We start from the raw sequence: 144,179 nt of genomic DNA on the forward strand, positions 1-144,179 counted from the left end.
ATATATGCATAACCATACTATAGCTGCCTATGAAATAAAATGCATGCATATGTCAATAGACAGTCTTATACACATCTTACCCTAAGAACTCCTTTACACTTGAGAGGGCCAGTACTTTTATCAGGGCCGTAATTACAGGTCAGGGGGCGCTGTTTGGGCCTGTCAAATTTCTGTTTATTATTTTTCTCATTTGTAGCTTCCTATTATTTTATCCCCAGCATCTCCTGGCCTCTCCTATCTCTTCCCTGGCCCTTCCACGTCAGGCCATGGCCCTTTTTTGGGTGCATTATGTCCCTTTGAATAATGAGGGGGGCGCCAATTCTCTTTCTGGCACAGGGCACCAAAAAGTCTAGTTACGGCTCTGACTTTTATTAACCATAAAAAAAAATTTCCACAGAAGAGAAACAAAGAAATGCCACACACATTGGGTCTGATTCTGCAGTACACCACCTGCTGTATTTGCATATCAGCAAGGACATAATTGCAAATCTGCCAAGTGCAGCAATAACTATATTCTACACAAAGACTCTGGAGGAATTCAGAACTTTGTGTCAGACAAAAACTCATAAAAACAGAGGGAATCTAACAAAATGGGAGTGCAATGCCTTGAAAAATCTAAAGGAAGATTTGTCAATAGTTATAAGATTTGCTGACAAGGGGGGTGGAGTTGTCATTCACAGCAAAGAAGATTATGTGAACGAAGCTCATAGACAACTAAATGATACAGAGTTCTATGTGGTTTTTGATGATAACCCCACCCCCAAATGTCAATTACAGTTAAAACATATGTTGGATGAAGCAGTAGAAGAGGGAAGCATCCAAATGCAAATTATGCCACACAGTAGTAATGACCCTAATTCACGTTATGCAGCGTAGTAATGCCCCCCAGAAGACATCATACCACGCAGTAATGCCACCCAGAGCCGAAGCAGGGAGAGCGCATGCCAAAAAAAAATGTGTGGTCCCGCTGGGAAGGGGCACAACCACACAATAGTACCTCGAATGCAAATTATGCCACACAGTAGTAATGCCCCTAATTCACATTATGCAACGCAGTAATGCCTGCCAGAAGACATCATGCCACACAGTGATGCCCCCCAGGAGAAATCATGCTACACAGTAATGCCCCCCAGAAGACATCATGACACACAGTGATGCCCCCAAAACACATCATGCCATACAGTAATGTCCCCCAGAAGACATCGCCTGGGAAGGGGCACAACCACACAATAGTACCCCGAATGCAAATTATGCCACACAATAGTAATTCTCCTAATTCATGTTATGCAACGCAGTAATGTCCCCCAGAAGACATCATGCCATACAATAATGCCCCAGAAGGCATCTTGACACAGTAATGCCCCCCAGAAGACATAATGATACACAGTGATGCCCCCAGAACACATTATGCCATACATTAATGTCCCCCAAAAGACATCATGCCATACAGTAATGTTAATGCCCCCCAGAAGACATCATGCCAAAAAGTAATGCCCCCCAGAAGACATCATGCCAAAAAGTAATGCCCCCAGAAGACATCATGCCAAAAAGTAGTGCCCTCAGAACCAAAGCAGGGAAAGCATGCGCTGAAAAAAAACATGTGGTCTTGCTGGGAAGGGTCACGATCACACAATAGTACCCTGAATGCAAATTATGCCACACAGTAGTAATGTCCCTAATTCACGATATGCAATTTATTTTATTTATTAACATTCTTATATAGCACAGCATATTCTGTTGCGCTTTACAATTGGAAGCATTAATAGAACAAAACTGGGTAATAACAGATGGATATATAGGTAGGAAGGCCCTGCTCGCAAGCTTACAATCTATAGGGAAATATGCATTGATACACAAGGATAGATGTTATATATCGCATTTTGGTCTAGCCAGAATGCAGAGTTTCTTGGTGGGCTGCATGATCCAGTCACACAGGAATGTCAGCCAAATGTCAGGACAATGTGTGAGGTTATGTGTGGACTGTGAAAGAGGATGCAATTAGATATGGAAGCTATGAAGGTTATGTGGGCGGTTCTGGAATCTGATAAGCTTGCCTGAAGAGGTGAGTTTTCAGGGAATGCTGGAGCAATTGGAGACTAGAGGAAAGTCTTATTGTGTGTGGTAAAGCATTCCATAGAGTGGGTGCAGCCCAAAAAAAGCTCTGTAACCGTGAATGGGAGCAAGTAATGCGTGGGGATGAGAGACGCAGATCTTGTGCTGAGCGGAGAGGTCGGTTGGGAGATATTTTGACATGAGTGAAGAGATGTATGTTGGTGTGGTTTGGTTACTAGCCTTATGTGTAAGTAAAAGTATTTTGTATTGAAAACGGTAGAAAACCGGCAACCAATGGAGGGACTGACAGAGCGGGGCAGCAGACAAGGAATGTTTGGCGAGGAAGATCAGCCTTGCAGCTGCATTCATAATGGATTGTAATGGCGATAGCCTGTTTTGGGGAAGACCAGTAAGGAGACTATTGCAATAGTCAATGCGGGAAATAATGAGTGCATCCAATGCAGTAATGCCCCCCCAGAAGACATCATTCCATGCTGTAATGCCACCCACAACCAAAGCGCTCGCCAAAAAAGATGTGTGGTCTCGCTGGTAAGGGGCACAATAGTACCCCGAATGCAAATTATGCCACACAGTAGTAATGCCCCTAATTCGCATTATGCAACACTGTAATGCCCACCGGAAGACATCATGCCACACAGTGATGCCCCACAGAAGACATTATGCTACACAGTAATGACCCCCAGAAGACATCATGACACACAGTGATGCCCCCCAGAAAACATCATGACACACAGAGATGTCCCCAGAACACATCATGCCATACAGTAATGTCCCCCAGAAGACTTCATGCCATACTGTAATATTAATGCCCTCCAGAATACATCGTGCCATACAGTAATGTTCCCAGAACACATCATGCCATACAGTAATGTCCCCCAGAAGACATCATGCCATACAGTAATGTCCCCCAGAAGACATCATATCATACAGTAATATTAATGCCCCCCAGAAGACATCATGCCAAAAAGTAATGCCCCGAGAAGACATCATGCCAAAAAGTAATCCCCCCTGAAGACATCATGCCATATAGTAATGCCCCCCAAAACTTTGCCACACAGTAATGACCATTAAAACACAATCCCCCCCACCCCCGCTGCAACTTACCTCCCCACAGGGAGGCCCTGCTTGCGCTCAATGCCACCCACACTGGGAGAGCTAGAAGATCCGACGAGACCTCAGTGCTGCCAGGCAGCCCTGCACCACTCCTCCCCCGCCGCGCTCCTCACACCAGACCATCAGGCCGAGTCATCATGTTATGATGCGGCCACATGTCTCCAATCTGAGCGCAGTGCCACCTGGGAGGAGGTGCTGCTGGCAGCCCTGCACTCCAGCTTAAAGGAGCTGTCAGAATGGCATCTGGCTGCCCGCCCAGATTCCCCCCCACCACACTTCTCATACACGGCCGCGTCGTGACATCATGATGAGACCACATCATGACGTCACAAAGCAATGGCGCGGCCGCACATCAAACCACCCACCGAGCATGGTCCCGGGCAGGAGGCCCTGCTGCTGGGTGAGCCTGCGCTCGGCCAGACTGGTCCATGTGGCCATCACCTTTAAATAATGACAACTTTCTACTATTATGCTGCATACACACGGTACAACCTGCACAACCAAAGATATAGATTTCCCTTCAACGTTCTGTAGTGCAGGGCAAACGATTTTGGGTGTACACTCTGATAGATATCTATGATAGACAGGTACAGACTGGACCGGGGGGCAGGGTGCTATGTGCCCCCCGGGCCGCACAATCACCTAGTGTCCCAGCCCACCTTCTATCCAGTAAGAGCCCTGGTGGTCCAGTGGTTGATGTGGCCTCAATCAGCCTATCGGCACTTGAGGCCGCTTGCCCGCATCCTCTCACAGGTTGGGATACTGCCGTGCATTGGTGGCCGTATCACCACACACACTTTGAGGGCAATCCAATTTCGGCAGCTAGCTTTGCTGTTGGTGAATGGTGGATGGCCGGAAGTTTCCGCCAATCAGGGAGCTGAAAGCACACAGTGACATGCACGCAGCGGAAACATGAGAGGAGAGAGCACTGTGTCAGACAGCGTCGGGGGTGAAAGCAGGTGGCCCGAGACAGGAGTCAGGCAGGTGAGGAGCAGCCGGGTGACTGAAGGGGAACCAGTGGGCATGTTAGAAGCATGAACAAACAGGTGAGGAGGAAGGTGGACGGACATGCAGCACAGCAATAGAAAAACATTTAGATAGCAGCAGCACAGACAGCATTACACACAGCTAATAATGGGACCCCAACATTTAGGTGTTTTCCAGCCCTACACGAGTTTGGGACACTGGCCCTCAGCATTAGATGCCCTTCTCACACTCACAGAGCAGCACTCAGTGAGGCTGGATGGGTCAGACACTGATAACAGCGGAGAGTATGAGTGACTACCTCTTACCGGATTGTGCCAGAATCACCCGAACCAAGACATTTTTAATGAGGATGTTTTTGGGTTGACTGCGCATGTGCCAAGGTACCTCTGCAATGCCACTCACAGTGAGGTCTCCTTCACAAAGTGATCGATAGTCAGGGACCGTTTGGGGGATGTTATGGGGAATGGCGGAAAAAAAAACATTTTTGGGGCGTGTCATAGCATGCGTCTGCTATCCTGTATGCAGATAAAGTGGTTCAGATGGCTCAGTCCAGGTGACCATTCTGTGTGATGATAGGGCTACTCAGACGGCCGATTTTATTGAATGATCTGCAACGGCTACAGCATTAACTTATTTTCGGATAGCAGCTGCGCACAGGATCGCAATACATTAGCTGCAAGATGTTAGAGAATTTAAAGAAAGATGCTGATTCAATTGATCATTTAACCCTTTAGGTTTGACAGTCTCGAAGGTATGTATCCACTTTGCCTCTAGATGTAGTAGTTTTTTATGTCGGTCTACACATCTGCCATCATCAGGGACTTGATCTATTATCATATGTCTAACTTTAGACATGTTGTGTTTACATTCGGCATAATGTCAAGCGGTGGGTTGGTCCGATCCTTTGCCATTGATGGCTGATCTTATAGCCGATCTGTGAAGAGCCATACGCTCCTTAAAAGAGCGTATGGTCTTCCCAACATAAGTCTCCACAAGGACATTTGACTAGGTATACCATATATGTACTAGTGCAAGTAAGCCTGTGTCTGATTTCATATTGCATCCAGAGTGTCGGTAGTAAAAATATTTTCCCACTATCATATGGCTACACGTAGTGCTGCCTGTGCATTTGAAACAACCATTGCTTTTTCTGTGTTTAATCTCTGAACTTCGCACTGCTTCAGTAACATCCGTATGTACCAGTCATTCTCTGATATTCTTGCCCCTTTTATAACAAGATCTGATCTTACTTCTGGGTCATTCTTAATCACTGGCCAGAGGTTTCTACTGCAACTACGGATTTCTCTGTGTGCAGTGCTTACGTGTGGACATAGGGCCTGATTCAGAGCCGGACGCTATTTACGCTCGCTCGGTCAGAAAAAGGGGCCGGCTATTTAAATTGAGCGCTCGCTCTTTGCGGTCTGTTGACGCCTCTATGCAAAAGAAATACCAAAAAATTGGATACAGGCGCTGTAATGAGAGGTTATTTCTAGCTGCCACTAAAAAGGGCTAGTCAGGCCCAGTAGAAAACAAACAATAAACAGAATAAAGTGGCGCTTTTTGATGAATTTAACACAAACACTGTCACAAATATTCTTAAAATTATATAGACCATATAGGTCACTTTAATAAAATATGTTAAACACTAAAATCAATACGAACTATGAAATAAGCCAATGTATACATTAGGTACAGACCACATCAACACATTTCCTGTTAATGTATATGCCAAATATTGGGGGAAAGAATGCACAATAATGTCACTTGGATAATTGAGAGTATAAAGTCCAAAGGCAAGGACACTGGATGAAATCGTATCACACCAAATTTAGTGTATAGTTCAAGTGTCCAGGGTATAGTTACCAGATCCTATTACCGATAGGAGGATGCTCCTATTGACATACAATGGTATGCTGCACTTGGAGTTCTCCAAAATGTACGGCAGGGTCTGTTGGAAAATCCCGATCTTTGAAGACGGACAAAGGTGCAGAAAGTGTCCCCAGGCAAACAAAATGTTCCAGGAAGATGGATCGAAATTGGTCAATCCAATCGTTGTGTGTTTGTAGACACTTGGCAGATGAGGAGATACTTCAGTGGTCTCCTTGGTGGTCTCCTAACGCGTTTCGCTGTATCAGCTAACAGCTTTTGCAAAGGTGTAAACTCATGTGGTCAGTGGGGCCTTCTATGTCTGAACGAGCGAACAAAACATGCGCTCGCTATATTTTTTAAAACGCCCCCTGGCCGCTCGCATCCTACGTCATCTCCGCTATTTATTAGATTAATCGAGTACATCGAAAGGCGTCTGAACTGCTCGCAGTGCTTGTGGTTGGATTTTCCTATCGCAATCATGCGAACAGTTCAGGCTAAAAGACAACCAAGTAACGTGGTCGATGACGCTGCTTTGCTAATTATGCACACCCTTAAAACGTCCGTTTTGACCGTCTGGCATGCCTGCTTTCGGATCACCACTCCCCGTTTTCAAGCACCTTCCCCTGTTACCACCCACAAACGCCTCATTCTGTCACTCAAAATAGCAGGCATTCGCTATTTTGCGAGCACACAATTTCCGACCGCAATGACTGGTTCGCGCATGCGTATTACAACCCATACGCATGCGCAGTTGTGCGAACATCGCTCAGAGCGAACGAGCGGCCACTTACGAGCGGCTCTGAATCAGGCCCAGAGTTCAAAGTGTCTTGGGTTGTCTTGGTTTTAGTATCTTTAAGAGACTCAGATCTTGATATCCTGTATACTCTCAGTCGGGCTTGATTGAGCGATCTATCAGAGTATCCTCTGTTTCTGAATTTATTCATCATAAGGTTAAGATCTTTATCTAAAGTATCCTGATTGTTGGTTATCCTTGTCACCCTTAATAGTTGTGAAAATGGTAGGCCATCAGCCCGGAGCAGAGTGCTTCTGTCAGTGGGTTTGGAAAACAAGCTCTTGATTATTTTCTTCTCATTGACGGTAATAGTGACGTCAAGAAAATCGATCTCTTCCAAGTTGGCATGGTGGATGAATTTTATGGGATGATCTAATTTATTAATCTCATCAATCAATTCTTCCAATTTGTTGTAGCTGCCCCTCCAAAAAAGAATCACGTCATCAATATAACGTCTGTAGAACATGATTTTGTCCCTAGTTTCCCTGTTGAAAAAGAATATCTTCTCCACATTGGCCATGTAGGCGTTGGCATAAGTGGGTGCCTCATATGACCCCATGGCACATCATTTTTTGTAGATAATACTGGCCATTGAAATAGAAGTAGTTCCTTCTAGGGGTCATATTCATCAGTGTCAAAAACAGTTCTACATGTGGACCTTGATACAAATCATTATTCATTATCAGCTCCTTTACAGCTTCTATACCCCCTTTATGGGGGATGTTGGTGTATAGGTTTGTGATGTCTGAAGTGCACAGCCAGGTGTTGGATGGTATTTCACCCAATTCTTCTAAACAAAGGAGTAGGATCTGTCGTGTCTTTGACATATGTATCTCCTGACAGTACACATGGCTGTAGATGATAATCCAAATACTTTGACTGTTACTGAATAATGAGTCCCTTGCAGACACAATGGGGCGTTCAAGGGGGTCAATCAAGGTTTTGTGAATCTTGAGTAGTGAGTAGAGTAGAGGTACTCTTGAATGTTACAATATTACAATAATTTGTCAAGCTGACCAACCACTTCACGGTCTTCCCATCTGGCCAATCCCTACACTGACTCTCAGATATATGTTATTTGATCTGCCACATTTGGCTCAAGCTTTCACACATTTTAAACATGAATATGGCAGATCAAAGATCATATATTTGAGAGTCAGTGTAGGGACTGACCAGATGGGTAGATGGTGAAGTGATTGGTCAGCTTGACAAATGATTGCAATATTTTGGAACTAACATTCCCTGTATTCAAAGGAATTACAGTTTGAAAAGTAAGTGAGTGCAGAGTTTGTATGATAATATATATATATCAATCAGCATTAATAAAATACATGTAGTTTAATCATATAAAAAATAAAAATATCAATATATACAGATAATTGCACAGATCTAATTATATCAAGATGCACACTAAAAACACAATAGAATCTCAAGTTGATCCACCATATATGCTGCATTCATGGTGTATCAAATGATAAAATGTCTTAAGTTAATGGTCCACGATATATTACTGCAGTCGCAGTTGTAAATGGATATGAAACAGTTATCTCATGGAGACTCCAAATCCCAAATTTCTTATGTGGTGAGAAGGGATGTGCACTCCCGTTTGAGCTGTAGTTACCAGTTCCAATGTCCGTATGGTTTGGCAGGGTCTTTATTAGCAATGCTTGCAGAGCTATCGCATAGAAGGTAGTCCCTTTAGGCACGGCTCCTGGTTCAAATAGCAATTTCCAGCAATTGAGAGTCTCACCAATGTATGGGGAAATGGGTATGCTCCTAGCAGTCAATGGTGGTCACATAAGAGCCAGTCCTGATGCGTTTCGCTGCGTGAAACCGCAGCTTTATCAAAGGTCACCTTAAGATTCTATTGTGTTTTTAGTGTGCATCTTGATATCATTAGATCTGTGCAATTGTCTGTATATATTGATATTTTTATTTTTTATATGATTAAATAACATGTATTTTAGTAATGCTGATTGTATTTATATTTGAGTGCTGGTTTATTCCATCATTTGTTCTATATCCTGTGAAGGGACTGACTATCCCTTATTACCTAGCTGCTCCCATTGTTATCGGAGTTAAACACCTATAACAGGGCTCCATTTTATAATCTAGTTATCATCTATCTTGTTCATATGCTTGAGGATAGGTCCAGTGTCCCCTTGGCATCAGAGAAATGGATTTATCAGGTTAAGAGCCAAAATCCTGTTTTCTTTTTCAGTTATAGGGGACATCCCAAAACTGCCCACTAAGGGAGGGAATGCTCCTGAGCCGTGCGTAGGACCCTTCACCTGAAACTAGCTCCCCTAGAGGCGAAGGTGTCAATGCAGTAGAACTTGAAAAAGGTGTACGCTGAGAACCACATTGTAGCTCTACAAAGCTGGTCCACCAAAGCACCATGCCGAGAGGTTCCCACCAACCGGGTTGAGTGAGCTGTCACCGATTCTGGAACCGGCAGCTTAGCAGAAGAGTAAGCCTGACAGATGACCACCTTAATCCAATTTGTAATTGCCTGCTTGGAGGTAGTCCAACCCTACTTGACAATAGAGTAAAGTACAAACAAAGAGTTTGTGCATTGAAATCCTTAGATCTCTCAACATAAATGTGGAGAGCCAATAACATGTCCAAGGACTGTAAAAATTACTAAAATGAAAGGATCACAATCTCCTAATTAATATGGAAACAGGAGACCACCTTCAGAAGAAAGACCCGGACACAGTAAAAAATCGGGAGGAGAGACCTGTGAGATAATGTACTTTACTCCAAAACCCGACAGGCAAAAAAGATCGCCAAGAGGATAGCTGTCTTCCACATGAGCCATTTTTAGTCCACCAATTCCAAAGGTTCAAAGGGAGGCTGTTCAAAGAGCTCAGAGGACCATAACCAAGTGCCAGGGTGCAACCGGAGGGACAAAGGGGGGGGATGTGGAGCACCCCCTGGAGAAAGGTCTACACTGCAGGAAGAACCGCTGTCTTTGGAAATAAACAGAGAGGTCAGAAACCTGAAACTTCAAGGACATATGGTGGCCCAAATCTAACCCCGCCAGAGGAAGGAGAGTTAGAGAGACGGAACACTGCTGGATCCAGTTCCCAAAGAGCAGACCAGAAGAAGTAGGTTTTCCACACCCAGTGATGCACTTTAGCAGGAACAGGTTTCTTGACACAAAGCATTTTATTTGACCACAGTATCCAAGAAACCCCTTGTCTTCAGTGGGCTGTCTCAATGCCACCCTGACAAAGCCAGGTTAAGAATATCCTGCAAGAGAAGGTCCAAGAGTGACTGCTCACCAACCCTTGAGGATAGCATCTGTCGTAAGTGCAATCCTGAATGAGGTATGGACGTCCCCTGTCTAAGTGAGAGTTCTGAAGCCATCACAGGAAGGAGTGGCGTGTCACCAGAGATAAAGTGAGAAACTGGAACAGAAATTGAGAATGTGACTTTTTCCACCTGGGAAGTGAAACTGTGCAAACTCATGTCAGACTGTACCATTGTCTTCAGGAAGACAGTGATGTCACTAGAAAGGTAGACCCTCCTGGCCTGGGTGTCCAAGAGAGCCCCTAGTGTAAAGCTGATGCTGAATTTGTACCAATTGAGGAACCACCCATGGGACTGAAGGATCTCAATATTTATTTAATATCTGCTGACTGAGCTGCAATGAAAATTATCCAGTCACCCCAAAGTTACAGGGCAGTCACCATCACAGACATCACCTTGGAGATCAGCCAAGGAGCTATTGACAAACAAAAGTGCAAATCCCAAAACTGGTAGTGTTCCGAGAGGACTGCAGAGTGCAGAAACCGCAGATGCTCCTCCCAAATTGAATTTGTAAAAAAGCATCCCTTATAGGGACACCAGAAAATCCTCTGGTTCCATAGTGGGCATAATGGACCTGAGGGACTCCAATTTGAACCTAGGAACCTTGAGATAAATGTTCAGAATGGGAAGGAGCCATCTAGCTGTCAGAAAAGGAAGAGGTTGGAATAAAAACCCATCACTCTTTGATGCTGCGGTCTTGGAACTTGAATGAGATTTGCAAGGCCACTGCATCGAAGGGTCACGGGGCAGACCCATGGTGAGGAACCAGCCAGTTGAAACCTCCCTAAAATCAGGATGTAGCCTTGTTTTACAATGCCTCGCACCCAGGAGTCTGATGTCATCTGCCACCACTCCTTGCAAAAAACCTGACTATAGCCTCCAACCATAGGATCGGTAGACTAGCCCATCATGCAGACTGCTTGTGAGTGGATTTTCAACCTGCCCATGACAGTCTACCTCTGGTCTTACCACCTCTGGAGGAGGAACCATGACCCAGAGAGGAGAGTGGGAATAGTATCTGTCCTTGAGGGTCAAAGGACTGAATGAGGGAAATCTTGGACTTCAGAGCAGTATTTGTAAGGAAAGCCAACTTAGAGGCTGCCGCAGAATCAATAATTTTCTCCAGTTCAAGGCCAAAGAGCACCTCGCCATTGAAAGGAAGAGAATCAAGGGTCTCTTTGGATTCCATATCAGCCTGTCAGGAGTGGGCTAAAGTGTCTTTCTTGCCATCACTGCCAAAGCTGAAACTCTGGCTGAAAGAAGGCTAAAGTCCAAAGCCACCTTCCACAAATAAGCTGTTGCTTCCCTGATGTTTTACACCATGGACAAAAAATCAGAGTGGGAAGCATCTAAACGGACGCGATCTTACAGGAAGTCCACCTACCTATACAAGGTTTTGGAGAACCATGCTGAGGCTAGAGCAGGCCGTAGGAATACAACAGCCGCTGAGGAATTGCTTTAAAAAATGTTTCCATTTCTATCAGTGGTATCTTTGAGCAATGGCACAGGCAGTGGGAGAGTGGTAGCTTTAGCCAACCAAGCAATGTGGGCCATTCACTGGGGGACGGAAGACTTCCATTTAGCCTTGTAGAAAGGGGAATGGAAAAGCAGACAGAATGCATTTGGAGACTTGAAACTGTTTATTTGGGAGGGGCCAGTTCTCAGCGAAGAAGTCTCCCAGTTGTGGGGCGGATGGAAAAGTTATGATTTACTTCTTTTTGTGCTTAAAAAAAGTCAAATCCTGAGAAGAAGTGTCCTATGGATCTTTAATCAGCAGCATGGATTTAACTGCAGCTATTAAGATCTCCACATTTACTATGCTGGTATGATCATCTTCCTGAAGGGAAGACAGTTCCAAATCCAAATCCTGCTGAAGGTCATCCTCAGGTGGGAGGAGACCTCAGAGTCAGTTTCATAACCGGACTGAATGGGAGTAGGCAGGGGACACTTGGGAGGTTGTTACAGTTTCAGCATCTGTTGTAAAGAATAAGAAACTGAACCAGACTCTGGGCAAAATTTACTAAGCGGCAGGTTCTAAACCTCGGCGGTTTGGTGGCGGCTTTGCTATCCACAGATTTACTAAGGCCAAAACTGCTGCAAAACCACCTTCAAAACACATTTTAGAATAGAATAGAACAGGGCTAGGGCTTAAATTACTAGTCAGTGGTTTTGGTGTCATTTAGAACCTGCCGTCAAACCGCCACTAAACCACCGGGGTTTAGAACCCACCGTCAAACCGCCAAAAAAAGCTGGGGTTTAGAACCCACCGCTTAGTAAATTTTGCCCTCTGAATGGATTAAGACAGGTCTTGAACCAATGAAGGCTCAATGGAAATCTTCTGCGGAACTACGGACATAAGGGAAGGTCCCACAAGAGAGTAATCTGAAGGGGTAGGCCTTTGAACAGTTCCAACGCTGCCTGTGATGCCCACAGTGATTCCAGCAGAGGCTTTGTTACATGGACTCCCGACTGATGCACTGCGGTGAACCAGAAATCACAGAGCCCACCATGATCCTAAGAAAAGCACTGGTGCTTGCAGAGAAAATAACAAGAAAAAAAAAACAATAAATGTAGAACAAATGACCCAGCAGGTAGTGAGCACTAACCCAGCAAACTGCAGCCTAACAAATAACCCAGAGAGAACTATAGTTAAACAGCAATAAATTAAAGCACAATCTTGTGATGTAGAATAGAGAAAGTAAGAAAAGTATTATATAATGAAATTTTAAATGTGTATAATATAAATGTATCAGAGAGGTTTATAACAGAAATACCTAGAACCTGGGCCTGAGTGAGGTACAGAAGGGGGAGACACAGCACTCTCTGAAGACAAGAGCTCAAGCAGCAACACGGCAGGTTTAAAGATGGCTGCCCAGTGTCCTGAGAGGAGGAGTGTGGAGAGGACTCTTGGCGGGCTGCAGAGAAGGCGCATGCCAAGAGTAGGGGGAGAGGAGAACAGGAATTCCCCTCCCAGGGCCAACTGGCGGTGGGCGTAAGTGCTGCTAAGCAGCAGCCCCTACAGTAAGATAAAATTATAAATTAACAATAGTAATAATAAAAAATACACTCTACCTGCAGTAGCAGCCGAAAAGCATACCCAGCACTTTTGGGTATTAAGAAAAAACTGCTGGGGGTGGGAGGGGGGGAACAGATGGTATAGGGGAGGAGGAGCCTGAGGTGTCTGAAGTGAACTCTTAGCGCCCAGCCCATAGTTGCCAAAGCGAAATTGGGCTTGTTGTTTTTGCTTATTTGTTGGTGGTTGCAGGTTGCTTGTTTTTGGACTTATTTTTGAGGAAGCTGAGGAACAGGATGAGTCAAAAGACTTTGGGGTAAATTTACTAAGCTCAAATGAATTCGAATGCGGATAAATTGCACGTTAAATACATATTCGCAATTTACTAAACGCTAAAATCGGCCGAGTTTGTCCCATTCTAAAGGGAAAAATCAGTTGAGAACACCTGAAACTTGGATGGTAACATGTTTTCGGACAAATAGACCATCGATCCAACTCAGCAGTCTTTTGCCATAGACATCAATAGGACCTGGAAATTTACTAAGGATCAAAATTTGTCATTGCGGCCGAAATATAGTGCAAATCGTCCACAACAGACGCTAAAACGAACCCAAATAGAAATCTCAAATAGAACACCTTTTTCAATTCGAGTTTGACAATCTGAACATACTTAACCATCACTGACACCTCAAATCTGTGGCCACTAAAAGGGATTAAGCATATGCATACACTTCTCTCCTGTTACAAAGAGAAACAAAGCAAGGCAGTTTTCAGTGCTGGATGGAGATCTTGTGGGGGCTGTGAGATACCTGAAACCAGGGTCATGAAACTGAACAGGATCAGCATTGGCCGATGGCGAAGTCATACAAGCTGAGCGTCTGTTGTGCGACTTTTTACCTTCAAATGTGTAATAGGTAAACCAGCAGCTTCTGCTGATTAAAATGATATGCACTACAGAAAAAAAGGGATTTTCCCTCCAGCACACTGCAGCAATATCAACAAAAATACTTGAATCCTACATAATAATAGAAATTCAGAGGTATTGGTTACATACATTTGCAAATATATGAATAAGCGCCGAGCCAACGTCAAGGCTCCTCTATACCAGCATCCCTAACATGGGGTTCACGTCCGAGGCACAGGGAACCCCAAAAGAATCCAGCCAAGGACCATCCCCAGGGCTTCACACGAAAAAGGGAAACAAAGTGATAGTGAAGTGTAAAGTATAGATGTGTACACATTTGTAAGTACCCAGATTTTTTAATTTAACAATAAAACATTAGATTACGCAATAGCAAACTAACACCATATATCAATGTGTGCCACCCACACGTTTGACATTTTAAACCAATCACGCACAGTCCCTTTCGGAATTTGCGAAATTGGCCGAGTTAGAGTGATTGCGTACACATTGGCACAATACGAACAGATCAAAATCCTGCCATGTCCGGCCAAGAAGATCAAAATCAAATGCAAAATGCGAATGAAAATGACGAATACACCATCGATCAACACGAATGACAACAAATCGGCAGCTTAGTAAATTCAGTAACCTGTTTGAAAAAATTAAACACATGAATACGGACGATGTCATCCGAGATTGATCTCGGATGACATAGAATAGAAATCGGCACCTTAGTAAATGTACCCCTTTATCTGGTATTCTTTTTTTTTTTTAAAAAGATCTGTTTATTTTGGATTTTCAAAAATCAAGTGACAGAAAAAAGAAAATGTTACAGGCAGATATCAATAACAGTAAATTACAATATGCAATTGTTAGACAAAGGTAACATGGAAAAAGCAAACTGGTGTGTAGATTCAGCCGCTAAACATGCATTAGGGAGATAGAAATATAGTCCCGAATAATAATTGTATAACACTACAAAAATAAATCATGGACAATATTTATAATATCCAAAGAAAAGTAAAACAGTAAATATGGATATCTGGATCATAGCCCAAAAATAACAACAAAAAATACAAATATTAGAAAAAAGGAGGGGGGGGAAGAAAGGCAGCGCCGCAGTGGAATCAATGAAGAGAGAATATGTGGTCAATATCAGGGTGATGTACAGAGCATGTCCCCTGAGCACACATACTATATATAGGAACATCCAGGTTTACATTTGATCAAAAGGAAATACAATACATAAGAATTTCCATATCATTCAAGATAACTGTCTGAGTAAATACCATGAGGTAGTCTCAAACACCTTCAAAATCTGAGCTTGTGTAGGGGAGTCGAGTGATTCAATATATGCGCTCCATTTTGCGCTTCCAGCGCAGGCAAAACTGCTTATCTGTTGTAATACAGGGTCTGGAGCATAATAGACCTAACCATGCCCAAAAAGGGAGAGGAAGGGGAGGTCCAAGCACATAAAATTACTTTTTTAACTTCGGTGACAATGACAGTCAGTAATGGGACTATGCGAGATTATCAGGGCCCAAATCCCAGTTTGTGAAATTAGCACATAATAAGGCCAGCGGATCACTAGAAAGTGTCAGGTGAAAAATAGAGTTAATAAAGATCATTACCTTTGCGATCTTAGGGCATGGCCAGAAATTTAGAAAAAACGCAGCATTCGGGCCCCTACATTTTATGCAATCACCCGTCTCCCCTTGCACCATAAAGCTCCTGCGAGCCTGCGAGATATATGCTCTATTAATAGTTTTGATGTGAACCTCTTGTAGCCAGGAGCAACATAAGTATGCAACAAGCAGTCCATGGAAGTGACAGTAGTCAGGTCTTTTGCTCCAGGATAAAAATGTATGTTTCCATACTTTGTCATGCGAACTCCCCACCAGATCTGTGGTAAGATACTTAGAGGTAAATTTACTAAAGGTCGATTTGATTGTCGATTTGAAGGTCGAGTTAGCTCACCTCAAACTGACTCAAACCGAATTTTGAAAACCCTGTGCTTTTTGCCAGATTTAGGGGCCTATTCATTAAACATAAAAATTCTCTGGAGATAATTAGCTTTAGAACTCTCATGGAGTTCTAGCTAATTATAGGTGGAATTCATCATTCCACCTCTCCATAAGTATCTATTCCGAAAAGCTGTCATTTTTGCGATGACAGCTTTTCGGGAAATAGATACTTTTCCCTGCCTACACTACCTTACCGCATCTGGAAACAGTGCTGCGCATGCGCTATTTCATCTGTAAAACCAGCGCATGCGCAGCACTGCCTACAGATGCGTTAAGTTTCGTACCCCCCCGACCCCCTCCGCTCACCTCCCCCCCCCCCCCCCCGACTTACCTGTCCGCGCAGCAGCCTCCGGCTCCGTCCTGCTGGTCTGTCATGTGGTTTCCCAGCAGACCACATGACAGATTAGAAAAAAAATACTTTTTTTTTTTGTCTAAACTTTCTTGTGCTCTGCTGGGGAGCACACATGTCCGACCAGCCTCCGGAGCCTGAGGACGGAGCAGAGCGCCGGAGGGACTCGTCGGGGGACCTGCACACGCGGATACAGGTAAGTTTCACCTGCTATTCGCCACCTTACAGTGGCGAATAGTAACTGCATCAAATTCCGAAAATTGATAATTTTCGGAATTTGATGAATACCACAATTTCCACATCCCCATACTAATGTACTAATGTATGGGGAGTGTGGAAATTAACGCAGGGGAACTTAGCAAGGAGATATCTGTGATATCTCCTGTGCTAAGTGGCTACATGAATACCAAAATAACGTTATTTAAGGAAAATGTCCTTAAAAACATTATTTTAGTGTTGATGAATAGGCCCCTTACAATTGTTCGATTTGTAGTGCGATTTGCAAATCCAATTCGATTTGATTCGGTTTTGAACAGTGATTTGCTGTTCGATTTGACATGTTCATGTCCAAATCGAGTGGCAAATCCCACTTCAAACCGAACTGCAAATCCCCGACAGCATGCTTTCACTTTCAGCATGAGCAGTTCGTTTTCACACAGATATGTGAGATGCCTGCATGTATCTGACTGTAACAAGCAAACAAATAGTTAAATGTTTAAAAAAAATGACGTGAGGTCCCCCCACCAAAACAAAGCCAGTCCTGGTTGTTTAAGTACAGGGAACAATTTGTGTAGGGTTCCACTGTCCTTAATACAACCAGCACTGTGCTTTGAAAACCAGTCCTGGTTCTGGACTTACAGGGACAAAAACGTGTAGGGTTCCACTGTGAGTTCCAGAACCAGCACCGGACACTTTCTAGCAGGGGGCTGATGCCACAGCCATGGGAGCCCTATCACCGGTCCCCCCAGCCGCAGCATCAGACCTAACCGCTAGTCAGCCCAGGCCAGGGATCCCTGGGGAGTTGGGGACCCCCCCCAATAAAGGGATCTCTCTCCAGGGCACCCCTAGCCTAGGCTGATAGCCCGGAGCTATCCCCGCCACCCCTGGGCGGCGGGTGGCGGGTTGATTGTGTAATTGTAGTGTAAGAATAGAATATGTAAAACATTGTCTTTACAGTAGAACTGCAGGTCCCAGCAAGCCTCCCCCGCATGCTTGTACTTGGAGAACCAAAAAGTGGGAGGCACATATAGAAACCGTTGTAATTCCTACATCGTTCATCTGATTTGGATGTAATTACCCTCAAATTAAATCTGAAAGTCTGCAGCTAAAGCACATCTTGTTTGTTAGATTTCAAAGCCATTGTGGTGGTGAATAGAGGCCATAATATGAAAATTCTGTCAATGTCCCAATATTTATGCACCTGACTGTATATCCTCTCCCCTCTCTCTGTGCAGGGCTACAATTGCAATTCAGAATAATCTCAAATAACTGTCAGAATCCCTCCTATATGGAGGCATATTCAATTAGGTGCGAAAAGTCCCGTACTTTTCGCAAGCCAGACTTTTCGTCGTCATCGCTGGTTTTCCATGTGTAAAATTATCACGTGCTTCCCTGCTTATCCCCGTATTCAGTTAGAAATTGGCGAATACGGCACCAGGCGAAACGCAAACAGGCGAGAAATGCTGTCAGATTTGGGGAAATCAGCCGAACACCCCCCAAAAGATGCACTAACATTGGGGATCAATGTACATGCCACCGAATAGCCCTACTGAAGGTATTTGGGGTCCTTAAATGCTCTCATTAGCTGCTAATTAGTGTTTTTGCACAAGTGGTAAAGAATTAAAAATTGCAAAAGTGAGGTTTAAAAAAACTTGAAAAACGCACCTTCAGCAAGCACCTGCAATCCCCCAAAAAACACCCCCATACTTGTAGACACCCCCAAAGTCTATTTCCAAAGTCTATTTCGCTAGTTTTTAAGTTTGTACCCCAACTTTGAACTTTTTCGCCCCCTTTTTCAAAGTAATTTTTTGGGGTGTTCTCTAAAAAAAAATTAGGATTTTTTTTAACGCAGTTTACCTTTGGGGACCTGTCCTAAGGGTGCATTGTGGTTTCCCCACCTTTGCACTCCAAAAACACAATTCTGCACTTTTTTTGACTGCTATTCATAGGTGAAACCTTTCCGCCGGGTTCAATGCATTGAGTTTCCGCACCGGCGAAAAGTCGGCACAATTGAATACGGGGATAAGTTTCCGTAAGCGAAATGATGTCCCCGGCTAAACTTTTTTGCAGAAAACGGCTTTTCGCACCTAATTGAATACGGCCCATACAGTGTAATCTGTAATCATATGTGAATTACAAGAGGGAAAAATTTGAAATTATCCTAATATAGAAACCCTTCCAGAACGCTCTTTAAGCAACACCCACTGTCTGAACCATAAAACTGTATTTTTTTTTTTTTTCAATATATGTTTATTGGTAGATTTTTTGTTGTTATTTATGCTTCCAAAAAAGAAACAATTTGTGAGAAAAACCACATACATTCGGTATCATAGTTTGAAATATACATCACACATAACAAGTGCAAGATATAGAAATAAAGCCACACCTTAACAGCAATAATCAAGAAAAGAAAAGAATACAATTAAATAAAAATACAAAAAAATAGATGAATAAATGAATACATAAATGAATATTGATCTAACACAGAAAAGGGGGGAAGAGAGAAAGTGAGAAAGAGGAGGGTGGTTGGGGGGGAGGGGTGGGAGAGCTGGTGGCTCTTAATTAGAAATATATACGTGCTCCTGAAGGAACAGCTCTTTTACCGAGAGGAAGAAGAGCAAAAAAAAATAAAAAATTAGGTAAATAATCAGAGCTGAATCCGCAAAACTTAAATATATACTAGAAGACTTAAATTCCAACCATTGGTGCCAGGTAGAAATAAACTCCTGATATCTTTCCGGGCCCATTCGGAGATCCTCCATGGACATATACAAGTCTATACGGGTGAACCACTCCTTAAGCGTTGGAGGAGAAGTTGAACGCCAACGCACCGGGATCACAGCTTTGGCAGCACTATTAAGAAACTTTAACAGGGACTTTTTATAGATTGAAATAGGACCACGGAATAAATTGAGAAGCCAGAAGGAAGAATCAGAGGGGGTATCTGCACCCACTATAGTCTTAGTAATAGAAATCACCTGATTCCAAAAGGGACGTAATAGACTGCAGTCCCACCAGATGTGTAGTGGGGAGCCTGTCTCCATATCACACCTCCAACATTTATCCGATAGCCCCGGAAACATTTTTACTAATGTAAGAGGGCATCGGTACAACCGGGACAATACCTTAAATTGTGTCTCAATCACAGAATAGCTAACCGAGCTAGCAAATGTAGTTTGAAAAATTTGCTTCAATCACTCTCCTCCAAATCAAGGTGTAGGTCTCGCTCCCAATCCTTAGCGTATTTGGGAAGAGTAGGGAACAAATGTTCAATCAAAAGTGCGTAACCCCGGGAGAGAAAATGCGCCGGGCGCAGAGGCGTCAGGCACAAATCCTCAAAGGGAGTCAAAGATCTAGATCCCGCCGTGCGAACATCGTTCCTTTGTAGAAAGTGCTTCAATTGGAGATGTCTCCAGATCTCAGCCGGCGGGAGTCCCCATGTAGCCTGTAGAGCGGAGAAGGAAAGCACAACTCTCCCCTCGATCAGCTGGCCAACTCGCTGCACTCCCTGACGTTTCCAAATAGCAAATGCACTGCCGGCAACACCCGGAGGGAAATCAGGGTTACTGAAGAGGGGAGTCAAGGGGGAGAGAGTAGTTTGCGTAATCTATTCCATCGGGCTAATGTGGGGCCAATAGTGGGGTGTGAGATAACTGGGACCCTGGATCTCCAGGGGTATTGCGCAATGGGAATGGGAAGAGAATGACTTTCAAGGTGAACCCACTGTTTGGCGTCAGTTGCCCGTGACCACTCCATTATCCTACCCAACACTATGGCGTCATAGTATACTGAAAAATGAGGTAGCTGAAGGCCTCCCATATGTCTACGTCTGAAGAGAACTGCATGTTGAAACCTAGGACTGCCGTTTCCCCATACAAAGTCTCTGACGACATTATGTAGCTCTTGGAACCATGACTTGGGGATATGTATAGGCAAATCTTATAGGAAAAACAAAACTCTAGGGAGCACATTCATTTTTATTACACTAATTCTACCAAGCCATGAGAGCCGCTTGGTACGCCAGTCCCTAAGATCTGAGCGAAGTGTAAGGAGCAATCGTTTAAAATTGACATCAAATAAACAAGAAGAATCAGTATGTAGCGTAACGCCAAGGTACTTGAGACTAGTGGCATGCCATGTAAAGGGGAAAGCGTGTTTGAGCCTTGCAATAGAGTGTGAGGGTGCCGACACATTCACTGCCATAGATTTAGAAAAGTTTATTTTAAAAGTGGAGAGGGAACCAAAGTGATGAAACTCGGCCATCAGGTTAGGGATTGAAATGACAGGGTTAGATAAGAACGCCAATAGGTCATCTGCAAACAGAGCTAATTTATAGTTCGTATCACCCTCCTTCAATCCTGTGATGTTAGGATTAAGTCTAATGGTACACGCGAGAGCCTCTATACATAAAATAAAAATGATAGGAGAAAGGGGGCATCCCTGTCTAGTACCATTACTGATCTGAACCGGGTCCGAAAGGGTACCATTAATCTTAATCTGAGCAGAAGGGAAACGATATAGTGCTAATATTCGTTGGAGACTCGCAGGACCTAGACCCAAGTGTCGCAAAACCTCTTCCATAAATATCCAGCTAATTCTATCGAATGCCTTCTCGGCATCTGTTGAAAGCATCACCACAGGAACAGGACCACCTGAGGCCAGATGGATAAGATCTATAGCTTTAGTGGTGTTGTCCCGTGCTTCCCTCCCTGGTACAAAACCTACTTGGTCCGAGTGTATTAAGTTAGGGAGCAACTCCTTGATTCTATTAGCAATAAGTTTTGCAAACAATTTCACGTCAGTATTAAGGAGGGAGATGGGGCAGTAGCTTGCATACTGGGCCGGGTCTTTTCCCATCTTGGGGGTAACTGTTATGTGAGCCTCAAGTGATTGAGGAGAGAACCCACACTTGTCTGTAATAGCATTGAAGGCTCGGATAAAACTGTATTTTTTATACCCATAAGCTGGGTACACAGTAAGCGATCCATTGCACGATATATTGTTCCGACGCATCGGAACAATATATCATGCGGATAGCATAGTGCAGCGGTTCTCAAACTCAGTCATCAGGACCCCACACAGCTCACGTTTTCCAGGTCAACCAGCAGGTGCACAGGTGTACTCATTACTACTAACTGACACATTTTAAAAGATCCACAGGTGGAGCTAATTATTTCACTTGTTATGTTGTGAGGAGACCTGGAAAACATGCACTGTTTGGGGTCCTGAGGACCGAGTTTGAGAACCTGTGGCATAGTGTGCACCGCAGATGGCGCATGTCTGAGGGTCGTTCATCGAATCGCCCCATCTGCTATGCCGCACAACAGATGGGACGATGCAATGAGCGATGCCATCCTGCTAATTGCGGCATGGAATGACACACTGCACCATCCTCCACTGCATCGTGCAGTGTGTAAGGGCGGTGAGATGTATCGCTCCATCGCGTCGTCGAGTCACTGGGTACATACATTGTGTAGTGTGTACCCAGTATTTGAATCTACTGAAAGAGGAGAAGCCATGCAGGAGTGTAGAAGTAGAGCAGGGCTGACAAACCAATGATTACTAATAGCAGCTCTTACAGCATCTTATGCAGGAGACAAATGGCTCCCAGGCAATGCACTAAAAGCAGTCAGGTGTGCAGGGTATAGCAGCAATAAGAAGCCAGATAAAAGCTGACATGCACATTATTGTAGAAAAAGGTTTGAACTGAAGAGATCATTTAATGTGTATGTGTACAGGTCAGACATAAATGGTCACTTGCAGTGTCAGCATGAAACTCAGTGACCGGTGACTGAATATGTGAAGAAAACCTGTTACTGTAACACATCCTGGTGACTATGCGTCCTTATGGTGCATACACAGGGTCAGATTTTCCTTCAGATTTGAACAATAACTATTTTAAAAATCGTTCAATCATTCATATCTGAAAGAAAATCTGACATGTGTCCCTGCAACGATATCTGACATCTGATGTATTTGCAGTCAGATTTGGACGATTTAATTCATTTTAATTCAGTCAAAAATCGTTCAGTCGTTCAAATCGTTGGAAAAATCGTTCACTCGTTCAATCGTTCATCTGACATATCTGACCGTGTGTATGCACCATCAGTCATGCTGTTTGGCTTCTGTTATGCTACAGCTGTGTTTCAAAACTTTGTAAACAAGACATTATGGGGTTTATGTACTAAGCCTTGGAAAGAGATAAAGAGATAAAGGGCCTGATTCAGACCCACTCGCGAGCGGCTGTCCGCTCGCAAGTGGGTCGATGTTCTGGACTGAGCATGCGCACGACGGAGGGAGCTCCGTCGTGCGCATGCGCCAGACGCGACGAGCGAAGGAAAGTCCTTCGCTCGTTGTGTCTGATCAAAGGGGGCGTGCTGTCGATGTTGATTGACAGCACACCCCTTTGGTAGGCGTGCCGGGGGCGTGCCTCCCTGACGGGGGCGTTCCCACGGGAACGCCTCCCGTCAGAAGCCGGCCCACTGACATCACTAGTGATGTCAGTGGGAGTGATTTTAGCTCTGATAGAGCCAAAATCACTCCGGAGCTTGCGGTTGAAAACCTCAACCGCAGGCTCCGGCTCGCAGTTTCGATGGTCGCGATGGTCAAGACCATCGCGGCCATCAAAATGCACGCTCGTATAGCCTGTGGGTGGTGACCCACAGCTATACGAGCGTCCAGGAGGACGCTCCATTTTCATGGAGGCCGGCCCTCATTCAGAGCGTGCGCTCTGCTCAGAGCGTACGGCTCTGAATGAGGGCCAAAGTAGAGAGAGACAAAAAGTACCAACCAATTAGCTCCTGTAATTTTCCAAACACAGCTTGTAAAGTGAGTTACGAGCTGATTGGTTGGCACTTTATCTCTCTCCAAGGCTTAGTACATCTCCCCCTAAGAGTCTTTTTGGAGTCAATTTATGGTGGTCCTTTGTTGATGATATTTTGTTATTTGATATGTTCTCTGGAGGAACACTGTAGTTATGAAAAGGTCAATATAATTTATATCGCAAATATAATAAATGCAAATTTATTAGAGTGGTCGTTTTAGGCTATATAATGTTACCCAATGGCTTCTGCATGGACCCAGCCAAGGTTTAAGCTATCATCAGGTCACTTTCCACTATTTTAGTACCCATCAGTGCCATGACCACAAATAAGCCAATTCTTCAGAGTGGTCACCTGAGGCACAGGCTGCTTTTAAAAAAGGTTTTCTGTTCCTATTCTGTAAGAACCTGATCTGACTTTGGTAATTGGTGTAGCAACAGTAAGGTGAGAGCAGGGCAGTATAATTTCAGACATGATATGGATAAGAAACTGCATCCATGTGCTGAAAATATAATGTAGGGAAGAGAACTACTAGCCATTAATTAGACATTTGTAGAGTGGAGACATTGACTTAAATGGACACTCCACCCCAGTAGTGTTATACTGACCATAAAAAGCTACAGTACATGGAATTTGTGAAAATAATTAATGCCAGACAGGCATTATAGTGGCATTATACAATGATCAGAACAGAGCTATGCATTCACAGTGATCAGAACAGAGCTATGCATTCACAGTGATCAGAACAGAGCTATGCATTCACAGTGATCAGAACAGAGCTATACATTCACAGTGATCAGAACAGAGCTACGCATTTACAGTGATCAGAACAGAGATATGCATTCACAGTGATCAGAACAGAGCTATTAATTTACAGTGATCAGAACAGAGCTATGCATTTACAGTGATCAGAACAGAGCTATGCATTTACAGTGATCAGAACAGAGCTATGCATTCACAGTGATCAGAACAGAGCTATTCATTTACAGTGATCAGAACAGAGCTATGCATTCACAGTGATCAGAACAGAGCTATGCATTCACAGTGATCAGAACAGAGCTATGCATTCACAGTGATCAGAACAGAGCTATACATTCACAGTGATCAGAACAGAGCTACGCATTTACAGTGATCAGAACAGAGATATGCATTCACAGTGATCAGAACAGAGCTATTAATTTACAGTGATCAGAACAGAGCTATGCATTTACAGTGATCAGAACAGAGCTATGCATTCACAGTGATCAGAACAGAGCTATACATTCACAGTGATCAGAACAGAGCTATGCATTCACAGTGATCAGAACAGAGCCATGCATTTACAGTGATCAGAACAGAGCTATGCATTCACAGTGATCAGAACAGAGCTATGCATTTACAGTGATCAGAACAGAGATATGCATTAATTTCACAGTGATCAGAACAGAGCTATTAATTTACAGTGATCAGAACAGAGCTATGCATTTACAGTGATCAGAACAGAGCTATGCATTCACAGTGATCAGAACAGAGCCATGCATTCACAGTGATCAGAACAGAGATATGCATTAATTTCACAGTGATCAGAACAGAGCTATGCATTCACAGTGATCAGAACAGAGCTATGCATTCACAGTGATCAGAACAGAGCTATGCATTCACAGTGATCAGAACAGAGCTATGCATTCTTTCACAGTGATCAGAACAGAGCCATGCATTCACAGTGATCAGAACAGAGCCATGCATTCACAGTGATCAGAACAGAGATATGCATTCACAGTGATCAGAACAGAGCCATGCAATATTGAAAACAGTGTTTCACCAAATCATTTGAAAATAGTGAAAGTTGTTTCCTACTCTAATACAGTCATATGACCTGTGTTAACTATTGGATGAGAGTTGACTTAGACTATCCAGTGATCTCAGGACACATTTGTCAATGAAAAATACAGGCACAGTTAAGTTAAATCCTTTTGAAAAAAGTTACCGTTGTGTGACCTGCAAATTAATGTTGCCCTTTTAGGCACTCTCTCTTCATTCTATACAGTTGTATTCCTAGGAGCACAGTGTTTAGCCATTAAATTGAAAAGTATTTCCTATTCTGTTTGAACTCAATCACTTCATGTTTCAGATTTTTTAGGGTAATACTACTTAGTTCAAAATCTGCAGACTCCCCAACATTACACTCATTTGTGCTTGTTGAACATCTCATTTCAAAACCACAGACATGACTATGAAGTTGGTCCCACATTTGGCTGCTTTAACAGCCTCTACTCTTATGGGAAGAAGAACATGGCTGTGGGCATTTGTGAGAGGCGGGTGCGGTGCAATGCCTGCTGCCGTGCAGGTGTACGTCTGTTACTTACCTTGCGTCGCACCCTCTCACCTTCAGGCCGTGTGTTGAGCAGACGGTCCTGGAACCTCCGAATAGAACACGGACACGATGACCTAGGGGGAAGGAGACGAGGTGAGTACCGTCCTTCCTCACGTCGAACGACGCGCCCTACCGAACCGGGGGATAAATTCAGGTTTTAAGTGAAGATCATCATTGGCACTTTTGGCCTCAGATCCCGAATTTTCACCTATCGGTACTCACGCACCAGGTGAAGATCCGTCCTTGCACCGGGTTGCAAGGTTCACCGTCCGCCCAGAAGGAAGGAGAGATAGATAGTGACAAACAAACAGGGAGAGACAGTACACACAGATATTTCTCACCGTGTCCACTCTTGCTCTTCGTCCGCTCACTCGCCTACAGGTCCCTGTAAGGAGATACACAACACAGCCGTGCAGGGCCTAAACCTATGTCAACTACACATACTAAACGGCATCACCCTCCACCTACGGTGTGTGTAGTGCGACAGATATAACAACAACTAAACTTTTGCCCTGCACGGAACACCAATCACAGACCAAATATACAAGAGCAAAACACGGTACTGTCTCTTTAAATGTCTGCTACCTACCTATCCAGAGCTGGCCAGCTCCTCTTCTCGGTGACTGGGGAAACCACTACCTCATGGGTGGAAGCCGTACAGCTCTCCACCACTGCTCACACCTCTAATCATCTGCCTCTCTATGTTAGCACTGCAGCTAATGGGCTCAGGGCCCTGGGCCTAACGCCCAGGGTCTTACCTGCGGCTCAGGCCTAGGTGCCTGCCAAACGGTGGGCTCTGGTAGTGGTCTGGGCCTAATGCCCAGACCACGTTTTATGGGGCTCAGGCCTATTTGCCTGCCTGTCTGTGGGGCTCATATAGGGCCTAGTGCCCTCCTGTATGGGTACAGGCCTATGCCTGGTTTATGGCCACAGGCCTGATGCCCGCCTACTTTATTTAGTAGTGACCTGGGCCTAGTACCCAGGCCACTTATACCTGATTAAGGGGGGGATCCTTTTATGGGGCCTAATGCCCACTACTGTGCCCCGGGCCTTGTGCCCGACTAATTGCCCACGGGCCTAGTGCCCGACAACGCTCCACGGGCCTAACGCCCGACAATCCTGGCGGTCTAGGGAGGGGGTATATGGTGGGCCTCACGGAGGGCCTACCTGCTAGGTTGGAAGAGGCTGCGGGGGGGAGCTTCGTGACGCTCTTTTACTTCCCTCTCCGGTCCTCAGCCGCATTCTTCGGCCGCTGGCCCGTCCTGGCCAGCGGCGCCGCCTCTTCTTCTCTTCTTCCAGCCGGCGCCGCTTGTCTTCTCTCTTGACAGCGGCGTCTTCTGGCCTCTTCCGCGGCCGCCGCCCCTCTTGACGCGCCGAACTGATGCTCTTCGGGAGGTCTTCTCTCCTCCCTCTCCGCCGCCGAACTAACTGTTCCCGCTCGGCGCCGTCTAATACAAGACACGATTGGCATGTCGCGTCCGCCTCTGATTGGCTGCTGGCCCGCGAGCCAGGTTTGGCTCGCGGCCAGAGCCAAACGCCCGCCGCACAGTACACCGCGCCCAATGCCTGACCGGCGCTGGGAGCAGGTACTCTGTCCCAGCGCCGGCTACCCGCCGCTTCTTGGCTGCCGGGCGCCAAGCTCCGCTGAGCTTGCGCCCGGAGCCAAGCTTCTCCTGGCGCCACAGTACTGCCGGCACTGGTGAAAGGGACCAGGCGGTCCCTTCACCAGGTGCCCGCGGTGTCTGCACCGACGCTAGGGTCATTACTGTCCCAGCGCCGGCAACGGATGTGTCCCGCAGAGGACACATCCCTCCTGCCTGCCCCTGCACCTCGGCTGATGCTGGGATCAAACACGTGATCCCAGCACAGCCTTCCACACATTCACAGCCATTCAGCCAGAAGAGTATAAGTAAGGTTGGGCAACAAGGGCTGCCTCAACGTCATCGTTCCAATTCATCCTAATTTATTCAGTGGTCAGGACTCTGCAAGTCAGTCAAGTTTTTCAAACCAGCAATATTTTGATGGACCATGGTTTGTGAACGTGTGCATTGTCATGCCGAAGCAAGAAGGACATTTCCCTAAACTGTTGCCACAAAGTTGCCAGCACAAGAATGCATTATATGCTGTAGCATCACTGGAACTAAGGGGTCCAGACAAAACCATGAAAAAAAAAAAAAAGAAACCGCAGACCCTAACTCATCCTCCACCAATCTTTACAGTTGGCAGTACACATATGGGAAAGAAGCATGCTTTGTCATCCACCAAACCTAGATATCAGTCAGACATTGCAGCTTGATATGTCACATCAAAGAACAAGTTTCTACTACTCCAGAGTTCATTATTTGTGAGATTTACACTATTTCAGTTGATATCACACATGGTGACCAGAAGCTTGCGTGTAACTGTTTTGCCACAAGCTATGAAGCTGCTGATGAGCAGATCTTGTGCTGATGTTTCTCACAGAAAGTTCGGACCTTTGTGGTGGGTATTGCAAACAATGACAGATGGTTTTTCTGTGCTACACACTTCAGCACTTGGCCACACTTTAAACCCTGTGTGGCCTACAGCTTCATGGCTGTATAGCTGTTATTGCTCTTAGATGTTTCTACTTTACATTTGACCATGCTAATTCTAGCAAGACAGAAATGTAACAAAATAAGTTGGAAAGGTGGCATCCTATGGCAGCGCCACATTGAAAGTCACTTCCTTACAACTAATTCTACGTCTAATATGCACCTGTTCGCAATGGGTAGCTGAAATAGGCACACTAATGTATATAAAACAGTGCCTTTTATTATATGATATTTGGGCTTTAGTTTTGTAATTCTTTTTAGCCCTTGCACCGCCCACTCTGCTCTGGACATGTACACTACTACACAAGAGGGATCTAGTAACCATGGCAAAGTAAAGGCCAGTGATGCCTTCTTAATCCAGTAAAGGAAAATACCACGTTATGTCCATTAAAGACAGAGTCTGAATGATGGATGTCCCAATTCCTGGACAAGTATTCGCAGGCAATGCTCAAAACATCCAAAGACACCATCACTATTTTCTGGTTGATGTGAATTCCAAGGATCACCTAAAGGTTTAAGGACAGGTCCATTGTCTTGTTTTTTATTTGTGAAAGTATTTATAGAGAACAATGGGAGAGAGCTGCCAGCAAGAAAACCGATGAACTGAATACAGCACAAAAGAAGCAACCCTGAAGAACGCACAGAAACAGGTTCAGGGAAAAACACGTGGGCAGCTGAACACTACTACTCCATGGGAAAAAATAAATAAAAATCATCTGAGAGACCTGAATCTTGTAACACTGACTATTTGGACCCTTATAACTCAACCTTGAAGTAATTTTGAAGCAACATAGGCCAGATAATTGCTCCTGAGTTCCAAGACATAGGGGTCTATTTACTAAGCCTTGGATGGAGATAAAGTGACGGAGATAAAGCAGCTTATTCAGACCCGGTCGTTCGCTCTACGAGCTCGCAACCGGGTCGATGTTGCTCCAGTGCGCATGCGCACGATGGAGCCGGCTCCGTCGTGCGCATGCACGAGACCCGGCTAACGATGGGTGATCCGTCGTTAGGGGTCTCGTAGCAGACGGGGCGAGCTGTCGATGTAGAGTGACAGCTCGCTCCGTTTGCTGGGTGGGCTGGGGGCGTGCCCGGCCAAACGGAGGCGTACCTGACGGAAAGCTTGCCATTTGGGGGCGGCCCCACTGACATCATCAGTGATGTCAGTGGGGAGCTTCCTGCTCAAACAGAGCAGGAAGCTCCCTGGGGCTTAAGGTTGACGAGACCATACCTTAGGGTCTCGTCGTAAGCCCCGATGGTCTTGACCATTGCGATCATCACCCTTAGCGGTCGTTAGAGCTGTGAGTGTTAACCCACAGCCTAACGACCGACATGGAGGCGGCCGTTCAGGATGCAAGCGGCCGCCCTGTTTCAGAGCGACTGCTTGCATCCTACGACCGCCTCTGAATGAGGCCCAAAGTCCCAACCAAACAGCTTCTAACTGTCATTTTTCAAACACAGCCTGTGGCATAACAGCTAGGAGCTGATTGGTTGGGACTTTATCACCATTCACTTTATCTGCATCCAAGGCTTAGTAAATAGACCCCATAGATTGGTAGTGTGGACTATTAACCACTTGCCTGGCGTGGTCGCATGAAATGCCACTATGCCAGGCTGGACTTTCCATGAGACAGTTGCACCTGTTGCGAACAGTAAGAAGCGCACATTAGGTGGTTGCTGGAGGATAATATTCAATCAGCCGCCACTTTTAGAGGGACCTCCCATCACTCTGCATCCATGTATCCTCCCCCAGTGTCTGTCGTGACGGCAATCCTGGTGGCTGCAGAGATGAGCAGCTGTTGGGGAGATGTAAATTAAGCAACCCTCAGCCTCCCAGTGTATACCTGACAGCTGCAGAGAGGAGCAGCCGCCAGGGAAATGTAAAGGCGCAATGTCCAGATTATCAATGTTCCGATATATCGGTAGTCGATATAATAAACTTATATTAATTTTGTGTGTTCAAAAAAGAGATGATTTTTTCCCTTTAAATAAAATTATGTTCGATAAGTTTTAAATAGATGTTCTTGACCTAATGCAATCATATTATAAAAAAATAAAAAAATTAAAATTTCAGGGCAGTTGGCAAAAATATTAGCTAGTTAAGTGGTTAACAAGACCAAGGGGGAGATTTATCAAAAGCTTGGAGAGAGATAAAGTACCAACCAATCAGATCCTGTCATTTTACAGGCTATGTTTAAAAAAAAAAAAGTTAGGAGCTTTGATAAAACTCCCCCCCCATGTGCATGTACCTTGGCTGCAGACAAGACTATTTAAAATAAAATAAAAACTGCCCCTTATCCCAGGAGACTAGCCTCCATAATGACTACTTGCCACACTAACACATAGATCTCCGTAACTTACATGGGACTGGTCCATCCACCTTCATCTTAAGAGTCAGATCGGATTCTCATGGTAACCAACTGTTCCATAATTACATAAATGTATTCTGAATTGAGTGCATGTGGAATTTCATGTATGGTACCATTTTCAGTCCATAGTCTCCAGCACCTTCAAGCAGTAGGACACAGGTGGGTCAGAAGTGGAAAAATATTTGCGTGCGCTTGCTCTGAATCAGAGCGTCCCTATTTTTTAAATTCCGGCCTCCAGGCCGCTCGCACAGCTGTGGGTGACCACCCACAGCTTGTGCAAGCGGCCTGGTGATGGTCGCGATTATCGCGACCATCGTCATTGCAAGGAGACCCTTGTGGTAGGGTCTTAGCACTCGCAATGCCAAGTTGACTTCCAGCTCTAATAGAGCCGGAAGTCCACTACTGATATCACGAGTGATGTCAGTAGAGCAGCCCACAAACGGCAGGCATTCCTTCAGGAACACCTCCGTTTGTTCAGCCACCCCCCCTACCCGCCTACAAAATGGGGCGAGCCATCGATCAACATCGACAGACGCCCCGTTTTGCTGCAAACTCCAGAGCGAGTGAAGGTCTCACTCTCTCCGGGGCTCTCGCGTGCGCACTGGGCTACCATCGACCCGCTTGGGAGCACTATGCGCTCGCGAGCAGGTCTGAATCAGGCCCCTTGTCTTTTGGTTGAAGCATTAGAAAGCACCACTCTTAAACAGAGGGCCAGTAATCTCAAAGTTAGATAGGTGATAACTTGGGGCAGTTTACAATTTAGTGGTAGGACTCCAAATGGCTGTACGTTAAGCTGGACAATCATGACACTGACGCAAGACCGCAACTCTGGAAGCCATATATTTCATAAGATGGAAAGCAAAGCATAGGAAGGGTCCACTGTCCTATCAGATGGAGATATGACGGTATGCATCCTTGATACAGAGATGTGAGTAAGTCCAGTTACCTCAATATATCTTTGTTCACCAATCAAAGTGACAGCACCTTGAGTTTCTCCTTGTGACATTTGTTGAGAGTCTTATAGACCTAACAGAGGTCTGAAGGAACCATCATTCTTGAGTAAACATAAGGTTTTGATCTAAGACAGGGCAAACGTGCCACACCCAGTAGTATTTGAATCCATCCATTTATTCCCTACACCACAGGTTCTCAAACTCAGTCCTCAGGACCCCAAACAGTGCATGTTTTCCAGGTCTCCTAACAGAATCACAAGTGAAATAATTAGCTTCTTCAGTGGAACTTTTAAAATGTGTTGGTGAGTAATGAATACACCTGTGCAACTTGTAGGTGACCTGGAAAACGTAAACTGTGTGGGGTCCTGAGGACCGAGTTTGAGAACCACTGCCCTACACCAACTAGGGAGGTAGCCCGGACCCTGATGGGTTTTCGGGGAAATACTATGAATTACTGTTCCCTCAGATTAAGGAGATGCTTTTAGCTGTGTATAGTGATATGTCTGACTTTTGTGGCATGTTGTGGTTATATTTCAACCCTCTTTCTGGTACAGAAAGGAACTCGACAGGAATGCCCTTTTTCACCGCTTCTTTTCGCTTTAGCGTTGGAACAGTTATTTAATTTGGCCTCCTTCACTGGGATCCAGGTAGGGTCGCAAGAAATTAAATTTACATAATTTGCAGACGACGCACTTTTATTTTTATCTTACCCGACCGTCTCTGTTCCTGCAGTACTGGAGGCCCTCACAACCTTTGAATCTTTTGCAGGATACAGGGTGAACTTCAGCAAGTCTGAATATATGCCCCTAGGCTCCATATCTCACAGGGATCTTTCCTCTCTACTTTCAGCCTCCTTTGTGAAAGCTTGCCAGTATTAAAAGTATTTAGGGATTAATCACCGTTGCTATCTAATCTCTATCGTGTATATTTTTCTCCTATGATTTCCAAGACTGACCATTTATTAGACAGCTGCCGCCTGCTTCCTTTGTCCCTCCTTGGGAGAGCAGCAGTTATGAAAAGCATTATCTTTCCAAAACTCTCATATCTTATCAAATGTTACCCATTAGCTTATCATTGAAAGATTTAATTATCTGTTCTAAAATGTTTTACAAATTCTTGTGGGGTGGAAAGAAGGCCCATATAGCACTTAAGAAATTGAGGCTCCCTCAGAGTCATGGAGGGCTGGGTATCCCTGACCTGGCAGTTTTTACAAAGGCAGTTTTCTTCCAATATATACTTGAATGATTTCATGGCACTTATTTATATACTAATATAGAGTTAGAGCTTGCGTTATTTGCACCTTTTTCACCTAGTGCTTTATTAAATGTTAAACGTACAATGTTACCCCATGGTCTTTATGACAACCCTCTTTTTAAGGGGTTGGGTATGATATACCGACGTGTAGAATACCGGTTGTCAATACATTGACAGCAGAATCCTGATAGTTACAATCCCAACAGGGGGACAGTAAGTAATGTTCCCCTGTCCTATTTACCCCCTAACCCTCCCTCCTTAGTGCCTAACTCTAACCTCCCCCTCCTGCAGCCTAATTCCCCCCGGGGTTCCTAAAGCTACCCCCCTCCCCCGCAGCTAACAGCTACCCAGTCCCGTTGTACTTACGATCAGGACGCAGGCTGTTGGGATACTGGCGTTGGTATCGCCAGTCATGTTGGGTCTCCTGCACTAATTTCGTCAGTCGGCATTCTAGCCGTCGTTTTTTAAGAATACCTATGCTACATGGCTCCTTCTGGGGCAATGTTTCTTTCCCAGCTGGCCTTGATAATGTACATTTCAAGACATGGAGATTAAAAAGCATTAGTGCAGTAGAGGACGTATTCGACCCAGGTGGATATGTACTGTCTTTTCAAGACTTACAGTATGTGTTAAATGTGACTTACTGAACGCTCAATTTTACATGTACAGTACCTCCAAACACATCATTTTGCCTTGTCTTTTTACCCACCTACACCCCCTAGTGCAGAGGAGGATGCTTTAACTGTCCTATTATGGCGAGTATCACCCAGCGCATTCCATACTAGAATACTCACGGTCACACTACTGCAACCATATTCCTCCTCTATGTGGTCTAATAGTTTGTCAGACTGGCAGTCGGCTTATACCCTCACTTGACTCTTTTGAACCCATTTTGAAATATTATGATTCTAGACGTCGATGGTTATCTTCGACTCTCCTCCAGGAGGTACATGTAAGAGTGATCCGCTGAGCATATAATGCACAAGGCCAGAGGCACCACATGGTTCCAGTGGAAACGGGGCAGTGTCCCAAATGTAAATTGTCTACGGCAACCTTGATTCACAATCTATGGGAATGCGGTAAAAACTGCAAATTTTGGGTTAAAGTGCTTCAATTTATTAATGTCATATTTTCACTTAGCATGCCATAGGATCTAAATATAGACAAATAAAATATGTTCTAACTTTGATAATTGGGCCTGGGCCCTCATAAGAAAGATATTATTCTACTTTTGACGACTGTGGTCACTGTGGCTAAGACAGCCAACCTACTCCATTGGATCTCCAGAACCCCACCTATGTTATCCACTGTTAAAATATTGGTGATGCAGTTGTTGTATTTTGACAGGAAGGCCACCCTTCCTAATGTAGAGATAGGGGTCACCCAGTTTCATAAGAAGTGGGAAACTGTTATCCTTCAATTAGATCCTCAATCTCTGGTGTATAAGCGCTTTGAAAACACGACATGATATTATACAGACAATTGGATGCCACCTTGTAACCAACTAACTGGGGGATTTTATCATGCAAATGTGCGTGAATTCACTTTATCGGCTTCCCCCTTCCCAAGAGATATTGATTTATGTATGTATTTAGATATTCAGTACTGTGCAAAAGTTTAGGCAGGTGTGGAAAAAATGCTGCAAAGTAATAATGCTTTCAAAAATAAAAATAAACTATAAATATTTGTATCAATTTAAAAAATGCAAAGTGAATGAACATATCAATATTTGGTGTGACCACCCTTTCCCTTCAAAACAGCATCAATTCTTCTAGGTACACTTGCACATAGTTTTTGAAGGAACTCGGCAGGGAGGTTGTTCAAAACATCTTGGAGAACTAACCACAGATCTTCTGTGGATGTAAGCTTTTTCAAATCCCTCTGTCTCTTTATGTAATCCCAGACTCAATGATGTTGAGATCAGGGGCCATATCATCACTTCCAGGACTCCTTGTTCATCTTTACGCTGAAGATAATTCTTAATGACATTGGCTGTATGTTTGGGGTCATTGCCCTGATGCAGAATAAATTTGGAGCCAATTAGACGCCTTCCTGATGGTATTGTATGATGTATATGTACCTGTCTGTATATCTCAGTATTGAAGACACCATTAATCCTGACCAAATCCCCAATTTGCTGAAATGCAGCCCCAGACTTGCAAGGAACCTCCACCATGCTTCACTATTGCCTGTAAACACTCATTATTGTACTGCCCTCCAGCGAACAAACTACCTGCTGCTACAGCCAAATATTTAACATTTTGACTCATCAGTCCAGAGCACCTGTTCTCATTTTTCTGCACATCAGTTCCCATGTTTTCGTGCATAATTGAGTCACTTGGCCTTCTTTCTATAGCTGGCCAGACTTCTCCGAACTGTAGATGGGTGTACCTGGGTCCTACTGGTTTCTGCCAGTTCTGAGCTGATGGCACTGCTGGACATCTTCTGATTTCGAAGGGAAGCATGTCTTTCATCTGATGCACTAAATTTCCTTGGCCGACCACTGCATCTACGATCCTCAACGTTGCCCATTTCTTTGTTCTTCTTCAATAGACCTTGAACAGCACATCTTGAAGCCCCAGTCTGCTTTGAAATCTTTGCCTTGGAGAGAACTTGGTAATGCAGTATAACTACCTTATGTCTTGTTGCTGTGCTCAGTCTTGCCATGATGTATGGACCTGTAACACGAAACGGTCTTCCACAACCTCACCTTTGTAGCAGAGCTTGGCTGTTCCTCATCCAGTTTTAAGCCTCCTACACCAGTGTTTCTGTTTCTGTTAATGACTGTATTTCAACCTACATATGAAAATGATCATCACCACCAGTTTGGTATGATTGGTTAACCATACACCTATTATCCTACAAGACAGTGCCAGCTCCAGGGTTAGCCGCGCCCTGTGCAGGACTGGGACTTGGCGCTCTTTAGCCGTGCACGATAAAAAAAAATGGGGGCATGACCTAATTACCATAGGCCATGCCCCCTAAATGACATTATTTGGGGGCATGCTCATACAGCACGCTTCCCGTAAACAGCAGTAGCTGGGCTTCCCCCATCCCTCTTCCTGCAGTGAAGGGATTCCACGCGCATGTGCGCGGCATCCATTCCTCTTCCCCGGGGCCGGCACTTCTATTTTCGAAAGCATTCTTACTTTGCACCATTTTGTCCACACCTGCCTAAAACATTTGCACACTATTGTATGTTTTTGATCTATGTTCTGTATTTTGGTGTTATTTTTGTTTTGTTTTTTTAAGATACTATAGTATGTTTATCTGGCAGCTTGAGATTTATCAATCTTATTATACTCTAACATAAGCATTGTCATGCTCGTTTCTTTCATTTTTGTATATTGACAGTGGCTCCTCAAGTCACCCCTTTTACAGAAAACCTGCTTTGCATGACATCCTTTAGGCAACACCTATTCTTTTGACAGTATGATATGTTTATAACAAAACTGACTGCTGATAAAGTGATGTCATCATATTGGCATTTAGCTAGTTTTTCTGATCCTCCTACCAGTGTCAGGGATGTCACTTCAAGATCATAGCACACATCTAGCCGTCAGACACTTATTTTTGATACTAAATACCACCTCATGATGAAAACAAAAACACTCCTGAAAATCAACCAACATTATCCACAATCGAAAATGTATAACAGTATAGAAAGAAAAAGGGACACAGTTACACACATGCCACATACAGAGATGAAAAAGAGCTATATTCTTGATCAAGTGCCCATAAAAAAAAATAAAATGATGTTGATGCTTGAGCACCTGTATGTATGTATATAATTAGTTTCCGGTTCTGGGGTATGCCTGTTCATTCGAGCTAATCTCTTGAACCACTAAACGGAGTTTGATGGGGTTTTCACTATTTTATACAGCATTGGTGAAGGAAGGTTTAGGTGTATAAACCACTCATCTGTGACAAAAGGGAGCCGAGCAGTGACAATTTTACTGAAGTAGTCTCAGAAAAAACACCAAGTACAGTAGCTGCCAACAGTGCTGAAACAGCAAAGTGAGAACCAATCAGAGCTAGCAATGTGCCCCATTGCTTAACAGCAGCCTAGAGAGGAGAGGAATTCAGGGACTGGAGCAGGATCACGTCTGAGGCAGCAGAGAGCCCGATTCAGATTTGGGAATAGAAGGAGCAAGTAACTGTGCATCTTGGTAAAACCATGCTGCACTGCAGATGGGACAGATTTAAAATGTGCAGAGGAATTTAGATTTGGAAGGGGTGTTATCCAAACCTAAATCTTAATTCCAGTTTAAAAATAAAGCTGTCCAGCATTTGTAGGCTACATGCAAAAACAGCCAGTATTTACCCTGCATGCAAAAAAAAAGGTATGTATTTGAAGTCCTTGCATTGCAACATGGTTTGTCCAGGTACAGAGTTACTTGCTCTATCTTACTCTTTTCCCAAATCTGAATCAAACCCAGAGAGTGACGGACAGCCTCCGACGAACCTATGAAGATGCCCTAATGCAGCCACAGTAGCCAAGAAGGAGCCAGGGGAGGCATAGCTATCAGGAATTTAATAAAAAAAACAATCAACCATCAGGACACTATGCTGCTGATCAGGGTTACAGTAGCTGCAATACAAATCTCATCCATGTTCCTCCTGCCCTTCCCAGTGGCCGGGCCCCAGCCAGCTGCAGGGCAGCAGAAGTGGGAGTTGTGGTGACACTGGTGAAATGCAGGGGGCAGGAGCGAGAAGCAGAGGGTTGTGGTGAGATGCAGGGGCCTGTGGTAAGGAGGAGTGAAAAGCAGGGGCCTGTGGTGAAATATAGGATGCTGTGGTAAACTGCAGGGGGGAGTATTGAGAAGGAGGCTGTTGAGAGATGCAGGGGGCAGGAGTAAGAAACAGGAGACTCTGAACCTGCAAGCGGACTTCGACCACCACTCCTCCATCGTGAAGTACTCACTCTCCAGCGTGATGTTCCCGCTCAGCCACACGCCCTCGGTGAACAGGAGGCACCTCCCATGGAAGTCAGCACTGTTCTCCTACAGAGGGACCACGGCGAGAAAGCTGAACAGGAAGCCCGGGAAATACAGAGTACATTGTGCAAAGATGATATTGCTCATCGCCATGTCTGGCAGCTGGGGAAGGGTGTGCATGAAGGCTGCGGAAATAGGCACTGGTGCCCCAGCCCCAGGAGAACATGCTGCTGATGCTTACGGTAGCTGCAATACAAACTCTCATACATGATCCTCCACCATTCCAGTGGCCGCGCCCCAGCCAGCTGCAGGGCAGCAGCAGTGGGGTTTGTGGTGACACTGGTGAGAGGCAAGGGGCAGGAGTGAGAAGAAGAGTGTTGTGGTGAGATGCAGGGGCCTTTGGTGGTATGCAAGGTGCTGTGGTGAAATATAGGATGCGGTGGTGAAATGCAGGGGGCAATAACAAGAAGCAGGAGGCTGTGGGCTCATGGCATAGGTTATGAGAAGCAGGGGGCTGTGGTGACAAGGTGTAAGTTATGAGATGTAGGGGGCTGTGGCAAAATGAAATTGCTCTCATGTGAAGCTGGGGTGGGTCACTAGTCTACCAATAAAACATACACACTGAGCCCACCACAACCCTCTGTAGTAAAGACAGCATGCGGGGATGCTCATTAGTTCTTCCAAGTACACATGCTCGGCCCAACAACTGGAAGAGCAAAAGGTGGGAAGAAGAGAGACTAAGTAAAAGGGGGAGAGAAAGAGGAGAGAGATATAAAGAGTGAGCAAAAAATATAGAATTATGGTATAACACACCTTTTGATAATTATTTTTCTTCACGATCCATAGGATCCACAGGAACTACCTTGGGATATATATTTGTATAGCATCCAATGCACCAAACAGCAAAGCTTTGGAGCTCCCAGCATGCACTGGTCCCCCTCCCTATATACCCCACCCCAACAGCCACAGGCATTCAGTTTGTGACCAAGCCTTACGGCAAGAGGCAGAGAGTGGAGAAAGAAGAAAAATGTCACCAGGAAACACTCAACAAGTGAAGAGGGAATCTGTGACACAAAGTTTAAGAACAAGTCCATCTGAGGCCAGGTGCATCAGGGTGGGTGTCCTGTGGACCCTATGGACCTCAAAGAAAAAGAATCAAAAAGATATGTTACACCATAATTCTATATTTCTTCTTCGGGTTCCATAGGGTCCACAGGAACTACCTTGGGACAACCTAAAGCAGTACTCCTAAGGGTGGGGACACTCCTGAGCAGATAGGAGAATCCGCCGCCCAAAGGAAGCATCCTGGGAGGCATACTGTACGTATCAAAAGCATAAAACTTTTATGAACGTGCTCATGGAAAACCAGGTGGCGGCAGGCCCCCTATCTAAGCGCCCACGATGGTCCGACAGACCGAGTGGAATGGGCTGTCACCTTATTAGGAACAGGGAGATCAGCCTGAGTATAAACCTGCGAGATGGTCATACAAAGCCAGCGAGACAAGGTTTGTTTGTTGGCCAACCTCTCTTGTGAAAACCATATAAACACAGAGTGCATCCGACTTCGTGATGGGCTTGGTCCGATCCACGTATATCCAGAGGGCTCGAACCACATCAAGGGAAGCCTCACCTGAAGATAAATCAGAAGACTTAAAGGTTGGGACTACAATTTCCTCATTAATATGAAAATGAGAAACCACCTTTGGAAGGTAACCCGCCTTAGTACGGAGGACAGTTCTATTTGGATGGAACACCAAATATGGAGAGCGACAAGACGGGGCTGCAAAGTCAGAGACTCTGCGAGCTGAAGCGATAGCTAGGAGAAACCTAGTCTTCGCCGTCAACCATCTCAAGTCCACCTTATCCAGGGGTTCAAAGGGATACGTCTGCAGAGCCCTGAGAACCAAAGACAAATGCGGGTGGGAGGAAACAAGGTTGCAGCCACAGTACCCCCTGCATGAATGTTCTAACATCCAGCAGAGGTGCAATCTTGCGCTGGAACCAAACAGTCAGAGCCGAAACCTGGACTCTTAAAGCTAGCCAGGCGAAGACCTAAGTCTAATCCGAACTGGAGAAAACAAAGTATCCTGATACCTTAAATATCTTAGGGTCATATTTCTTGTTAGAACACCATAGAAAATATGACCCCCAAATCCTGTGATAAATGCGAGCCAAAGCTTTCTGGCTCTCAGCATGGTCTGCATCACTGAAGGAGAAAACCCCTTGGCCAGTCGAGGTAACTCCCGGTACAGGCAGGGACCCTGTACTAACAAGTCCTGCCGCAGGGGCAGTGAAAATGGCCTGCCTATTGAGACGTGTCAGATCCAAGAACCAATGCCTTCTGGGCCAGGCAGGAGCTATTAGAATCATCCAGCCGCCTTCTTGTTTGAATTTTCTGATGACTCTTGGGAGGAGAGAGATTGGAGGGAACAGATATGCCAACCTGAAGTCCCACCTCATCGCCAGAGCATCCACGAAGGTTGCTGAGGGAATTCTTATCCTGGACCCGTACCTGGGGACTTTGTGGTTGTGACGAGATGCCATGAGGTCTACGTCTGGTATTCCCTCCACCTGTCCCCAGGATCTAGAATACCTCCGGATGAAGAGACTATTCTCCGGCATGTATGTCCTGGCGACTTAGAAAGTCCGCTTTCCCAGTTGAGTACACCTGGGATGAAAATTGCTGATATTGCTGGCAGATGGTATTCCGCCCACAGCAAAATCCTTGCCACTTCTCTCATGGGTGCTGGACTTCGTGTGCCTCCCTGATGGTTTATATAGGCCACTGTGGTCGTATTGTCGGACTGAATCTGTACAGGCCTGCTTTCTAGAAGGTTCTGTGCCAATATGAGTGCTTTGCACACTGCCCGAAGCTCCAATATGTTTATTGGTAGATTACTTTCTTGGTCTGTCCACCTTCCCTGAAAGGTATGACGACCCGTCACTGCTCCCCATCCTTATAGACTTGCATCCATGGTGAGAAGTACACATTCCAGGATCCATAACTGGCAATCCTGGTTTAAAGCCACCAGGCTAGGGACAGGCGAACCTCTGGCGAGATGTGTACCATCTGGGTTTTTATCCGATGATACTGACAATCCCACTGGGCCAGGATCCACAACTGTAGGGACCTGGAGTGGAACTGGGCATAAGCCACCATGTCGAATGTTGCTACCATGGAGCCCAAGACCTGCATTGCCAAGTGCACTGACACTGATTGCTTGCAAAGAAGATTGTGCACTCGAGTCTGCAGTGTTACAATCTTGTCTTCTGGGAGAAGAATCCTCTGTCCCAGAGAGTCCAGCCACGTCCCTAAGTGCACCATTTGCTGGGTTGGTGACGACTTCTTCCAAATAATTATCCAGCCATGCTAATGTAGACAGGCAATGGTCATCTGCAGATGGCATTTGCAACATCTCCTATGATTGTGCCAAAATTAGATCATCTAGATATGGTAGTATCCTGACTCCCTGTCATCTGAGATGGGCCGTCTTGACTGCCATTTTCTTGGTGAATACCCGGGGAGCTGTGGCTAGCCCAAAGGGTAAAGCCTGAAACTGATAGTGTTTTTGATCTACTGAGATTTTGTAATCGGGACATGCATCTTGTACATCTAGGGAGACCATGAAGTCTCCAGGCTCCATTGCCAATACAATTGTCCGCAAAGTTTCCATCCGAAATTTGGGTACTTTGATAAAATTGCTGAGAGATTTCAGATTCAATATTGGGCAGTGTGACCCATTGGGTTTTTGAACTAGAACCATAATTGAGTAATACCCCCTTCCCTGTTGCATCACAGGGACAGGGACTATAGTCCCCGATTCTAGCAGGACCCCCATAGACTCCCGGTAGGCCGTAGCCTGACCGGGTCTATGGGAAGTGTTGTGCCGACAAACTTTTGAGGGGGTTGCCTGAAGAACGTGATGGCATACTCCTTGAGACCAGCTCTCGTACCCAGGCATCTGTAGTAGTCTGATGCCAGGCCTGAGTAAACTGCAAAAGTCGCCCCCCCCATCCTGACATCCTTCAGGGGAAGGCCCGTCCCATCAAACCATGGGCTTACCATCTGGTTTGGAAGGAGGGCATTTGGCTGCCCAAGACCCCTTGGACTGTGCCCTCTTCCCACTTTGTTTGGCCGAAGACTGTTTCCTTGTCCTACTTGATGGACGAAAGGACCGGTATGGCTGCCTCTTAGAGGTAGATGTGGATGGTAATTCCGCTGCCCTTGGGAAGTCATTATCTCAGCCAACCTGCACCAAACAGTACGTTCCCAGAGACGGGTAATGACTCCAGAGCCTTTGTTGATCCTGCATCTGCCTTCCAAGTCTTGAGCCAAAGAGATCTTCTGGCTGCCACCGCGTTGGCAGAGATTCTGGACGCAAACACACCTGCGTCAATTCCTGCTTCCACCATATACATAGATGCTTCTTGTGATTGACCAATAAGAGACCGCTGCTCTCTAGATGGGACCCTTAATCCAGCCCTCCATCGCTTTTGCCACCCAGGTAACAGCTGTAGCTGGCCTGGTAACAGCTTCTGACAACAAAAACATTGATTTTAGATGATTATCAACCTTTCTGTCCGTGTCTATTAAGGAAGATGCTGCAGGAATAGGTATTGTAGGACTTTTGACCAAACTGGTCACATGCATATCTATTGTAGGTGGAAGTTCCCATTTGCTCCTAGAGCAAATGTTTATCGAGAGGCCAAATTCTTAGTGGCTGAAAAATGCTTATTAGGAGTCTCCCAAACCTCCGCCATAAGATTCGTCAGTTGCCCTGACCTAGGAAAATAGTCTTTAACCACCGCCTGGTGTCTAAAGACTGGCTCTTCATCTATCAAAGCAGCTTCCTCTTCCTCCTTTATGTTGAGGCTAGTTCTAAACCCTCTAACCAGAGAGGGAACATCCACAACCTGATAATCCTCTATTTCAGAGGCTGATTCAGAACTCTGTATTCTTTCAGAGTCTGACGAGGTAGCTGAGTCAGTGTGTGACACCTGACGAGACCTTTTCTCCTTACGCCTCTGCTTCTTTACCCCCACTGGGATCTCTAGCCAGAGTGTATTGCCATTCTCTGTCTTAGCACAGGTAGAGTGAGCCGCAGAATAATCCCAACAGTGATTCATAGGAGGCATATATACAGGATGCATATGATGTGGGTACCCTACAGCCTGAGGCACTGCCTGTGGCCCCCAGAGCCGGAGCCCGTATCTCAGTGACTTTGCCTATACGATAGGACAACACCTGAGGCGTGATAGTAACCACCTGTGGTATCCTGAACTGACAGGTGTGTAGAACAGAATTTACAAGATAGACCCACTGGTCTCTCATCCTGCTTATTACCTTCAGACATGATATAAATCAATGTTCATAAGGTACACCGTATACAAGTAACAATGCGACTTTAGTATCAACCTCCACACACCCTCAGATGGATGAGGAAAAACACAGTGTGATAGCTTGAAAACAGGTAGTGTACAAGCAGCAGTAGCTAGCCTAGTCACATACAATGCATGAAAAATACAGCAAATTTTAACTCTGATCACTAGCCAGCCCCAGCAGGGTGAAGGTAGGATATAGAGCACACTATATGCCAAACCTGACGGAGATATAGTAAGATGGACCAGCCTCAGAACACCGCTGCAGCGCACTCTAAGAATGCTAACTGCAAGTTTTCTGTTTGGGGGGAGGAGCATCTACCTCCCCTGGGCTGTGATTCTCGATTAGCCGGGTACACTGCACTACAAGGCGGCAGGATGCAGACTAGTGCGTCCTGCCCCGGCAACAGACAATATGGCCCCGACCATCTAGTGAGGAGTCGTCCTGCACACACAGCCTGACCTCGGATGCGTCTCTCACCAGAGATAAGGGACTGCTTCATGCACCTTACCTTCTTCTCCGTTCCCCGATCGCAGTCCCACGCCCCAGCCGAAGCCGCGCTATCTAGCCCAGCTGAGGCCTGCCGGAAACCCAGTGGCAAAAGGCAGATGCTGGTTTTGCCGTTTCGGCAGAGGTAGTAGGAGTCACTATACGGCGCCTACACCACTAAACTCTAAAAAGGAAAAAAAAGGTTGGGACTGCCTGCGCAGTCCCACTGTTCAAACATGTGTGCCTTGCCGTACCAAACAAAACAACTGAATGCCTGTGGCTGGGTGTGGGGTATATAGGGAGGGGGACCAGTGCATGCTGGGAGCGTCAAAGCTTTGCTGTTTGGTGCATTGGATGCTATCCAACTATATATCCCAAGGTAGTTCCTGTGGACCCTATGGAACCCAAAGAAGAAAAACCCAGGCAGCATTTAAACGTAAAAACGAAAAAACTCTGCAAGGCAGCACCTTTACAGCTGCTTTCGTTCAGTTTTCAAATTAGGATTGCATTAAGCTCCTCATACAATTATAGGCTACAAAATATGAGAAAAATTAGGAACCTGTGATAGCCAGTGACATGCAACAATTTTAGGGATGACAGGCAAAGGCTGACAACCTCAGTCAAAGCATTGGATTAAGACGTAATTTTGCACACCTACTCTTAAAGAAAAACAGATCTTTATTTAGTCACAAATATGTATTTTAAGCTTTTAAAAATTTATGAAAATGTGTATATACACCAACAGCACAAAAAGGCAAACATACGCTTTGTTTTCTTTTACATAGGGATTTATTTTAAAAATAATCTTGTCAACCACCTAGCCTCACTAACAAAATGTCTGTTGTATATGTCCCGATTGTCAGGATCTCCGAAGCCTCACATAGAGCTATTGAAAATCTCAGCGCAGATAAAGATTTGTGAAAATCTGAAAGTCACCCGGCAACCCAAGTTGAAAAGTTTTCCTTCCATGCTAGTTTATTTTTGTGCATGTAGGCAGAGATTAGCATTTTATTACATACATGTTTGACTGTATGCATATGTGTATGTACATAATTATATACTATACAAATATACATACACACATATATATATATTTTATATAAATATACACCAGCACTAAGATGTTGCATAATTAAGCATAGAAAATGGTGAAATATCCTTAGCAAAATGGAGCCAACTGCTTCAGATCCTGCAGACTGCAGAAAATGTCGCCTGCGTTAAAAAGTAATGGAACACCGATTTAAGTGTAAAGCACCTGAATGCTCTTTAAAAATTGTTAAAGTGAAAAATGAATTGTTTGCTTAATTGACAGTTGGGTAATATAATAAAGTGTGGCTTCATGTTTGTAATAGTTTATGCATAACAGCCCATGTCTAATAATGCAATATAAGTTATATGAGCCAGCTCTGATCTAAAGTTGGCTACACAGATGTCCTTTAGTGCCAACACTGTGGCAATGTAGAGAGCCCAATCTCTCTCTTATTCCCTAAATTTATAGTCATTCTCTCATTCCTAAATTCAAGCTGCAATGTAAATAAATATCTGAATCAAACCAATAATTCGGACACTGTCTTAGAAGCAAAAAGTCCAATTTCATTGTGAGGTCATATTTCAGTTCATATAATTTAAAACACCTACTGGGAAAGAATTGAACTATAGCAAAGCATATGGACCAGGGAAAGAAAGACTTAAAAGAGAAACAAAAGGAGGCCATATTTATGCATAAAAAAATAAATAAAACTGATCTACATGATAGGGGAAACTAAAGTTGTTGAGATTAAGCCAATTTCTATTGCTGCATGTTCAGAGTTTCCAAGGTTGCATGAAGGTCAAAAGGCATGAAAAATCAATTGCTGCAAGTTCATGAAGATGTATAAAAAGTGGTCAAATGCAGGCTGTTCCTGCTTACACTTTATGTACAATAATTTAAATCTTTTGTATAAATTCCATTCTCAACACCTAAAAAAAACCCCAAAAAATTCAGACTGAGTCCTTCATGCATCTTCTTGGGAAGTTCTGGATTAGGATGACTGCCAGTAGCGCATCAATATATCTAATGACATACAGTTCTTATTCACATTCTAGAGTTTGAGTTTTTTAATGGTTTCGAGTCTTTTCCTCAGTTGATCCCCAATCTCTTGCAAAGAGTGTAGGTAGCTGTTCTGAACCTTGTCTGTTGACAGCTTTGTAAACGTCTTTTCTTCCTGTAGAGAAAAGAAAAATTAAACATTTTAACTGCGAGTTATGGTTTATAATTTCTTAATGGGTGTGTTTGCTGTTGGGGGTGGGTGCATGGGTACTTAAGGGCTGTTATTTTTTGCCTAAAGTTATGGGATAGCAGTATGCAAAGGTAATGGTAGGTGGCATCACCGTATTGACACATCTTGGAAATGCCCAGACCTGCATCAGCTGTAATCTGACATCTCCAGAGTCAATTTAATCATTGGCTAGGCTGCTCATAGCAAGGCGACAGGATTCATCGGAGTTCGAATGGGGCAAGATAGCTGGTGCCTAATGGATCGGGCATTCCATTTCTGAAGTTGTGCGGACATTCAACATTCCTCAATTTACTGCGTCACGTGTGCACCCAGAATACCTCATGGAAGGCACCACCACATAATGTGGACAGCGCAATGGCCGACCACGGGTGCGTAATGATCATGACCAGCGTCGTCTGGCCAGAATTATTTGTGGTAGTAGACAAGCGACAATGGCTCAAATCACATCCAATGCAGGAGGTACCAGATGCAAAACATGCAGGTCAGTGCAGCGTTCTTTAGCTTCCATTGGATAAGGGAGCATAAGACCCACCAGAGTGTCTCTGTTAACATTATACCACCAGACACAGCACATCACCTGGGCTTGTGGCGTTGCTAATTGGACCCTGGAGAACTGGCAACATGTGGCGTGGTCCGATGAATTGCGGTTCTATTTGTTTTGGGCTGATGGTAGGAGTTGGTTGTGGCGCAGACCCCATTAGTCCATGGGCCCTTTCATAATGGTGTGGCATGGGTTAGGTCCCTCTTGAACACTTCATTGACTGGTAAACGCTTCGTTGCATTGTTTGATGACCATTTGCAGATCTTCATAGACTTCATGTACTCCCACAATGATGGATTATTCCAGCAGGATAATGCACAGTGTCATCTGTCCCAAGTTGTCCAGAATTGGCTTGAGGAACTTTCTGGAGAGTTCCGGCGAATGGTGTGGCCATTACGTTTGCCTGACATAAACCTAATGGAGCATTTATGGTACGTGGTGGAGAGGTGCATTCACACCCAAAATCCTGCAGCTGCAAGCCTCAGGGAGCTGTGGAAGCTATCCAGACGGCATGGGTCAACATCTCTCCAGAGGTCTTCCGTCCACTAGTAGAATTGATACCACGACGAGTTACTTCACTCAGTCGGGTTAGAGGGGGTCCTACACGATACTTGGCATCTATTTCATCACTTACACACACCGTGTTTAAATGTAGCAGGGAAATATTAGGCAGAATTCTGACCAATGCTGTACCTTATTGAATTTTCATCTTACATGCTATAGCCAATGAACTCACATAAGCACGCTTATTGTTTTGGACTGATTATACCAGCCGTGAAAGTAACAGGTGCTAGAAAAAAAAAGCAGAAACACACACCTACTACAATACATCAAAAATGCACAACTAACCTCTGTAAAGATGATATTATCTAGGGAGAGATTTTCTATTTTCAGTGCTAGCAAAGAGGTCTCCAACTCCTTTATGTAATCGGTCATGTTTGATAACAATGTGTGCAGTCCAGTAATGAAGTCCTGGAAGCTAGGGAATACTGGAGGCTAGCAAAGAAAAAAAAATATTGTTATAGTATAGGCCAGCAGTATTTTGAAGTGTGTTAAATTTCCAAAACAGATCAAACATAATAAAGCACCTTGCATCAGTAAACCCAAACTCTGAGGAACACAAGCAGTATAATACCTTCAGAGGTAAAGTGGTCTACAGTATGTATGTTGCAGGGTGATGAGGGAGGGAGAGAGAGAGATGAGGGGAGAGGGAGAAGAGTAGAGAGAGTGGGAGAGAGTATAGAGGACAATGCTGGAACATTTCAATTACACAGAACGCATCATATTGCTTTCTGCCATCTCAAGGGAGCTTTGTCCATTCATGATAGTTACCATATGCTACTACTGTACTGTAGAATTGTCTGACTGAAACTTCACGGTCTTTCATTGTCATCTGACTAGAAAGTTTAGCCCCAACTCTTCTAGTACATTTATTGGAAGTCTGGCTTCCCCTGGAGACCAAAGACCCTAAAACTGACAAAGAGACAGCTCCCAGCCTTGGAGGCTGGCATCTGGTCAAGATAGTCCAATCCCAAATATATATATTTCTCAACACTGGTGAATCTAGTTGGGCCACAGCTCATGCTAATCCTTTTTAAGATGAATAAAAGCACTAATTTATGGACTGGAGACTCCTTTCTCCAGGCAGTACTGCAAGGAGAGGTCTCCAAAACGAACTCCTGCTAATCGGCACAATGAACCAATTACAGAATGGAAATACAGTGCCCTCAAATAAGACTGTCCCATTGAAATCAGTATAGTTGGGAGGAATGCAAATAAAAGAGCGACAGCTCTTGTGGAGATAGCAAACCCTAAGCCAGCAAAATAGCAAATGTGGCTTCATTTTAGTTTGATGAATTGGCAGATCAAGAGATTGAGAGACTTGTTCCATTTGGGGTGCTCTTGAATGGAACTTTGCATGGCCTCCAAGGTCGACACTTTATTCACCAAGATTTTCATTCACAAATAAACAGAAATCTGTTTGAGAGTCAACAGAGCCGTAATAGCATGTGGACTGCAGGCATCGACGAGTCCCGTGCGAGACTGCAAGAGGTTTTAAAGTAGCAGTCATCTAAAATCAACCTGGTTTTGCCTTTAAATGACTGATACTTTAAAACATCGGACAGTCTCGCATGGGACTCGCCAATGCTTGCAATTGGCAATGTGACATCTCATGAGTCAGTATGCAAACCGGCTAGGCTGCTCATTGCATGGGGACATGAATAATCAGTTCAAATGGGGCATTCCATTTCCAAAGTTGTGTGGGCATTCAACATATCTCGATTTATGGTGTCACGTGTGTATCCAGAATACCTCATAGAAGGCATTACCACACACCGTGGACAGCGCAGTTGCCGACCACGGATGCTTAATGACCGTGACCAGCGGTGTCTGGCCAGAAATGTTCGTGGTAACAGACTAGCAACAATGATCAAATCACATCCACATTCAATGCAGGAGGTACCAACGAATATCCAGCAGGTCAGTGCAGCGTTCTTTAGCTTCCATGGAATATGGGAGGAGAAGACCCCCCAGAGTGCAAGTGTTAACACTACGACACCAGAAACAGTCCCCCCCGGGCTTGTGATGTTACTAATTGGATTATAGAGGACTGGCAACATGTGGTATGGTCCGATAAGCCACACTTCCAGGTGTTTCAGGCTGATGGTAGGGTTCGAGTGTAGCGCAGACACCATGAGGCCATGGACCCCAGTTGTCCACCAGGTACTATACAGGCTAGTGTTTGTTTCATAATGGTGTTGGGTGTGTTCATGACGTGACGTGTTGAGACAGTCCGCTGGTCCGTCTGAACACGTCCTTGCTGGGTAACCACTATGTCTCATTGCTTGATGACCATTTGCAAGTACCCCCACAATGATGGAATATTCCAGAAGGATAAGGAACTGTGGGCCTGATTCAGAGCCGGACGCTGTGACAAGAGCGCTCGCTCTAAATCAGGGCCCTCCTACCTAAAATTGGAGCGGCCTCCTGGCCGCTCGCATAGCTGTGGGTGACCACCCACAGCTTATGCGAGCAGCCAAAAAGATGGTCGCGATGGTCAAGACCATCGCGACCGTCGGGCTTGCGACGACACCCTGCGGTAGGGTCTCGCTTCAGCAAGCCCAGGAGTGCTTTTGGCTCTATCAGGGAACGCCTCCGTCTGGGCAGCAACGCCCCCGGCACGCCCCCTGCTGTCACTCACCATCGACAAAACGCCCCCTTTGGTGCGAGACCCATAGCGACGGCTTGGCCATCGCTATTCAGGTCTCGCGCACGAAGGAGCTCCCTCCGTTGTGCGCATGCACACTAGAGCACCATCGACCCGCTTGCGAGCGGGTCTAAATCAGGCCCAGTGTCACCGTTCCCAAATTGTCCAGAATTGGTTCGAGAAGCATTCTGGAAAGTTCTGACGAATGGTGTGGCACTATGTTCGCTCGACATGGACCCAATCAAGCATTTATGGGACGTGGTGGAGAGGTCCATTCCCACTCAAGATACTGCACCTACAAATATCAGGGAGCTGTGGGAACTATCCATATGGCATGGGTCACCATCTCTCTAGAAGACTTCCGTCCACACGTGGAATCTATGCAATGTCGAGTCGCCGCACTTCGCTGGTCTAGACTCCCTTGCGACTTTTGGCACTCCAGTGTCTATATTCATAAATATACACACAGCAGGAAAAATAAGTATTGAACACATCAACATTTTTTTCTCAGTAGATCTATTTGTAACGGGGCTATTGTAATGCCATTTTCACCAAATGTCAGCAACAACCCATGCAATCCACACATGCAAAGAAATCAAACCATACAGTCACGTCCATAAATATTGGGACATTGACAGAATTTTCATATTTTGGCTTCTATTCACCACCACAATGGCTTTGAAATGAAACAAACAAGATGTGATTTAACTGCAGACTTTCAGATTTTATTTGAGGGTAATTACATCCAAATCAAGTGAACGGTGTAGGAATTACAACGGTTTCTATATGTGCCTCCCACTTTTTAAGGGGCCAAAAGTAATGGGACAAACTTAACAATCCTAAATCTAACTTTCACTTTCAATACTTTCTTGCAAATCCTTTGCAGGCAATTACAGCCTGAAGTCTGGAACGCATAGACATCACCAGACGCTGGGTTTCATCCCTGGTGATGCTCTGCCAGGCCTCTACTGCAAATGTCTTCAGTTCCTGCTTGTTCTTGGGGCATTTTTCCTTCAGTTTTGTCTTCGTCAAGTGAAATGCATGCTCAATCGGATTCAGATCAGGGGATTGACTTGGCCATTGCATAACATTCCACTTTTTAGCCTTAAAAAACTCTTTGGTTGCTTTTGCAGTATGCTTTGGGTCATTGTCCATCTGTACTGTGAAGCGCCGTCCAATGAGTTCTGAAGCATTTGACTGAATATGAGCATATAATATTGCCCGAAACACTTCAGAATTAATTCTGCTGCTTTTGTCAGCAGTCACATCATCAATAAATACAAGGGAACCAGTTCCATTGGCAGCCATACATGCCCACTCCATGACACTACCACCCACCATGCTTCACTGATGAGGTGGTATGTTTTGGATCATGAGCAGTTCCTTTCCTTCTCCATACTCTTCTCTTCCCATCACTCTGGTACAAGTTGATCTTTGTCTCATCTGTCCATAGGATGTTGTTCCAGAACTGTAATGGCTTTTTTAGATGTTGTTTGGCAATCTGGTCTTCCTGTTTTTGTGGCTCACCAATGGTTTGCATCTTGTGGTGAACCCTCTATATTCACTCTTGTGAAGTCTTCTCTTGATTGTTGACTTTGACACATATACACCTACCTCCTGGAGAGTGTTCTTGATTTGGCCAACTGTTGTGAAGGGGTTTTTCTTCACCAGGAAAATAATTCTTCTGTCATCCACCACAGTTGTTTTCCATGGTCTTCCGGGTCTTTTGGTGTTGCTGAGCTCTCCGGTGGGTTCTTTCTTTTTAAGAATGTTCCAAACAGTTGATTTGGCCACACCTAATATGCTTTTGCCATCTCTCTGATGGGTTTGTTTTGATCTTTCAGCCTAATGATGGCTTGCTTCACTGATAGTGACAGCTCTTTGGAATCAGTTACTGTCGACTCTCAATATGAGATCCAAATGCAAATGTCACACCTAGAATCAACTCCAGACCTTTTACCTGCTTAATTGATAATGAAATAATGAGGGAATAGCCCATACCTGTCCATGAAATAGCTTTTGAGCTGATAGTCCCATTACTTTTGGCCCCTTAAAAAGTGGGAGGCACATATTGAAACCATTGTAATTCCTACACCGTTCACCCTATTTGGATGTAATTACCCTCAAATTAAATCTGAAAGTCTGCAGTTAAAGCACATCTTGTTTGTTTCATTTCAAAACCATTGTGGTGGTGAATAGAGGCCAAAATATAAAAATTCTGTCAATGTGCCAATATTTATGGACCTGACTGTAGATGTTATGTGTAATAATGTGAAGTGACACAGGGAAAAAGTTTTGAACACGTGAAGGGAGGGAGATGCAAAAAGGCATGGAAAGCCAAGACACCAGCTGAAATCTATCAGTAATTAGAAAGCAATCCTGCCCCTTGTCAGTGCAAATTAATATAAACTGGATCAGTTCCAACTGATGGCCTATAAAAAAGGTGTCTCATTACCAAGGTATCACACAAGAAACATCTCATGATGGGTAAAATCAAAGAGCTCTCTCAAGACCTTTGCAACCTTATTGTTACAAAACTCACTGATGATATTGGATACAGAAGGATTTCTAAACTTCTGAATATTGTGAGCACTGTTGGGGTTAGAATTCGGAAGTGGAAAGAATATCATTTCACCATAAACCGGCCACGACCAGGTGCTCCTCCCAAGATTTCTGACAGAGGAGTGAAGAGAATTATCAGAAGAGTTGTCCAAGAGCCAAGGACTACTTGTGGAGAGCTTCTGAAAGACCTGGAATTACCAGGAACAATTGTTTTAAAGAAAACAATAAGTAATGCACTCAACCGCCATGGTCTATATGCACACTCACCACGCAACACTCCATTGCTGAAGAAAAAGCATGTTGAAGCTTGTTTAAAGTTTGCTGCACAACATTTGGACAAGCCTGTGAAATACTGGAAGAATATAGTCTGGTCAGATGAGACCAAAATTTAACTCTTTGGATGCCATAATATACACCATGTTTGGAGGAGAAATGGCACTGCACATCACCCCAAAAACACCATACCAACAGTGAAGTTTGGAGGTGGGAACATCATGGTGTAGGGCTGTTTTTCAGCATATGGTACTGGCATACTTCATATGATTGAAGGAAGGATGAATGGAAAAATGTGCCGAGACATTCTTGATAAAAATCTGCTGCCATCTACCAGGATGCTGAAGATGAAAAGAGGGTGGACATTTCAGCAAGACAATGATCCTATACACACTCAATTGCTTTCAGAGAAAGAAAATAAAGCTGCTAGAATGTCGCAGCCAATCACCTGACTTGAATCCAACTGAAAATCTAAGGAAAGAACTAAAGATCAGAGTTCATAGAAGAGGCCCACGAAACCTTCAAGGTTTGAAGACTGTGTGGAAGAATGGGCCAAAATCACACCTGAGCAATGCATGCGACTAGTTTCTCCATACAGGAGGCGTCTTGAAGCTGTCATTACCAACAAAGGTTTTTGTACGAAGTATTAAATAAATTTCAGTAAGTGTGTTTAATACTTTTTCCCTGTGTCATTTCACATTATTACACATAACTTAATTTATGGGCATCTATGGTTTGATTTCTTTGCATGTGTGGATTGCATGGGTTGTTGCTGACATTTGGTGAACATTCATTACAATAGCCCAATTACAAATATATTTACTGAGAAAAATGTTCTTGTGTTCAATACTTATTTTAACCCGCTGCATGCATGTACAGTGCCTTGCAAAAGTATTCACATCCTTTGCATTTTTCATGTTTTGTTGCCTCACAACCTGGAATTAAATGGATTGTTTGAAGGTGTGCATCATTTCATTCACAGAACATGCCTACAACTGTGAAGTTGTGTTTTTTTTTTATATTGTGAATCAAACAACATTTAGGACAACATAATGGAAAACTTCAGTGTGCATAACTAATCACACCCCTAAAGTCAGTACTTTGTCGAGCCACCTTTTGCTGCAATTACAGCTGCAAGTCGCTTTGGATAGGTCTCGATGAGCTTGCCACATCTTGCCCCATTCCTCAAGGCAAAACTGCTCCAACTCCTTCATGTTGGATGGTTTCCGTTTGTGAACAGCAATCTTCAAGTCTGACCACAGATTCTAAATTGGATTGAGATCTGGGCTTTGACTAGGCCATTCCAACACATTTAAATGTTTCCCCTTAACCACTCGAGTGTTGCTTTAGTAATATGCTTTGGGTCATTGTCCTGCTGGAAGGTGAACCTCCGTCCCAGTCTCAAATCACAGGCCGACAAAGACGTTTTGCTCAAGAATATCCCTGTATTTAGCACCATCCATCTTTCCCTCGACTCGAATCAGTTTCCCAGTCCCTGCTGCTGAAAAACATCCCCACAGCATGATGCTGCCACCACCATGTTTCACTGTGGGGATGGTGTTCTTGGGGTGATGGGATGTGTTGGGTTGGCGCCAGACATAGCGTTTTCCTTGGGGGCCGAAAAGTTAAATGTTAGTCTCAAATGACCAGAACACCTTCCTCCATACATTTGGGGAGTCGCCCACATGCCTTTTGGCAAACTCAAACCGTGTCTTCTTATTTTTATCACTAAGTAATGGCTTTTTTCTGGCCACATGGAGTGTATGGCTTATTGTGGTCACATGCACAGATACACCATTCTCTGCTGTGGAACTCTGCAAGCTCCTTCAGGGTTACCTTTGGTCTCTGTGCTACCTCTCTGATTAATGCCCTCCTTGCCCGGTCTGTGCGTTTTGGTTGGCGGCCTTCTCTTGGCAGATTTGTTGTGGTACCCATGTTCTTTCCATTTCATGATGATGGATTTGATGGTGCTCTGGGGGATCATCAAAGATTTGGATATTGTTTTATAACCCAACCCAGAATTGTACTTCTCAACAACTTTGTCACTGACTTGTTTGGAGAGCTCCTTGGTCTTCATGGTGTGATGCCTCTTGCTTAGTGGTGTTGCAGTCTCTGGGGCCTTTCAGAAAAGGTGTGTTTATACTGACAGATCATGTGACACTTAGATTTCACACAGGTGGACGTCATTTCACTAATTATGTGACTTTTGAAGGTAATTGGTTGCACCAGAACTTTTGAGGGGCTTCATAGCAAAGGGGGTGATAACATATGCGCATACAAATTTTCTGAATTTTATTTCTAAAGATTCTTTTTTAGATATATTTTTCTCATTTCGCTTCACCAAATTAGACAATTTTGTGCAGATCCATCACATAAAATTCAGATTAAAAAAGAATTAATTAATTACAGGATGTAATGTAACAAAAAAGGTAAAAAGCAAAGGGGGTGAATACTTTTGCAAGGCATAAGGACACCTGAATCTGTGACTTAAAGTTAATTTGCTATCTACCACCTGCGCCCCTGTATACTTACTGTGGCACCGCTGTCCTTTTTCTTCTTTTTCTTTTTTTGAAGATTTGATTTGAATGGCCTAAGGACACCAACAAAATATCCGGATACCCAGAGAATGATAGCTATGCTCTGAGATAAAGGAAAGAAAAACAGTAAGGTCACAGGTTTAAATCCTTTCCAAAAAAAATCACCTGTTTTCAATTGTCCAAGAAAAATTCTTTTGACATATTAGAAGATGACATGATGATGGCTTTAATTCAGAACGCGATTTGTTATTTTAATATGTTGCTGGCATGGATATTGTGTTTTTTTTCTAGGCCTCCACAGCATATGGACCCTTTATTCCTAATCTTCTATTAATCAGGGCAATCAGGTATCAGGAGACCCATACATACAGTTCAGTAGCAATGTCAAATCAAATATAAATGGGTTTATAATGGGAGGATTATGGTAAAGCTACTTACCAACACCATGGAGTATATTTACTAAAGTGAGAGTTTTTAGAAACAGAGATGTTGCTCATAGCAACCAGATTCTACTTAACATTTAACTAGCACCTTCTAGAAGATAATAGCTAGAATCTTATTGGCTGCTAGGGGCAACATCTCCACTTCTAAAAACTCTCACTTTTGTAAATTTACCCCCATGCCTTTTTCTAATTTACTTGGAGACTATTACATACTCACACATACGTTGTTTACAGTGGTCTCCCAACAAGTGTATAGTAAAAGTGACTTATCCCTCACACTAACCCACTGCCCTACCTCCAACTCATCCCATGTTTCCCATCAACCCTTGCTTTCTATGACAAACTAGACGATGATACAAAATATTCAATTATAGATTAGGGGTGGGCAATAAGCGGCCCCCCAGCTGTTGTAGAACTACACATTCCAGCATGCCCTGCCACATTTTTGATATTTGGCCATTCTAAAACTGTTGCAAGGCATTCTGGGATGTGTAGTTCAGCAACAGCTGGAGGGCCACTTATTGCCCACCCCATGTCTAGATAAATATATTTAAAAAGAATAGAACAAGCAGTTGCTTAGAATATTTATTCAGATTCAACAATCCAGTAAAATTTTTGATTCTGTAAACTGAACTTGAAAGAAAAAGTTGAAAACAAAAACAAACCTCAACAAAGAAGACCAAGTTCTCAATTATAAGGGGCGAAATCTTACAGCGTCCTTCCTGGATACCCATAAGGTCTCCCTTACATTGGGTGAAAAGATCTAAAATGAGTAAGCAATATTTAGCAATAAGACGACACTACAGTAAGAAGCAATATCAGCTAAAGCAGTGCATACGGAATTCACCTTTTAAATGTCTTAGAGAAGATTTCAATCTGTTCCCAATTTTTTCCTGGATTTCACAAGAATCATCTGGCAAAAAAAACAAAGAAAGATTTGTTGTGTAATTTGCATATTTTTAATATTAAGTTAGGACCTCTCAGTTATGTAACAGGAATTTGCCTATTGTCCCTTCCAATAGGGTTGCTCTTCATGTGTTTTGGTCATATACTGCATGTATTTCTTTGTCTGTTGTAAATAAGAGCAAACACCAAGTTTTCTGACACCATTATCAAACTTACGGGTGTATGTACTATAGTGTGGGTTTTAGAAGTGGATTGGTTGCTATGGGCAAAATCTCCATTTCTAAAGACCTGCACTTTAATAAATATACCCCTAAAGGCTCATACACACTAGACGATAAAGTGGACGATAAGGATATCGGGAGGGCCCGGCTAAACACTAAACGATATCGGTCATGTTATTATTGCCAAGTATGTATGAGGCTTTAGACATTTATAAATAAGAAGAGTATTGAGGAGGGGAGTGAAACCCCATGGAATGTCTATAATGGGGAAGGGGGAACCGTTAAAGAAGAAGGGACAAATCAATAAGTGAACAACATCTTTCAAGAATTGACATGAATGTCCTTTGAGAACCACAAGTGTATTTATGATCATATACAAATGACTTGACATTTGATAAATGATTTACTTGAATGTTTGAAGTGGTGTTTAAATAAAAGAAATAAAATGTGAATGATGCCGGAATGGATTTGCAATCTGGTGGATAATTAACCAGAAGAGGCGTTGAAGGGAGCAGCAGTGAGACACTGCACATTACAAAGCAAACAGAAACTGCTGAGCACAGGATGGGAGCTTGTTTGTTATGACTACAGATAGTTCTATAATAGAAATATTTTGTAAAGTACTGTAAGAAATGAGGCAAAGGACTTTCCATAAAGTAATTAGACACCCAGAAATATGCAGACGCAATAGGTAGGGTAAAGGTTTCTTCCAGAGTGCAGGTAAAGTGCTGCAGAGACTATCAGCTATAGGTAGAATGTAAGACAGACCGTCTGTGAATGAGCACATCACCCACCTCAGTAATTCCACTATTAATGGCATTATAAAAACAAATGCATACAGCTTTATCTATTACAATGTTTATAAACACTTCATTCTCTAACTGGCACTGTACGAAAATTACATAAACTTCTCTTTAAAAGAAGGACAGCCAGTGTACAGATGTTTTATATAAACATTTATGTGCTTCTCGCTGTTCAATGACAATCAGAGCTTTCAGCCTGCACGGGGCATTACAGTGACACAATTGTAAGAAACACTGATCACTAAACAGGTTAGACAAAAGCAGTAATCTAAGAAAATAAGGCTTGTAAGGATGTTGTGCCCAGATGTGAGCCCAAATGTAAAGACTCTGACAAGAACTGTTATATAAGGAGTTAAAATTGAATATGTCCACTTGTATGGTGTGTGTGACTAGCAGCTATGCCAGAGATCAGTACAGTGATCTAGTTGGAATGCAGCTACCTATACACTCATGTGATTCTGTGAGGACAAAACAACATGTGACAGGAGTGTCCTTCTATGGGGAGGGGAATGGTAAGCAAGCACAGCTCCTGGTAAGCTGGTGCATACAACCAATGTGTTCATAGCACAGCCACACATGAGACGTCATATTCTTACCTATACCACAGGTGTCCAGCTGGTAAATATCATTCACTAGCTGAAAAGCCACTTTGTGACACTGACAGCTTCCACTGCTCAAGAATCCACTGAGCCGAGATGCTGGAGGCCCAAGGAAAGGATACTGGGAAAAGCACAGTACACAGATTGACGTAAAATATGTTCACTTTCTAAAATGTTTAAAGATAAAAATACTGCAACAAGCCTATAAAACCACATACTAAAAAATTCACAAGGTGCAAATCAAACTGCAGTACCTTGATTTTCCGCTCACTGAATTGTTTTGCAGAATCCACTGCCTCCTCGTACTGATGTATCAAGGCCCGTACAGTATCAATCTTGGACGAGACCCCATTCTCGGTAGCCTTCTCAGAATTCTTGGGCTCAGCTGTATGGTTGAGAGTCGGCAGACCACTAACCAGCCTTAAAGTCAGCGACCGGATGAGCAGCCAGATCCGCTCTTCCTCCAATGACAGCTGTCTATGCTCCTCTGAAATGTCTCTAGAAAAGGGACAAGTTGTGTGTATAGCTATACAGAGTCTGGAGGATGCTGACAGTAAGTAGGGCTGAGGATGGTGAAATACAGCTGGTCACTTCTAGATTCATCATTCTACTCACAAGTGTAGTAAAATGATAACATTTAAGGAAAATAGTGCCAAAAACAAGTACACAGTTTTGTACAGGTAATGTCACCAATCTTCCCAATCTAACAGCTATAGCCACAAACAAGACAACACACGAGTGCTTTATCTTAATATTTGGGCACACACCAATGCTAAGACAATAAGCTATTGCATATGCTACTGTTTTTGAGTTTAGTGGCCCATACATCAATTGTCCAATCCCCTCGATGACCGATCTCCATTTCTCCTACGATTGGCAAAATCCAACATGTTAGACATCCCCAACTCCAATCATTTTTGGGAAGTAATCGGCGAATCGAGGATTTCCAACATGTTTCTTTATCAATCTATCGGCAAAATGCAGCATTGTGCCGATAGATTGTTGATGTATAGGCCCCATTACATGCATTGCGAGATGTGTCTGACTCAATGGGCTACATTTAAAAAGTGACGGCTTTTGCAAGCTGCTCTTTCTCTACGCCGATAATATTAAATACAAGAACAAAGGTGTTTCACATTAATATAAATTGCAGTTTTAAATTTTAGGGTCAAAACCGCTGAAAACCAGTGGTTTGTAAAAGCTGACACTTATTAAAATCTAGCCCAATTTATTTCTCTATGTTCATTGTGTGTAAATGCATCCAGCTCTTAATGAGATCCATCCCCTGAAACTAACATACTGTTCCCATATACTTGTGACATCTAATAGTAGGGTTCCCCAACATTTACTGCTTTGGTGACTCAAGTGACAAATAGTCCAATGACACAGTCAACCACACTTTACATCTTCATAAATATCCTGCCATTCTGACACTGGATTATACTGATGAGAGTAAATGCAATACAAAAAGCCTGATGTTTCAGATATGACTGTAATCTATTAATCATTTGTGTTGCAAAATTTGTGGGGAACAAAAATAAAAAACTGAACAGAAAGAACCTTTGGGGTCGATCCTATTAGCCGCGATGATCTCGCCGTCGCGAGTCACCGTGGCAATGGCCGCACTTTACGGCAGCCTGGATTCGTGGAATATTGTTCGCAGCCCGATGGGGTTTGGGCTCATAGCTGGCTTTGGGCTCAGAGCGGGCCGCGAAGGGTGCGAGGTGCCGGCAGTTGCCTGCGTTTTGACGCCATTGCAACGGCAACTCGCACCCTTCGCGGCTAACAGGATTTACCCCTTTGATTCAAGATTTCACCCGAATGCTTACAGCCTGCCAGATTCTTCCCAATGACCAGCTGGTGGATGCATCACATTTCTGTAAAACACACAATACAATTCCACCCTCTAGTGGCCAGCAATAATAAAACATGCATAATATTTCCTACATGCAGTCATCTAAATATTGTCTATAGCCCATTGTATATGCTCCGGTGTCACCTAGTGGATGAAGGAGAAAGTATAGTTTGACATTTATGTGCTCCCACATGCCATAAAATGTCTCTATCCACAGCACCCAAACTGTGGCTTTAAAAACCTGTATCCTAGGTTAGCAGTTATATGGCAATACTGTGATAATTAGACAAGTCATTGCATGTTAACACTACAGAAAAATATTTATCCACTTATATAGATGACTGCAGTTACCTGTCCTTTGAATCCCAATTAAAGAGAACAGTCAGGTCCCTGTTGTCTCGCAAGTCCTTCCATGGAATGTCATCCTCCTCTGGGCTCAGGCCCATGGACCTTATACTGTCTTCTAGACTACTGGAACTGGAGAAAAAGGGGAAAAAAAGCCATATTTGCCTGTTCCCAAATACAAAACTTTGATGAAATGGCTAAAGCCATGCATAATATGGCTTTCCCTACCAGTGTAAAGATTTTTTTTTTTTTTTTTTTAAATTAATCAAATTTAAACAAGACAAATAAGGTATTAAAGTACCACGCTAAGACATTTTGTATTCAAGGAAACTTGAATACTATGCTGACATGATATTAAACACTAATGTTGAGTGAAAAGGAAGAACATATAAACAATGTTAATGTGCTCTAAGGGAAATTTACAAAATGTGCCTCTAGACACCCAATTAGAATCCTTTATTGTGAGAATATGTTCTCTATATATCCCGCTATCTATAGATGTCACTCTAGTCCAGGCCTGGCCAACCTGTGCATCTCCAGTTGTTATGAAACTACAAGTCCCGGCATGCCCTGCCACAGCTTTGCTATTAGGGCATGCTAAAATTGTGGCAAGGCATGCTGGGACTTGTAGTTTCACAACAGCTGGAGAGCCATAGCTTGGCCAGGCCTGCTCCAGTCTATGTATCAGTCTCTCCTCCCACAAGGCTGCCAAAGAAAAATTGAAATTCTTACAGATTAGCTTCAAGTAAAAGATCCAGTAACATTCTTTCTGTCCGAACTTGTGCAAAATGAAGTGAATTATTCAACCGGTTTCTAAAAGCAATGAATTCCGGGATTTTCTCAAAGGCTCCATATTTATAGGCTTGTATAATGTATTCTGAGGTCTATGACAAAAAATATATAGAGATTACCCAATAGATTACATGTTGTTAACAGTGGCAACAATAGAAGATGTACCACCAACTCTATTCCGTCCAGCAGAAAAGTTTTCAGCACAAGCAATGAGGAAGCATATCTACCACTATTCTGTGCATCAATATATATCACAGATGAGTGCTTCGATTTTGGCTTGGATCTTCCCACCAAGTTCAAATCTCTGATAGAGGCAAAACGTCATCTTTCATGGACATCTGTGCCGAGATATCTGTGAAAGATGACGTTTTGCCTTGTGCTGAGCGGGAAAATCCTAGCCAAAACCAAACCGCTCATCTCTAATATACAGTAAATGCTCAGGTCTCAAAATCCTCAGCTAGCGGAAGATATGAACTCAAAACAAGGGATAACAGCAAATGTTATCACATACCTAAAATGTTGTATCACATTAAAAAGAAAAGGGAAAAATATGATAAAAATACTTTATTTTACTGAAGATGATCTGCACACTAACATGTTTTGTACAGAACATATAATGGGACCCAATGTCTTGTTCTCCTTTGAGCCTCTATTTTCCATGACCATTTGGGTTCCTCCTTTGCAGAACCCAATGAACTAGCTTGGGCTCAGGACTTGGCAGTTATTGAAGAGTTATTGAAGTGGGTCCACGTGTTCCATTCTGGGAGGAAAACCAGTCACTCCTCAAATTTGCCATTCAGTCTCATCACATTTTTGAGTCCTGCCGTTTGGCTTGACTACAGCTTTGAGGATGTTCACAAAGTTCATGGCAGTGATGTCTGCCCCCTCATCTATCTCATCTATCACTTCACTGTTGGCCGAGTGGAAACAGCCTCAACTGGGGACATCCATTCTCCGTTTGGGACTTTACGATATCGACAACAACTGCCAGCCTCTATGTGGCTTGTCGCCATCGTTCTTTAGTCCCAGTTACATGGTTATTGGACACCGCAGTAGTAAGAGCTCACAAAAAATGTGCTGGAGCTCAACGTGGTTTTCAACACTCTAGTGAGAGAACACCAGTACTTCTGAGGAAGGGCCACCAAAACAATTCCACAGTGGTGGTTTACTTAGATTACCAGGGGAAAGAAGGGTGACCTGGCCATGACAAAAAGCCACCATGATTCTGTAATGGGCAGAGCTAAGTATACCCAGCTGTAGAAAATTAGGAAGCAGGTTTCCCCAGCAGACAGACCCTTCAAACCAGTGAATGGTTCCTTCAACTGGACGTCTTTTAGAAGGTTGTAGACACATGGGGTCAGCTAGTAACATGATGAATTTTACTCCAGGTCAAGGGAGAGGTCATGATGGTCCAGCGGAATTTCAGGGCTCCTTTCTTCAACACAGTTTACCTTGGTTGGCTTTATCAGTATGCCCATTGAAGCCATGATACTTCAAGCTAAAGGTTCTAACAGTGTTATTCAGAGCATCACGGCTAGGAAACCAGTTTTGGTTAGGAATTACCAATGGATTTGGAAGATCTAAATTTCCTGGTGCGAAGGGAACGCGTTTCCTATCTCTTCTTTTCAGATGGACTAGTTGCTGCTATTCTTGCAGGAGGGTCTGGAAGGGAGCTTAAAACAGCACTTTAAAAAGGTTCAGGAGTCAGCTCTCCTTACTTTCAGAAAAACACTGGCTCTTCTACCTGGTGCACATATTTTTCATGGCGCAAAGCATTTGCAGCCTCTATGCATCAAATCTATTGCTCCTTGGGCTCTTAACCTGGTGCTGACAGTCTTAAAGTACACTCCTACCGAAACAAAGCGCTTGGTCCTTAACTGAAAGGCTAGTTTCCTGTTGCCTATCTCAAGGGCTATGAGAGTTTCGGAGCTGGGGTCTGTGTTATATGTTTCCTTTTCTCATTTCAAGAAGAAAGGATTGTTCATAAGAGCAAAAATTTACATTTGACAGCTGGGATTTTTACACTTGTGTAAGTCCAATAGGGACACACTAACTTTTACTCTTGTTCATTATTGTGATTTGGTGATTTTTAAGGTTACAGGACTTTATTAGAAAATACAGAAGGTCCAGTCATTAAAAGGTGGTATATAAAGAGCTTGAGCTTTTAAAGATAAATGTGAAAGTGCCAAAGAGAGTTAGTCACATTCTATACCCCTGTGTTCCCTGTTGGTTTTAATGTAAAGCACAAAAATCCTGTTGTTTTGCTCAGTTGCTGGCAACCTAAAATACAAGCTAAAATATATGGGTTCTGGACTATAGATAGACCAAATGTTAGACAGTCAATAGGTCGACTGGGACAAAAGGTCGACACACTAAAGGTCGACAGGGTCAAAAGGTCAACACAAAATGGTTGACTTTTTTTTTTTTTTTAGGGTTAGTGTTAGGCACTTACCCCGATGGTTAGGGTTAGGCACCAGGAGGGAGGGTTAGGCACTAGAAGGGATGGTTAGGGTCAGGCACCTACCCAGACGGTTAGGGTTGGGCACAAGGAGGGAGGGTTAGGCACCAAGGGGAGGGTTAGGGTGTAGATTAGGGCTAAAAAAAACAAAAATCTCGAGTCGACCATCTTTGTGTCAACCCTTTGTGCCAGTGGACCACCTTACAGGTCGACCTTTTGCCCCTGTCGACCTATTGACTATCTTAAATCTGGTGTCTATCTAGACACTGTCGATCTGTTAATCCACACCCAAAATATACATATATTTCTGAATATACTAAAGAGAACCTGGATAAGAACACGTATTGAACTGCTGTTCTGTAATCAATGATCACTGTGACATTAACCATATGAAACAAAAAAAAAAAAAACAATAGTAATATGCCACTTTGCAAGAGGTAGTCAAATGGCTACCTACAATTCACAAAGATTTTGTTGTACCTTGCATAAAATAAGCACAGTCTGCACTTATAGGGCCCAATTCAGAGGTACACACTAACTGCATGCAATGTCTATATTCACAAAGTTGCCCAAAGTTGGTAGTACTGCACATGCGTCTCCCTGATGGTTATCACCATGAGACACAGAATTTGGACGCAAGAGCGCTGGATTTCAGTGGGCGTTCCTGGGTGCTAACAGGGGAGTGGTTAGGCAGACGGGGAGTCTCACTGGCAGCCGCTGTGTCTTAAGATGCAGCAGCACAGACACAAAACACCATGTTCAGAGAGAAATTGCACCTGCTGTAAAGCTAGTGCAAGCTTTGATAGTACACCAATGGTGTTTCTACAGGCGCATTGAGACGGAGTAGTGCAGCAGCCAGTGGGCGCCTCAGTAGGAAGATCATCGGTCGCAATATCATAAAGTCGCAGACGTGGCTGCAACAAAAGACGGGCCCGCATCAGCTTTCACATCTGAGTCAGGCCCATACTAGGCAAAGGGTCAGAACAAGACTGCAACTGTGGGGATAATTGTTTACATAGTGGGTGAATCAACTACAGCAGATGTAGCATTTTGGGTGGGGAGGTAACAGGGCCTACACCTTCTAAGCCAGAATTCAGTTATAGACAATGACATCATTCATAGATATGAATCCAAGTTGAATGTTATGTAACAAACCCTGCATTGTTAGTTAATAGAAGGTACATATGCAATGAGCCAAGCTCCTGTACATAAACTATCGCAATGCTAGAAAGACAACCAGATCTATACATGGACTAACCCTAATTCATACAGCCACTCTGGGCAATGTATTGTGAGTGAATGTACATTCACAACATGTAACAAGTACAACAAATGTATATGCTTGCCTTAGTCACGTATATTCAAGGAGAATTTCTCCATAATGCGCTGAGACATAGTCTCCATTTCAGGCATCAATATCTGTAATAGAGAGAGAAAAAAATTAAAGCATTGTGCCATACAAAGCTATCGACAAGAGCATATATATTAGTAGGCACACTAATGTTGGTGGAGGACGGGTAAGGTGTAAGAGAGAAAACAGGGGAGGGGATTGCAAGAAAGTCTAAAAAAGGACATTACTTATTTTAACACTTAGGCTGAACTGTGTCCAAAGTGTAAATCCAAAATACAACTACTTTCCAAATGAAATGGTCTTATTGCCTTCTTTACTTCTAGAACAAGCCACTTTAACGCTGCAACAGTGTGTTCCAATGTAATGCTTCATAACTCCGGTTTCTTTACACTTCTATTCCTGCACCTGTCCTTCAATATTCTGTAGCTTGTTTCTCTCATTTTATAGATCTCTCCCAAATGTCCTGATGTCACTGTGGTGTTTGTTTATCCTTACTTTGTCCTGTCTGTTCATCTATTCTACATATGCTAAACCACATGGGCATTTAGACATGCAACGCTGAGAGTATAATGTTGTGGCTGATGATGTTGAAGGGTATTACAGTTGAAGCAACCCCAGCAGGTAAATGATCCCTTTATGTGCCATATTACTAATGCCTTTACTTTAATTTAGGAAACACCTTTTATTAGGATTTTTGTTGATCATTCCCATGTGCTTTTCAGTAGTACTCTCAACTAGGATTTTATTAATTCTATATGTACTGAAGAAAGACAGAAAAAAAAAAACCCATCTGATTTTGTTACTGCTCCACAAAAGGTCCTCCCTAACTAGGTACGAACCTCAGCAGAATTAATTTCAACATCTTCCAATAATGCCAATCTACAAAGTACATATTAAAAGCTGACAAGTATTATCAGCACATAGTTGAGGATGACCTATTCATGGCATACATTAAAGCAGAACAACTGCTTAAAGAATTTGCACTATACGTCAACACCATACATAACATTCTAATGTTCGTATCGGAATAGGAGCATACTGAATAGCTTCTTGATATAAAAAACAAACTAAAATAAAGAAATTTGGTTTGCCGCTGATCTTTACTGTAAACCCCCATAGAAATAATAATGACCAAACCAAAATTCGTAGCATACCAAGAAATGTTTATTAAGGCAACTCCCATCTCAATTATACAAGTTCGATATGGAACAACAAAATGCAGAATTGTTAACCAAGAACTTTGTATATGGAGAATATATTAAGACGGATCTTATGTTAATTTCTGCTGAGGTATTGAAACTAAATAGGGAGGACCTATTGAGGAAATATACAAATATTCCATTGAAAGTCTTTCATACATGTTATAGCGAAAGTCTTATTTATATGCCCATGTGGTGTATCCTATCAAGATTAGAGGACATGCCAAAATAAGATCAAATAAAAGTAACACAAGATTAAATAAAAGTAACATATGAGAAAGAATAAAAATAAAAAGAATACCAGGTGAGAGAAGGACAGGTATATATAGAAATTAAAAGAAATTGAAGTTGCAAAGAATTACATTGAAACACTGTTGCTGACCTAAGTTGGGTTTTTCTAAAGCGTGTTCTGTTTGTTTTTTTTAACTCCAGTTCGAACGCTCCACCCTAACAGCTCAAGATGGCTGGGTCGATAATTACACTACTTGTTTCCACAGACAGAAATCCTCAAGAAACATGAGCTGTTGGAATTACATGAGGAATGGAGTTGAGAAACACTGCTCTAGAGGTAAGTAAAGGCAATAAGACACAATTATCTCTTGATCCTTGAAGAAAAAAGGATTTGGGATTTACTCTTTGGACACAGTTCAGCCTAAGGGTCTACATGACGAATGACCTTGTAAACTTTCTTGCATTAACACTTTCTCTCTCACCAACTCCACAAGCATTAGGATACCTAATACATATGCTCTTGTAGATAGCTTTGTGTGTCAAAATACTTTATTTTTTTCCCTCATACAGATATTGATGCTCAGCATAGATAAGTTCTCTTTACAAAATAGGACTACGACAAGCATATATTTATATTGTACATCTTACCTGTTGTGAATGTATTTTCCCTCCACCAATGTGGCTATAAAAATTGTATATAAAATAGATCAGCATGTCTTCCTACCATTGCAGCCATTTAGGTTTATACATCAGGCGCACACCTCCCATGTACTTTCTATTGGCTAATGAGGCTATACAGTGTTTGGCTCATTAGTTCTTTGTTCTCAGGCCCTGAAAGTTAGCTGAATTTGCTGGACTCTGCATCGATACACTTATTAAATGGGTGGAGTAACCCTTAAACTGCAGCCTGATGTGATAGGCAAAGCCTCTCTAGGTACCTTGTTCTGACCCCAGGGGAAAGTTGGCAGCATCCTCTTTCTTCGCTGTGTGAATATAGTATGCCTGTTTTCCACAAGGTATGAATAAGGCAATTCTAAACGTGGATAAACAGGGAAATCAAATGTATACTTAATATACTCACATCTTTCTGGTTTGAGTGGAAAAACCTAAGAGCGGCATTGCAGGCTTGTGATGCACCCGTGTAGAGACCCAAGGGTCCTGCAAAACGAGTCAGCAGATAACTGTAAAATAAGAATCATGGTCATCTTTTCACCAGTGACGCACAGCTACTAACTTTGTTAACAAAATGGACTACTTCTGTGTTTTACGATTAAAACCACCGTGACTGTAACTGGTGCCAATTCACACACAAGAATCCCTATGAATCCATTTCATTTAACTGCCATGTTTCAAATTAAAGCTTTTCTCCCTCACCACCACATTGCTTTTGCACATTGTGCTCCAGTATAAGTGAGTGAGAAAAATATAGCATAATGATGCAGTATGGTTATGAAGCTATATCAATGTTCAGGGTCAGTGAAATGGTCTAATCACTTGATATATATAGTGTGACTCCATTCTTCCCTTTGGTGTCTGAGAATCTCCCAAGTTATGCTACAAAACATACAACACAGATGGGAATATGCAGCTGCCATGGAGTATTTTAAGGAAAGAAAATTAATGGTAATAATGTGACTATTTCCTTTTCAACGTCACGTCAGCCGTATGGGACATACCATAGCTATAAATAAAAGAGCGTGAGGTAAGAATAATGAACAGTGTAAAAGCAAATAAATTACAACAAAATGCTCAATGTAATAATGTCGGAAGGGTTTCTCTTCAGTATGGAGCATCAGCAGATGAACCAGAAGGTAATGTCTACAAAAGGCATGAAGAGATGACCACCCTGCTGCCTTGCATAAATTGCCTGCAGAAGCCTGAGCCCTGCATGTCCAGAAGGATGCCACTGCCTTTGTAGAATGTGCTTAGTGGAATCTCACATTTGTTCCCAATTTTAAGCCTGCACAATGACATCCTTGATCCATCTTGGTAGGGTGCTTGGATGAAACAAGTTCTTACGGGGTCCTACAGGAAGAACAAAAAGTTTAAACCATTTTACTGAATTCCTTTACTCTTGACAGGAACACAGAAATGATCCAGACAAGATCCAGGGCATCTTTTGGTTGCAGAAAATGAGAAGGAAGTAGAATGTCCCGATTGATTGCCAGAACTAAAAACTTCAGTAGAAAAGTAGGAGTACTTTTCAACATCGCTTTGTTCATGTATATGTTCAAAAAAAGGCTCCATACACCATGAAGCATGTTGAGTCCCAACTTGATGGGCAAACATGATTGCTACCAGAAACACCTTTTTAATTATAAGTCACAAGAAAAACCTATTGCAAAAGGTATCAGACATTACAGAATCTAGCACTAGATTAAGATCCCAAGGTACCACAAAAGGCTTCATACCAAGCCTAATTCTCTTTAGTTTAGTTCATCAATATGATGTCCATAAGCACACTAAGTGCAGACCCCTGAACTGTCAGAGGGTCTGATTCATTATGAATCGCAATTGCAACAGCGTACGCAGATCGGCCGATGGTGCATACTGCACATGCAACACAGTGCGCAGGTCAGCACTGTGATCACGTACGCAGATACAAAACAGTCGCAGAATGAGTGATGGTACGTCAGCATTTGGGGATGGTGACGGGGGAAAGGTCGGAGAAACGCAGCCGTGCCTGTCCATTTGAACGCCGTTTTCTGGGCGTGCATAAATTAGCCACTGCAAAGGCATTGGCAGCTTGAGAACTCACTGCATGCGACGAGACTTGTAATTTCTGAGACAGGTCAGACTTGCTGTAATTCTACACGAGGGTCCGATGTTACCGATGCATATGCAGGACTGCGAGGTCTTACGGATGTGAGAAAGTGGTACAGGGCATCTATGCTGGCTTAGCAGTTACAAACATTAGCATATTTTTGCAGCAGGACTACGTGCGAGCTGCAATCGCAATAGCGATCCGGAATGAACCAGGCAGAGAAAAAGAGTCTTGAGTAAGCCATCCTGAAGAAAACCTAGAACCTGTGGGATGGTAACAGAAGCAGGGTCAAATAACTAAATGTATGCACCTCAGAATAATTATGTTAAAAAAGAACTATGTTTTGCATCTTGGCAATTGCCGCTTCAAAAGACAGCACGTTTGCAGACTCATTCTCTGATGTACAAGGTATGACCGAGGTGGATGAGGCCAACGCTGTTCCAGAAGCACTCACTAAGTTCCTGCAAATCAGTAGTGGCATGGACAAAACGGAAGCACTGCTGGGACCTCTACTACTACTTTGCCGATTTTACATAGAGTGAGGGCAGTGAGAGGAAAAAGGAGGGAACACTTTATTCTGATGTCTCGGTGACTGAAGGAAGAGAAAAAGTTACTTTGGTGTTTGAGTATTGGGCCATGAAATCTTTTTGTGGGATTCCAAGCATCTGTACAAAACCCACTTCAATATAAGGCCCAGTCTCCCTGATGGAGATAATCTGCTATGTTCTGCTATGTCATGGTCCTTGAGAAAGGAAACATTGGTAAACTACACTAGCTTAATACTCCTATTTGTATTATTGGACAGACATTTATCAATGCTTCTTAAATGTACCAGCACCAAACTATCGAAAATACTGCTTCCCTGGCAATAGTTTTGGATTTCTCTCTTGTATTGATGAGAGGAAAATAAAGAAAAACTTCTAAGTTCTCCTGTGGTAAATAATGGGATTTACCTTCAGTGATTGTTTTTGAAGCACTGAGTGCAGTTCTTCAAAAAAGCAAACCTCACCCAAATTGAAGTGTGGTTAATCGATTAATTGATTGTGGGTAGGACAGCCATGATCACAGCAGTAAAGCTCTCGTGGTAACTACTGCCAGAGCCATACTTGAGGAAGAGGATATAACAGCATCCAGTGAGGTTAACAAACAGAAAACAAGTCCCTTCTGAATTACTTCAATACTTTTCATTAAATATTGTCTATTACTTTCTCTTGTGCATGTTCATGAAGGGTCTCTGCTTATGACCTAGAGATGAGAATGAAGCCACGGCCACGCCAGACTCTAGTATTGTTCCCGAGGAACCCTAGAAGTTTCTTAAAACAGCTAATCATTTTCCTATTCAACGAACATTTCAGTGGACCTAAATCATCTAATGGAATGATGTCATTATAGACCAACTGGCTACAGCTACATCAATTTTAGGCACTTAGAAGTAAGGGATATATATGGCAAGTCTCTTAAGATTAAAGTAACATTTGTCCATCTGTTCCCTTCTTCATTGAGGAGATCTTTAATAATCAGCAGCTAAAGTTTTATCATATGCTGCAGATGGAATGAGGAGATTAACTGCTTTCCTTCCCTTTAGCAGGCTCTGGAAGAGAACTGCAAAGAACTGGTTACTAACTAACCTTAACTACAAAGAATTATAAGAAAGCACCCCTAATAATGGATGTTAAAGTTGATTAATTTAATATGGGCTTACCTAGGCAGTGTGCTCTTTGGCTTTTTGGAGGTGGGCTTATCCTTCATGTTAAAAAAAAAAAAAAAATCCTTCTTGGTAATGTAGTTCCAGCCCAGCATTTTCTACATGGTCCTCGCTGGTCAGCACAGAAACGTGACTGTGACCTCCCAGCGCAGTCAGTAACACAGATTCTCCAGCCTGATGTTTGCTACTTAGAAGTAGTAACACTAGCATCCCTAGTGAGCCTGCCCTATCCCTGTGTGTTGGAGTGACCATAAGGCCTCACTGGGAACAGGTGCAAACCACTTAGCTAGAACATAACACAGCACTACACTGATACATCATACAGATGAGACACATGGACGACACACCAAAGGGAAGGAGGAGTTACATTATATACCACCCCTTGGGGGAGTTTCCTGCTCCTACTAAACTAAGATGTTAACCTAAACATTATGGCTGACATGGAGTTGAAAATTAAATGCTCCCAGTTTTATAATGGGAAGTAGAAGTTTGATTTAACGCACAAAAAGGGTCCATTTCAGCCCAGTTAGTAAAATTAGAGCACTGGAACAGTCCAAGTGCCAAAATATTTAGTAAATTGGCAAATGCCTTCTTGACCCCCAAAAGAATAAGATATGGAGAAATAAACATTCATGCATTGGACTATTAAACATTCGTGCATTGGAATACCACAGTTTTACTTGGGAGCAAGAGCATTTATTAGTGCAACACTGCTGGGAGCACAAGCTCAATACAGAGAATAAAACATGTATATACTGTATATCAATTTTAATGTTAGCGAAACAGACAAAAAATATATATACAATTTATGAATAGCTGGTCTTCAGTTGCAACATCTGTAACCATGGAAACAAACTGTGGACTGTATTGATTGTTTCCATACCTTCAGACATAGCTAAGGAAGGTCAGGTCAAGTGGCAGAACAAAGTGCACGGAGATATCAGCAGGCAATTTTAGGTATAAAGTATTTAATGTATCAGCAATTACTCAGTAATACCCAGCATAATAATCTTAAAGTAGCCATTTTTGGACACGGTTACCCTGTACGCCCAACAAATTACAAGACTACTCAGTGTGACATATTTGCTCTGTTCGCAAGATAATTATTCAATTCAAACTAACAAAAAAAAAAAAAAAAGAAGAGAACCTGTAAACATGTTTCTTCATATTCAAGTCACATATAGGAGAAGACATTTTAAGGATTTACAACTCACCCAATTGTGTCATGCTGTATGTGCTTAGCATCAAGGCTGCCATATAGTTCCATTGCTGGTTCAAATGCCCCCAGTGTACAGTATATACGAATAAGCAGCAATTTAAACTGGGCATTTGAAGGGCTGTTACTTAGACCTTCTTCCAAAAGGGTAAGACCATGCCAAACAGCCCAATCCTCTCCTGTGTAGAAGCAATTGTAAGATACTGTAGATCCAAGTACGCACATTGCATAAGTTTAAAAAACAAAACAAAGACAGTGCCCTGTGTGAATGGGAACAGGATTCCCCTTGTCCTTTGATAGTACAACGAACAAGTGCATCATTAATTCAATATGCTATCTTTGGTCTGAAATCCATGGCAATCTAAATCTTCTGCCTTACACAGCCAAACTGAAACCCCACTTTACAAATTACCTGCAACAACACTGAAAATATACGGTTAAAATTCAGAAGCCTTTGCAAAGAAGATTAAAGAAATAACGCCTCAAATCAGCTTTGCTCACTTGGATGTTATCTGCCTGTACCTATACTACATACACAGGAATGGGTACTGGATGCCAGCGGTAAAAATCCCAAAGCTGGCACCCCGACAGGGTTAGGATACCAACACCTATAGGTAGGTATCCTAACCTTCCCCCCCCCCCCTCTCCCTACCCTAACCCTCCCCGATGCCTGAACCTAACCTCCCCACTAGTGCCTAAACCTAACCTCCCCCTCTCCGCATCCTAAACCTCACCCCCTCCTAGTGCCTAATCCTAACCCATCCCCGCTACTTACCTTCGTGATGCCGGTGCCGGGATTCTGACACGTGTCAGGATTCCAGCGCCGGTAATCTAAGTGCCGGCATCCCTTGTGTCGGGATACTGAACGTATTCCAATACACATGGAGCAAACCAGCAGATTGCAAGTTAATAATCACAGATAATGTAAATAATAAACAGTGACCAGCACATAACAGTCCCACCCTTTTAAGTATTAAGGAGATATAAAGCATAGATTTACCATTCATCCACAGATCCAGGAGCATGTGAGCTCCTATCAGACAGTAGTAATCAGAGAACTGCAGCTCTGTTTTCAGGCAGGTTTTTCCTATGGAGGAATCAAGCAATTAGTGGAGAAAGTAAAGTCTTATTTAAAAACAAAGAACATGTCTGCAGAAAAAGGCTAATAGGTACAAAGAAAGTGGCTGGATGATGCAAATATGGGTGCAAACTTATTCTAATTTCAAATTTGTAACAGTGATGTAACCATCGCTTTAGTTGCATTTTAAAATGCATATTACAATTAAGTTTATGCTCACCAAATTTTAGTCCATGTCTATATCTCATTGTCATTTCCCTTACAGCATCCAGCTTCTGTGCCTTATCCATCTTGTAATGGAGCCCGAGCAGTCTCGCAATCTGAACCACACACAGGTGTCTCTGCATGGCTTTGATGTCCTCTGGAAAAGCCAAGTCACCCTCTGCTGAAGGTGTAAGAGGTAATGACCCAAGCAACCTATTTATAAACTACAAAGATAAGAGACCATTAGTCAAGTCACAGTGACATCACATTGTGATTGGTGTTAACATTTCCCATCATCTGTGTGAAAGGTGCCACAATGGTTGCAGTTTGCCTTCAGTGCCTAAAGGCACACATCCACTAGACAATTAAATTGAGCGATTGAACGATAACGATATCGGTCAATAATCGCCTTAAAATCCTTCACTAAAATGTCTAAAACGACCAGCTGGTCGTTGTAGACATCCATCATCGGCCAAACAAGCTGTGCAACCTGACTATAACGTCAGGTTGATCATGTTAGATGATTGATGTGCCTACAGTGAACCATTGCTCGTTCAGCATAGGCACAGCACAGACTGACAAACGACTGCACGATTACAATGTCGTAATCGTGCAGTCGTTTTGAGGTCTTCTAGTGGATGTGTGCCTTAAAGCTTGCTGGCCTTCACAACCAGACTTCTGTGGCAAAGCACTAGTTAAAAGTGAAATTTGTCCCTGCTTCATCCTAATTAACTCATTCATAATCATCAAGCATGTAATTTTCTCCTATGCAATGGATTAGAATATAAACCTGTCCTGTATGTTACAAGGGAGCAGAATGAAAGAGAGTTGGCTGGATTAGGTGAAATGTGAAGCTTTTAGATTTTCAGATATTTTCAAATTCTTTAGTCACTTTTCATAGTAAAAAAATAATACAGTGGTGTAAACTCAAACCTTTCTGTAGGCCTTACCAACAGAGCATGTGCTGTGCTTCTGGCCAGAAATTCACATACAATAAGAAGTACAGCAGGAAAATGTATGCAACCAATAAAAGTGAAATAATCCATTTTTAATTAGGGCAAATTAAAAGCACAATTGCATACATATTTATACAAACAGATCGATCACAATCTACAACTTTTCAAGGGAGATCCGGTAGCTGATCCATGGTTTACGTAGCATGTATTCAGATTATTCTGACAAGAAACACAAAGGGGAAATCTATGTTCTGGATAAGGCAATAACTACATAATGCAAATGTGTTTTGCCAAAGAATATTTTACTATTGTGGCCAAATAAGAGACATTTCTGATTACTGCATGGGGCTTTTTATTTAACTCAATATCTTCTTCATAAAAAATATAAACAATTTTAACAAAGATCAAATATATTTGTAATATACACATAATAAAAGAACTTGGAGAAAGATGAAAAGTATAAAACAAGGAAAATGGGGGGGGAAATATCTATCTTAGATATAATTTAAGTCAAATAAAAATCCAAGGATAGGATATTACAATCATCATTCTAATACAGGTATTAGTTCTAGTTTATGGATTAGAGGAGGAAATAGACAGAGCGAGGTAATCAGCATTGAAGTCCTCCCATAGTCGCCATTTGATCAGGGGAGAAGAAATGAAGGTTGAGTATTTACAACCAAGAGTCTCCATCTCATAACTTCGCTGGATATAGAAATAATCTTAGATAGGAAAGGGGGATTGGGAGTCTTCCAGTAATGAGCTTACACTGCTCTTGTAGCTATCAGAATATGTCCAATGACATAAGATTGGACAAACGGAGGAAAATGTACAAAATAGCTACATCAGGAAGGTAGAGAGGAGAGACATAGCTGGACATGACCAAAAAGTGTAAATCAAAGACCCACTTAACAGCAGTTCCTCCAACATATAGGGCCAAATGTAATAGGGTGAGCGTTTAGAAAAGTGAGAGTTTCTGACACTTTTTAAACTTTGCCAATGTAATAGAGTCCAAAAACAAAGTAACAGAGCGCACTTGCATGTTTTTTTAGACTTAAAAAAGACTCACGATTTAAAATCTCATTCAGATGTTTTCCCATTTTGAAGATAAAACTCAACCAATGTGAGAGTTTACTGCTAAACGCTCACATTTTCTAAACTCTCACCCTATTACATTTGGCCCATGGTGTTTTTTACTGTCCTCCCCAAATAGCAAACCTTTTACTGTACACAATATTTTTAATGGGTTCGAATGTACAATTCTAACGGACAAAAACGTAAATGGTCACTTACAATCGAGTGCTGAGTGGGAGAAAGAAGATCCACAAAAACCTTAAGGTCAGTGAAGCAGCACGGCTTGTCCCCAAACTTAAGGAAATACTGAAACATCAGATTTTCTGGTTCTCCTGAAGATAGAAAAATATATTTTAACCTCCAGATGATGTCACTATTATCATTTTAAAGAGAAGATTTGCATCTGTCACAATCACTTCATAAGGGCCATCGCACAAGAATTGGACAGTAATGACACAGAAATCACAGACAGAAGATAAGATCTAATACAGACTGCTGCTGAGGAAAAAATGGTTACAGGGACAGGCCTAAGTTATGGCCATTACCATCTACGGCTCAATATAAGCAAATTCCATAAGAGATATGTAGCTTTAAAGGAGGACGATAAGACTGCGGACAGCGCAATCTTTATCAGGTCAACACACGTCAACTACTGTATATAAACACTTCATATTAGCACTGCATCCATTACTTTTCCTCTGCCCCCATTCATTTACCCAGCTTGTATTCATCATCATTACATCCTCTGTGTCTCAGACGACTTATCAGTTCAAGTTTGGCCAGATGTGGCCCCCGGAGCGACCGTGGATTCCTAGACTCAGCTTCTACCTGTTCTTCTACAAACCTGACTGCCTGTTCTATAGTGTAGTCCAGGTCTCCTTCTAGTGACCTATGGAAACACAGCATGGATGTTAACTTAACAGTATTATGTTCGTCAGTAAGACCCACAAAGATACACAGTGACCTACAATGTTTTAAACACAAAAAAAATAATTTTAAATCTACAAGCGCTCACATGCCAACATACAGCAAGGTCATTTTGAGGAGTAACAGTACTTTTCTTGGGCAGATTAGGGGGTCTATGTACTAAGCTTTGGAGAGAGATAAAGTAGATGGAGATAAAGTACCGTCCAATCAGCACCAATCATTTTTCAAACACAGCCTGTAAAGTGAGTTAGGAGAGGATTGGTTGGTACTTTATCTCCAACCACTTTGGGGGGGAATTCAATTGTCGGTGAAGGTTGCAAATTGCCGTAGCAAACTCCGGCCAGCTGAATGGACGATTCACACAAAAGTGCTTACTTACCCTATGGGGTAGCGAACACTTTGTGCGAAATCCCACTGCCGTAAACCGCGCCGGCAGCCGTGCAGATTCAACGAGTGAACGCATTCATTCTTACTTGAATTCCCTCCTAAGGGCCGTATTCAATTAGCGGCAAAAACTGCAATTTTTTTCGCCATTGGCGAAAAGGGACGTTTTTTCGCAAAAAAAGGCAAGCAGGCGAAAATAGAGAAATAAAACTGGAGAAAAGTTTTCTCCATCCCAGACAAGGAGAAGAAATAATGAAAATCCCTATTTTTGGCTAAAAATGTGGGGATTTCTTTCAGAACCCTTTGGACACCCCCCTAATGATAAATTACCCCAAACATTTTTCGTAAGTTGCGTACTTTGGCGAAAATTGGATGTGCAATTTTTGTGCGAAAAAAACCTTGAAAATGAATGATAGAAAGCAATCTTATTTCCAGGAAATTACTGTCCCACGTAAAGCGGGGGTACGTTAAAATGGGTGCAAGTATATTTTCGTGGCGTAAAAATGCAATTATAAAACCGTTAAAAAACTGCCGTGTGATGTTTAAAACGCATCCATATAGCCCCCCGAAAAAACAGTTGAAAACCATTTTCAACTTTTTCTTTTTTCACACAAAAATTGCGCTGTCCTTTTTCGCCAAAGTACGAAACTTACGGAAAAATGTTGGGGTCATTTATCATTTGGGGCGGGGGGGGCAGGTTATTGTCCAAAGGGTTCTGAAAGAAATCCCCACATTTTTAGCCAAAAATAGTGATTTTGCATTTTTTTTCTCCTGGGCTGGGCTGGGCAAAACTTTACTTGTTTTTTTTTTTTCTCCATTTTTGCAGGGTTTTTTTTGGACGAAAATATTGTCTTTTTTAGAAAAAACTTCCGTTTTCGCCAGTGGTGAAAAAAAGGCAGTTTTCACTGCTAACTGAATACGGCCCTAAATCTCTATTCAAGGCTTAGTACATAGACCCTGCTCTTTACCAGTCAGTTAGGCACCCATGCTGCATGGAATTTTGCACATGCATGAAAATGTATATAGAGCAGGACCAGGCACTAAAAGGGTGTGAGGAGACGCCAGACTTTGTGGGGTAAATTGGAGAAAGGAGGACATTAAGGGCAGAATTCAATTGTTTCCAGCCCCCTTCACGCCCGACGGAGTTATTTAATTGTTGCTCCTGTCGAGCGTGATCGGCTGCCAGTGCTCCATTTCAGCCCGCAGCCCCAGGGGGGGTGAGAGCTGAAATGGGCGAAAAGTGTCCCGTTTGGGCACCCAAACGGCACTTTTCGCGATCGCGCCCAGCACTTTGGTCGGGGGAAGTCAATTTACGTGGCTAAACCCGACCACCTTGGGCGCGATCAGCGCAAAAAGCAGTAACAATTCAATAGCGCCCCGCGATCTCCCGTCACTTTAGACCGCGAAAACAATTGAAAACTGCCCTAAGCTTTTAAACTCACTACACAGATATCCACACATGTTCAATTAAACCATAGACTTACATTGGGCCATCTGCTGGCAAAGTCCAAGCCTCATCGATAAGGTAAAACACGGAGTCAAAGTAGGAGAGATAGAACTGCCAATCATCTGAGCTACAAAACAAAAAGCACATTTTGCAGGGTGAGCCGTAACAATTTATGGTACATGGATATATGCCACAAGAAGGGAAATGCATTCCCCCTAGAATAAGGCCAGACTGTTATGCACTGAAAATTATTCTCTGACAGCAAATAAAGCCACTATCTGACATAAAAAAAATATACAGAGCTGAATAATATACATGAAATAACAGTTTATACTGAACTAAATATGTCCTCCATGCTCTCTCACTTGTCTGCAGCAGGCTGCCATGTTAGAAAGGAGGTACTCTATACAGGCAGACTCTCTTTGCAGAAATGCTGTGTGGATTGGTTGACTCATACACTGGGGCGGGGCTAATGTCGTCACATGAGGGACAGAAACTTCACTTACAGAGAATGCTACAAAAAGAAACTAGAACGACCCTACCAACACATTAACAAAAAGTACACAATGCCTAAAAAATCTGACCAATGAATGTAAACCAAAGCCTTTGATCTGAAAAACAAACTTTCTTCTGACAATATTTGAAATGGGATTGCTCTCAATTTCTGAAATCTATAAGATACCATTATAATCGCATAGAGAAGATGCCCCTTGATGGGTCAATAAGATACCACAGTCGAGAAAGGATCTAATCAGCAACTGTCAAATTGTATGTATAGAAGATTGATATTGTCTAACATAACTTAGCTCCACCAAATTTGGCATGGTGATGTAGTTTGACCAGGATTAGATTTTTGCCTAGGTTTCAACTTCATCAGGGCCACACACTGTCAGACAATCCCTAAAAATCAGGACACTCTTAGGCTGGGTACACACTGGAGCGATGGGCATTCATTCCGACATCGGAACAAATATTTGTCAACAGTAATTGTGCGTCCACACTGGACAACTTTAATGAACGACGCAACGATCATAGTAACGCCATTCATTAACAATGCACTGGCCGCTAGCGATATTGCTCGGTTTGTTTTGCAGCACATCAAACCTGGCGACCATCGCTTGCAAACGCGGGAGTGCGCAAACATGCGTACACACTGAGCGATATGTCGTTGCGAAACGGCATATTGTCCTGGCAGCACTCCAGTTTATACCCAGCTTAACATTAAGCAGGTTCCAGGGCTGACACCAGTGGAAATTGGCACTCTGCCAAATACCTGTGAAAAGACTACAAAAGTATAATTTTAACTTCTATCAGCCTCTCTCCTCTCCCTCAGCAGCCAGCAGGCGTGGATTTGGGGCCGGGCCACCAGCTAATTACAGCTGGTGCACCAAAAGGCGACGTCAGACATGGACAGATAGCACCAATGCAATTTGAATCTGGAGCCGGTCGCGGGCCAATTGGAGCTCGAGGTCCGGCAGCCAATCAAGAGCTGCCACTGCTGATTGGCTGCCAGTCCGCGAGCTCCGATTGCCTCGCGATCGGGGCGCTGTCCCTCCATGACTGCTTGCCAGTGCGCCAGCTGTAATCAGCTGGCGGGCTGGCACCAAATCAACATTACTGACACCTGGGACCCCCTCGACGGCTCTGGCTGGACTGAGTCGGTCCTTTTCAGGATCAGTGGAATGGGGTTATAGTCAAGGACAATGTAAACAACTAAAGGCTGCAGGTGTGATTCAGGGACCATTCTTCAACCCATGCAATACCGGGTATCCCAGCTAGTTTCTAGAAAAGGAAACAAAGTAACCAAACTATAAAAAGAAATGTTGCTTTTAAATGTGAGATGTATGTCCCATACCCCTGGACACTATTACATAAAGTGATGTCTATCATCTGTGGTAATAGATGTCATCTTTGGTTGTGTGCTAACATTCCAGACAGCCCAGCTTCTGCATGACATTAAAACTGACTGACAGAGCAGTATAAATGGGAGGCTTAATGGTAAGTTACATCTGCCAGACGGTTTTCCAATAATGACTGCCAAGTTATTTTTAATTGGTCAGGACATCCCTGATGAGTAAAGAACACTAGATACAGTATATTTACATTTTTGAAAAAGCTTATGTCATTCTCAGTTGATAACTGTAATGGTGCATTCACACGATCAGATTTTTTCTTCAGATATGGACGATAACGATTTAAAAATCGTTCAGTCGTTCATATCTGATGGAAAATCGTTCATATCTGACATGCCTGAACGATGGACGATCAACGATGCGCGTTCCCGTTTGTCAGATAACGATATCTGACATCTGATGGGTTTGCAGTCAGACTTGGACGATTCCATTCATTTTAATGCAGTCAAAAATCGTTCAATCGTTCAAATCGTTCAAAACTTTGGTCAAATCGTCCAAATCGTTCAAATCGTTTAATCGTTCAGTCGTTCATCTGACAAATCTGACAAGTCTGACAAATCTGACCGTGTGTACGCTCCATATAACACACTGTATAAGGCTAATTAGGTCTGGATATATACTGTTAGAGAAAACATGACAGACTATAACCACAATATAGTTTTCCATGGTTAAGAGTGACTAAACATAAACAGGGGTATTCAATATGGGCGCGATAACATCGTTTTTGCGTTAATATCGCAATTATGACGTCATTATCGCAGGTTTTACTTTTACACCCTATTCAATTTCAAAGACTTATCGCAGTTTTGACAAGTCTTTGGTAAAAAACGGTGATAACTTTTCACCATTGAATAGGTGTCGAAAAAAAGTGCAGAATTGGGGTTTAGGGGTGCAGGCTTAAAAAAAAAAATAGGAGGAGTCAGACCAGCAGATATTCATCCTGGGTAAGTAGATCCCACTTACCTTATACTGCATTATAGTGTCATAAGGCATCCTGATACTGCGTTTCCTATTTCCGAGGTGGCGTTGATTACAGAGGAGGTGGCACCCAAAGCATACAGCTTTCGTCATAACAAAAGTGTTTCACTGCAACATCCAGCCTACAGATTTTGTCTACCTGTTCAGCCAGATAGACTGATAGCACTATACATCAATTGCATAAGGAGGGATTGTCCCAATTTTTGGCACCATATAAAGCCCTGAGTACATCATATTTGATTTACAACACCCAGCCTACAGTTGTTGCCCACCTGTCAGAATCAGAGAGACTGACTATTTCAATTTTAAAGAAATCACTGATATACATCATTGGACGAATTCCTCATTTATTTTAAGTTCAACCTCCAGCCTCAAGTTATTGCCCACCTGATGTCATATATTCAAAACATCATAGTTAAAAAGATCAGAATATTTAGACCTTAAATCCTCACACATAATTCGACATTTATATACCCATTTACCACGGAGCGCTTTTCTCCTCTTTTTTGTATTCCTTGGTATTGGGAGAGTTTAGGACATCTCCGAGAAAGCAGCTAGTGGTAACATCTATGCTTCTTCTGTGAGCGCTAACTGCCTTTTCTTTGTACTTTAAAAAAAAAAAATAGCCTGCACCCCTGAGAATGACATTTAAAAAAGAACTGTGTCAAAAAAAGTAAAAAAAAAAAAAAAAATAGGGACACCCCAAAAAATTAACTAAAAACATGGGGAAAAATTGTTAAACAATAGGGAAATAGGTTCAGGGCTATTCTGCATGTATGCGGCAGGTGTTTTGAAGAATAGAATTATAGCGGCAGGTGCTAGTACCCATTTTCATGTACCCCAAATTTGATGGGACCACTTAAAAAAACGAAAAAAATAACCTAAGTGCTCTTCTGCATCACTTCTTCAATGTCGGGAAAAAAACACCTGCTGCGGCTATTTAAATCCCCGACTTTCAATTAAAGGCTAAAACGGGGGTACCCATAGTGTTCCCCCATGTTTTTACAACTTTAGGGGGGTCTTACAATTTTTTTAAGGAAAAATTCGTAACTTTACGCAAATCCAACTTAGGAGTTTCCCGTTTTCGTTAATTTTATATTGAATACGGGGATAAGCGGGAGCGCGCACCAGACTTAACGCAGAAAAAAACTCCAATATGAAACGTTAACTTCGACAGTGAAGTTAACGTTTCATATTGAATACCCCTCATAATTTGATAGTGCTCTTTTGTGGGACCAATGTTCAAAACAGGCCATGATACTTCATTGATAAGTAAATATAACAAAAAAAATAAATAAATCAATAAAATAACACATATATGATTATATATAATATACTGTGTATATCTCCACACATACATAAGTAGTCGACAAAATCAAAGCAATGCTTTCCACACAGGAGCTTCTCAATAATTCTAAGCGAAGAGCAGCAGTGGGCAAAGGCACATACTCCAGGATTGATCAATATAAATAAGTAATCAGCCAGTATAATAAGAAAATAAATAGCCTGAGAAAAACTTCACATGTAGTATTTAATAAAGGGTACACACTGAGTGATGTGTACCTGTACAATATGTAATGAACGAAAGAATGATCAGTTATTACCTGCAACGGAACCGCATGCGATATCGTCCGGCTGGACGTGCTACGTGGCTGACCAGACGATATCGTATGCAACCATGGGAGCACACATATTGGCCATACACACTGAGCGATGTGGCCAATATGACATTCTGATTGGACCAGAAACGACATACCGTGCCGACAGTCTCAGTGTGTACCCAACTGAAGACTCATCACACCTGGTAATGTTTGGTAGTCCATTGATCCAAAGAGCACAAGCACAAGACTGCCAAAGCAGTGGAGGAAGGCAACTTTAGTCAAATAAATTGTCCATCACATTCTCCCAAAAAGAGTGACCGCACAGTATGGTGCCAGACTAAACAAACTATATAGCCCTGAGTGCTTCTTTGTAACAGTCAAGAGTTCTGATGGTACTCTAATGCTGTGGTACACCCCATATTTGCTTACTCGCCTAGATATTCCAGGAAGACTCCCAAACTATATGTGTGGGGCAGTATTATGCCACAAGGGGAGGGCCATGACAATGCAAATCACATCAACATGCACCTTGCAGTTACCACATTGACCACCCCACTGGGATCTCCTAAGCATTAGGATGGCTAAAGAGGGTCATCCCTTGGATTATTATCATTTATTTATATGGCACCACAAATGTTCAGAAGCGCCTTACAAAGTACATAAACAAGTTGTAGACAAGCGACTTAGAGAATACAATACAATACAATACAATACAGGGCCAGGACATGGATAATATATATTGCTACATTAGCGACCATAACACCCAGATAAGCAACAGAGCATAAGCAACCAAGTGTTAGGTGCCCTAGTGATGAGTAAGAAGTAGATGAAACTAAAGTAGGGATAAGCACAAGAGGGTAGAGGGCCCTGCTCGTAAGAGCTTACATTCACAGCAACCTGCTGTGTTGGGCCCCGATTTTAGGCTATCATCCACTTCCAACTTTGTAAGACCACCAGAATAGGCACATCAGCCAATTTTAAGGAGCAGTCAGCAACAGCAATCTCCTCCTTCTCCCTGTCTTCCCATTCATCTGCAGCCCCTTATGGTCATCACTGTCTGCAAATGACAACCCAATTGGGCCTCAGACTATAGCATTGTCAGTGTAGGAACTACTGCAACAGTCCTCAGAGTTAAACTACCACCACTACTTTTAGATTTTGGAAGTGGCAGCTGCCGGTGTAGGAGTCATCGGATTCTAAACACGTCCACCCAAGAAAATAGGGAGATGATGGAGGGCCCTCTGGAGGTTTCTTCATCCTCTAGCAAGAGTTGAACTCCCTGAGAATTAGTGAGGAATCATATAATAGGGTCTATTTACTGAAGAATGGATTACGTCACATTTTGATTCTGAACACTTAACTTATGGAGTAGCACACATGGGAAAGTTGAAACCTTTGTAAAAATTGTTTGGGGCCTCCTTAGATCCAGCTTAGCATCAGTTTGGGTAAAAGACTATGGAGAGGTGGGTCAGAACAATCTGAGTTTTGGCCTTGGGACGCAGTGCACTCTTGCTTTGTACTTGGGAAACAGATGTTTACTCTTCAGCGGATCTGGAGTCCCTTCCTTCCTCTGGGGAGGTCTTTTTCTTTCTCAAACTAAAAATAAATAATTCCTGAGGCCAATGTGGGAAAAAGTTATTTTTTACATGAAAGTGCCCCTAGACCCAAGGAACTTCGATTTTGTTCCTTTTGTCCCTAAGGGAAGTCTCAAAGTCAGACCCTCTAGGGGTCAGTCCTCAGTTCCTCCTTTTGGTGAGCTGCAAAAGTAGATGGACATGAACAGCTCCCTAGTCTTTTCACATGCAGTCGGCCAGACGCCCCACCCAATTACTCCTCTGGTGGTGACCAGTCTGCTAGTTTACCTACACCAGTGGATAAATTCTACCACAGATGCCTGGGTTAATTTCGACCGATTCTGAAAGTGAAATTCCTCAATGTCCTGACGAGGGTGGATAGTTTCAATATTGGTTTGAAAATAACCATCTGGAATGGGATGTGTTAATTGTGTCCATAGACATCAAAGATGCTTACTTAAATGTGGGAGAGACACCAGTTCATCAGCTTGCTGATAAGCCCAGTCACTTTCAATATCATGCCCTGTACTTTTGCATGGATAAAGCACAGAGGGTTTTCACTGAAATGATGGCTTCCTTCTCAGGTCCAGGGAGGGAGGCATCAGTTCTCCCTTAACTGGACGATCTGATGACCAAGGCAAAGTCTCCGGTCTTGCTGCAAACATATGTTATGGATATTGTCTGGATCTTGGAGGCTAGATGGATGATGGACGCAAGCCTGGGGCTTTCTCTCTTCAGTTTTTGTTACAGGGTACTTGGCTTTCAGAGGAGTTAAAGTCCTCAATCTATGTGCTGGAGCTCGGAACGATATTGAAATCTCTTGGTCAGCTTTCTTGTGGTGATGGGCCATCAAGATCCAGTTTAACAATGCCATGACCATAGCTTACAGATGTGCCCTTATACACTATTGCTGCCGCAGCAACAAATAGCCCTTCTCGGCGAGCCAGGACCCATGCTACTCATCTTGCGCTGAGCGTCTTTTGCCCAAAATTGCATCTTAGTCGCAAGAGGATGCGACAAATCACTTCACAAGACTGCAGTGATTCATTTGATATGCAACACTTTTATATCTGTGTGCGACAGAGCCTGAATCTGCATATCACGCGCTATGATGCAGCGGCTGTGACTGTTTTCCATGCCAAGTTCTGTTGTGCTTCATATACAGATTCAGTCACACATAGATATAAAAGTGTTGCATTTAAAATTAATCACATCAGTCTTGTGTTTACTTTGATTTGCTCACCCAATATCTCATAATTCATCTAGGATTACTCTGTGTCACTTACTGAGACAAAAGGAATCCCTGACATATTGCAACACTTTTTCATTAGTCTTTCTAAGAGTTGAGCCTACAATTATCCAGTTATTGGACCCCCTCAGGATGTAATTAACACCGCGAGTGCATCTAATATTGTATCTGGGAATAGAACAGGACTGAAGCATATTACTGTATAAAATAGTCAGAAGAGAACACTTAGGGTAAATTTACTAAAATTTGTTTTTTTAGAATTGGAGATGTTGCCCATAGCAACCAATCAGATTCTAGCTTTTATCTTCTAGAAGGTGCTAATTAAATGTTAAGTAGTATCTGATTGGTTGCTATGTGCAACATCTCCACTTCTAAAAACTCTCACTTTAGTAAATTTACCCCTTAGAGACTGTTAGATAGGGGACTCAATCTGCTCTGTTACATCCCATAAAAGGAGGCCACTACTTTACTGTTGACGTGACTAATGACAGGACAAAATACACACTGGGTAATATAGATACTCCTACCTACACTTATCCCCTTTTCTCACAATATATCAGAGAATCAGGCAAATTATCACAGAAAAAACCCTGAGTTCTATCTGTAGACTGCGGCAACAAAACCAGAAAAGAACCCCATCACTGCATGCAACACTTTTATTCCCAACTATAGGACACTCTAGACAGGTGGACAGAACGCACACAAATCCAAACTGCTCACACTCATCTCAGGAGAGGTTGGGTTGGGATGATCCACTCACAGATCGAGATAATAAGACACCTGAAAAAAATATTAATTTCAAAAGAAACAGTGCTAATAGGTCCAGCCCATTAAAATATCCGCAAAAGGATAAAACACTATGGGGTAAATTTATCAAACGTCGATTTGCAGGTTGATTTGAGGAGTGATTTAGCTCTTCTAAAATCGAATTCAGTCAAAACCGTTTTTTCCCTGCATTTACTATTCGATTTGTTTTGCGATTTGCAAAACAAATCGAATAGTAAATGCTACAATGATAAATCAGCATGGGCCAAATGATTCATGGCAGAAAATAGTTAGTAAACCACTTCACTAAAAACAAACATTCTTACTGCAGACAGATTTAACAAAGCCCAAATTAAAGACCTCCCAATACCACCCTGTAGGTCAACCTAATACATACCATATACTCAAAAGCTGTAGTACATGTACAATAAAGTGCAAATAATATCAATTACAATGCAAATAGGGATGGGGAAGGGATAGTGACCTCCAAATTATAGCACTTACAAATGAGAACAATCCACACCCCTAATTACAAGTATAATTAATAGATATAAATCCTTTTTAGGGTTACTAGAAGACCAGGCAAATGTTTGGCTGGTAATATAGGGCTAAAACAGTGGCTCTGAACCGCCACTGACTATGACCTTCAGACATACATGTAAAGTCTTCTGTAATTGTGGTTTGGCATCCAGGTGATACCACTCATAAGGAAAGCAGTGTCCTAGGGGTCTCTAGCCCTATTCATCACAGTAGGAGTAAACAAAATGAAAATAAATCTATCCCTGTAAAAGAAAGATGTATTGCTTTGTAAGTGTTGGGAGTACACAACGCAAATAGGCTGCTAAGAAGAACCCAGGAGAAAGATGATAGAGAAACATTTGTCATTTAATTGGGTCTAAAACTTCATACCCTACCTGTGGTAGTATTAGAATATTGACAACATTCTAAAACCACATGGAAAGCAAGGAAATTGGGCAGTAAAGTTAATCACTTATTCCTTATGCATCCTCTTCCTGGGGGACTTTCACGGTGGAAAAGCAAAATATCCCTCAATGGGCACAACAGGCACTCACTGAACTAAATGACTTATAGAAGTTTTTCAAACTCTCCTCACATAAAAGGAGGTCCATGGTGAAATATCACTTATGCAATAAACACACTATATGTAAACTATGCTCTGTGCTGCAGGACAAAATTCATTTTAAATCATTCATACAGAATGGCTCATCTATCAATACTGTGTAAGTCATCTCTAGAACAGTGACGTTGTAGGACGGCAAATAGTTATAATTTAGGATTCCAATAAAACTGTACAACAGAGGTTTTTACCAAGCGGCCCTCCAGCTGCTGTGGAACTACCAGTTTTAGCAAACCTGTAGCAAGGCATGCTGGGATGTCTAGTTGCACAGCAGCTGGAGGGGCACATGACGAATACCCCTGCTGTACATAAACATCCTTTTATCATTGTGAGAAGTGTATAATATTATTATTCAAGGGATACATGTGAGAATAGTAGACATTGCATTAAATTGGTCTTTTCAACCCTTTCTATAGACATGCCGGCAGGTGGCAATAAAGCACTCTAGGGTAGAAAGCAGTGAAGAGAGTGGAGAATTTACCCATGGCAACCAATCACCTCTTACCTATTATTTTCTAGAATGTACTTGATAAATGCAACCTCAAAGCTGATTTGTTGCCATAGGCAAGTTCTCCACTGTTTTCACTGCTTCATACATCTACTCCTGTGTTCCTTAAACTTGTGCAGGTTGATTCACTTGTCTTGCACATGAACCAGTCAGGGCCACTCTCTACTGCAGAGTATTCAATACTGGCTGACACATTTTAAAAGATCCACAAGTGGAGCTAATTATTTCACCTGTGATTCTGTGAGGAGACCTGTAAAACACGCACTGTTAAGGTGGGTATCCTCTACCCGACAGTGAAAAGACTGAACGATAACGATATCGTTCACTACACTGCACAGATAGATCGTTCAGTGTAGGCACCCTCCACCATCCCCGAACATGGTCAACCTGACGAGATCATCAAATTGACCAGCATGTTCGGACGATGAGCGATGCCGGCTTGACCAGCGTGAACGCGCATCGCTGGTCGTTGCCGACATATTGCTGCCCGATTTACGAGCGATTGAACGCTAACGATGTCGTTATCGTTCAATCGCTGTGTGTAATCAGGTAGTGGATACGCACCTTTAGTGCTCACTGAGGAATGCGTATGGGAAACACTGTTCTACTGTATCCAGTAGCAGTATTTTGTGTTTTCCTTCCTTTCCTCACACTGCCAGTAGAACAGCAAAGGAGCCCAAAAAAGCTTTCAATTGTATCTCCTGGCCATTCATGTTTAGGGTGCTCAGGTCAAATGGCTTCAATGGGAAATTTCTCACAGGGCTGTTGGCCTTGTACAATCCCCAACTGTAACTGTATTGGTCAATGGTGTTGCCTCTTTACCTTTTAAAATTTCAAATGGAACCTGTGAGATCTACCCCTTCTTGCCACTTTGATTCTCGCTGCTCATAGAAACCCTTGCAGCCAAGAATCAATGCAATCCTCACTTTTCAGGGAAAAAGTCAGACAGGATGGAACAAAAGATAGCCTTGTATGCGGCTGCTGTCCTTCAGACATTCTGTGATCAGACTATGGGCCTCATTTATTAACGAGTTTTATCACCAAAAGAAAAGGAGTGATACATTTCACTGTGTATGATAAATGGTGCCCTAGCCAATCAGCTCCCAACTGTCAACTGTTATAAAGATGACAGTTAGGAGCGGATTGGCTGGAGCACCATTTATCATACACAGTGAAATTTATCACTCGTTTTGGTGATAGAACTTGTTAGTAAATGGGGGCCTTTGTCCGTTATTACCTTGCTTTAGAGTCTTATGACCAGAATTTCAGTTATAAAATCAACCCTAAAGAAACTGAAAGTCTTCAATTTTATAGTACGGATGCCAAGAAAACAGAACTTTATAATTACCAAAACGTATCACTGCATGTATTTGCTCATGCCATTCTTCCCATAAATAAGGTCTTAAAAAAAAATAAATCACTCTGCTCTATGTGGGTGTGAGACCAGTCCACAATATATGCTTGCTAATACAGAAGAGTACTTCCACTACAATTGAACTTTTGCATATTAAACAAATCAGCTTGCCCTTAGCTTCAGTGTAGATAAGTGTATTTGTATATAACTCATTATACAGACTGCTTTCATCTGTAATGTTTCTCTTTTTCACTGGATGCATTTTCATCAGACTGTTATATGTTCTGTTCACCAAAGACACTTAATGGTAGATTTACTAAAGCTTGTAAAACAGACCAGTGGTAGTGTTGCCCACAGCAACCAGATTCTAGCTATCATTTCTCTAATTGCATTCTAGAAAATGATAGACAAATCTGATTGGTTGCTATGAGCAATACCACCACTTGTCTGTTTTAGAAGCTTTAGTAAATATACCCCTTAACATATGTATGGGAATGATATTACATTTGTCATTCCACTGTCTGCACTATTATCAACTATCTTACTCAAGTGGGAGACACTGCACAATCCGCAGAGGACCCCGCAAGGTGGTCTGTTGTTCCCGCTGCTCAACGTCTGATCACAGCTTCTTACAATGAATTAAGCAACTGCTATTTGTTCCATGCCTGGCCCTGTGTGCGTTGTAGAAGAGGACTACAGATTTGTGTCTCTAACTGAATAAGGCATTCCTGCCATAACCAAGGGTATAACTAAGGAAGTTATTGGGCAGAAGTGGTAATAAGTTATGGCAATAAGAAAGGTGACACCCTATCTGGATGCCGCAAAAAAATGACTGCTTGCTGGGTGAGGTTCACACCCCCATACACAGCTATTAAAAAGAGTTACCAAGTCAATAATAGGAATTTTATTTCCAAGAAACAACTGTAATCATACAACCATGATGTCTAGCACAAGCACTTATCTTTTACCACAAGTGTGACTATTAATTATATGACACCCCAAGCAACCTCCACAAGCTTTCTGAAAGCTAAAACAAGCCTGTTGTATTTCATTTTACACGCAAATATATTTGGGTACTAACTGTGCCAAGAACACATTAATGTACACCTAGGGGTTTATTTACTAAGCGGCTGCTTCTAAATGCCGCAACTCCACTACACGAGGGAGGGGTTCTGTTAAAAGCATCGTCCTTTTAAAATGATGGCTTAAATGCCAGGAAGCAAACCCCCTGCACTTATATGGTGTCTGTGTGCACTACTTAATGGTCTTGAAATTAGTATGTTTTGTGGTTATAGGGGTAGTTACTGTACGTATGAGACTTTACATAGCGACAATGGACTGTTACAGGGTTAGCTGGGGGATGTATCACACTCAATTATTTTCTCAAATTATCATTTTGTGACAGGAAAAGGAAGATTGTATAAGGAAGTTTATGTAAATATACCACGCCAAATGTATTTTACAATCTATTTGAAATTTTTCACTTGCGCCAAAACCTGTAAAATCCAAATATTACGCTTTATGTGCAGTTATAAAGAATTTTAGCAAACAAATAGTTTGCAAAACTCACTTTTGCAGCAGAAGTCTCTTGGAAAGCGCGTTACACTCCGGCCACTTCTTCAGCTGCTTGTACATTGTCATACACTTGTTCTCACGGCTCTGCAGCTCACTGGTCAACTTCTCTGAGCATAACAAAACGCACAGGAGAGTATCAACAAAGTGTGTAATTGTATAGTGTAATATGTACGTGTGTGTACAGCTCACTGGTCAACTTCTCTGAGCATAACAAAACGCACAGGAGAGTATCAACAAAGTGTGTATTTGTATAGTGTAATATGTACGTGTGTGTACAGCTCACTGGTCAACTTCTCTGAGCATAACAAAACGCACAGGAGAGTATCAACAAAGTGTGTAATTGTATAGTGTAATATGTACGTGTGTGTACAGCTCACAGTCTAATTATAGCTTGCATTTTTTTTTTCTTTTTTAGCCAATTTGGAAGATTTAGACTAATGATGACACAATACAATCATACAGATACAAGGGCCAAATGTAATAGGGTGAGAATTTAGAAGATGTGAGAGTATACCAGTAAACTCTGACACTTTTTAAACTCGGCCAATGTAATAGATTCCGAGAACATGCAAACTCACATGTTTTTAGACTCAAAAACTCACAATTTAAACTCTCATCTAGATGTTTTCCCATTTTGAAGATAAAACTTGACAAATGTGAGAGGTTACTGCTAAACTCTCACCCTCTTACATTTGGCCCAAAGTGTTTATGTAAATATTTACATTTATAATTCTGAACTACCAAACAAAAATGTTTTTACAATTTAGTAAAAATCTTGTTCTATCACAAAATATCTAATTATATATATATATATATATATATATATATATATATATATATATATACATATACACACACACATATACATACATACACACACACTATACCTATGCCAACCTCCTGAAATAAGACGACATTTTTAGGACAAACACAACAGGCGAGCACTACTGTGCTACTAGTAAGGTGATGGCTAGGGACTCTTATTATATTACAGCCAGCTTGTCATCGAGCACCTGTAGAGGCAATCAGCATTGTAGCTATGCACTACACTTTATTCATGGAGATCGGCGCCAGGGCCATCCATCGCCAATACTTTTATATAGTAGAAAGTCTTTCGTAGTATCTATTATATAAAAGGGAGGGTGGCGGATGATCACTTACTATAAAAATATGTCAGATCAGCGGCCGTGTACTTATAGGGTGGTAGGTGATAAAAGTGCATCTCTGGGAGCACTTTTGTATTTGCGAGAATGAATACCCAAAGCAGAGCATTCATTAATAACAGTCTAACCAGAGCCCAAGCAGCACAGGACCACCCCATTGTCTTTTCATTTGTTTAAGAAGATGTCAATGAAAAGAAAGAAGTTAATGAGCTTTAGAATAGCTGTAAAAAACATGAAGCTGTTTGTACCTGCCAACTCCCCTTGGATTTGGAATAAAATAATTGGTTTTATGTAATCATGAGTCTGATGTGCAGCCTCTTTCTACTAGGACTACTTGGTTTGTGAAAGTTCAAAGTGGATTTGTGAAGTTCTCCCCACCCCCCATCTGTGCTCTGTCATGCAATTATCTAAACCCCCCCATTAAATGCAGACATACCTCCTAGTTTTCCTCTGATAACCTCCAAGGCTTCCTCATGTTTTCCCAAACGCTCTAAAATCATGTAGTACAGTTCAACCTGAAACCAGCGATGGAGAGTAATCATTAGAACATTAGGCCTGCAAGGCAATATACTCATTGTTGACAGGAAAAAATGCATTTGATATTTGGTGATAAATAAAGAAATAAAGTGTCAAATCTCCTTTCTTCAAAGGTCCATTTTTTGCTCACATTTCAGACAAACCATCTCACTACCAGTGTTTCATAAGACGTGTGATCCCAGACATGCCATTCCTCAAACTGTAAATGCTTTCACCAGCTCCATGTTGCTCGGCGAAAGTTCCCCCGACACCCCCATTTGTCATTAAGTTTCTTACTATAAATCTAATGGGGACAATTATAATTAAGCTTCCCACATAAAAGTTAAGAGAATCAATGGGAAACTTCAACTGAAATAGCTTAACCTCTTCATTTGACAAGAGTGGAGGTGTGCAGATGTTGTCTAATGAAGATGTTCTAAAGCCCTGAAAAAAAATGAAACTAAATTATTTTAATGAAAGTGTGACAGGACTACTAAGTGGTCACATTACACACTTGGCTGTTGTTATTTCTACCTTTGCATATGCAATAGGCTGCTCAGGGGTGGTTTCTATAGCTGGTAAAGCAGACAGGCATAGACATATTGTGTGCGCACAAACGGTGTAGTAACTTGCTATTAGAAAGATGTACCCAATAATCTGGCCACATTGTAAACAGGTGGTAAATCACTAACCTTGGCGACCTGCCCTTTTGATGGCGCCCCGTTGAAACTTGTCGGGTGCCGTCCCCACTCGCGGGCTGCAGTGCTCCGCAGGTGGGGAAAAATTGCGGTGCAGCGATCACCGCTGGTAAATAGATGCCGTGCACATACGCCCGGCATCTATACACAGAGAAATGAGAGCTTTGGGGCAGCCCGGCATGTCCGTAAGTGCCGGGCACACCCCCAAGAGTGATGTGAAGGGTGCCCTTTTTCTCGTGGCCACACCCCCTTTCCGGGCACGCAAGAGTGCACTTTCTATGGTCCGGCATCCTGCCCCGCGCTAGACCTAGAGGGAACAATATGTTACATACATAGGGCCGAATTTAATCAGCCGCACTAACTGCTTTACACGGGATAATCTGTGTGGCAAAAATGTTTGATATTCAATTGCGATAATTCCTATGAAGTTAATACTGGTCAACACAGACCCTGAGCAGGTGAAAACCCTATTCTTAGGTAAAAATGTCGAGATGTGATTCATACCCCCTATGATAAATAATGAACTTTAAAGATTATAATCAGCATTATTTGGTCAGTAATGGCAGGTACATTTTTAAGGTAATCTGTAAAAAGCAGAATAATGGGTTAAATGATGGAACAGGTGTTTTTAAGCTTGCTGGTAGGAGCTACAGGTGTTTTTTTGGTCACATTTTTCAAAGTGGTTAAAAATGACATAAAAATCACTTTACAGGCCCCTTTAAATTACTTGCCACTTTTTTAGGGTTACAGGGTAATTTCCCCACACTTGACGCAGGTATTGCCGGTCAGAATTACCACGGGAGAGCCGGGATAAGCCTTTACTGTATGATAAGCATTTTAAGTTCAACCATGGTAAACGAAGTTTACCATGGCTAATTGAATTTGGCCCATAGCATAAAACATACAAAGAACAGAATAAATATTTGAAGAAAATGACCGGTGCTTTACCTCAGCCTCTGCTTCAATCTTGTCCTCTTTCACCATTTTTTCAACCATTCTTTCAGCCAGAGGTAAAAACATTGTTTTGGAGAGTTTTTCATCTTGTGCTGAAATAGACTACAGGTGACAGAATATTAAGACTAACACAAGGAAAAGCCATACATTTGCTGTAATTGCTCTCTTTTCAGTATAGTTACAAAATGTATTACACAATCACTGTTGCTATTTGCCAAGAAGTCTAGTTGAAACATCCTGCAGGCTACGAAGACTACTCATCTTCAAAAGAGTTTAACAGATTTGTTTACATTTTTCTAATCTAACTGAAGTAGCCATTTTGCTGGCTGAAACAATAACCATATTAATATTACAGTCTGAATGCACAGTGTGTACCAGTGACTGACAACCAGATAATATACTTGAAGCAACGCATGTGGGTCCTCTACACTTGAAAAGGGTTGCACATTACAATATTTTCAAGAATGAAAAAAAAAAAAAAACACCTAAGTACTCAAACATCATGTTACAAAGTTGTTCAACATGCCATTAGACCCCCATGTGTATAGCCCACATGTACTCCAAACCCTCTCGCATGCCACTCAAATCTACCTCACATCTAAAATAACTAAGCTGCACAGCTGATGCCTAGAGAGGAAGTAGGGGGAACAGCAGAATAACAAGAGATATGGTAAGAACTTACCTTTGTTATCTCTGTTTCTACGAGGTCCATAGGGTCCACAGGGTTGACCTTGGGGATATAGCTGGATCAGGATCCATGGGCACCACACAGTTAAGCTTTTAGCTCCCAGGATGCACTTGGGTCCTCCTCTATACCCCGCCCCCGAGCCACAGGCACCTCAGTTGGTAAGCAGCCTAGGCCGGAGGAGAATATGGAACAGAGAGAAGGAAGACTGGAACACACAAGAAACCATACTCACAGAAAAAGGAGACGGAAATCCCGGTGACCAGCAACACAGCACATTAGAAGCCAGGTGCGTCAGGGCGGGCGCCCTGTGGACCCTATGGACCTCGTAGAAACAGAGATAACAAAGGTAAGTTCTTACCATATCTCTTGTTTTCTACTTCAGGGTCCATAGGGGGTCCACAGGGTTGACCTTGGGGATGTCCCAAAGCAGTTCAACTAAGGGCGGGGACGCTCCTGTGCAGAAAGGAGAATCCTGCGCCCGAAGGATGCATCCTGAGAGGCAAAGGTGTCAAACGCATAAAATCTTAGAAACGTTTGAACCGAAGACCAAGTGGCTGCCTTACACAGCTGAACAGCTGAGGCACCACGTTTAGCAGCCCAAGAAGGGCCCACAGAACGAGTGGAATGAGCCTTAACAGAGGCTGGAACAGGTAAATGCTCTCGTATCTAAGCCTCCCTAATAACAGACAAAACCAACGGGCCAAAGTCTGGTTGTTGGCAGGCCAACCCCTCTTATGAAAACCAAAGAGGACAAACAAGGAGTCGGACTTTCGAACAGAAGCAGTCCGATCAACATAAACTCTGAGAGCACGGACAATGTCCAACGAAGTCTCCCCTGCTGTAAGATCAGGGGACTGAAAGGCTGGGACCACCAGTTCCTGATTGATATGGAACTTAGAGACAACCTTAGGTAAACACTCAGGACGAGTGCGAAGCACTGCTCTGTCCTGGAGAAAATAATTAAGAAGGGGGGACTACATGTAAGTGCCCCCAACTCGGAAACCCTCCTTGCTGAAGCAATAGCCAGGAGAATCCTGAGAACACCCCGGAAAAAAAGTCTGTACGTCCGGTAACATAGTAATTCTACGTTGGTACCAAACCGATAAAGCAGACACGTGCACCTTCAGAGAGGAAAGGCGTAAACCTAAGTCCAAACCCGACTGAAGAAAAGCCAGAATCCTTGAAACTCTGAATACCTGAGGATCATAAGTTTCTGGACTCACACCACTGAAAGTACGTGTGCCACACTCTATGGTAAATCCTTGCAGAAGCAGGCTTGCGTGCCCTCAGCATGGTGGAAATAACGGAACTAGAAAAGCCCCGGGACCTTAAGACGGCCGTCTCAAGAGCCACGCCGTCAAAGACAGACGACCCAGATCCGGGTAAAGGTAGGGCCCCTGAGACAACAAGTCCTGCCGCTGAGGAGGAAGGTACGGAACGTCGATGGACAGACTCTGTAGGTTGGAGTACCACGGACGTCTTGGCCACGCTGGGGCCACCAGTACCAGAGTGCCTCCGTCCTGATAGAACTTGCTCAGGACCCAAGGCAGAAGGGATATCGGAGGAAACAGATATGCCAGCTGAAACGTCCATCTGACCTACAGAGCGTCCACCAGACTGGCGCCGTCGTCCCTTGTCCTTGACCTGTACACGGGCAACTTGTGACTGTGACGAGAGGCCATCAAGTCCATCTCCGGCAGTCCCTACTTGTCCATGAGTAGTTGGAATACCACTGGATGAAGCGACCATTCCCCTGGATGCACGTCGTAACGGCTGAGGAAGTCTGCCTCCCAATTGAGGATTCCGGGAATGAAGACTGCAGAGATCGCTGGAAAGTGGCACTCCGCCCAGGTTAGGATGTGAGACACTTCTGCCATCGCAGCCCGGCTGCGAGTTCCTCCCTGGTGATTGATGTACGCCACCGTGGTGGCGTTGTCTGACTGCACTTGCACCGCCCTTCCGTGAAGAGTGGTGCCGGCCGACTGCAGAGTCCTGTACACGGCTCTTAGTTCCAGAACATTAATGGGGAGAGCCGCTTCCTCCGCTGTCCAACGACCCTGAAGTGACAAGGAGCCTGTCACCGCCCCCCAACCCCGAAGACTGGCATCTGTCGTGAGCCGAACCCAGTCCGGGATCCAAAAGGGGCGAACCTCGAGAAGGTGAGCTGTTTAAAGCCACCAATTCAGGGACTGTCGTACATCCGGAGATAGCACCAGGGTCTGTGACCGGATCCGGTGAGGCAACCCATTCCAGTTTGCTAGAATCAGCCTCTGCAGAGGCCTGGAGTGAAACTGGGCAAATTCCACCATGTCGAATGCCGACACCCTGGAACCCAGCACTCTCATTGCCGAGTGTACCGAAAGACTGGCACAATCCAGGCAACTGCGTATCCGCAACTGTAGGGAAGATACCTTTTCTAGAGTTAGAAAGATCCGCTGCTGATGAGAGTCTAGGAGGGCCCCCAGATGGACCCTCTGCTGAGATGGGATCAGGGATGACTTCCTCCAATTTATTAACCACCCGTGCATCTGCAGACAAGCCACCGTCAGTTGGAGATGTTGCAGCAGAACCTCCGGAGAGCTTGCCAGCAATAGGAGGTCGTCCAGATACGCTAACAACCGTACCCCCTGGTTCCGAAGGTGGGCAGCCATAACTGCCATCACCTTGGTGAACACCCTCGGCGCTGTGGAGAGCCCGGAACTGGTAGTGACGGTGCAAAAGAGCGAACCGCAGACACCTCTGATGTGACGTTGCTATCGGCACATGGAGGTAAGCGTCCTGGATATCCAGGGAGACCATGTAATCCCCTGGTTCCATAGCCAGAATTATGGAACACAAGGTTTTCATTCTGAACCTGGGAATCCTGAGAAACCTGTTCAAAGACTTTAAATTTAGAACGGGTCGATGGGAGCCATTGGGTTTCTGTACCAGAAACAGCAGAATAGTACCCCATCCCATGCTGAGATTGTGGAACAGGTACAATGACCCCTGCAGTCAGCAAGGAGTCTATAGCTTCCCTGATCAGCATAGCCTTGGCTATGTCCTGAGAAGGACTCGTGCAGAAAAAACTAGTGAGGCGGTCTGCGCCGACAAGACAGGGCGTACCCCTGGGAGACCACTTCTCGCACCCAGGCATCGGTGGTGGTATTGAACCAGCTCTGGGCGAAATGAAGAAGTCGGCCTCCCCTCTGGGATCCCCCAGAGGGAGGCCCGTCCCATCAGGCGGAAGGCTTATCTTCCTGTTTGGAAGAGGGACGCCTGGCACTCTAAGCTTGTTTCTTGGACCTAGCCAGTCTATCCACGATCCTATCCAAGTCTCGACCAAAAAGTAATTCCCCATTAAAAGGTAAGGCCTCCAGGCCCTTGTTTGAATCAGCGTCTGCTCTCCAGGACCTCAGCCATAAGGAGCGGCGGGCATGCACAGCCGCAGCCGACACCCTAGAGGTTAGCAGACTAGCGTCCAAGGAAGCTTCTCCAATATAAGAAGCCGCATCACTCATCTGTCCTAGTAATGCCCTCTGGACTTCCTGAGTATCCTCAGGAAAAGTGTCCCCTAAGGCATTGGCCCAACCCTAATGGCCTTAGCCACCAGGAAATGGCCCTGGACGGGCGAGCAATTGCTCCCGAGAGGGAATAAATAGACTTAAGGCAAGCCTCAACCTTTCTGTCCGTGGGATCCTTTAACGAGGAAACTGACGGTATTGGCAGCGTAGCACTCTTAATACGGCGTGTGACATGGGAATCCACCGCCGGTGGAGCTACCCACTTCCTACAATGCGCCTCCGGGAATGGATAATTGGAAGCCAACCTCTTTTGAGGCACAAATCTCTTACTGGGTGTCTGCCAAGCCACCGCCATATGATCCGTTAATTGATCAGATAGGGGGAATACCGCCGAAGTCACCTTAGTTTTTTTTTTTTTTTTTTTTTTTTAAACTAGGGAATTTCTACTTAGGAACAGGTGCCTCATCCTCTATTAGGAGAATGGCACGCACCGCCCTAACCAGAGCTCGTACATTAATAGACGACCGAGATTCCAACTCCTGAGCCGAGGTGTACGAATCGGAGTCGTCCTGGACACCACCCTCATCTGAGGACCCCTCAGTGTCCGAAATCTGCGCCGCATGCAACTTATGTGCACGCTTAGACGCCCCTGCAGCCCTGTCATTGTGCAGCATCGACTGAAAAGTCGAAGATGCAGCTGCCAGACTCTGGACTGAACTGGAGAGCACGTCCACCCATGGTGGAGGAGCTGCCACATTGGTCTGGAAAGGCACCACAGACTGAATAAGGGTCCACAGTCTGTGACCCAGAGGAACTCTGCAATAATTGCGGGGTACACTGGTAATGGGAAATGGTAGGCTGGGACAGAGTCCTCGTAGGGACAGCAGACGGAGCCGCAAGGCGGTCCGCCAGAGACACCAGCACCTGTGAAAACATAGCCCATGGTGGCTCCTGTGTCATAGGGGGTCTGGATTGACCAGGAGTCAACTGACACCGCTCATAAAGGCCATCCAGAGATGCCTCTTCCCTATGTGATCCCGCAGAGCAGCGCCTGCAGGAAAACAACACTGGAGTCCCGGAGTGCTCAACTTCACCCTCAGACATAACCAAATATAATGTACAGACAAAATATATATGGCAATAGAGGAAAAAAGAACTGCACTTCCCTGTGTGCTGAACAACAGTCCTGAATATGGCACTGTGTAGCACACAACTGTATGTGACAGACCTCACAAATACTTGATTTATATATGTGAGGTTAGTAGAAAAGCCCCTCCTCCACACCTGTAGGGCTAAGGAAGAAGGAAAGAGATAGATATAAGCTGACAGTAATAAGAGAAAAATACAGACAGCAGCACTAGCAAAAGTCACATACCATGCAGGAAGATATACTCACTGCACCTTTACACTACACTCAACCGCCCAGATTCAGTGTCTGGGAGGGCTATAGTGCTGTGTACGCCGTCCTAACAGGGGAGAGGTACACAGGGGGACCGGTCCGCGTGCTCCCTGAGGGATCTGCGCTGCCACATGTAGAAAAAAATGGCCGCCAGAGACCTCAGAGGAGGAGTGGCCAAGTGAACTGCAGCTCAGGGACGCTAGACATGCAGGCTGAAAAGCGCGCTGAGCTGAGGGGAGGAGCCGCTGAACAGGGAAGGCTTCCTCCCCTGGCTGGCCATTAACCCCAGGGATGCTGGCTTCCCGTTTGCCGGTTATCCCTGGTGGTCTAGTGGTCCCACGGGTTATGGGGGGGCCCGCCGCCACTGCCAGCAGCCTCCGGTCTGTCCCCAGGACCGGAGGCTAAAGGACTGCATTTAAGGTATTCCGCGCGCCGCTGCTAGCCAGCGACGTGCGGCTTACCTGAATCCCCGGCGACTCCGGCAGCAGTCCTGGGAGGTAGACAGAGTCCGGCTAGTACGGACTCTGTCCTCCCGCCGCGATCCCCAGATCAGTACTGGCGTCGCGGCGCCAGTCGGGGATCAGAGCGGCAGCGTGGGCGTCTGTACAGACAGCCCTTCGCTGCCGTCTGTAGTAAAAAGAGAAACTAAAATAAATAAAATCTATTAGAAAATAAAAAGCTTCTGGGGGCTGCTCCTGCAGCCCCCCTGCGCGGTGACAGAGTCCGGCCGGGCACCAGCTTACACTGAGATGCCTGTGGCTCGGGGGCGGGGTATAGAGGAGGACCCAAGTGCATCCTGGGAGCTAAAAGCTTAACTGTGTGGTGCTGTTGGATCCTGATCCAGCTATATCCCCAAGGTCAACCCTGTGGACCCCCTATGGACCCTGAAGTAGAAACACTGTACGCTCTCCTGCTCCTGTTAGACGAGCTCTGCCACCTCCCTGCGCTATGCAAAGTAGTAATGGGACATGGAACCTGGCTGCTTTATAATAAGTCAGCACAGAGCTGGGGGCTGCTCACCACTGGTGTAGACATTTGGGAAAACTGCTAAGTTTACGGCAGCTACAATTACATTTTAGGACAGACTGCTTATACTTATTAAACAGCAGATTATAAACAAGCACAATATTTTGAATTCATACTTACCATAAGAATTGCTGTAAAGCATGGAATGGAATACCCATTCCATGAGGTAGTATTGCCAGGAGGAGCTTACAGTATATTTCATAGTATAAACATCCATGGCCCGTATTCAATTAGATTCGCACTCGTGATAATTTTCCGCTTGCCGGACTTTTCACCTACATTGCGTGTTTTGGGTGCGGAAACTTTTTCGCGCGCATCCCCTCGATTCGCTGTTTTCAATTCTAAAGGACACGAAAACGCTACCCGGCAAAACTTAAACAGGCGGAAAGTGCTATGAAAAATGGGGAAATCAGCCTGACGCCCCCCAAAAGATGCACTAACATTGGGGATTAATATAGATGTCCCTGATTAGTCCTACTGATGATATTTGGGGTACTTAAGTGCTTGCAATTGCTTTAAATTAGCGTCTTTGAAGAAGTGGTGAAGAATAGGTTTTTGCTTATATTTAGCGTGAAAATAAGAAGTCCTGTCAAGTTTGGGGTACTTGAAAATGGGGGTAAGCATAGTTAAAAGTCGCTAATTTGATGTTTAAAAACACGTAAAAATGGCCCTTCTGCAGCCAACAGCAAACAAAATAACACCACAACCCAACTTACAGACCCCCCCCCCCCCCCCCAAAAGTGTATTTCGCCCTTGCACTTTCAAAGTTTTTTTTTGGAGGGGTTTATTGTTGTTAGGACTTTTTGACGCAGTTACCCTTTGGGAAGCTGTCCCAAGGTTGCCGAGTGGTTTCCCCACCTTTGCACCCCAAATTAGCGATTCTGCACTTTTTTCCGACAACTGTTCATAGGCGAATCTTTTTCGCCTATTACATTGCATTTTCGCTTGCGCTATTAATGGCACAGACCATAATTAAAATTACATTACAGTCATGCATGGTATTAGTTATATTAATTTCTCACCTGCATGATCAAACTCATCACAGACCAGAAATAATAAGGATTTTTAGGAACAATTTTGTATAGCGCCATTCCAGCCTGAAAAAAAAAAAAAAAGATATAAAAATATATCAACCTTATTACTTAAAACTAAATTCAACAACAAGATTCAACCTACTATAGTTTCTATAACAACAACGTGCATTACAACACATGACATTAGTCAAAGTATATGTGGAGAAAAAGCCTAAGTGAAAACAACCATGTTTGAGGCTTGACTGGAGGAACAGGGTTTAATTTAAAAACTTCAGTAATTCATATTGTAAAATCATTTAAATATATATATTTTTTTATTTTTAGCTTTGATGTATTAAACATTTCTAAATTATTAAAAGTTGCATTAAAAAAAAAAAAAAAAAAGATTGAATACAAGTTTCTAAAGACCAAGAATATAAAAATCACAAAAAATACTATGAAGCAAACAAAAAAAAAAGTCAAAAAAATAAATATACCGCTAAAAATATATATTTAGAGAACATCCCTCCTCCCCCAAATAGGAGATCTGTTGAGGTCTCCAGCCTGTAATACCTGTAATACCATCGGCATAGCAGCAGCTTTCTTCTCCTGCTTTGCCAAATGGAACAGTTTAAACAGAAATTAGGCGGTACCACTTTGTAACACAGGCATCAAAGGGACACTGTGAACCTGACTACATGCAACACTACCCTCTGCTACTTCTTGATGCCAATGAAGAGTGAGGAAGTGAGAGCATAAATGGAATGTTAATAAAAATAAACGTAATATTTTATAGGTGGAATTATTCTTTAATGGTTTTAATAGAAGATCATTTTAAAACTGTTTGTGGGATCTTCACTGATTATTTAACCACTTACCTGGCATGTTCATATGGGTTATGACTCTAGCCAGGTGGGCTTTACCCGACACGGTCATATCCCATAGGACCATGCAGTCTGCTGCTTTCTCATGGCTAGTAATGAGGAAATACCTTCTGCGCATGTGCAGAAGAATTTTCCTATGACCCAGCCCCCCAGCAGTGATGTAGAGGTTTACGATTGCCTAAATCAGAGGTTAGTGTGCCGCGGGAGGTTGTTTAGAGTGCCACGGCGCGAGAGGTGAGAGCCACCGGTGACATTATAGAACAGACCGGGCAGCACTGCCGCTGAGCTCCTCTGGGAGGCTCAGATGCGCTCGGGCCACGCCTAGACGCGGCAGCGTGACATCACAGGTAACGCACGCCGCCTTGCCTGTCTGCGTCCACAAGCCCTTCGAAGACCCGCAGAAGTACTCTGACATTGAAGGAGGAGCAGAGAAGAAGTAAGTGAAGGGGGTGGGGGACACACAATAACGGGAGGAGGGGGGAGCACAAGAACACAGTGGAGGAGGGGGGAGCACAATAACATGGTGAGAAGGGGGGTGTGCACAATGAGATGAGGAGGGAGGACAATAACACAGATGAGGAAGGGGGGATAGCACAATAACAGATGAAATGAAAGGTGGGGGACGACAGGAGGGGGACAACAAGACAAATGGGGAGGAGGGGGGAAACAACAAAATGAGGAGCGGGGCTAGGCACAATAAGAAAAGAAGTGGACGGGCGGACACTTACACAGATGAGGAGGGGGGAACAATAACACAGATGGGGACGAGGGAACAATAACACAGATGGGGAGGAGGGGGAGCAGAACACCACAAACAGGGAAGTGAACCAGAGCAGGGACTGTATGGCTGCACCAAGCGACCCCTTCAGAGTGTAATTATTCTGAAAATATGGGAGGGGGGTGCGCCAGTCTCTTTCTTTGCCAGGGCGCTCGGACCCCTAGATACAACCCTGGGGCCAATGTGTGTGTGTTTTACTTCTCTGGGGCCAATTGATGGGCGTTTTAATCCTGCGGAGGCCAATGTAGTGCGTTTTATTCCTGCGGAGGCCAATGTAGTGCGTTTTATTCCTGCGGAGGCCAATGTCGTGTGTTTTATTCCTGCGGAGGCCAATGTAGTGTGTTTTATTCCTGCGGAGGCCAATGTAGTGTGTTTTATTCCTGCGGAGGCCAATGTAGTGTGTTTTATTCCTGCGGAGGCCAATGTAGTGTGTTTTATTCCTGCGGAGGCCAATGTAGTGTGTTTTATTCCTGTGGAGGCCAATGTAGTGCGTTTTATTCCTGTGGAGACCAGTGGGTGTGTTTTTTATGTCGGAGCCAACGTGTATGTTTTTTCATAGGCCACGCACGCCGTATCGCCAGATGGTGTGCATTGGCAATTTTAAAATCTTGCGTAGTGTGCCTCACGTTGAAAAAGGTTGAAAATCACTGGCCTAAATAACTGCCAGAATCGTGCCCCAGAATGCAGTGTGAATAGCACTCTGGGACGCATGCGCCGAAATAAAAATTGTGAGTGGGGGACAGAGGAATGTAGTTACCCTCCTAGCACCAATATGCTGACCCCTGCATGTGCAGAGATGAGCTGCAGCAGTGGGAAGTGATGATCAATCCCCCCTGCCCCGTGCTCCGCTGCGTTCGGAAATAATGTGGGAGGGTGGGGCTGTGTCTTACAGAAAGATTTTTTTGGGCCAGTGGGGAGGGGGTAGATACTAAAAACTAGCTGTGTTACTCAGCATTACCCGGGTTGAAGACTGGACCCTGAAGGACACCTGCAGCCTTCATTTATTTACATTGTCCTCACCTATAATCAGGATAACTATGCATATTAGGAGTAAATGAATGCAGCGCGAGCAGGCTTATTCTCATACCATTTGCAGTGGAGGCATATCAGGAGCAGACTGACTTACAGAACAGAAATCAGTATAACTTCTGAAATCACCTGAGTTTCAGAAATCACTGCAGATCAGAGGGGGTGACTCAACTGCGGACGCATATGTTATCGCAGCTGCTAACATGTTGGCAGCTGCAATAGCTATAATATGCAGCAGGAGGAGTCACGTCACATGCATGACTGATCCAAGCATGCGTCCAAGGACGCAGCATCGGATCATCTGCGATCCCTTCGATCGGCTGAGTGACCATGGTGGCAAGTCGGCCAATGGAGATCCTGGCCTCTCCACTCCCCACCAATGGCGGCGGCATCTCCGTTTTGGGAAACGGAGACCATTGCCACCCCCACACTCCTCAGCCAGAAATGGCAGCAGACTGTCAATCACTGACAGTCTGCTGCTGGACTTCGTGTGGGATCACAGTACAGGTCAGACACGTGGGCAGGTTCCACATACTTGGGATCCCTGTCACTGCATCTGCAGCTGAATCACCCCCCTAAATAACTCTGCAGACCAACATTGAAGACCAATTTGGGAGGGGGGGAGACGACTGCCAGGACTGGAGCCCCATTCCCGGGCAGAAAGGGGCCCGTCCGCAGTGGCACTGTGTGGCAGCGATCAATCTCCCCTACTGTTTGCAATCTCCTTATGCTAAGCTTTGCCAGGATCAAAGACGCTGTCTGACACAGTCTCAATGTATCGAGTGCTGAGCTGCTCATGAGCCTGACAGGCACTGTGACTGTGCGTGTTTTAAACCAGACCCTCAACCCCAGAAACTGATTAATTTAAGAGTGTCCCAGTTTTATGGGATTGGCTGACAGTGTGTGGCCCTGACAAAGTTCAAACTTAGGCAAAAACCCAATCATGGCCAAACTACATCTCCATGCCAAATTTGATGGAGGTAGGTACAAAACTCTGGCTGCGCATAAAGGACAAAGAGACAGACACACACTTTCTCACTTATTATATAGATTTGCTCAGTTTAGCAATTTTTTTAACAGTTTTTGTGGTTCCTATTGCTATTGCCATTGCTTCGTGTTTCAATGCACCATGATATTTGTTTCTTGTATGTACAATATGTTGAATTCACTGCTATTCAATTTTTGCAATGCTCCAATCCCCACCTATCCCTTCTTTTTTCTGTATCCCCATTCTTTACTACAAGTCTTTGAAAAAAAAAGGAATAAGTGTTATGCTGAAAAAAAATATACATTTGCATTTACGACACATAGAGCGGGCACAAATACAGTGGGGGTACAGTGGTGATTCACTGATAACGTGGGTGGGATCGATTACCGTATTTCCACTTGGGGGGGTGGGATGTGATTTTATAATAATAATTGTTAGCTAATCTGCTCATAACTTAGCATTCTGTGATCATGTAAGATGTCTAGAATTTATTTCATTGTGGCCCAGTGTTCCGATTTAGTGGGTTGCTTGTCGACTGTGGTGAAGATTTACTAACGCTTCTAAAACAGACAAGTGTGGTGGTACTGCCCACAGTAACCAATTACATTCTATCATTTTCTAGAATGCAATAGAGAAATGGGAGCTAATATCTGATTGGCTGCTAAGTGTCAACAACTCCACTTTTCACTTTTAGAAGCTTTAGTAAATCTACTCCTGGATATTGTCGATCAACAATGCAATATTAAGAAAAAAAAATGCTAGCTGGACTACTCGTTGTATTGACTCACACATTACACAATATTTACTTAGGTGTTTATGAATACAATAATACAATTGAAAAAAGTGCAAATATCAAGATTATAAATTTGTATTAAAATATGTATCTATATTAGCCTTTTTTCTATGAACCTGTATTTATTACTAGCTGGGATACCCTATAGTACACCTGCAGCCTTTGTTGCCATTGTCCTCGCTTATAACCCCATTCCATTGATCCTGATAACATGCATGCAAACAGTGGCGTAACTACCGTGGGTGCAAAGGGTGCAGCTGCCATGATGCCCAAGATGCCTATGTGGCCCACCGCTCCCCTCTGCACCCAGTGAAGCACACAAGGTAGGCCCGGTCCAGCCGGGCCTTCAAGGGGAGCCCAGGTGTCAGCGGTGTTGATTTGGTGCCGGCCCCGCAATGTATTACAGCTGGCGCACTGGCAGGCAAGCAAGGAGAGACAGCCCCGCTGGTCGCGAGGCAATCAGAACTCGTGGACCGGCTAGGAAATCAGCAGTGGTGGCTTCTGATTGGCTGCCGATCCACAAGCTCTGACTGGCTAGCGACCGGCACCAGAATCAAATTGCATCAGTGCTGTCTGTCCATGTCTGCCACTGCTTGCCAGTGCGCCAGCTCTAATTAGCTGGCAGCCCAGCACCAAATTCACACCTGCTGGCTGCTGATGGCACACAGGAGGAGGCGACAGGCTGCTGGAGGGACACAGGGAGGACAGTTGCTGGGTGGGGGCATAATGTGTAATACTATTATGTGGGGGCACTACTATTGTGTGGAATAATGTGTTATATGGGGCACAACTACTATGTGGCATAATCTGTAAAGGGCTATACCGTGTGGCATAATATGTAAGGAGCATTACTGTGTAGTGTAAGGGGCATTACTGTGTGACAATGTATAAAGGGCACTACTAGTGCGTGACATAAGGTGTATAAGGGGTACTACTGTGTGGCATAACCTGAATTGGCTCTGTTTGGGAGCAAATGTTTGTTTATTTTACCTGTGGAGTGGGGCCCTTTTAAGATCTTGCTATGTGGCCCACATAGTTCTAATTACGCCTTTGCATGCAAACAGAGGTTATATGGTCACTTTAAAAGACCAACTCTGGATTTAATATGAACTTGCATGAGTCATAAGTTTGAGACTTGCTCACACTGTGGAGGTTAAAATTATACTTTTGTAGCTTTCACACAGGTTTTTGGCAAACTGCTAATTTCACTTGAGCCAGCCCCTAAATCTGTGTAATGTAAGAGTGTTCCCATTTTTAGGGATTGTGTGACAGTGTGTGGCCCTGACGAAGTTCAAACCTAGGCAAAAACATAATTCTGGTCAAACTACACCGCCGTGCCAAATTTGGTGGAGCTAGGTCCAAAACTCTGGTCGTGCATAAAGAACAAACAGACATTAGCAGGAGTGAGTAGACAGTCATTGGCACATAGTGCACTTTGGGGAACCCACCCAATCAGTAGTCCATCATTACTGCATCTCTGACTTTACATATTTTATGATTTAAAAAAAAACAAAACAAAAAAAAACTTCACATACAACTGTAATATTGCTGATGTAATGATTATTTAGACTATGCTCCCAGAAGCTCCGTTCCAGGCTTATTGTAACTGAAGTGCAATAATATACATACCTGCTGCATTTTCTTGTACTCCCCCACTCTGGCATAAGCCATAAAGAGATGAGAATGATACTCTTCACTGCTGGGGACTTTTCTTACAGCTGCCTCATACAGTTTAGTGACCAATTCCGCTAAAGGGAGAAAAATTTGGAAATTACAACTCTCCGCTACACTAGGAAAATTAAGACAGTGCAGTGATTAACATTCTTATGCTGGGTACACACTGGCCGAGATATCGGCCATTCAATTTATATATCGTGGAAGTGTTGGAGGGTGTGTACCAGCGATATATGTCTGAACGACGTCGTTCACAGACATATTGCGTCAGCTGTGCAGTATAGCTGATGTACCGATATATCTGCATATATATCTGCCATCGTGCTGCGTGTACGGGCGGTCAGCCAACCGCCTGTACACATGCTGCAGAGGCCGCCTGTGACTGACATCACAAATGGACGGGCACATGTAAATGCCCGCCCAGTTGTAACATCAGTCAAGACACATAGGGCTGACGATTGTTAAGTCGTCCTAGTGTGTTCCCAGCTTTACACTAACTAAAAATAGATATTTAACCATTTAAAAATACACAGGAAATACTCGATTGGTCACAATCAATCATGGCATAGAAATGTTACATATCCGCTTTATGAAGAGGCTTATGTGGCCGGCAGAACCACACTGCATGTGTGGAGACTCACCATCTACTTGAAAATATCCAGCATTAGAAAAAAAAAAAAAACTGTACTAAGCTGGTGTCACACTAGTATTTTAAACGCAGATTTTCCTGACCTAGGGGAAGAATTAGTATCAATCAGGTTTACAAAGCCACTGATTGGCGGCTTTGACTGATGGATTTTATGATAAACCATGCGAGTGAGCACTATATACTATTACCCTTTGAAATCTGTCAAAATCATTGATCACTGACTGTTTTTAAACCGAATAGTAAATCTGCCCCCCGTTATTGCAGAAACTTACCAGGAGATGCTCAGGGGAAGACTACATGTATGACTATCACATACTGGGTCAGGTGAGGGGGCCAAGAACCACTTCCCTTCTAGGCATGGCTGAAGGAAATGGGTCAGACCCCCTCTTACACATGACTAGTGTGGCTCTCCCACAATGACACAAACAGTTCCAGTGCAGAGATGCCTGTTGTCATTACAACTTTGGGGACACAAATGTCCTGTCACCCACCAACAGTACAGAATGAGAGAGCCACAAACTGCAGTCACCTAAGGGCCCCTCCTCTAGGATTGTTAGTCTGTAGCAGACTTTGGGGGTGATTCAGCTTACCACAGAATTGCAAAGCAGCACACAGTCCTATGCAAATGCAGCATGAGGTGTATGACACCCCCTGCATCATTTGCGATCCCAGCACTGCGACCAAGGTCACAGGCTGGGATCACCGTCGCGACCATGGTGGACAGCGCAGGGTCCCCAGTCAGCTGAGTAAGCTAAGCTTACTCAGGCTGGCCGGCTTGCGAAGCCAGGAAACTGCGTCCGTGGACGCAGCCCCTGTCCTTACCTCTCCCAGAAAATAGGGCGGTCAAACAGGCAGAGGCATAGAAGGGGCTGCATGCGATCCTCTTACCAGAAATCCTCTTACCAGAAATTAATAATAGAAAATAATCTTTCCATTTAGCCATCAACATTTTAACAGTGGAACAATATGAATGTAATGTTAGAATAGAAATAAAGTATTAGAAAAGGAGTCTACTTTAAATAAACCATTTTTTTGCCATGTAGCAGTATTAGCAGTAAGATTAGATAGAGTGATTAAAGTTAAAATTTTCAACAAATGAGATGTGTAAACCCAACCTCTCAGCGGCTGCAGATTACAACACACACACAGCTGCCGGCTCCGGTGGCTGTGTGTTTGTGCTGTGTAGCGCTGACCGAACTCCGTCCGGTCAGCGCTACACTTCACTCGAGTATAAGCCGAGAGGGTACTTTTTCAGCACAAAAAATGTGCTGAAAAACTCGGCTTATACTCGAGTCTATACAGTAAATTCGATTTCTATCTTTCAGTGAAGTCATCCTGTCACATCTCTGAACATGCAAATCGTGATAAAATCGTCCAAGTTGGCCTGCATGTACGGACGACGGTAGACATAGTTATCATCCATAGGAAACGGGCATCGTCGGTTGTTCATAAAAATTAACGATTTATCGTTAAACGATATCGTTCATAGATATCGTACAGTGTGTACTCATCTATACTAATATGCTCAATATCCAGAACTGTCAAGTCTGCCCAATGTATTACATTTACATTCCAGGATGTAAATAACAAAAGCTGCAACACAGTTTATATTCTCGTTCACTTTTGATTTAAACCCAGGACCTCCATGAACACTAAAATCTACAAGTGCTGCACAGAGTTCTGACACATTTGAAGCATCTTGAAGTTGACCAAGTTAATGGTGAATTAACCAAAAAAGTTTATTAGACTGAACTCTCCTGTAATGTGCAGTTCTAGAAACCGGGATGCATTCAATATACAGGCAGATGGCATTACGGCACCAGAATCCCGACACCGCACCATGAAGGTAAGTAGCAGAGTTAGGGGGAGGGTTAGGCAATAGGGGCCTGGTTAGGTTTAGGCACAGAGAAGGGAGGGTTAGGGTAGGGAGTGGGGTAGGATACCGACTGACAGGTGTCGGCATCCTAACCCTGTCGGGATGCTGGCATAGGGATTTGGAATGCTAGGGTCCCGAATGCCAGCATCTCGTACCCCATTCCCTAAAAAAACATAGGTGCGCATATTTTGAAAAGAGTCAAATGGATGGTTCTCCAATAAAATATTTCTATAATTAACCCTATTTTAAAATCGGAAAATATTTGTTTAATTTACTATGAGGATATGTTGTGGTGTTCTTTGATGTGAACTAACTTTACAGGCTCATGTCTGGGGATGTGGCCAGCAATGGAGACATTTTCCATTATTTCTTACTGTTCTGCCTTAATGGAGGCAGTCCTGTATCCACAATACATTACATAAAGAAAGGATTTAGGATCAAGTACAAAACTCCAGTTTTTCACAGGTTGCACATGACAAACTAGAGAGTTTTAAATTCAGATTAGTGGCTCTGGATTTTAAAAGTGTTTTTAATCCATTAGGTGATTAAAGTACATGTAGCTTTCGGGAACGCTAGACACTGCATGTAGCTAGTGTGCCGAACAGTAGATCCTATACACTTTACATTATATTAACTCATAGTTATTGACTGAAAGCATGACACCAGCCATACAGTGCAAGTAACATTAGGACATCACAAAGGATCAATAAGATGCAGCCATTTTGCATCCAGCTTCCATAGTCCAGCAAATACAATACATATATAGGGCAGAATGCGCTGTACTGTATGAATACATGTACAAAACGAGGTACAAATGTCTCTTCACAGATCCATCTCATTGCCCAACTCTGATTTAAATTGCATTACCAAATAGTGGGCAAAAGTATTATTGCAGTTATCCACTCTGGTTACATAGGTCAAAGGTTACTCACAAAGCTAAACAATTACGAAATTTCAAGAAAACAGAGAAAAACAAAAACATAATTGCTGTTCCTGTTACACACACACACACATATATATATATATATATATATAATCACAAAGTGCCTCTTACTTTAGGGATCTGCTAAATGCCAAATAAAAGATATGAATAGAGATAAATTACATTCTGGGTTATAATCTTACTGCAGCTTGGTTAAAAGTAAAATAAAAACTAAATTATGACTTTGCTATAGAGAACTGAAGCTCACAACATAGTCAGGTCAGTGAGCCATATTCAATTAGAGGTGAAGTTTTCGCCTGTCCGACTGTTCGCTTCATTCGCCTGTTTCAGAGGCGAATTTATTCCGTGCTCGTCCCCGCTTTTCGCCTAATTCAATTGCAAAACAGGCGAACATGGAAACAGGCGAATACGGAACAGGTGAAAAGTATTGAAAGAATTGGGGAAATCAGTCTGTACCCCAGAAAAAGATGCACTAACATAGGGAATCAGTATAGATGTGTACTAATAGCCCTAATAAAGCTATTTGGTGTACTTAAGTTGTGTAAATTGCTTGCTATTAGCGTTTTTGTAAAAGTGGTGAAGAATGGCATAAAGCTGTAGTTTTTGGTGAAAATAAGAATTCCTGTCAAATTTGGGGTGCTTGAAAATGGGTGCAAGCATGTTTTTATGTCTCTAAAGTGAACTTTTAAAAAACGTGAAAAATCCACCTGCTGCATGCACCTGCAATCCCAAAAACACCTGACCCATACTTGTGGACCCCCAAGAAGTCTTTTTCGCTACTTTTAATGTTTATCCCCCCACTTTTTAAATTTACACCCCAAAAATGACATTTCTTTTTTGGGGTGTTCTTAGGTTTTAGTTTCTGTTTTTTTTGCGTATTTGTCCTTTGGGGGGCTGTCCCAAGGGGTCTGAGTTGTTTCCCCACGGTTGCACCCCAAAATAAAGATTTTGCATTTCTTTTCACCAGCTATTGATTGGAGAATCATTTTTGGAGAATTGTTTCCACTTAGGCGAAATTATCCTGGAATTGAATTTGGCGAATTTTTTTTTAGGCGAATTGTTCACAAAAAAACAGGTGAATATGGCTTTTCGCCTCTAATTGAATTCCCCTCAGTGTCCTGATGGGACCTTGTATAGGCCAAAATCCCTATTCTGCAGATATGCGAGTTATACCTCTTTTCCACCAAAAACCCGGATCCGACCTGGGTTTTTGGACATGGTTCCAACCCAGGTCAGACCCCATTTAGTACACTGCACCTTCAATCTGGGTTACTCCCAGGTCAACCCTGTTCACACTGAACCCAGGTCTGCCCTGCTAAACCTGTGAGGTCAATAAAAGCGGGAGGCGACTGCTCCACAACCACCAATCAACTCATTTTAGGCATGAGCCAGGTCGGATAACCCGGGTCGCACCATTTACACTGCACCATTTCCTGGGTCCATCCCTGGTAGCTACCTGGGTTGGATTGTCGGGTCACTTGAGCCAAATTATTTTTCGGGGACCCTTTTACAATGAGCTGCGACCCGGGCAGACCCAGCAAAAACCCAGATTTTTACTCTGGTGTAAAAGGTGTATTACTGTGACCTCTCATCCCCTTGTTTATTGAGCAACCACAATACAGATTGCACAAATCTAAAATTGTGTCGCCCAAACTCTGCCCGCTTAGTAAGAGCAGTTACGCCCTACTTTACTAACAGGGCAACCTGCTACAGAGGAGCCATAGAACAAGGCAGATACATTATATTACTAAAAACATTCTAATGATTTTCACCAGTAGTAAAAGAAAACGGTGAATCTTAAATTAAATTGTTGGTAGAGCGCACAAAAGCATGGAAAGAATCCTTATCGTGAAAACCACTAATCGCAAGCACTTTATATTTACAAACGAGATCTAATATCTAAAGTCAGAATATTCTCTTCAATTAGGTTATTCTTGGGTATTGAATTCTGGTCCTTTAATTGTACTTTTGACAAAAAAAAATTAAAACGATATATATTTTATACCTACCACTAAGGTGAAAGGTTAAATTATGGGGGTTGCTCTGAATGTATATATCCAAGTGTATGATGAGACCTTGAAATTAGTTTTAATTGAGATCCATGCCTGACAATGTGAAAATAAGCAACACATTGGTCACTGCAGTGTAACCTAATGTACGCATAATCACAATACACAGATTATATAGCAACATCACATTTATTTTAGCTCAAATTTGATTTTAATTCAAGCCAACAGAAATATTCTATAAATAGCATTGCATTAAAGGTCAGAGCATTTATAACTTACAGAACCTAGCTAGCATCCTAAAATGAGAATGGTCATTTCAATTAAAATCAGCCTGAACTGATCTTTTACAGATCGATAAAGACAACCTCAATCTGGGTAAAGACAGCTGCCCTGAAACATGTACATCGTGGGTAGCAGAGGAAGCCTTCATTATGCTGTTGTATGCCATAGACAAGATCGCCCCGTACCTAATGAGTACAAACAATGTTCACTGTAGTAGTTGTGGTACTGTAAAGACATCTGGTTGGGGTGACAAATATCAAACACAACCCTACAGACTAAAGTCAAGTAGCATTTCCTTAAAATCGGTATACTTATACATGTCCTTACGTCGGTGCATTTCTCTGTACAAGATGGTGAGTGCCTGCAAGGAGTTGTCATCAGTAGGCTCCAGAGCTGCTACCTCTTGGGCAAGTACAAACGCATCATCTTGCTTCCCAGTTCTCTGTAACCCAATGGCTTTGAGCACCTAAGACACACATAATAAGCAATAGATTTACTAACCATTAACAACTAGAACTGAACTAAAACAGAAGCAGCTTTGGTGTTCCAAAATATTTACCTCTGTACAGACTACAGTTAGCTACTTTCATTTGGATTTATGAAGCAGAATACATTATTGGTGTGTACCTTAGCACAGTGTAGATCTCTATGTTTTTTGAGCAGTTTCTCAGCCTGCTGGATGGCCATTTTGTTGTTCCCATTGTCCAGGTAATCTAGGACACAATTACAACATACTGCATTCAGCATTACTGGTGCATAGGATTATAGTCGCCTCTGTGGTACACAATTATTTCATGCATGTTAATGAACCGCACACATACTGTAAAATATAACAATGCCAATTAATGCATGTATTAAATAAAAGTAACAATGACACCACAACCTCCCAATATCAGTTTCACAAGAGTATCACATCTGTAGTGTGCTCCCTCCACTATCCGACAGTCTGCAGCTTCCCGCTTGCCTCCGTAAGCAGGTTTGGAGAGGCTGTGTTGCACGTGCACCCAGAGTAAATGTATGCACTATCATCTACAGAGATATTTTTTACTAATATGCTCCCCTGCACCCCAAGATGGTGTCCCGGATGTGCCCTGGGAACCCACTATACCTGCAAACACCCTGGCTGAGGTGGTGGAGAGAGGGGGGGGGGGGGATTCTGAGGAGAGCAGGAGGACCAATCACATTGTGAATAGTAATCACACTCCTTTGCCACAGTCATCCTTAATTGTATAATAAAATATAATAAAGCACTTGATGGATAAATAAGACGTTCCTCTAACTCATTGTAAAGCAAGGAGGGTCTTATTACCATAAGCCATAGTGCTACATTTTTAATAGGCAAGTTAAGTAGTGACAAAAACTTTACCTTGTACAATAACAGATCTAGCACAAGCTGACATTTGGCCATGTCATAAGCACCAAATTTATAACTGAAGATTTGCATCACTGTTTTAATAATATGCACACGGTTGTACATCAGCTCAAGTGTGCTAAAACAAGAATATTTATATCCCTCCAATTGGTCAGTTGATTTAAAGACATCTACAGTACCAATTGTTTGGCTGCAACCATTAATAGTCTGGACTCCGTTTTCAGGTAGGCACGCCTGTTAATATTTACTTTGTTGCAGTAATATTTCACTAGTTACAAAGATCATGATAAGATTAAAAGGTTGCTATTCAAGCCACAGGACAGAGGGGAAAAAAAGCCAGTGCGAGAACATGGGCCAGGGCTTTCTACTAGAAATGTCTGATGCTCATGTACACCGGCACACTAGAAACTTAAGATTACCTTTTTTTAAATTTGACATCGTGGGCTCTATTTACGAAGCAGACGCTACTTCACGGCAGGGTTGAAGGTGTAAAGCACGGCATGCTTTGTACTGACTGCGGGTGTCGTTTTACATTTTCCCCTGCAATCAGCCATGAAGCAGCAGCTTGCTTTGTAAATGAAGCGCCGTGTGTCAAATAAAAACAGGGTCCCCTCAATTAAGGCTTCCATTTCTATCTGTAACAATGGTATGCCTTGTTGAGCTATTATATTAGTATTCTAGCACAGCTTTTTGCCATTTTGGAAATATGGATCTTCGCTGAATCAAAAACGCCAGAGTATTATTATTAATGCACATTTGCTTTAGTGTAATTCACTTCCTTGCAATGTCAAGAGATAACCACTTTTTGGCTATTTTAATTACATTTGTGTGGGTACTGTATTATGTAAAACAAAATACATTACATTGATGTTGGAATATGATTATCACAAATGTGGAAAAATGGGCTCAGCCAGGGGCAGAACTATGGGAGACAATGGAGGCGCCTGCCGCCGGGCACCAACACTGAAGGGGCATCTCCTCCATTGCCCACAATATATTCACCCCACTTAGGGCTGTAACTATGTACCTGGAGTGTACCGTCACAGCCGCCCAATACATGGCACCTCTTCCTGGCACCTGAGAAGCCACCATACACTAGTGGAGAGCTCCGTGTCAGACCATCAGTTGCCACCTCCCTCTATCTATAGCCTGTCCCTACTCATTGGTGTTGCTGCTCCTCAGTAGCTTCTTTTGTCAGTGTGACATGTCCAGCGCCCCCTCACCCACAACTCTCTGCCTCACTGGGAGGCACCAAATTATAACTTGCCCCTGGGAATCTGGGTTGAACTTGGGCCACTGGGCTCAGCATAGGACTGAGAAAATCCTCAACAGTGAAAAGGATAATATAATATATCCACCTACATTTACCTCAAAAACATTTAGGAAGCCAAGTGAGCACTGTACATCAGTGGAAAAACAATGAGTTGTATTTAAAGAAGCCTTAAAGAGGAGAATTTCTACCATCCGACCTTGTAAAGCTTTCATAAAATGACTTGCAATGACAATATCTATGTCAATCTGACAATACAATGTACTACAGAAAATGTCAGAATACATTGCATATACTAGGAGTAGAATTTAGACATTTAAGTTTAAAATACTAAAAAAGGTTATTAGCCTGCACACAGCAGGCAACATTTATGAAAGATAATTAGACAGACAGATATAAGTTGCAATACACAGTTGCTGCATATTTGTCAGCTGCACATTCACACTATATCCCATTCATCTACATTGCACGGATGATCTATTGGGCTGTGACATCGGAGGATATTTACTAAAGTGCGGGTTTTTAGAAGTGGAGATGTTGCCCATAGCAACCAGATTCTAGCTATTAACTTCTAGAAGGTGCTAGATACAGGTTAAGGAGAATCTGATTGGTTGCTAAGGGCAACATCTCCTGTTCTAAAAACCCGCACCTTAGTAAATACACCCCATGTTGACTATGGGCCTGAATCGGAATCAGTATGAAATACCGCCGTCCGCATGGCCGGCGGTTCGATTCCCGGCAGCGCCTGGCCGACAAAAGCAGAGTTCCCGGCAGCTGAAGCCCGACAGCGCTGGAAATCCCGATCGTCACTAAGGTAAGTATAAACTAACCTAACCTCCTAAAAAGTGCCTAACCCTAACCCCCCTTCCCGAACCTAAGTCCCCCGGGGGGGAGGCCTAACCCTAAGACCCCCCCAGGGGTGCCTGCCCCTAAATCCCCCCCCCGGGTGCCCTAAACCTGACCCTCCCCCCGCGGCTGTCCGCTCGCGGCGCCTGACATCCCTTCGTCGGGATGCCGGGTGCCTGTCACCCGGCGTCGGGAAAATGTCAGGCGTCTACATCTAGACGCCCGGCATTTCACCGTCGCCGGGATATGACAGTCGTGATACCGGCTGTTTGTATTAAGGCAGACGGTATCCCGATTGTATACCCCTGAATCAGAGATGGACGGAATTGCATAAGGAGGTGTCAGACACCTCCTTGCTGCATCTGCATGATCCCAGCACTGTGACCGAGGTCGCAGCCTATGATCAGCATCAGAACATTCCCAACCATTGGTAACAATTGTTGTCCCTTTGGTCAAGCTGCAGTAGCTTAAGCTCATCACAGCCTGACCGGGTCCTGGCAGTTTGCGAGGCCAGGAAGTCTGTGTCTATGGACGCAGATCCTGGCCTGGTCACTGCCCAGGAATGCGCCTCCTCCTCTGCCTCACAAATGCCGCAGCATGTCAATCGGGCTATATGAAAGACTGAGCCACTCTTTATTTTTAGGTTAAATTACTTGGTTCAATTAGCAGTAAAATATAGCATGAGTAGGTACTTAAAGGTCTTTTTATTCTACAATACCACATCACATGCAATAAATACCAAATATATATATGTGCAAGGCAACAGGATAATATACGAAGACTGGTTTTTCAGCAAGCTTTGGTAAACATCTCCTGTAGTCCCAGCTGTCAGTCACACCATCATTATACTGAGAAGCAACTAGGACAGTGAGAATGTGATGACTCTGCTAAGAGTAAGGGGGAGGAGCTAACACCAAAATAGCTAGTGTATGTGGGAGGAACATACCATACCAAAATAAGCAGTGGGGGTAGCTAACACAATACCAAGGTTGGAGATTGGATTTAAGGAAATGTATTAGAGGATGTAAAGAATAAGTAACAGCAATCAGTGAAGGCTGAATAAGAAATACATTTTTTTTTCAAAAGTTAATTTAGGAACACAAATGTATGTCTGCCTTTCTTAACACATCAAGTAATAAATATCTGTCATCCTCCCAAAAATAAGAACATACATAAAGGATAACTCAATGGCTAGAATTCCTTCAGACATGGAGGAGATGCAATAGGCTGCAAGAAGCAGGTATCAGCGTGATTCTAGCATGTTGGCCCATTCTTTTATTTTAGTCTTTAGTCGCAACTTCAAACAACCTGCGGTTGCAGTAAGTATGTCCCTATAGCTAATACTGTCAGCATTTGCGATGTTGACAACATAACTGTAGACATTGTGACCGCTGACTGCATTGTTTAACTAAAGCTGGGTACACACTATATACGATATGTATACCCAGCAATACAACGGGCAACCCCCCCCCCGCCGACGGGCCGCCATATCGGGCGGCCGGTACACATTAGGCAATCTGGTGCCCACCCGATGTCAGGCCCCTGCCGCATCCCTCTGCATGGGGTCGTCAGAAGCATCGTCAGGTTGAGCTGCATGTAGGGACAACGTGACGATGTGGCTGACAACCAAACAGGAGCGTGCAACAGCCAACATAGTGGGTACACACTAGACAATTTTGATGATATGTGGCTCTGATCCGTCTGAATCGGGCATATTGTCAGAGAAATCCTATAGTGTTGCCTCTGCAAACTGTATACTCTTAATAGCGCCTACATTTTCCATACATACTGCTCAAGAACCTAAAACATTTATACAGCACAATAATATTAAAAATACATTTCTTATATAGATGGGTTATTCAATTATAATAGTAGCAAAAGTGGTTCTGTCATTACCGCGTGTGTCAGTTCATTTATGTGGGCATGATTATGGTTTAGTTCCACCTTGCACAGCCAGCTGGTTGACTGTTAGACTTTAATCACAAATTCACTATCAATGCGTATTTCAGCTCAATGCAAAGTAAAGGCCAATACTAACTGTTGTCAATCAGACATTAACCAAGATCACCTAAATGGGGCCCAACTGATTCTTTTGGGACGGGGGAGTTTATGGATTTGACTTATATTAATAAATATATGTCCATGAATCTACAAAAACAGAGTGAGAAGTCTGGAAAAAAAAAAGGATTGGTTATTCATAAATACGGTCACAGATTACTTTGAAATAATAAAAAAAAACACAATGTTTTTTTTTTCTAATATTTGGATATGAATGAAGACAGCCCATTACTATACCATATATGGAAACATCCAATATTGCTATATGTCAGCAGACATTAACACCTGTCTCTCAGTACAAAACATGCATGTAACTACAGCAATCAGTCATCATGTTACATAAGAGACATTAAATGCAACAGCCCAGTCTTAATTTATTCATCCCCATTAAATTAAACAGCGCCCTTAATCATAATAAGTGCATTACAGATCTAATTTATATCAGATAAAGCAAAGCCTTTAATGGAGAAAAAAAAAAAAAGATGAATTAGTTTCAAAATGCAATCTAAAAACTTTTACTACTACAACAAAAGGGAATTAAATGTCCAGACAACTAAAGAATGCTTTACAATAAGATACCATTGAGTGAACAAATACATTACAAGTAGATTTGTTTCACTTGGGAAAATGGTAATTTAGTTTGCATGCTTTAGGTAAGGTTCTCATATTTTTGAATACAGACATAATGAAAATATAATAAACTGTTCTTCCACACTATAACTCAGGACAGCAAAGCTTCAGTCACCATGCAACATACAAATTATTGTGTAACTTGTGTCATACTGTACATTACTAGCGATTACAAAATCTGTATTAAAAAAACAAACAGAAGTTAGCAGTTAAAAACATGGATTGTAATGTATATGAAGAGCTTGTGTTCATAACCACAGATCAACAATGTAATAAATAGGATACAGGAAAGGTGAAAATATACCCACGGGCCAACACCAATTTTCCTATTAGCAGCACATTAGTATTAAGCTGTGCCAGTCCATGCCCTGGCATACAGGTGGTAGTTGTACAGCTCTCGCTGCGCAAGGACTATAGGGATGATACGATTGCCTCATCATGCCAGCCCGATTGTGCAACATTAGGACGGGCAACAGTTACATGTAGCCGGGTACTGCACTAGCAAGCACAGCCACAGGACCAGGTTACAGGAGCCAGTGCAATAGTTACACACAGTTGCAGCATCTCCTCTGATGCATCACTGCAGCAGCCCACAACCGCACCGCCTCCCCGGGCACAGCTTTCCTCCCCCATCCCAGCAGCCATTCAACAGAGCCGATCCTCAGTTCCCAGGCTGCCCGGTGACAGGCCTTGCTCCCAGGGCGGTCCTCTACTCTCCCCGGCTGCCTCCATCGACAGCGTGTGCTTGCCAGTTCCCTGGCGCACCGGAGCTCGCCGCCCCGGCCCCGGGCACTCACCGTAGATGGGTCTGAAACGCCTGTCGTTAGGGTCCTGCACATGGCCCCGCGCCGCCATGATGACAAGCGCAGAAGCGGAGTGCGCATGCGCGGCAGGAAGCGGACGGCGGCGATAAGGGGACAGCAGCTTAGTGATGGCTGCCTGTCACCCCAGCCCAGGGCAAAGCTGCTGCTGGCTCCCTTCCTCCTCTGCCTATGGAGGAGAATCGGCTGCAGCAAACGCTGTAAATGACCTATGTAAGGAGTGATAATACTAAATGCAGGGGCATATCATATGACACAAGCTTTATTTTTATACAGGGCTTTTACAAAGTGTCATGAAAGGAGATTCCCATTTGGTTTTTAGGTAGCTGTTTGTATTTAATTTAAATTAATATTATTTGTATTTATAATTTTAAGTTGTGTCTCTATTTACATTGTCTAGCATAATTGCAACTTTCACTTTTATTAGCACAACACACAATTCCCTATTGTGTATCTAACATTCATTATATATTGTGTATAAATAGATTAATGCGATTTTTACATTTACTACTATAATGATAAAGCTACATCTCTATGCTTACAAGGTGCATATGTATATACACATTTGTGACTCCTGAACTAAACCCGGTATATTTGCTAGTGTTGTACAGAATACAATTGTGAGGTTGACGGTCAAATTGTTTATAGCCAAACGCAGGCGGCATTATGCCGACATGGGAAAAAAATGCCACTTTTTTACCATCTGGACATTATACTTTAAACATGCTGTTTTCAATGCATGTTTAAAGTTATAATACCTGGACAGTAGAAATGTTCTACGTAGCATTTTTACCATGTAGGGATAGTGGTGCTGCCATTCTGCTCTCAATGAAGTCACTGTCGACGAAGTGGGTAAAGTAACTGGAGAAAAGAGTAAAGTGAACCAGTGGAGAAGTTGCTCATAGCAACCAATCAGCTGTGAGGTAGCGTTTTTCAAGTATGTTCTATAAAATTATACGTGATAGCTGATTGGTTGCTATGGGAAACTTCTCCTCTGGTCCACATCTCCACTCTGCTTGATACATCAACCCCAAAGTGACTATCAACTTCTTAACTGCACCCATGTTGTACAGCTGGATGCATCTCACTGAAATTATGTACATATATTTGCTATTACCTGTACATTATACTTGCTATCTTTCAAGAGGAAATCCTGTGAGGTAGGATGATGGGCACATGTAGGGATAGTGGTGCTGCCATTCTGCTCTCAATGAAGTCGCTGTCGACAAAGCGGGTAAAGTAACTGGTGAAAAGAGTGAAGAACGAGCCAGTCTCCAGTAATCACGGTCCCATCCCTTGCTGTTCAGTGCCACGATTTGCATGGTTATAATGATGCTGTTCGCTATGCATTGCGTAATTAAGCCCCTGTACTACCCACTAACCATCACTAGCGTCTATAAGGGGTGGCCAATCGCCGATTCCCTATCAATATTCCAAATTGATACAGAACTGACTTGTGTGAATCGAAAAAGAAGCTATATCTCTACATGAAATCACAATATTTCTGCATGATGTATTGTGCTTCGCAGTTGCAATTTCCTCTAGCTCTGGGGCAGAGCTGTAACTAGACATTTTGGTGCCCTGTGCAAGAAAGAGAGGCCCTGATTCAGAGAGACATGAAGGGGGCTTGCAAAGGGAGACACATAGGTACTAATATAGCTCTGCTCCCAGCGGTGAATTGTGCCTAGCTTCGCCGCTCCATGCCTCCTTGGCGGGTTTGTACGAATCTGCTCATCGTAATTTCAGCTGTGAACAGACCGGCTCTGCAGACTGGGAGACGCTGCGGTGGTAGAGATCAGGCAATATGTGGGATTAATAAGTGCACCTTTGTTGTTGACCTGCAGGTTCTTTCTGTGACATTGTCTCAACTAGACAGTTTGTTAAGCGGCCCATATACAGTGTGATTTTTTGCACGATGTGGACGATTTCGTTCAATTGTAACGATCAATCATGCATGATTCTGTATGTTTATGATGCCGATGCGTGTCCCCGCTGTCGTATAGCTGGATTGTAGATCTTACGGCAAAACCGTAAGATTGCGATCTAGTGTGTGCAATGTGATACACATTAGCATCTGTATCGTATGATCGTAGCGATCAATCGTACACCATTTGAAGACATCGTATGGAGAATTTCACGGGAATATACTCAAGGGAAATCATACAATACATTGTGACATTTCAATATCGCACCGTGTATGGCCGGCTTTAGACTGTAAACCTTCCAGTCTCTTCCCCACCAAGACAAAATCTCCCAGATTTTTCTCCTTTCAGCCTCAGGGCAGAGAGAACTTCCAGTTCTTTCGAGGTGTGTCTGAGTACCCCAGCAGAGGAGTCTTCAGGAGCTGTGGTGCTACAAGAGTCTGCCGGCCTGTCCCCAAACCTGCAGACAAATCACATGATATCACCCTCAGGTGGTTGGGACCTGTTTACTTGAGTTCCTGGACATTTGGCTTCAGTCTTCCCCGAATCTTTGGGTAAGGGGCATTGTGTCCAGGGGATATATTCTGGACCTGGCATGTCTCACGCCAGAAGGATAATTTGTCACTCTTATTCCTCAGGATCCGTCCAGAAGGAGGGCTCTCCTGAATGCGGTACATTCCCTTTCAGATTCCAGAGTTACTGTTCCGGTTCCTGTTCAGCAGCAGGGGCTAGAGTTTTACTCAAACCTTTTTCTGATGGACTAGCCAGACAGCTTCTTCCAGCCGATTCTGAATCTGAAATTGTTGAATCCGTACCTCTTTCTGTAAAAATTCAGGATGGAGTTGTTGCACTCTGTCATCAGCGCCATGAAGGCTGGGAGTTCATGGCATCAGTAGACATCAAAGATGCTTATCTCCATATTCAAATCTTGAAGGTTCATCATCATCTACTCCATTTTGTGGTTATGGAATCTCCATTTTCAGTTTCAGGCCCTACCCTTCGGTCTATTCACGGCTGCCAGGGTGTTCACAAAAGTAATTGCCCCTATGATTTCTTTGCTAAGACGTGCAGAGGTCACTATAAATCCATATTTGGATGACCTGTTACTCAAGGCTCTATCAGAGTTCCTTCTGCGTTAACATCTGCAGATAGCAGTGAACACTGTACAGGCTCACAGATGGATTGTGAATTTCCCTTAGAGCTGAGCATGCTCATTGGTACTTTGCCGCCTGGACTTTTGCTCGGAACAAGAGAGTCTTACACAGTAGTGAAGGCATCGCTGGAGTTGTTTGCGGCTAGGGATAGGACTGGATAGTGAATTCAGATAAACATTAGAGTGATTGAGCCACTAATTGGGTGCGGAGCAAGGTGGCTGGGTAGCTGGCTGGATTTCTATGCTGAGGGAATCTGAATGGCAGGGTCACAGGTAGATGTTGCAGCACTGAGATGGTACTGTGCAGCTGGCAGCAACTGCAACGATAGCTAGGACTAGAACACCAAGGAAAAGGTTTGCAGGTTCAAGGCAGAGATTCTGACAGGCAGGGTTTCTTCACAATCATGAACAGGACCAGGGTCTTACACACAAGGTATAAGCTATGACTGGCCTCAGTGGAGTAGCCCTGACTTTCTTATTACAGAGAGACCCACCAATGAGCTGCAGGAAAGGCCCCTAATTATTGAGTAGAAGCAGCTGTAGCTCTGCACGTAGATAAAGATCTCATTCCCAGCAAACAGTCCTTGCAGCTACCTGGCATCCTGGACACCTAGCAACCGCAGCCGGCATCTTACACCTGCGTCCTGGTTGCCTAACAAGCAGCAGACCAGTCGGCCCTTGCTGCTGGAAGCTGCAGTGTCCCGGTTGCTTGGTAACAGCCGGGACCCCAGCTGGACGTGAGCTGCAGCTCGTGACAGTATCCACCCTTGAGGAGGGGTTGAGGAACCCCTAGACCTGGGTTTATCTGGAAACTCTTTGAAGAAGGACCTCTTAAGTTTCGGAGTATGCAGAAATCTTTCTGAAACCCACATTTTCTCTTCTGGGCCTTAGCTCCTCCAATGGAGAAGAAAATGTACTTCTTACAAATTTAGAATCCAGGATCTTTTCCACAATAATTTCATGATGGCCTTACACCATGATTTGTGAAGGTCTTCTAGAATGCCAGACTGAATTTCCTGGACCGAAATGCTGGTTTCAAGAGAGAACAATGGAAGGTATTATTAATCTTCAGAGTCTTGGGCAACAGGATTGATGCCTCTGATAATACTGAATGGTCCAATATACCTAGGACCCAACTTCTGTGAGGGCTGACGCAACTTGATGTTTCTGGTCGAAAGCCATACAAAATCACTTACAATGTTTTCAATGTTTGTCAGAGGAAATTTTAGAGTGGAAGGAGGCTGACTGAAGAGCATGATGCACTTTTCTCCAAATGGTCTTGAGACGGAAAACAGTATTGGATGTATCAGGGACTCCTTGGACAGGCTCAAAAGAATTAGATCTGGGATGGAATTCAATCACACACATGAAAGGAGATGTAGTAGTGGATGAATGGCAAGAATTGTTATACACAAACTCCACTACAGGTAGATGTTCAACCCAGTCATTGTGGCATTTGGAAATATAACATTGGAGATACTGTTCTAAGGACTGATTAACTCATTTAGTCTGTCCGTTAGATTGCAAGTGATACCCGGAAGAGAGGGTGGCATTGATGTTCAACGCAGAGTAGAATAACTTCTAGAAGTGGGCAATGAATTAGGTACCTCTATCTGAAACAGTGTCTTGCGGCAGACCGTGCAACTGGAAGATATTTTGAATGGCCAGTTCTTTAACAGAGGGCAATTTGGGTAATGGGATTAAATAGGCCATCTTACTGAAATTATCCAAATTTGTCAAAGTGACGCCACGGGAAGCGATCGCTCGCAAAGGCATAAGCATGCCCACCATGTCTCAGCAAGCGGCCAGCGTACGCCCAATCACCCAGGCAGAGCCGCCCACCAGCACATGTCATCTCCAGGAAGTGTATTAAAACAATGGTACATCGAGGACAATCGGAAGCGATCGCAGCCCTTGCGGTTGCCTTACCCTACCGCAAGCACTGCGAGGACTTCAGTGTAAAAAACAGGCATGTGACATGTACTATGACGCTGCATGTTAATTATGCACGCCTCTAAAATGGCATTGAAACACTCAGGCACGCCTGCGTTCGCACCTCCACTCCCCCGTTATTAGTGTCCTGCCCCTGTTACCACCCACAAACGGCCTCTCCTGTCACTCATTTCACTGGGCTGTCTTTGCTGGGCGAGCGAGCGGCCTACTATCGCATAGAGTAGTTTGCGCACGCGCAGAACGAAGCATGCGCGTATGCAAACCATTGGGCCACTTGCGAGCACACAGTGCTAGCGAGAGACTCTGAATGAGGTCCAGAGAGTGGTAAAAGTTGGCCACCCAGCGGTCTACAAGGAGTCTTGCTCTTGGCATAGGTTTCATAGGCTTGCACAAATTCTTTGACATCCTGCATAATAGAAGGCCACCAAATTGAACGGGACAATAGTTCAAGGGTGTTGAAGATACCTGGATGTCCTGAAGTTCTCTTGGAGTGAAAGTCAGTTGACTGCACCTCTAAGTTTTTCAGGAATGAAAAGAAGTCCAGAAGGAGTTCCTGAGGGTGCCTAAGCCTGCATGGACTGAATTTGAAATTATCAGAAGTTCAGTGGATGTAAAGTGTTGTACCCAGTAAGAAACTACGAGACAAGGCATCAGCCTTCATGTTCTTAGACTCAGGTTGAAAGGTGATGATGAAGTTGAAATGGGTGAAGAATAATTCCCAATGAGCCTGTCTTGAATTTAATCTCTTGGCTGACTCAATATAACACAAATTTTTATGGTCCGTATATACAGTGACTTGATGCATAGCTCCCTCCAACCAGTGTCTCCAATCTTCAAAAGCCCACTTTATTGCCAGAAGTTCTCACTTTCCAATATCATAATTGATCTCTGCAGATGAGACCTTGCATGAAAAGAAGGCACAGGGGTGAATCTTATTGCCCTGAGGATCTCTCTGGGACAGTATGGCCCCAACTCCTACCTCAGAGGTGACCACTTCAACCAGAAATGGAAGGTCAGGATTGGGGTGACAGAGAATTGGTGCTGAAACAAAAGCCTGTTTCAGAATCTCAAAGGCTTGGATAGCAGAAGGTAACCAATGAGAAGTAGCTGCTCCTTTCTTGTGTCACGACTCTAGGGAAATTGGCTTCCCATGAAGGAACAGGCTTTCCTGATGGTGATACTGGCAGCACAAACTGAGGAGGTCTGAGATATGTTTTCCTCATAGGACGGCACAGAACTGGGAGAACTGGTTATTGGAACAACAGGCAAAGGCAGGCTGTATAGAAGATGGAACTTGACACGAGACGATCAGGATGATTGCTGATATTAGATGTAGTGATAAAGGTAGAGTACCAGTCCTGGTGTAGAGTTGTACTCAGGCGAGAACAGCAGGAATCCATAGTAGCAGTACTGGGAACATTCCACTAGATATACGCTGTGAACCTTGTTCTACGAATGATACCTCAGACTGTGGGCTGTTTGCTGGAGCACTGAGTAGAACCCAGATACAAAGGCAGTGTTCTTTACTGAGACAGACTTAGTAAAAGATATCATTCTAGAGCAATGGTGCTGAGTAGGCTCAGTAAAACGATAGCTTTGAAGCAGGTCTAGGAGTACTGAACCGGGTTCAGTAAATAGACAGCTAGGAGTACTAGGTCAGGAACAAATGTGGATCAGGCAGGAGCCAAAAGGAAATCTTTAGGAGACTTTACACAGACACTGACTGAGAGTCCAGGAAGGATTTATATACCTAGTGCCTGTTGCTGGTTGGACAATTCACTCAGCTGACCCCAGGAGCTGAGCAGGATTGGCAGGTGCAGGATCAGATGACCAGAGCAAAATGGCTGTGCCCATGGACTGGAGAAGCCAACGTTAACAACGTGGAGAAGCGCCATGCAGTGAAGACAAGTGCAGGTAAGTAAAGTATGAGCCAGCGGCAGATAGCGGGCTAAGCACTGATCACTCCAACTGAACTTAGAGGATCATGGCTGCGGGGAAGGCGGGCACGGCACCAGGACCTGGTCAGACAGAGCGCGGCTGTCCAGACCCTCCACGGTGAACCGGCAGCCTGACTCCTGACATCTTTGTTAATTCAGCTATAGGAGCGACAATGGTAGAGAAGGATCGAATGAATCTTTGATAGTAATTTGCGAACCCCAAAAAGTGCTGTATCACCTTTAGGGTAGATGGACGGAACCAATCCAGAATGGCTTGAACTTTGGTGGGGTCCATAGAAAAGCAATTAGGGGAGTTGATGTATCCCAGAAAATAGATTAAATTTGCACTTCTCCAATTTAGCATAGAGCTGATGTTCCTGGAGCTTCTGGAGTACCTGCTTTACATGGTAGCAATGCATATCCAATGATTCTGAATAAATGAAGATGTCATAGAGGTATACAATGACAAATTTCGCAGAGGACATCGTTGAGGAGGTCTTGAAAGATGGCGGGAGCGTTGGGCAGCCCATCTTCCATTCATCGCCCTCTTTTATTCACACCAAGTTATAGGCTCCCCGCAAGTCAATTTTGGAAAAAAATGTTGCCTCCCTTAAGTGGTCGAACAGGACTGCTATCTGAGGTAATGGATATGAGTTCTTGACAGTGAGCTTGTTAAGGCCTCAGTAATCGATGCAGGGGCGGAGTGAGCCATCCTTTTTCTGAACAAAAAGAATCCTGCTCATACTGGTGACTTAGAAGGTTGTATATACCTTGGGAAGATTCTCCTGAATATAGTCTTCCATAACTTTGGTCCCGGGAATGGAAATGAGTATAACCTTCCCTTAGGAAGCTTGGCACCACGAAACAGATTGATTGCACAGTCATAAGCCTGTTGCGGGTGAAGAGTGTCTGCTTTCTTCTTACAGAAGACATCCAGGAAGGCATGGTATGGAGCTGTTAATTCTGCTGGAATGGATTGCAGAACTCAAACAGGAAGGGATAAATATTTGGTGCTACATCCTATACCCCAACGAAGAATCTCGCCAGTAGTCCAATCCAGTACAGGATTGTGATCCCTGAGCTATGGTAGGCCTAAAACAATCAGAGCAATAGGACACTGAACTAAATAGAACGAAAGATCTTCTGACTGTAAAGCCCCTATGGAGACTCGTAGGGGAGGTGTCTGGACTTTCACTTGCCCAATCAGGAGAGGGCTTCCATCGAGGCCACAAATGGAAACTGGACATGCTAAATCCCGAGTTGGAAGGCTTAAGGATTTACAAAAGGCGAGGTCCATAAAATTTCCTGCTGCTCCGCTGCTCAAAAAGGCCGAAGTTATATTCTCTCTACCATCAAATGTAATCAAAACCAGAATCAGGACTGAATTTTTGGGACGAAATAGTGGACAGATCTAAGTGAATTTCTCTCTCTTCACCCAGGCCTTGTCTTTTCACAATTTCTGAGGGCAAGAGTTGGCCATATGTCCTTTATCATTACAATAAAGGCACAGACCAAGGATACGTCTCCTTAGTTTTTCCTTGGCTGAAAGGCGGAACGCACCAATCTGCATGGGCTCCACCGATTCTGCGATGGGTTTGGCAATGGGCAAGCGGGGGGCCCATGTTGGCAGTTCTTTCTCCAACCTGTGCTCTCTTATTCACCATTCTTTCCTGATAGCCAACAGCATAGGGCTGTCTAAGGCGTCTGGTGTGGGATATTGGACCAGATAGTCCTTAATCTGTTCAGTGAGACCTAGGCAAAACTGACTTCATTGAGCCAGATCAGTCCAGCCACAATCATTAACCCACCTTCTAATTTCAAGGCAATATTCTTCAGCAGAGTGACGTCCCTGTTTGAGTGCGCATAGATGAGCATCTGCTGAAGTTGCCCTATCAGGGTCATCATAAAGAACTCCAAGAGCGACAAAGAAGGCATCAACACACTGTAAAGCCGGATTGACTGGCTGTAAACCAAAAGCCCAAGTCTGTGAGTCACCCTGCAGGAGAGAAATAATTATTCTCACTTGCTGGGACTCTGATCCTGAAGATAAAGGTCTGAGCTTGAATTACAACTTGCAGCTCTCCCGAAAATTGAGAAACTTCTTCCAGTCTCTCAAGAATCGATCCGGAAGATTAAGATTAGGCACTCTTATGGCACCTTGAGCTACTGAGACTGACCGAACATCCTCCACCTGTAGGGTTAATTCCTGGAGCTTCTGAGACAGTTTGAATTTGACCAGCTAATACTGGATTCAATGAAGACGGATCCATAGAAAATAATGTTTCCTTCTAGCTGCTGTTTTTAGGGCCATAATTTATGATGATGAACTGAACTACTATTGTGTAAGACCTGTAGAGTTACACTGGCAAGGTCTTCATGCTAATAACAGCCCCCCATTGTTCCCTTAGAGCTGAGCACGCTCAATGGTTTTTAGCTTGCCGTCTGGACTTATACTTGGAACAGTAGAGGCTTACACAGTAGTACAGGTATTGCTGGAGATGTGTGCGGCTATGGATTGGACCGGATAAACACAAGAGTGACTGAGCCACTAACTGGGTGCGGAGCAAGGTGGCATGGTAGCTGGCTAGATTGCTAAGCTAAGGGAATCTGAATGGCAGGGCCATGGAAAGATGTCGGAGCACTTAGGTGGTATGAGCGGCTGGCCACAGGCTGATGTTACTGATCCAAGGTAGAATAAGCAGCGAGACCGCGGGTAGATTTTGCAGCTCTGAGATGGTACTGTGCAGGTGGCAGTGACTGCAACGATGGCTAGGACTAGATCACCAGGAAAAAAGTTTGCAGGTTCAAGGCAGAAATTCTGGCAGGCAGAGATTCCTCACAAGCATGAACAGGACCAGGGTCACACAAGGTATAAGCTATAACCGGCAAGGGAGGAGTAGCCCTGACTTCCTTATAACAGAGAGACCCACCAATGATCTGCAGGAAAGGCCTCTAATTACTGAGTAAAGCAGCTGTAGAGCTGCATGTAGCTAGGGATCTCATTCCCTGCAAACAGCCCCAGCAGTCCCTGTAGCCACCCGGTGTCCTGGTCATCTGGCAACCGCAGCTGGTGTCTTACTCCTGTGTCCTGGTTGCCTAACAACCAGCTGACCCATCAGCCCTTGCTGCCGGAAGCCGTGGGACCCCAGCTGGAGGCTGCCACACCGGTGGTTCGTGACAGATCTATTCTGCAATTGCCTCATGTGTCAGTTCTCCAGTCTATGAAACTGCTGGGGAAGATGGTAGCTGCCTTCAAGGCAGTTCCATTCTCCAGATTTTATGCCCAGATGCTCCAGCACCAGATTGTACACCATTGGTCCAGGACAGGTTCCAGTCTGGACAGACAGCTTTTCTGTCTGTCTCTCCAGGCACGACAGTTACTTCTGTGATGGCTCCACAGCCCAAATCTGACAGGGGTCCCCCTTTTTCATTTGGAACTGGGTGCTTGTCACAAGAGATGCTAGCCTATCGGGTTGGGGAGCAGTCATTATGGACTAGCACTTTCATGGTCATTGGTCCACCAATTTGGAGTTAAGGATGATCAAGAATGCCCTGGTCCAGGCTTAGCAGTCTCTTGAGAGGCCAGCCTGTGCAAATCCAGACAGAAAATGCCATGGCCGTAGCATCCATAAACAAGCAGCACAGAACTCGAAGTCTTCAGGCCATGATGGAAGTGTATCACATCATTCATTGGGTAGAAATCTGGGTTCCTGCCATATCGGGCTGTCTTCATTCCAGGGGTGGACAGCCTCCTGTTAAGTCCATAAAAAAAGGTGGGACTAACTTTTCTACATTTGTTCTGCTTGATCTAATGATATAATATTTAAACTAAGGAGAACCAATGAATCAGCCGAACAAATACTACTAGATTCCTCTTTTGAAAGGCCAAGAACCATATCATTAGAGTGATGCATTATATAGGTAAATGTGACCTAATAATTGGGGTTAAATGATATCTATATGGATGTTACTAGCACTCATGCAACAAATATCACCTGATATACATAATACACAATATAATATACATAATTGATTACACTGGGGAACAGTCATTCTGTTGCCAGGGATTTAAGAGTCGATTTCGATTAATTTTGTGCTCCTGATCATGAATATGCCATGCTTATTTTTCAATTGGCTCTAGTTTTTGAGATATGCATATGTCTTTAATATTTATGAAAAATGTAATCAAACAATGTTAAAAATAGATAAAAAGATTTTTTTTTTATTCTGATTAAATTTGATTCGTAAAATGTTATAAAAAGACAGGATGATTAAATACATAAGTGTTAGGAAGCTATGAGAACTGTTTTTTGTAGGATTTTCTTTTGTATGTTTGTTGCGGGCAGTCCCTCTGCAGACTCCAACAGTAATCGGCCATCATGTGACGATCCCACCTTCCTTGATATCTTTCTTCCATTACCTGAATATCCTGGAGGAACTGTTCACCATGTTCTTCGCTTAAATCTCCTAGATTGGACAGGGAGTGATCTAAATGGCTGTACAAGATATGTACTTTAATACTCATGTTGGCACCTACTTTCTCAAAACATTTTAGCATGTTGTGGACTAATTCATGATAGTTGTCTGCCTTGTGATTGCCTAAAAAATGTTGAATGACAGACACATAACTCAGCCATGCTTCAGATTCAGTTTCAGTCATAGATGTGGTTAAATTTGGATCCTTCACCAGTTTCCGTAACTGTGGGCCGTCAAAAATTCCTGCCTTTAAATTTTCAATACTAAGAGATGGAAATGTTCAACAATATATGTGAAACAATCGCCTGACTTGTCCAATGCTTTTACAAATTGTTTCATTAAACCCAGTTTGATATGGAGAGGCGGCAGTATTATTTTTTTTAACTTCTCTTGGAGGCCATACGGTTTGTTGCCAGTGCTTTTGTTTTGCACGACTATCCCATAAGCATATGTGACAAGGATACTTAGTATATCCACTTTGCTGCCCAAGAAGAAAGTTTACCATTTTTAAATCGACACAAACAGACCACTGATGCTGAGAATAAGCAATTTTTTTCTAAGACTAACTTGATATCTTCATACTGTACTTTAAGTTTTGTTGAATGACCGATAGGAATCGATGCAAATTTATTCCCATTGTGCAATAAAATGCATTTTAAGCTCCTTTTAGAACTATCCAAAAAGAGCCACCAGTCTTCTGCTCGATATTTTGGTAAGCCCATCATCTGGTGAAGTTCCGGAGTATTGTTGCAATACACAAGATGGTTATCTTGGCTAAAGAACGGCAGTATGGCTTGCTCTCTATTTCGATACGTTATAGTAACATCCGGCTCAAGACAGTGCTTTTCTTGAAGTGTGGATGCTAAAAGCTCAGCTCCTTTTGTCGATAAAGTCACAAATTAAATTGTATAGTTCCTTTTGAGAAATTTTTCTGGAGTAGAGGAACTTTCTTCAAACTCACTTTCATCTGTGTTGTCACTTGCACTGGATGACATTAACATTTCCACCTCATCACACTGAACTTCGCACAAAACTGAATGATAGTACAGGTAAATGTTCGCTATGTGGTATCGGTTGTTTTGCAGAATTCATACTTGGGTATTTCCATTTGCGTTTCTTTTATCGATTCATACCCTTCACATTTACAGCACAAAAGTAGCAGTCACTCAAGTGATCTTTTGGCTCACACCACATCATAGGTATGCCGAAATTATGTCCTTTTTGATCACCTTTAGTCCAATTGCGGAATGATTACATGCAGGTCTTACAAACTTTGTGAGGCACCCAAATCTAGTCTAGCTGGATTATGTGTCGTCCAGTTATATTTTTTCTTTCTTTTGCAACACTATATTTGCCACAAATATAACAAAAAACATCAGGGTTGTTAGTACATCGTCTCTGAGAAGAACTAATTTTTACGGCGAAAACGTTTTGTTTCACACATTCAGTGCTAACACCCAACAAAAGCCAAGGACGTACTGAACAAAACAAGCCCAAACGGCGCAAAATTGGTTGTGGTGTGACAGAGAGAGGGCTGAACAAGGGAACAGGAGGTGTGCTAACTGCGTAACTTGGTCCTCTCAATTGCTCCTCACTGTATGCTGGGAGGAGGAGTGGCTGTGGTCTGAGGATGTCCCAGCTGGCTCAGCAGTGCATTGCCATGCCTCCTCCCAGCGTTAGTGTCAGGACCTGGGGGGGTTTTTGGAACCGGGATGGAATCAGGAGTCGAAGCAGGAACGGTCTTGTTAAACTGAAAGGCAGCTGGTTTAATGAGGGTATTCAGATTCATGGAATTAAACAAATATATAAATACTGTAACAAAAGTCCATGGGTGAACTGAGGATAAGTGTCTGGCAGAAAATAATAGTCCAATTGCAGTGGAATTGCAAAACAAGTGTCTGATAAAAAAACAAAACCAATGGAAGCAGAGAAGCAGGTGTCTGGTAATGAATGAGTCCACATGATGTGAGGCAGGGAAACAGGTGCTTCTTAATGAACTGACAGGGAAGAAAATCCAATAGTGGTATACTGAGGATCAGAGGTCTGTAAACTGCAGTGGGATCTGAGTGCAAGCGGCTGGTGGGCAACCAGTGGAGGGTGAGAAGTGGGGTATAGTTGGTACAGGAATCCTGGGAACTGCCTGGAATGCTGACAGGAAGCAAACGAGACACTGCAATATACCAAGGATAGAGAACACAGGTAACTCTCACACAGCAAGGCTGAGAACATGTTGCACTGGCAACTAGAGGGTGTGCTGTACACCCTTAAGTACCAAAGGAAGATGCAAGATAGGCTGCTGAGAGTCACATGCAAGGCTCCAACCTGATTGGCCCATTCAGAACACATGCCCAAAACTAAGATGGCGGCACCCAGCAGTCTGCAGCATGGAGAAGCTGCCAGTCTTACCTGTACAATGCATGGCCTGTTCCCCCAGGACCTCCTCGCGCCAACCTCCAGGAACCAGCACCCCCACCGGTAGGACCGTGCCAGAGCGCACGCACAGGCAGAGACCGCGAGCCAGCAGGTAAGGACGCTCTGGTCGTGACCGTTAGTGAGGAGATTTGAATGTGTTATGTGTCTCAAACGTGACTACCAGCTATGTTATCACAAATAAAACAAATTCTTGCTATTGTTGAAAGAGGGTAATTGTTAAAAAAGCAAAACTAAGTCAATTCTGTTAAGTAAAGGTGTTTCAAATGGAGAAAATAATTGAAGTTTATAATTTTTCATTAATTTGAAAACTGGAGCCAATTCAGCTATAGTGAAGATCTAATACGAAAATAGGACCTGCGAGTACTCTCAAACCGATCTAAAATCCTTGGCGAGAAAAAAATATATATTTTTTTGTTCCCCAGTGTTATACACTTGGGTGCAGCAGGATATCGGGTAATACAGATTGAGGTAACTCAACTATAAGAAGTCCTGTTAAGTGTAATGCTGGGACACCAGTGTTCACAGATTACACATTAATGGCTGCATATTAACAATTGGCTTGCTCATTTATATCAGTGTTCACAAACTATACTTTAATGGCCGCTTATCAATAACTGGCTTGCTCATTTATGTCAGTTTTTCAAACGACTACTCACTAACAACCGGCTTGCTTATTTTGTAAAGTGAGGACTCTGAACTGGTTACAGTTGATTGATGTTTACTAAACAAACTGTCTACAACTAATGCTGGGTACACACTGGCCGATATATTGGCCAATCAGTTGATCAGCCAATATATCTGCTGGCTGTTGGCCAGGGTGTATAGGCCATATGTCTCTGAACGTCGTCGTTCACAGACATATCGCATTGGCTGTGCTGCACAGCTGATGGACAGACATGTCTGCAGACCGCCCGTACACAGACAGCGGAAGCCGTGAGGAGGGGGGTGGGACACACCCCCGACACGCCCCATGGCCACTGGGACCCGCGGACAGAAGCAGATGATGGCCGTTTAGTGTGTATGAACGACCATCATCTGCAGATATATCTGCAAATCACTCGATCTGCAGATATATCTCTATGGTGTGTACCCAGCATAAGTTGCGAATATTCTTATGACAACAAAGTATCTTTATATGTGGTGTGGATTCCAAGTGTGATATAAGATAGCAGACATTTTATATTCTATATTATTCTTGAAGCTACTGTGGTTTATATAACCATTTATGCGGATGAAGAAATTTGCAGCTTTATATTTGAATGTGTATGTTTATGTTGTGTTTTTAATATATGCTTATTTGCCTATTAATAAAACTAACATTGGTAAAATTTAAACAAGTCTCCACTAATAAAGAGCAAACACATTTATATTTATATATTTCTAATATGAATTTGTTATAAATATGACATAATACCAAGCGCAGTAATCACTATAGTTCTTGTATTCTTTGAGATTTCATCTCTATGGTCTAAACTAGACCATAATTACTTGCAGCAGGTAATAAGTATATATAGTTCATATATAAACAGCACCAGGAAGTGCAGTGGTTTCACTGATCAATTTTGTGAAACTAGCATTTGCATATTACTACTGATGCAACTCCACAACAGCAGCAGCAACTGCATCCACCTCTGTATCAGGCCCTGTGTGTGTGCAGATAAAAAAGTACAGTATACAGTATGCAGAGTTGTATGCATCTTGTGGTGTGCACACCTATCAGTACGCTTGCCTTGCTTCTAGTTATCATGATCATCAGTGTGCACTTGCACCAGCCAATACTAGGTGAAAAAGATATACCTGGAAATATGTACATTTATGTCCAACCCTGCATAGTCCGTAGTTCCGTGGACACTCTCTGAACTTTCCCTACATGAGAATGCATTGTTATAGCCCAGTAACTACTCTGCAGGGTATGCGGTCAGAATGCAGACACCAGACTCCCAACACTTGTCAGAATACCGGCGCTGGCATCCCGAAGGTAAGTACTGGGGTTAAGGGGAGGGTTAGGGTAAGGGGCTAGGCACTAGGGGAAGGGTTAAGCTGCAGGGGGAGGTTAGGTCTAGACTGCTGAGAGGGAGGGTTAGGCACTAGGTGGGAGGCTAGGTGTGAGGTGCCTATCCACTAACTATTAAAATGAGCGATTGAACGATATCGACATCGTTCGATCATTCGATAATCATTTGAAAATGGTTTGAAAATTGGTCTTTTAGTCATTTTTTAGACATCTATCATCGTGCAAACATGCTGGTCAACCTGACGATATCGTCAGGTTCAGCATGTTTGCATATGATTGATAATGCCTGCACTGAACGACATATCGTTCAGTGTGGGCACCCTGCACTGTAGTGAACGATAATGATATCGCTCAGTCTTTTCACTGTCGGGTAGTGGATTCCCGCCTTTAGGCACCGGGGAGGGAGGGTTAGGTTAGGCTTACCTGGGGGTGTCGGTATTCCAACCTGGTCAGAATGCCGGCATTGGGATTCTGACCGCCGGGATCCCGAACGCCGGCATCCTGTACCCAACCCCTCTGCAGTCGCACATAGGCAAACGCAGGGGGGGGGTTCCGGTTGCCTGGAACCCCCCCTACCCAGACCACACCATGACCACAATAAATATAGTAATATAATAGAATTTTACTAACGCTGCATGTTCTCAGTATCACAAATTAAATAATTAGTACCACCTGTGGATCTATTAACATGTGTCAGCCAATAATAAATACACCTATGCACCAACTACAAGATCTGGAAAACATGCACTGTTAGGGGTGCACTGCTATAGACCATCTATAGGCTTAATTATTAATACACTATCCAGTGCATAACGAGACCAATATGTACATATATGCCCAGTGCAAGGTTTTTCTGCTGCTCCACCAGACTCCCGGACTTGCTCCAATGCTCTGGAATGATGCCCACATCTGAAATAAAAACATTCAGCTCAGGCAGGATGGCCCTACTGCCACATTTACTGGCTTGCTGTGATAGCTGCTCCTGTATACTGCATGCTGGAATTATGACACACAATACACTTTGTATGACACAGAGATGGATAAGTCCTAATTATGCCCTCTTCATGGACTGGCCACACTCACTCTAAATTCAAGCATTTGGAAACCCCCAAGAAATCCTGCGTTTGCTACTGTCGCAAGTGGAAATTATAACTCTGCATTGTCAATGCTTGCTTGCACACAGTTCTGGAGCATGTGCTGTGAAAGCCTGCAATAGGCTTACATTCAGCTCTGTATTAGGCTGTATAAGTGAAAGAATTAAACGTTTTACCATTTTCTGCTTGAGATGTATGGTTTTTAGATGTACTGTATGTATGAGGATTTGGAGGACATTTCTGAGTCAAGGATGACAATTGTAGAGGCTGGTTTATACATTGAAGCTGTCACATGACCACAATGCAGATTGCTCTGCCGTACACTCCTGTGCAGGTGTGCACTCATTTAAAAGGCAAGGAGGTTTTAGCATCATTGCTGGTGATAGTTTCTGCTACAATGGGAGACTAGCTGCATGCTTGTATTCAGCTCTGATTAGTTACCATTTGTCTGATTCTTGGCTTTCATTATTTTGACTATGATTGTATGCTACCTGCCCTAATCTTTGGAATAGTTTTAGAATTTTTCTGTCTCTTAAAACCCTACATTGAGATTGTTTATATATTGCTATGCAATTCTGTTAGAACAGTTTAGGCAATATATCCTATTACTCAGCATTACTTATACCCCTTTTACACCGGAGCTAAAACCCGGGTTTTTGAAGGGTTAACCCGGGCAGCTCCCTGGTGTAAAAGGGGAGAGGGTTGGATCGCCGGGTCGAGTGACCCGGCAATCCAACCCAGGTAACTAGCAGGGTTTAACACGGGCGTAGCCCGTGAAACCCTGCTATGGGAACAGCGCACTCCGGGTCACGAAGACCTGGAGTGCGCTGCTAGCCGGCCGATTGGCCCGGCTTCAGTGGTGCTTGGAGATGACGTCATCTCCAAGCGTCCACTTTCACTCCGCAAAAGCCGGGTCTATGCAGACCCGACTGCGGTGTGAGCGGCGCTGACTCGGGAATATCCTGAGTCAGCGCCGGCAAAATCCCGGGTCTGATCCGGATAGGAACTTTGTTCCAACTCCGGGTCAGACCCGGAATTTAGGTGTAAAAGGGGTATTATACAGAGAGACCCACATCTCTCTGAACAGGTGGCTGCTATAGAGGTCTCTGTTTGAGTTATTTATGTAATAACAGATTTTATTCCTAGAATTTATCAAAACACATATTGAGCGTCTAAAACTGAAAATGTTCTATACACACTTTTGAACTGTATAATAGTACTCAGATTGTCTATTATAATTTTATATCTTGTACGTGTTGTGTTATATTGCTTAGTACTTTACTAAACCTCTCCTCTCCCCTTCTGTCCTCTCTCGGGTGTCCAGCTGCCTGTCTGTCATCTCCTCCTAGATGTCTGAGCGCTCTCTGAAGCTCAACATGGACAAAACTGAACTCATCATCTTCCCCCCTAACAAAGTCCACCCCCACCAATCTATCACTGTTGATAATACCATCGTCTCCCCTGTACGCCAACTTTGTAAGTTGTAAGCTCCTATAGGAGCAGGGTCCTCCTCCCTCTTGTTCTCACAGCTCTCTTCTCTAACACTTCCATGACAGCCTTCACCTACTCATTGGTCATTTGTTTCTTCCACCCGCTCTACTCTTACTAGTCATGCTGTCACTATTGGAAACAGGCTTACTATGCACGCTGAGGTCCTGGTGGCATCAGAGTACCACTATGCATAAGGATCTTTAAGGGAAAGATAGATGTTGTAGTTGAAAATCAGTCCTGGTTCCAAGGTTTATCATTAATTTATGGTATTTCACTAGAGTATGTGTAAATAGATGTCTTGGGTACTTTTCAATTATTATCATATTATTAAGAGGAAATATTTTATTTTTGTCATTAAATAACTATTCGTAATTAGTAACTTATTATTACCTTTTAATAACTTACTCGCAACTTTATACCCAGGAAATATACCTTTAAATCATATAAGTTTATTCAAGAAAGATTGCACACAAGATGTAATAAAATACAGTGTATTTTCATTAACAATTGATCCTAAATAAATTTCACATGTATTATAAGACAGTATTACCACATTGTCAAATACAATCCAATATTTCTTTATGTTTTACCTATATATGTGTGAGTGTATAGAAAGAGAGAGAGAGATGATAGAGTTTATATATTAGAGTGTATTTCCTTATTCACCATTTTAGATATATTTGTAACAAGCTAGATCCCAACACCCATAGTTGTACAAACTGGCCAAGCAAGTTCATTCATTGTAGAAGTTAAATGAATAGATAATTAAGTAAACCAGTTTGTATATTGGTGCATATAGATGTATATATGTGTTTTAAGTCATTGTGTAACTGTGGGAAACAGATTGTCTTTGCATAGACTAGCAGATTTTGAAATTAGGAACTCAAGTCAGAAAAAGTACTGTATGTTAATGAAAACCGGTTTACACTTGATCTACATTGTGGGACAGACAATAGATCCATTTATTGTCAACAAGATTGGCTTTGATCAAGTCACCGAAATTTGTGAAATTCCAAATATGCTAAGGCATCTGTCAAGGTCTCTTTACAATTTAAGTTATTTTGTCACAGAGCCTTGACCTAAATTAGAATGCTATGTAACAATGGATGGGACCCAGTTACAATCCCATCAGTTGGGATGCCTTGTGCTTTTAATGCTTGCGCAGGATTCCCGACACCTGTCCCCATCCAGACGGTAAGTACTAGGGTTAGGGCTAGGTACCAGGGGGAGCAAGAGCAGATTAAGAGAGGAGGGGGCCCATGTACATTCCTCGTCCAGTGCCCCCTCCTCTCTTCCCGGCGGCTGGCAGTGGACTGACCACAGCTGGCATGGCGTTATCGTGCAGCAATTCAATGCCTGGTCACAGCAACCCAGGTCGTTTTTCTAAGACTTGCCCTCCGCAACTGGCTCAATGTGTCACAATAGCAGACAGCATTCACAGTATCTCCCTTGTTGAGGAAATCAACAATAAGCATGCCTTTGTGGTCCCAAAACACAATCTCCATTACCTTCTTTGCTGATGGAGTTGTTTTGAATTTCTGTGAAGGTGGGGACGATGCGTCCTTCCATGTCATGGATGAATACTTGCTTCATCTCCAATATCACATGATGCACCCATGTTTCATCGCCTGTAACAATACGCTGCAGGAATTGCAATACCTCCTTATTGTACCGCAACAAGTGCACGAGAGACAATCCCATCCATTTGTGAACTTCTGTGAGTTGCCTCGGTACCCAGTGTGAACACTTTTTTCCTGTTCCCCAGTTGCTCATGAATGATGTTATTCACAGTACCCACTGAGATGTTCAGATTGTCAGCAATATCACTAACTCAAACCTTCAATGCGGCTAAAATTGTCATCTTTGGTGGACGTGATTCGCTGGCCGGATCGCTGCTCATCTTGAATGTCTGTCCTGCCATTATCAAAGGCAGTGCACCAACCCAAACCTGTTTCCATGACATGACGATATCGCCGTACACCTTGAAGTTGGTGATAAATTTCAGCTGTTGATGTGCCCTTTAGACACAGAAATCTGATCACACTACGTACCTCAGTGTTTGATCATGTTTCCGCCAGCCCAGTCAATTTACAACTGATTTTGGGACAGTATTACTGAGATGAGGCGCAGTGTGATGGCCGTGAGGAGAAGCAGTGGTCTACCTGCTATGACCTGGCATGAAATTAAAACGATATAGAGAACATTACACACGTGAGAGATCTTGTTACCTTTCACCCTTATATTAGTTCCCACCTGCTTGATAGTGTACCAGACCCAGAATGAGTGGCTACAGGAACCACTACACAGCCTTATGACAGGTGACTAAAAGGCCCCCATACATCAGCAATCGATTGTGGCAATGCTGCAATTTGCACATGATTGTATAAAAAAATCTGCAATGTATGAGCTTCACAGATCAGATTGCAACCAAAAAGTGATTGGAATTGTTAAATCAGATTGTCCAAAATGTTGGATTTCACAGATGGATTGGGGCTGTAGATTGCTAGTGTATGGACATGGGACCTCATTCAGAGCCGCTCGCAAGATGTGAACGCTCGCTGGCAAAAAGGGGCCGGATATTGTAATGAAGTGCTCGCACTGCGTCTCGCAAGGACGCCCACCATGTTTTAGCGAGCTATGGCAAAGTGCACTCGCAAGTGTCTAAAGGCGCCCCCTTGCCACTCGCAACAGACGTCATCTCCGGGAAATGAAGGATTAATCGGGACCATCGAGAGCCATCGGAGCTGCTCGCAGCTCTAGGGGCTGCCTTAGCCTGATGTAAGCACTGCGATCAGTGTTGGTTGAAATACATTCAGGTGACGTGTACCATGACGTAAATGATGTAAATGATCTGCAAATCACTGAAAAAGATCTGTAATGTATGGGTGCAAATTGCTGGCTTGGGAAATCCTAAAATCGGGCAACAAATCTTGAAATTGTTCAATTGTGGTTTTCAGATTGCTGATGTATGGGGCCTGAACACATCATACCTGCATTGTTGCTCATTAGTGCTGTTAAGTGTTTTGTCTAATACCTGTACTGCGATATTAAATATATTGTTCATACCTAACTGTGATAGAGGTCCAGGAGAATAAGCAGTAGTGTTCTTTAGATTTAGTAATAATGAAATCACTAACCACTTTATTCAGTGCAGTCTCTGTGGAGTGTTGGGAATTAAAGCCTAGCCAAAGAGGAATTTTTTATTGATTAGAACATCAGAGAAAAATCAACAAAAATATGATTCTAATAACAATTAGCTTACACATAAGTATTTTGGCAAAACATTTGGTCCAAATTCAAAACTCTGTTTTATTTGCACATAGCACAGCCCAGTGGTGTATCTATAATGGATGCAGGGTGTGTGGTGCACATGGCCCCTGAGTTAAGGGGGGTGCCCACTACAAAAATCACTACTGCTATCATTTCCCCAGAAATATGCACATAGTAGTGAATCATTGTGAAAATGGTGAGGGCACCATTTTCCCGGAAATACTTTATGCGCATGTGCAGTAGATTCTGACACAGTGCCAGGGTCTTGTAGAACATGCACCAGCGCATGGAGGGGGGGCACATAGAACAGAACATGGGCCCTCTCCTCAAATAATACCCCTGGCACAGCCATATGATATTTGTATACATGATGATAGCATTTGGGGCATAGTCTTACAATCTTTGAGGTGTGGACATACGAGACAGAGACCATATCATGAATGTCTTCTAGATATTGTCATCCTGTCAAAGGCGCTTTTTTAGTTATCAAGACAGCCATGGTATGTTTTAGCGTTAAATATTTCCACAAAGAAAAAAAACAAATAAAATTCAGGCGCATATATAATAAAACTCTTAATATAAAATTAATCTGCAATTAAGTTATGACAGTGATTTCCTGCTGCTCCTACAGAGTAAATCTGTAATACTCTAAATCAGGGGACCCTCATCATGGACGCTCGCTATAGCTGTGGGTGGTCACCCACAGCTATACGAGCGTCCAGGAGGTCGCTCCATTTTCATGGAGGAGGGCCCTGATTCAGAGCGAGTGCTCTGGTCAGAGCGTTCAGCTCTGAATCAGGCCCTTAGCCAGGTTCTGGTCAGGAGACCTGATATTTTAGAAATAAGTCGTCTTATGTGGCTGCTCTAAGACGGAGTGTCCCTGTACTAATACTTATTGTGCTAACTGCTACTTTATGAATGTGTCTATAGATATGTTTTGTTTATTAAATATCTTTTTGATATCTTGATATATTTTTTGCACTCCTTATTATTGTATAATAGTTTTTGCTCATTTCCACAAAGAGTTGTATCAGGAAGATTCTTCTGGTCGTTTCCAAATCATTGTTGGCTTTATGACCATTGAGTAGACAGCACTAACATTGAACAGGTGGAAAATATAACTATGGCCCATCGCTTTGTATGACGGCCAACATTATATGTAACATACATTTTGTCATTGATTTAGACTCCACCTTTGGTCTGATTCCAAAATGATACATTTCATGCTTTTTCAAGTGATCTCCTTCCACTTTATCATCATGATACATTGCAGACAGGAAGATGAATGCCTTAAGCTGGGTACACACTATGCGATCCGTTTTACAATATATTGTTCCGACTCGGATTGGAATGATATATCATGCGGATCGTATAGTGGGCCTGATTCAGCAAGGATCGCAACTGCGATCGCGACTGTGATTACGCACACAGTCTCACCATAATCCATTGCGACCGTTGTGTCTTCGCAGCACAACATAATGACGCCACCTTACCTTACACACATCCGTAATACTTAGCAAGACTGGGAAACCATTGGTATCATCTAGTACCATCGCAGCCTCACGCACACTTGCACAAACTCTGTCCTTACTCAGGAAATGCTAACCTCATTGCACGATGTGAGTACACAAGCTGCATAAGGTATCTCAGTGGACAATTTATGCGCGCCCATGCAACGGCGTTCAAACATCTGCACGCCAGCGTTTTGCCGACCACCCCCCCTTGTCGCCACCACCGAAAGGTACTTCCTTTCAATCACTCTGCGATGGGTCT

General features: G+C 43.4%; 1 protein-coding gene across 1 annotated transcript; it reads right to left on the bottom strand.

Annotated features, from left to right (window-relative positions):
* Window positions 1–44,456: 44,456 nt before the first annotated feature.
* NAA25 (N-alpha-acetyltransferase 25, NatB auxiliary subunit) lies at window positions 44,457–120,783 on the bottom strand. The gene is made up of 24 exons (XM_088449230.1): window positions 120,640–120,783; window positions 114,294–114,379; window positions 113,994–114,132; window positions 107,863–107,981; window positions 101,771–101,845; window positions 94,127–94,234; window positions 92,401–92,479; window positions 90,797–90,908; window positions 78,184–78,273; window positions 76,105–76,277; window positions 75,608–75,720; window positions 73,375–73,582; window positions 73,077–73,163; window positions 72,075–72,255; window positions 67,473–67,572; window positions 61,093–61,244; window positions 60,367–60,492; window positions 58,415–58,658; window positions 58,158–58,281; window positions 56,479–56,544; window positions 56,297–56,394; window positions 55,184–55,291; window positions 47,458–47,604; window positions 44,457–45,992 (listed from the first exon to the last, which is right to left on the bottom strand). The coding sequence occupies exons 1-24, from the start codon at window positions 120,695–120,697 to the stop codon at window positions 45,870–45,872; spliced, it is 2,916 nt and encodes a 971-aa protein (XP_088305356.1). The 5' UTR covers window positions 120,698–120,783; the 3' UTR covers window positions 44,457–45,869.
* Between the last annotated feature and the right edge of the window lie 23,396 nt (window positions 120,784–144,179).

The sequence above is a fragment of the Taudactylus pleione genome, unplaced genomic scaffold, assembly GCF_031769625.1.
Source record: "Taudactylus pleione unplaced genomic scaffold, aTauple2 ptg000479l, whole genome shotgun sequence".
NCBI lineage: Eukaryota > Metazoa > Chordata > Amphibia > Anura > Myobatrachidae > Taudactylus > Taudactylus pleione.

What these genes read in the sequence shown, in the direction of transcription:
- NAA25 (XM_088449230.1), bottom strand. Translation starts at nt 120,697, where the DNA reads ATGGCGGCGCGGGGCCATGTGCAGGACCCTAACGACAGGCGTTTCAGA. An exon ending in TATCAGAGGAAAACTAGGAG is followed by an intron (nt 90,909 to 92,400) that starts GTATGTCTGCAT and finishes TGTTATGCTCAG; the next exon opens with AGAAGTTGACCAGTGAGCTG. An exon ending in ATAATATCATCTTTACAGAG is followed by an intron (nt 45,993 to 47,457) that starts GTTAGTTGTGCA and finishes TTTTCTCTACAG; the next exon opens with GAAGAAAAGACGTTTACAAA.